The sequence below is a fragment of the Salvelinus namaycush genome, chromosome 21 (genome assembly GCF_016432855.1).
Source record: "Salvelinus namaycush isolate Seneca chromosome 21, SaNama_1.0, whole genome shotgun sequence".
NCBI lineage: Eukaryota > Metazoa > Chordata > Actinopteri > Salmoniformes > Salmonidae > Salvelinus > Salvelinus namaycush.
In genome coordinates, this window is record NC_052327.1 from 4,612,261 (window position 1) to 4,756,439 (window position 144,179).

At 43.2% G+C, this 144,179-nt stretch overlaps 1 protein-coding gene across 1 annotated transcript; it reads right to left on the reverse strand.

Annotated features, from left to right (window-relative positions):
- Positions 1-23,548: 23,548 nt before the first annotated feature.
- si:ch211-236l14.4 (SITS-binding protein) lies at positions 23,549-99,124 on the reverse strand. Its single transcript, XM_039017969.1, has 10 exons — positions 98,654-99,124; positions 89,223-89,394; positions 43,834-44,041; positions 43,223-43,373; positions 35,996-36,202; positions 35,259-35,503; positions 35,038-35,174; positions 33,650-33,771; positions 24,664-24,843; positions 23,549-23,725 (listed from the first exon to the last, which is right to left on the reverse strand). Exons 1-10 carry the CDS (start codon positions 99,122-99,124, stop codon positions 23,549-23,551), a joined length of 2,070 nt encoding a protein of 689 aa, XP_038873897.1.
- Between the last annotated feature and the right edge of the window lie 45,055 nt (positions 99,125-144,179).

A 144,179-nucleotide genomic window follows, 5' to 3' on the forward strand; every position in this document is an offset into this window, starting at 1 on the left:
GGGGATACCTAGTCAGTTGTACAACGGAATGCCTTCAACTGAAATGTGTCTTCCACATTTAACCCAACCCCTCTGAATCAGAGAGGTGCGGGGGGCTGCCTTAATCGACATTCACGTCTTCGGGGGCCCGGGAAACAGTGGGTTAACTGCCTTGCTCAGAGACAGAATGACAGATTTTTACCTTGTCAGCTCGGAGATTCGATCCATCAACTTTTCAGTTACTGGCCCAACGCTCTAACCATAGGCTATCTGTCTACTAGGGCTAGACCTGTACTGTTTTGTGTAGTGTCATTGTATTTGGATACTATACTTTCAATGTAGTCTTTTCAGACAATATACTACTTACCCAGCTAACAAGAAATGTTCCCACAACTTTAGAGAACGTTCCCTTAAGAGTCTCATTAGGACATGAACTAATGTTTTCATAGGAATGTTCCCCAGAACATGGGTTACCATGTTCTCAGAACTTAAGATATTAATGTTCTAGACATGTTTCATGGGAACATTGCAAGAACAATCATGTGTCCAGTATTCTGTGGGTTAGGAGAATATTTAATCAACGTCCCACCAAACATACACAGAACTGTGGCGGTTGGTGACGTTTAAGATGAGGAAGGAAAATGTTTATGAGCACGGACTTATTTCTGTTACAGCCAGTGCTTAATTTGAGCCAGATCCTGCCGGAACAGGATCTGGCACCCCTCAGTTTTGGACTGTTTCGATCCGGAACCCATTTGCCAGGATCCGGTACCTCTTGTGGCATGAAATTTCTTTTTCACTGTTTGCAAAGTCAAAACTACAATAAAAGGCTAATTAAGCTAATTCAAGTTGACTCCCATGTAATTCTCCTGGTTGCCCCCTAAAAAACGTGAGGTGAAAACGTGGCTGGTAATGATTTCTTAAGACAGAGATTTAGCTTTGACTTCAGTCATTGTGTTTTTTGTAACTCTGATATTGAAACGGCAGAACTTATTTTTCTTCACGTCAACTCATTAAAACCTTTTTGGATGTATTTCAATACTGGATTACATATAATGATCTTATTATACTCAATTGAACTTATTATGATGGCATAATTGTTTTCCTAATGGACGACCGAAATGTTGAATTTATGTTCAATAATTGGATTATTATAGTCCCCAAATCCAGAACAAATTCAATAAAGCATACAGTATTATATTATAGTTATTGCATGGAACTTCTTCCATCTCATATTGCTCAAATAAACAGCAAACCTGGTTTCAAAAAACGGATAAAGCAACACCTCATGGCACAACGCCGCTCCCCTATTTGACCTAGATAGTTTGTGTGTATGCAATGATATGTAACCTATGTGTGCCTTTTTTTTTCTTTTTTTTAAATGTTTGTAGTTCTGTCCTTGAGCTGTTCTTGTCTAATGATGTTCTGTATTATGTCATTCTGTTTTATGTTTCATGTTTTGTGTGGACCCCAGGAAGAGTAGCTGCTGCTTTTACAACAGCCAATGGAGATCCTAATAAAATACCAAAACAAAGGAGATGATAGTGGACTTCAGGAAACAGCGTAGGTAGCACCCCCCTATCCACATCAACGGGACAGCAGTGGAGAAGGTGGAACGTTTCAAGTCCTCGGCATACACATCACGGACAAACTGAAATGGTCCACCCACACAGACAGTGTTGTGAAGAAGGCGCAACAGCGCCTCTTCAACCTCAGGAGGCTGAAGAAATTTGGCTTGTCACCTAAAACCCTCACAAACTTTTACAGATGCACAATTGAGAGCATCCTGTCGGGTTGTATCACCGCCTGGTACAGCAACTGCACCGCCCACAACCGCGAGTTCTCCAGAGGGTAGTGAGGTCTGCACAACGCATCACCGGGGGCAAACTACCTGCCCTCCAGGACACCTACACCACCTGATGTCACAGGAAGGCCAAAAAGATCATCAAGGACAACAACCACCCGGCCACTGCCTGTTCACAACGCTATCATCCAGAAGGCGAGGTCAGTACAGGTGCATCAAAGCGGGGACCGAGAGACTGAAAAACAGCTTCTATCTCAAGGCCATCAGACTGTTAAACAGCCATCACTAACACAGAGAGTCTGCTGCCAACATACAGACTTGAAATCATTGGCCACTTTAATAAATGGATCAGTAGTAATTCTAATTAATGCCACTTTAATAATGTTTACATATCTTGCAGTTCTCGTCTCATATGTATATACTGTACGCTATACCATCTATTGCATCTTGCCTATGCCGCTCGGTCATTGCGCATCCATTTATTTATATGTATATATTCTTATTCCATTCCTTACTTAGATGTGTGTGTATTAGGTAGTTGTTGTGGAATTGCGAGATCACATGTTAGATACTGCTCCACTGTCGGAACTAGACGCACAAGCATTTAGCTAGAATCGCAATAACATCTGCTAACCACGTGTATGTGACCAATAACATTTGATTTGATATGTTTGTTACAACAAGTGTTTTTTACGTCAAATGTACCTATTTGATTGAGAAAAAAATATATAAATTATGCTCATCAAATGAACATCCAGCCTATATCATGAGTGATCCCTTCATTTGATTTACAAATTCAAAAGCGTAAAGTGTGAGCCTGAGAGACCTTTGAATACACTCAGCTTTGCTGTTTATCCAATACAGGGTCAAAAATTAATGATGAAATTCACACACTCTATAATAAATTTTTTTGGGGGGGAGCACCCAGTAGCAAATTTTGCTACTTTCTGCTTTATTTTTGACAAAGGTTACTATTCCGTTAGTCAGCACCTCCTCCAAAATGTTTGGGTGTCAGCTCATTGTAGTGATGATTGTATCCCCTAGAGGGAGCTAAAAGATAGAGTATGATGTATGGTATGATGACTCCCGTTTGAAGAATGTGCGAATTCCAGCAGGAATTAAACCCACGACAATGATTACATCAAGGAATTGAGGAAGGCCTGATGCACTTTTAATGAGCTTAAACTGGGCCATGACATTCTATACTATTTAATAAATGCCATTTAGAAGACACATTTGTCCAAAGCAACTTACAGTAGTGCATGCATTCATTTTCGTATGGGTGGCCCCAGCAGGAATTGAACCCATAACACTGACATTGCAAGTGTATGGGTGACCCCAGCCAAAAACACCTACAGTAATTCCGCCTATAGTAATTGGATAGATAGGACCTTCATTTGAATCTATTTTTATCTGGAAACATAATAACAAGTTATCCATCCCACCAGAGGGTGGAGGGGACCTGTATTAGTGATTTTGACCAGATAGACAACTGGTTATAACTGGGTAATCACCTTCGATATTATGCTTGAAGATGTCGGATCTTAACTTGATCATTCTTTTGTCGTGGACAATTTTCACTCTCACTCTCTCAAACGCTAGTCCTAGGTCCTATTACTGCAACATTTAAATGTACAAAAATGTATCTAAAATGCAGCCATACACATCAACAACTGTCATTTTATGTAGATTAATAACACAAGGTAGTTTTTGCTCTCCAGGAGGCTATGACATACAAGGGTCAAATGTATCCTAAGGTCAAAATTCAGTTCAATTGTGGCCTGGGTTGGTCTAGCGGTTAGGGCTGCTGCCTTCAGGTCGTACATATACAGTAGACCTGTGTCGGTGTGGGTTTGATTCCGGCCCATGCCCTTCTGGCATAAAGAACTCAATCCCCTGATTGACTTGATAAATTTACACATTTCAGACACGGACAGTCTGGGGATATTTTACCCTCGATCTTGACACTTTTGGAGAAAATAAATAGGAAACAATAGGCCAAACCAGGATTAGTTTCCATTCATAGTGTCGGTATTTTGCCATAGTAGATTTGCTGTGGTAAACAATTACAGTTGAAGTCGGAAGTTTACATACACCTTAGCCAAATACATTTAAACTCAGTTTTTCACAATTCCTGACATTTAATCCTAGTAAAAAGTCCCTGTTTTATGTAATTTAGGATCACCACTTTATTTTAAGAATGTGAAATGTCAGAATAATAGTAGAGAGAACGATTTATTTCAGCTTTGATTTCTTTCATCACATTCCCAGTGGGTCAGAAGTTTACATACACTCAATTAGTATTTGGTAGCATTGCCTTTAATTGTTTAACTTGGGTCAAGCGTTTTGGGTAGCCATCCACATTCTTCCCAAAATAAGCACGGAATAGCCTTCATTTCTCAGAACAAGAATAGACTGATGAGTTTCAGAAGAAAGTTATTTGTTTCTGGCCATTTTGAGCCTGTAATTGAACCCACAAATGCTGATGCTCCAGATAAAATCAAATTAAATTTATTTGTCACATACACATGGTTAGCAGGTGTTAATGCAAGTGTAGCAAAATGCTTGTGCTTCTAGTTCCGGCCATGCAGTAATATCTAACAAGTAATATAACAATTACACAACAACTACCTTATACACACAAGTGTAAAAGAATGAATACGAATATGTACATAAAAATATATACATGAGTGATGGCCGAATGGCATAGGCAAGATGCAGTAGATGGTATAGAGTACAGTATATACATATGAGATGAGTAATGTAGGGTATGAAAACATTATATGAAGTGGCATTGTTTAAAGTGGCTAGTGATACATTACATCAAGATGGCAAGATGCAGTAGATGGTATAGCGTACAGTATATACATATGAGATGAGTAATGTAGGGTATGAGAACATTATATAAAGTGGCATTGTTTAAAGTGGCTAGTGATACATTACATCAAGATGGCAAGATGCAGTAGATGGTATAGCGTACAGTATATACATATGAGATGAGTAATGTAGGGTATGAGAACATTATATAAAGTGGCATTGTTTAAAGTGGCTAGTGATACATTTAATTACATCAAGATGGCAAGATGCAGTAGATGGTATAGCGTACAGTATATACATATGAGATGAGTAATGTAGGGTATGTAAACATTATATAAAGTGGCATTGTTTAAAGTGGGTAGTGATACATTTAATTACATCAAGATGGCAAGATGCAGTAGATGGTATAGCGTACAGTATATACATATGAGATGAGTAATGTAGGGTATGTAAACATTATATAATATAAAGTGGCTAGTGATAAATTGATTACATCAATTTTTCCATTATAAAAGTGGCTGGAGTTGAATCAGTATGTTGGCAGCAGCCACTCAATGTTAGTGATGGCTGTTTAACAGTCTGATGGCCTTGAGATAGAAGCTGTTTTTCAGTCTCTCGGTCCCCGCTTTGATGCAGCTGTACTGACCTTGCCTTCTGGATGATAGCGGGGTGAACAGGCAGTGGCTCGGCTGGTTGTTGTCCTTGATGATCTTTTAAGCCTTCCTGTGACATCGGGTGGTGTAGGTGTCGTGGAGGGCAGGTAGTTTGCACCCGGTGATGCGTTGTGCAGACCTCACTACCCTCTGGAGAGCCTTCCGGTTATGGGCGGAGAAGCTGCCGTACCAGGCGGTGATACAGCCCGACAGGATGCTCTCGATTGTGCATATGTTAAAGTTTGTGAGTGTTTTTGGTGACATAAAGATACTCAACTAGTCTAAAGAAGGCCAGTTTTATTGCTTCTTTAAACAACCATCACAAACATAGAGTGGCTGCTGCCAACATACAGACTCAAATCTCTTGCCACTTTAATAATCTCTACATATCCTACATTACTCATCTCAAATGTATTTACTGTATTCGATACCATCTACTGCATCTTTCCTATGCCGCACGGCTATGGCTCATCCATATATTTATATGTACATATTGCTATTCATCCCTTTACATTTGTGTGTATGAGGTAGTCGTTGTGAATTTGTTCGATTACTTGTTAGATATCACTGCACTGTCGGAACTAGAAGCACAAGAATTTCGCTACACTCGCATTAACATCTGCTAACATCTGCTAACCAACATTTGATTTGATTTGATATGGGTGTTACTTCGAGAAAACAAACTCTCGCATCTTTCACAGCAAATACCAAGGGAGTCCTGGGGATGACTGGAGGAGCAATGGTGGACGCGGAAGTATTGTGCAATTCTCTTAGTGCACGTACAGTTGGTGAGAATGAGTGTGCCAATGGTGAAGAAGAGTGGAGTGAAAAGGGCTAAAGTTGGAAATGGACAGCAGTTTATGGTTGGAGTGTGAGTCACGAGCTTGTTTGTTTTTTGGGGTGACCCATTTGCAGTCTCAAAGATGGCGAAGGACGAATTTGGCAAAGTGGAATTGGTATGATGCTGATCCAGCAGGTCTCCTATGTGGAGGCAGTGAAAATAGCTGAAGGAGGGAGTAGAGAGGAGATGGTTGTGGATGTACCACAGTCTGCAGTGAATGCCATGCAGGAGAAGGATCCCGACATACTAATAGTGAAGACGGTGGACTTTGTTGCGCAAGTGACACATTGTACTAGTTAAACTAATAAGAAATCTTAGAAGTTAGACATCATTGTGAAGGCTGTGAATAGATTTCTGGATATCCAAGACAGTACAGCTGAAATGTTACAGGGAGTACTGAATGAAGAGGTTCTCTCCCAGGTTCCCGAGCCTGCGTAGGGATCTGAAATGGTACAGTTTTGGTTTGGAATTCAGGGTAGTGGCGAATCGCATCTCTGCATGTCTGGCAGACATATCAGTGTGGATGACGGATCACCACCTCAAGCTGAACCTCGGCAAGACGGAGCTGCTCTTCCTCCCGGGGAAGGACTGCCCGTTCCATGATCTCGCCATCACGGTTGACAACTCCATTGTGTCCTCCTCCCAGAGCGCTAAGAACCTTGGTGTGATCCTGGACAACACCCTGTCGTTCTCAACTAACATCAAGGCGGTGGCCCGTTCCTGTAGGTTCATGCTCTACAACATCCGCAGAGTACGACCCTGCCTCACACAGGAAGCGGCGCAGGTCCTAATCCAGGCACTTGTCATCTCCCGTCTGGATTACTGCAACTCGCTGTTGGCTGGGCTCCCTGCCTGTGCCATTAAACCCCTACAACTCATCCAGAACGCCGCAGCCCGTCTGGTGTTCAACCTTCCCAAGTTCTCTCATGTCACCCCGCTCCTCCGCTCTCTCCACTGGCTTCCAGTTGAAGCTCGCATCCGCTACAAGACCATGGTGCTTGCTTACGGAGCTGTGAGGGGAACGGCACCTCCGTACCTTCAGGCTCTGATCAGGCCCTACACCCAAACAAGGGCACTGCGTTCATCCACCTCTGGCCTGCTCGCCTCCCTACCTCTGAGGAAGTACAGTTCCCGCTCAGCCCAGTCAAAACTGTTCGCTGCTCTGGCACCCCAATGGTGGAACAAACTCCCTCACGACGCCAGGACAGCGGAGTCAATCACCACCTTCCGGAGACACCTGAAACCCCACCTCTTTAAGGAATACCTAGGATAGGATAAAGTAATCCTTCTAACCCCCCCCCCCCCCCCCCCCCCCCCCTTAAAAGATTTAGATGCACTATTGTAAAGTGGCTGTTCCACTGGATATCATAAGGTGAATGCACCAATTTGTAAGTCTTTCTGGATAAGAGCGTCTGCTAAATGACTTAAATGTAAATGTGAATTTGGTTTGTGTTTATTTTTGTAATTAATATATATATTTTTACTTAACTAGGCAAGTCAGTTAAGAACAAATTCTGATTTACAATGACGGCCTACACCGGCCAAACCCAGACAACACTGGGCCAATTGTACGCCGCCCTATAGGACTCCCAATCACAGCTGGATGTGACACAGCCTGGATTTGAACCAGGGACTGTAGTGATGCCTCTTACACTGAGATGCAGTTCCTTAGACCGCTGCCCCACTCTGGAGCCCAGTATGATTTGTTCATCCAAAATGTTTTTTTGTCTTTCAAGTATTTTTTTCTACCATGTACAGTAGGTGGCGGCAATACACCTCATGAGTGTAGTCTGCCAATAAACCTCAGAGAAGAAGAAGAAGAAGGCTCCAGTAGTTTTGAGAGATGTGGCGTTTTAGTTGGCTCTCCCTCTTTGATTTCTAAAAAACCAATCTGATCTTCCCTGTTTTCGTTTTGCCCCACTTTTTGGTTTGCTTCCTTTAAGTTTGGTCTGGGTTTTTAGTATTGTTTGCCTCTTCTTGGGCAGATTTTGTGGGCGCTCATGGTGGGTGTATTTTAGGTCCGAGTTGATGTTGCTAGTCAACTTTCAGTGGACACCCCCATGAGTGTCTTTCAGAACCCCTCCTAAAACCTTACCTGTTTCCTTTTGGTTGTTGTCAGTGACTCTTTGTTAGTTCCCCCTTCTGTTTGTGACACTTTTTGGCTTTTCTTGCTGGGGAACATAGCACTACAGAAAATGTTATGTAAATACCAGAATTCATATAATATCCTCCAATTCTATACGTGCAAATTTGGGTTGCTATAACATTTAGTTTGAAGTGACTTTAAAGATTTGGGCATGCTTTTTGAAGCCTCCTGTCATAGGCGCTACCACTCACATTGTTTCACTAGCAGTGATGCTAATGCTGGCTGTGGGGTAGAAGAAAATAAAGAAAAGTAAGCCACATGTTTGGTCATTGTCTCACAGGATTAATGGATTAATTAAAAAAAAAAAAGTCAAAAAAATTAAGTATATTTCAAACTATAATGGCCATTTCACACAGATACAGTTGAAGTCGAAGTTTACATACACCTTAGCCAAATACATTTAAACTCAGTTTTTCACAATTCCTGACATTTAATCCTAGTAAAAATTCCCTGTTTTAGGTCAGTTAGGATCACAACTTTATTTTAAGAATGTGAAATGTCAGAATAATAGTAGAGAGAATGATTTATTTCAGCTTTGACTTTCATCACATTCCCAGTGGGTCAGAAGTTTACATACACTCAATTAGTATTTGGTAGCATTGCCTTTAAATTGTTTAACTTGCGTCAAACGTTTCGGGTAACCTTCCATAAGCTTCCCACAACACTGGAGCTCCCCAGGGGTGCGTGCTCAGTCCCCTCCTGTACTCCCTGTTCACCCACGACTGCATGGCCAGGCACGACTCCAACACCATCATTAAGCTTGCTGACGACACAACAGTGGTAGGCCTGATCACCGACAACGACGAGACAGCCTATAGGGAGGAGGTCAGAGACCTGGCCGGGTGGTGCCAGAATAACAACCTATGCCTCAACGTAACCAAGACTAAGGAGATGATTGTTGACTACAGGAAAAGGAGCACCGAGCACGTCCCCATTCTCATCGACGGGGCTGTAGTGGAGCAGGTTGAGAGCTTCAAATTCCTTGGTGTCCACATCAACAACAAACTAGATTGGTCCAAACACACCAAGACAGTCGTGATGAGGGCACGACAAAGCCTATTCCCCCTCAGGAAACTACAAAGATTTGGCATGGGTCCTGAGATCCTCAAAAGGTTCTACAGCTGCAACATCGAGAGCATCCTGACCGGTTGCATCACTGCCTGGTACGGTAATTGCTCGGCCTCCGGGCGCAAGGCACTTCAGAGGGTAGTGCGTATGGCCCAGTACATCACTGGGGCAAAGCTGCCTGCCATCCAGGACCTCTACACCAGGCGGTGTCAGAGGAAGGCCCTAAAAATTGTCAAAGACCCCAGCCACCCCAGTCATAGACTGTTCTCTCTACTACCGCATGGCAAGCGGTACCGGAGTGCCAAGTCTCGGACAAAAAGGCTTCTAAACAGTTTTTAGCCCCAAGCCATAAGACTCCTGAACAGGTAACCAAATGGTTACCCGGACTATTTGCATTGTGTGCCCCCCCAACCCCTCTTTTACGCTGCTGCTACTCTCTGTTCATCATATATGCATAGTCACTTTAACGATACCTACATGTACATACTACCTCAATAAGCCTGACTAACAGGTGTCTGTATATAGCCTTGCTACTCTTTTTTCAAATGTCTTTTTACTGTTGTTTTATTTCTTTACTTACCTACACACACACACACACACACACACATACCTTATTTTTCCCCCGCACCATTTGTTAGAGCCTGTAAGTAAGCATTTCACTGTAAGGTCTACACCTGTTGTATTCGGCGCATGTGACAATAAAGGAGAGCCGCACACTCTAGGAGCTCAGATGCAAAAATGTAATATCCAATGTTTCGACAGCAAAGCTGTCTTCATCAGGGTATTCGGCGCACGTGACAAATAAACTTTGATTTGATTTGATAAGTTGGGTGAATTTTGGCCCATTCCTCCTAACAGAGCTGGTGTAACTGAGTCAGATTTGTAGGCCTCCTTGCTCACCCACGCTTTTCAGTTCTGCCCACAAATTTTCTATAGGTTTGAGGTCAGGGCCTTGTGATGGCCACTCCAATACCTTGACTTTGTTGTCCTTAAGCCATTTTGCCACAACTTTGGAAGTATGCTTGTGGTCATTGTCCATTTGGAAGACCCATTTGCGACCAAGCTTTAACTTCCTGACTGATGTCATGAAATATTGCTTTAATATATCCACATACATTTTTTTCCTCATGATGCCATGTATTTTCTGAAATGCACAAGTCCCTCCTGCAGCAAAGCACCCCCACAACATGATGCTGCCACCTCCGTGCTTCACGGTTGGGATGGTGTTCTTCGGCTTGCAAGCCTCCTCTTTTTTCCTCCAAACATAACGATGGTCATTATGGCCAAACAGTTCTATTTTTGTTTCATCAGACCAGAGGACATTTCTCCCAAAAGTACGATCTTTGTCCCCATGTGCAGTTGCAAACCGTAGTCTGGCTTTTTATGGCAGTTTTGGAGCAGTGGTTTCTTCCTTGTTGAGCGGCCTTTCAGGTCATGTTGATATAAGACTCGTTTTACTGTGGATATAGATACTTTGTACCCGTTTCCTCCAGCATCTTCACAAAGTCCTTTGCTGTTGTTCTGGGATTGATTTGCACGTTTCACACCAAAGTACATTAATCTCTAGGAGACAGAACGCGTCTCCTTCCTGAGCGGTGTGACGGCTGCGTGGTCTCATGGTGTTTATACGTGCGTACTATTGTTTGTACAGATGAACGTGGTACCTTCAGGCATTTGGAAATTGCTCCCAAGGATGAACCAGACCTGTGGAGGTGTTCCATTTTTTTTCTGAGGTCTTGGCTTTCTTTTGATTTTCCCATGATGTCAAGCAAAGAGGCACTGAGTTTGAAGGTAGGCCTTGAAATACATCCACAGGTACACCCCCAACTGACTCAAATTATGTCAATTAGCCTATCAGAAGCTTCTAAAGCCGTGACATAATTTTCTTGAATTTTTCAAGCTGTTTAAAGGCACAGTCAACTTAGTGTATGTAAACTTCTGACCCACTGGAATTGTGATACAGTGAATTATAAGTGAAATAATATGTCTGTAAACAATTGTTGGTACATTTACTTGTGTCATGCACACAGTAGATATCCTAACCGTTCATCCAGACCCAAGCAAAACATAGTTGACACAACAACACCTAGACACCATTTGGTTAAGTCAGTATTAATATATATAATTTTATACAGACATAACCACCAAAGAATGGAGCTACCAGCTAGCATGCGTAACTAGGCCCTACATCCTTCATTTCTTCTTTGAGAAAATTGAAAACCACTTGAAATGAAGACTGTAGGAAAATGGAATCCTTCCTGCTACAAGGCAATGTAGATTTACCTTGAGGGAGCCGTCCCCTTGCAGCAGCCCACCACACAGCCAGGTGGTCGGGCTCAAATGGACCGCACAGAGGAGGCAGATCCACCTGCCCTTGGTATTAATAAAACTGTCAAAGACCAGCGTTTGAGTGTTATTCCTCGGGAGCCCAAATTAAAAGGACAGCTTTTAAAGGCGTCACGAGGTAGACCGAGGCATTACCGCGGGATGCCCGAGGGACATGCAGCCCTGACAGAGGTCATTGCGGTGCGGTCTGCATTTATCATGCTGCGGTTGGGAGCAGGCGGTCACACAGACAACTTTGGGATGAAAATATTTGTTGTTGTCCCGCAGATAGTTTGGATAGGTAATCTTTCTGCTTTGTATGCGTCAGCCTACCTACTGTATTAAAAACACATCTTTGTCGCATTATTCACACACTCAGAATTCGCTGCTTCACGTTAGTAAGTAGCCTACCTCTTCTGTCCTAGTTGAGCGTGCCTACGACCTGTATGTGTGGTCTACAATGAAAAAGGGTAGGCTGCCTATGCATTGGCGGAGAATCACGTGTCAGCTACCTCTCCAAGGAAATCACATTAAATATGATTAGACTACAGTTTACTACAGTGTCTGTCAATAAATATTGACCATGTAAAGAAGTGGAGGTGCAATCCAAAATTGTGACCATCATTGAAAAGGAAAAAGCGCAACACGTGCACAGGTTAGGCTACCATGGTGAGCGAGCATTGCACCTTTTCATTTTCAATAAATATCGATTACCCCATTTATTTGTCTTTGCCTGCAAATCGTCCTCCTGAAAGTTAGCCTATATTCTATATGCAAAACATAGCTCAAGAGAAAGTGCAAGTGTCTGCTCTCATCATTCGCTGCTTCAAGTTTAGCAGCCATATGTGCTAGATCAGGAGCACTGTGGTCTCACTTAAATAGGCTTGGCTATAGCCTATGCATGGGTGGAGAACAATGGGGCAGATATCTTTCCAAGGAAATGTACTTCCTAAATATGAATTAGGCTATAGTTTACTACAAGGACCGCCTGGGACCAAAATTCAGCCCTGGCATTTCCTTGAGGCCCCCACACTGGACAATTTTTTACCCTTGAGGCCCCTACACTGGCCCATATTTTTCCTCAAGGCCCCCACACCAGCCCATTTCTTTCCTTGTGGCCCCCATTATTAGCCAGATAATAATAATTTTGCAAGTTAGACAGGCCCACTGGGCTAAAAATTAACCAGCCCATTTGGCGTTTTGGGCAAAGTCCGCCCCTGGTTTACTACATTGCCTAGAATGGATGAATAAATCAGTCCTATACAGACATCTATCACGAGGTGACAGATTTCCCACCAGGGCAGGAACAGGAAGTGATTAGATGGGACACCCCCCCACCCTTTAAATCCCACACCTCCGGAATGGTACGCCCGCCCCTATGTCACCCAGCCCTGGGCTTCCGCTGGTGGGCTAATGTTTCAAGGCAGCATTCCTGAGGTCTACTTGCCCCTCGTCAACTCTGGGAACCTGCAGCTTGGCTGCTTGGGGGAAAAGGATCACTTTCAAAGGCAGGGCCTTTGTAAATCAAAATTTCAAAACACTTTCTTTGAATACATATCTCTAAGAGATTGAGTCTGTTGCATGCATTACATCTGCTGTGTTACACAATATACCTTATTCTATCTGCTGAGAATGAATAACAGCCTACAAGACAGACGAGACACAGACTCATACTCCACACCGAACCACAACACACATGCAGATACACAAATATACACACACATGCGCACAAAAATGCAAACACACATACACACAGACTGACACTGGCCTTGCACTGCACAAGAGGCTCCCAACCAACTGGCCCGTGGACAAGAGGCTTTTGAATTGCATGTCTAATTGGCAAGCTGGAAAACCCATTCACTCTGGGGCAGACACTGAAACCTAAAACTTGACTTGCACTTTCTAAAAGTAGACTGAGCGAGAGGTCTCAGGCCTCTGCTTGTCACCAGTTTAATTCATCTGCCTGTCTCCCCAGTACACAACACCGTAAAAAAATAGACCATATTGTCTGCTGTGTGTGCTGGCTAGCCAATCATCATGTGCTTTGATCCAATAATACAGGCCAGGGGGGTCCACATTCTCAACCAAAGTGACCATTCATTCATAGTCTTTGCCGTTATGAAATGGGCAAAGAAAGAGCGAACGACATTGTCGGTTCATGTCAGTTATGTAGATTGGATATCAAAGTTGTTCATTCGTGGCATTCTTGATTCGAGTTTGGCTGTACAATTTGTTTTTCATGCCTGGCTGGCAACGTTGTGTTAAGCTCAAAGCTAATTGAGTAGACAGCAAATTCTCCAGTGTTAAATCAACACAGTGTTAAATGTAACACTGGTCCAGTGTCTATACAGGTCCACACTTTTCAGTGTTAAATTAACACACTGCTTAGTGAAAAGTTTTATTTACATATTTCCCAGAATACCTTGCCATTCAAGTAAAATTTTGAGTTTTACCACCCATGACTGTATCTGTTAGTGACAGAGACATGGTTGTTGCGTACATCAATTTTCAGTCCTGTGGCCTTCAAGTGAGATTCTAGGCAAACATATTATAGTTCAAATAAAATTATTTAACAAAATACAATGCATATTTCATAAGGTGTCATTTTCAGGGCCTAGTTTTACCCTAACACTCATCAGGCCTGTAAGTCACATTATGCAGACTTGCAAAGTGACGTGTAATTCCTATCGGAGTCCAAACAGAGTGGGGACAGCCAACATTCTGACATTTTATTCACCTGCAACTTGCATTCAGAATGACTAAGATATGAGACGCCCTCTGGTGTTCATCCGGTGTCTTCTTGACCTGCAGTTACTCCCCCTGTACACTCTCTCTCTCCCTCTCTGTGTGGTTGGAGACAGGTGTGCTGGAGTCAGAGCAGACCCCTACCAGCTGCAACTCGTTCCATAATCAAGACCTCTACAAATACTCAGTCCTGCCACTTCCATTTTGCCAGATTGTAATCTCTGCAGTCAGTTCATGATTCTAGCCGAAATGAAAATGAGCGTCTTTCCTTGTTTCACTCTGTTTTCGACCATTTGGTGCCTAATGAACATGACCCAGGTCACTCTCCAAAAATACCTCCGGAGACCCGGCTGGTATTTCACATGGCAGAATTAACCTTAACCTTACCAGTTGAAATCTGGCAAGCTAACTCATTGATCCTGCTTTAAGAAATACCTAGTATAAAAGGGATTACATAAATCCTAAATAGGGCTGAGTAGGGCGATTTGGTGAAGGTAAGATGTCGGTGGCCTGCTGCACCCGTCTGTCTGAAGTAAAGGAGTAGAGAGGGAAAAAGAGAGAAGCGAGAAAGGGGCCCCTGGGTGGATCCCGGCCAGGCAGGGAGCTGAAAGGTAGCTCGGGGGGGCTGCATGGGGGAATGTGATTCCCCAGAGAATCTCAGCCACCACCGCATGCTCAACGCCACTATAAATAACTTTTATTAGCTTTAAGAGGAATTAGTGGAGATGTTAGTAGTCAGCATGGACGCAGATATACAGTGACAGACTGGCTGACACGGAGGGGGGGGGGGGGGGGGGGGGGGGTAGAGTGAGTGACGTCCATATGTAGACTGCACACACACCAATGCACAAGTAAGTGAATACACACTCACAAAGCCAAGCACATGACCATGAGCATACTCTCAAGCAAGTGAGCACACGTACAACCAAGCAAAAACACATTCACAAAACGAGCCAAGCGCACACTCACAAAACCAAGATAGCACACACTTGAAAAAGGAAGCACACAATCATGAATATGAGCACACAGAAATACACAAGCAAGCAGGACAAACACACACACACGTTTGTTTTGCTATCCTTGTGGGCACCAAACGATTGATTCCCATTGAAAGTTATATTTTAACCTTAACTCCTAACCCTAACTCCTAACCCTAACCTTAATTCTAACCCTCATTTTAACCCTAACCCCTAAGCCTAAAACAGCCTTTGTCCTTGTGGTAATCGACAAAATGTCCCCACTTGTCTGAATTTTCACTTGTCTGAACTTCTGGTCCCCACAAGGATAGTAAAACCACACACACACACACACACGCACACGCACACACACACACAAATATAAGGATGACTGCATCGGCACACACATACACTGACCAATAAGAAAACAAGCATGCACATGAGCACAAAACACAACACACAATCACACACAGCAAAGCATACAGAAACAAGTACATCACACATTATTTTCTGTCCAAAGGCACAGATGAAAATACTATAATCATGCAATAACTACAGACAAGCGCTCTGACAAAGAGACACACATTGACCATGTACATAGTAACACAATCTTGAGATATCATGATCTGTCTTGTCATCGTTTAACAAAGTCAAAAACAGCTTCTGTAAGAAAATGTAAACTTTATTGCAGTTTTGTCGATTCTATTTCTCCAATTTACAGAAGAGAAAAATAAAACATGTGATTGTACAGTCATTGAAATATGTACATTGCTGATGTGGTTATAGTAATACCCGGTCTGTCCTCCTACTGTATAAGAGAGGGCTGACAACAAGGTACATATGATCACGCTTGCTCAGCGTGTGGTGGGAAAAGTGTCTCCAAGCTTTTCTTAGCAACTTACATCTACAGTACCATTTAACAGCATACACTGAAAAACATAAGCGGGAAAAAAAGATAAGCTCTTTACATAAACAGTTAGTTTTACTGCATTGGGGCCATAACGGTTAAGTACATTCATCTCTAATAGGGTTTAAGACGTTTAAGACTCATGCTCACAATGTGCTGTGGCACTAAGACATTGTGTGATTTGATTAGCTACTGACAGTAGACATTGTGTGATTTGATTAGCTACTAACAGTAGACCTGAGTGTTCTTTCTGTATACAGTAAACAAGTCAAATTAAAGTAAATCAATTAAGTTGTCAAAATTAAAGGTGTAGTTAAATGACGGAGTTCAGGTCCCAGAATGGCAAACAAACCAGAGAGAATCCGTACCGAGGTTTGATTTGTTAAGCAACAACTGTTTTTTGATTTCTTACGAAGGAAACTTTTTTTTTTTTAGAAAATTACATCACCGGAAGTAATTGCTGAAAACCTTTTCTATCTTTCTGACTACAAAACTTAGAAATGTACCGTTTTCACATACACTGGTATGGTGCTGGATATAAAGAATGAGGTTAAAAATCGGTTTGTGAACTGAGGGTATAGTTACAGTAAATCAAATAATGAATTCACTAACCAACTCATTTAGCAGGTCCGTAGTGTGTGGAGACATTGCTCTATGTTTGGACAGTCTCTATACAAATCACATGCTTTCTAAACCAGATTGTCTGTCTATCTAACTGTATAGCAGGTCACTCTGACAATTCAGTCAAATGTTAATACAAAATCTTTACAGTAGATCCTTCTTTCAATTGCTGTGTAGCCTTCAAAATATATTTGAGAATATTAATATCAATATTATCTTGATTAGGGCACTGATGCCAATTCATGGATCCAATGAATGCTTCCCACCAGCCCTTTATGTTAGACAAATATGCTATCATATTACGAAATAATAATACAGAAACACTGAATTTCTACTATGAGCAACCAAGATGTAGCTGTGTGAACTATCTCTTTAAAGGGATAGTTCAGTGAAATTACATATTTAGAAATTCTTACCTTAAATGACCGCAATCCACAATTTGGTTTTGTTAAACTAGCTACGGGTAATATTAGCATTTTGGGACCAAATAGTATCCCCATTTGAAATGTTCTGCCAAAATCATCTGAACCATTGAGCAACACAATCCATTTAAGAGATGATTTGGATTGCAGTGTGGATTGCAGTCACTGTACCTAGACTGCTTTCAAGGAAACATATCTAAATATGTATCATTTCCCTGAACTATCCCATGAGAGTTAGGGTCACTGGAAAGAGAGAGCGCGCACACATTTGTTTGAGACTGAATTGTTTGTAGAAGAAAGTTAGTTTAACAGGCTGGAGTCTATTTTGTTTAATATATTTTTTTGTATTTGGTGTATTCATATATTGGGTCTATTTACCGACGGCCTGTATAGGTCCGGAAAATCAGTTATTGTCTATTTTATTACTCTGCCTGAAATCGCTATCTCTTTAGTTCCTATGTCTCTTTCCATGGATGCTTTCCCGTTCAGGGAAAAAAGCGAGCATTATTTACTATGCTCTCTTCCCGGAACAATGTGGACTGACCGGAGTTTCGATGCAACAATTGTTTACTTGCAGAAGACTATAGGAAAGAAGTGACTACTCTTAGCAAACAGATTAAAAACTTGCACAATCTACTGGGGAAAGTACCCATGCCTACCTTCTCCACACCACAGGCTGGACGTTGTTTCAATGTGTTGAGAGTATCACCACCATCTCAACACTCCTTGACTGAATGGCCAATGCCTTTCAGGCACCCCTCCCCAAAGAAGCCTCCCACTCCCCTGGGAAATGGAGCAGGAACGTAGCTTCACCAATTCTGCTGCCCAACCATGGAAGCACGTCACCCACCATAGGCCAAATGGAGGGAAGTGGCCTGTGGCAAGTGTGGTTTCTTTGGTGCTGGGACCAGGTTGGGGGCGATGGCGCTGGAGTCTCGGGAAGCCAAGATGGTAAAAGCTGTTTGAAAACTGGATTCGGGTCGGGCTTCCCAGCACCAAAGAAACTCCTTCCCGAGGGGGATCCTGCCTCGGATCCTCTAAGTTCCCGAGGGGACTCTGTCCCAGATTCCGATCTGCTGCGCTCCTCCTCTCACCGGACCTCAAGGGTGTCTTGATGCACCGGCTCCTCCGTCAGCCATAATGGGTTTTGTGGCCGGCGGGAGGCACAAAAACACTCCGGACCTCCTCTGCCATCTCACAAGCCTTTATCATCGCCAGCTTATGGTGTGAAACATCTCGGTTCCCGGGGCAAAGACCTTGTGCTGTCCTGGGGCTCGGCTTCAGGACTTTACTAGGGTGCATCCTACTGTTTTATGCCAGAAAACGGGGGTTGTCGCTGTAGTGGTCCATGTGGGTTCTAATGACATTAGGAAGGCAAGCTCAGAACTGCTGAAACGGAATTTCAAAGAACTGACTATTTCAGGCCCAGTGCCATCATGGAGTCATGGCAGCGAAAGATTCAGTAGGTTGCTAGCACTGTACGACTGGCTATGAGTCTATTGTAGCTCTGATAGGCGGAAAGATATCTGCATTGAGCTAAATCTAACTCAGTTGATAACTGAACAAACTCACCCCAACTTTGAACACCCTGAAAAATCTACGCTTTTAGATATTATTGAGAGAAATGCCCCTCATAAGTATAAAGCCAATTTTATTTTTGCTAATGAGTTCAGTGATCATTGTCCCGTTGTCTGCATAAGAGATGCAAAGCTACCTACATCCCGCCCTCGCATTATTTCAAGACAAATTATAGGCATTTCGCATCAGGCCCTAAACTGTTTAACTTCTTTGCTCTATTGCAGATAAGCATGCTCCATTCAAGAAACGAAGGGTAAGGGATAAAGCTAATCCCTGGTTCACGCATGAACTATCAGAAATACTTCTGGAGAGAAATGTAGCTTGGGCTAAGGCTAGGATGACTGAATTTAAGTCTGACTGGCAGTCCTTCAGACGCTTGAGAAATATGTCTATGCCTGGTTAAAAAGGCAAAATCGACATACTTCTTGAACTGGTGAGAATCCAGCTGCCTTCTGGAAGGTAGTCAAATATCCTAAACAAAACTCCATCCCCTCATTACTCCAGCGTGTTACCACAGCCTCTGTTCCCATAACAGATAAGATGGACATTTGTGATGGACATTTTTAATAACCACTTTGCCTCAGTGGGTCACCTATTTGATAAAATAGCTTCTGAAAACTCTGATTCCAACAGAGGGAGCCTTTTACTCACCTCGAGCCAGGTTGCAGAGAACAATACATTCCCAGATACACATTCCTCATGTCTACAGTATGTACTAGGTGCCTTATTGAAGATCGATGTTTAAAAAAAAAGCTGACTCACTTGATCTCTTTTCGCTGCAGATTTCTGCCCCACTCATTGCAGAATCCTTTTCCCATATTTTTTAAACTTGGCAATTGTTTCTGGAGTTATCTGGAAAATGGCATAAGTCCTCCTCCTACACAAAGGTGGAGATCCTTCTGACTTGGATAACTACCATCCAATTTCCAAGCTATCTTGCCTTGCCGAAGTTTTAGAGTCCCTGGCCAACTCTCAGCTTAAAACTGTTTTGACTTCTCATTCTTTTCTTAATGAACATCAATCTGGTTTTAGACGTGAACATAGCACTGTTTTAGTGGCTACACTTGTCTTAGATGTGCTATATTGTTTAGGCCATAAAAATATGTGTACTGACTTATTTATTGACCTGTCGAAGGGATTTAATAGGGATTTAAACCATTTTTTACTTGTTCAAAGTTTGTCTGAAATAGACCGTGATCGGGCGTCTTGCAATTAGTTCACGAACTATCTAACGGACAGGACACAATGTGTGCTTACTGACGCTATCAAATCTAGTTTCCTTAATATTACGAAAGATGTGCCGCAGGGGTCGATTTTGGGCCCTGTTGTCGACTATTTATGTAAATAATATTGGTCTATCTGTTAAGACCTGTAACATTCATCTCTACGCGGATTATAGTTATTTACTTCTGTGCCCCTTCATTACAGCAGGCCATTCATGACCTTCATCATGGTTTTGACTCAATTAAAAAATCACTTAGTGATCTTAAATGAGTGCTAAATGCTAATAAAACCAAATGTATGTTGTTCTCTAGGTCTCGTAATATTGACCCTGAGGACTTTCATATTTGCTAATTGAATGGAGCGCAAAGTTACCCATTTAAAAATACTTGGTTATTTGGATTGACGATAAACTCTCTTTTAAAACACACATTGAAAAACTGACCAAAAAGTTGACAATTTAGATTGGTTTCTTCTATAGAAATAAATCCTTCCTCACTTTGGAAAGTAGAAGGAAAATTGTTCAAGCAACTCTTCTCCCAGTACTTGACAATGGTGATATAATCTACAGTACTTGACAATGGTGATATAATCTACAGTACTTGACAATGGTGATATAATCTACAGTACTTGACAATGGTGATATAATCTACAGTACTTGACAATGGTGATATAATCGACAGTACTTGACAATGGTGATATAATCGACAGTACTTGCATGCGGCAGCCTCTGCTTTAAACCCTTTCGATTCAGTCTATCATTCAGCACTGAGCTTTATCACTGGGGACAATTTTTTTTACACATCACTGCATTTTCTATAGCTCTGTTGACTGGGAGTCTCTGACTACCAGAAGGGCCCAGCACTGGCTACTTTTTGTATATAAAGCGGTTCTTCTAACTCAGCTCACGTATTAACTGGAGATCCAGCCATTTTCAGACCCACTCTCTGGACTGGCTGGTTCAAAGAGGTGCCGCGGGTCTCCACTGACCTGGGTAAAAATGCCTTTAGTTTTTATGTCTTTATGCCCCCAGGTCATTGAATAACCTTCAGGCCACCTTGAAATTTGACTCACTTGTCTGAATTGGACAGTTTAGATGCAGTTTAAGGGAGGTGATATGTGAGTTGTTTGTTTTGATGACTCTTACTGTATTTATTGTATTGATACTATTCATTGTATGTTCCTGTTCACCGGGCTCCCTTGCAAATGAGACCCTGGTCTCAATGGTGATCCACCCTGTATACAATTGGGGGAGGGGCTTGCATTCTTTGACAACAGTCATTCTAATCTGCATCCAAACTGCGCTGCAACAGTTGCTATGACAGCGCAAACAGTACATAGGTGTTTCCAACCATTTGAGGGGGGGGGGGGGGGGGTTTATAGACCCAGAACATCCCTGTCTTATTTTAATCTCCATTACAACTGGCGTCCACCTTAAGAGCTTCCTCTGGCTACCATGAAAGAGCACACCATCACAGCAGCAATGCCAGTAAAAAATGAACATCCTATTAAAATATTTTAAGACAGACAGCATATTAGAGTAGGAGGTTTGAGTGGGCTAAGCTGCTATAAGCAATATCTGTTGCGTACGGTGCATGCTATTACTGGGACAGTGGTGTAGGTTCAAGTTCATGTATAAAAAAGGCACTCAAATGGGTTGCTTATACCAGAGTAGAGCTTGAAAAGCTACACTATATATACGAAAGTATGTGGACACCCATTCAAATTAGTAGATTTAGCAATTTCAGCCACACCCGTTGCTGACAGGTGTAAAAAATAGAGCAGACAGCCACAGAACGGAACCACTGAGTGCTGAAGAGCGTACAAAAACGTCTGTCCTCAGTTGCAACACTCACTAACAAGTTCCAAACTGCCTCTGGAAGCAACGTCAGCACAAGAAGTGTTTGTCGGGAGCTTCACGAAATGGCTTTCCATGGCCGAGCAGCAGCACACAAGCCTAAGATCCCCATGTGCAATGCCAAGCATCAGTTGGAGTGGTGTAAGGCTCGCCGCCAATGGACTCTGGAGCAGTGGAAACGGGTTCTCTGGAGTGATGAATTACGCATCACCATCTGGCAGTCCGACAGACGAATCTGGGTTTGGCGGATGCCAGGAGAACGCTACCTGCCTCAATACATAGTGCCAACTGTAAAGTTTGGTGGAGGAGGAATAATGGTCTGGGGCTGTTTTTGAAGGGAAATGATAATGATACAGCATACAATGCCATTCTTGACAACTCTGAGCTTCCAACAATCGGTTGGGGAAGGCCCTTTCCTGTTTCAGCATGACAATGCCCCCGTGCACAAAGCGAGGTCCATACAGAAATGGTTCGTTGAGATTGGTGTGGAAGAACTTGACTGGCCTGTACAGTTCCCTAACCTCAACCCCATCGAACACCTTTGGGATGAATTGGAACGCTGACTGCAAGCCAGGCCTAATCGCCCAACATCAGTGCCCGACCTCACTAATGCTCTTGTTGCTGAATGGGGGCAAGTCCCCACAGCAATGTTCCAACATCTAGTGGAAAGCCTTCCCAGAAGAGTGGAGGCTGTTATAGCAGCAAAGGGGGGACCAACTCCATATTAATGCCCATGATTTTGGAATGAGATGTTTGACGAGCAGGTGTCCACATACTTTTGGTCAAGTAGTGTATGTTAAGGTTGTAAAGTACAATAAAGAATATTAGCATTATATTCTGCATATTGTTTGAGCATGAGTTAAAAAATAAGTGCTTTAAAGGAGAGTGGTGTCTCGAAGTCTTGAAGTGTGTGTTGATTGACAGACTTGTTAGCGTAGTAAAGCAATGAAAAACTAAAGTTGAGGTACATTCATCATACATCAGCTCTGAGCCTAGGTAAGTTCAAGTAAAAGCTTTTCCAAAGAATGAGAGAGACATACCAAGCTGCTTCAGCCTCTTTCATATTAAGCTAACATCTCATTCATCTCATTCATTTCTTCCAGGCTCTCCGTTAGCAGAAACCATATCCTCCTGTTTCTTTTCCTTCGTTTGGTCTTCTTTAGAAATTCATATGTTTTGTTTTGAAGCGAAAGAGGGGCTTGCATTGGTACTCCATGTCTCCATGAGAACCGGCAGCAGTTAGAAACGTTAGAAATGAATCATATGTAAACACACAGGTTTCTTTCTTAGATACAAAAAAAGCAAGAACAGCAATGATTAAAAGAAACAAAAAAGAAGTCCTGAAACAATCAGCCGAGAGGTACAACAGATTAAAGTTTAAAAAAGGAAGGAGAGAGAAGAAAACGACGTCGATAAAATACAAATCGTTCTGAATTGTAAAGTGCAAGTATAAAAATATTCACATCTAATCTCAAGAAGAAGTCTCGAGCCTCTGTCAATTGTCTTTGTGGAAAAGTGCAACTTGAGAACAGCACGAGTCAAACAGAAAATAAAGGATTCAAAACTAGTATCCGGATAGGTCACGTATAAATCACGTGACTTGAGCCTCAAGATCTCCTCCGTAAGAAAATGGCGACCTCCTCGAGGGCGACAGGGTAGTCCTCCAAGAGAGTTCCCCCGTCGAACACCTGGGCGTTGCGGCTGTCCTGCCACTGAAAGCCCCCGTCGGGCAGGTAAATATTTCTCCGTACTGTCCCCCTCTCTATTACCGGGGCAACAAGGACCTGGAAATACATAATAATAACAACACATTATAGGAAAAGTTCAGGATTTTAAAACTTAATGTTAGATGGTTCCCCACCCTGAAAGTAGTTTATCGGCCTGGAGAAACTGTACTCCATGGTTTGGTTTCCATTAAACAGCCACTAGAAACATTTGCTAACTTTAGCCACCGCTAGCTACAAATCTATGGGAGTGATAGGAGCATGCAACACATGTCTATCCCACTTCTGACATCAACTGTAATAAAGAGACCTAGGGCCTCAGTCTTCTAGGATGGCATTGGCCACTAGTTGATGTTGGTGTTAGAAGTGGAATCCACGGAGGAGACTGTCTGGGATGAATACTGAGGCCCTAGGTCTCTTTCTTACACTTGGAAACCGGGGGGTCTCATTCAGTAGGCCCCAAACGGGATATTTAAAAATAGGTATTTTTATTGAACCTTTTGTTTAAACAGGAAAATCTCATTGAAACCCATTCTTCTTTTACAGGAGAACCCTGCAATCAATCATACACATTTACAAACAATTTAAGAAAAGTAGTTTCATGAAACGACCATAATTTTTTTTTAAACTATTCTCAGTTTAAAGGTGCCCTAGCGGTACCAAAACATCCAATTTGAGAGAGTTCTGGAGATCACTGAAAAACTAAGGTTTAAAAAAACTAAATGCAGATCGACCTAACTCCCAAAAGGATCTCCAGAGTTGGCCATCTCTGAGACCGGGTCTGGTAGCTCGTACGTCTGTAGGTTAACAATGAAGTAAGGTACGGCTGAAGTTCGTGCAAGAGGGCTTTATAAACGGAGGAGGTTGTACCAGAATTTATGCAATAATAATGTTTATTATCGGTGTGCGTCCTTCAATTTGAACCATCCACTTCAATCTTAACCAGCAGAATCAGAACAAGTATAAAACAATGCCACGTCTGAGTGTCATTCGGTCACCTCGTCTCCGATGAGGAACTGGTCATCAATGGTGAAGGTCACGGGGTCATCAGGGCTGAGCCACCACAGGGGCCGGTAAATTGGGCTCCCCGAGGTCATCCAGTCCTCTGCATACCTCGTCACCAGTGGAACCACAAAGTCCTGGTGCCACGCGATGAGAGCCCGCGTCAAGTTCAGCACCTAGGGTGGAGGGACAATCACATAGAAATACACAGAAACAACATACTTTTGAACAATCATTGGAACTGCCAAAGCTGTAAGCAGTGTACTTACTGTACACTGAGGGCCAGTCTTAAACCAGATTAAGCCTTTCCCACTGGGCAAAAACTAATTTGAATCAATGTTGTTTCCAAGTAATTTCAACAAAAGAAATATAATGTAATGACATTGAATCAACGTGGAAAACTGATTGAATTTGAAAAAAGTAATTAACGTAAGGGACTTAAATATTTTTTTCACCCAACTTTTAACCTAAATCCAATGACATGGTGACATGTTTTGTTGATCTGACATGAATTCAGGTTAGTTGACAACTAAATCAAATGTAAATCAAAAATAGAAGTTGAACACGTCTGTGCCCAGCACTTTCAGTGGAGATTTTCCATTGAGCATGTATTTTAGTCCAGGGGTGAGCTTAATCTGGGTGCAGAAACTGGTCCTCATTGTCCATTAAAAGACCTGTAAATGCATTTGAGTTGAGAGAGAGGTGGGCCAAGTTCAGCTGTCCTTCTCAGACATGCAGGAATAAAGAACAGAGCATTGTTAACATTGTGGTCCAACAGTGTCCGTCTCCTCTCTCCGGCTCGGGCCAAACCTCTCGGACATTCCAGGAAGGGTCACACACCCGTGACGGAAACAAAACCCAACCACAACCATAAAACTATGTATTTTGACAAGGGGGGGAAAACATTTGTCGAAATGAATGTGGAAGAATCATAGCCTGGCTATGACTGGGGCTCTAATTGAGAAAACAGGCATGTGGTTTAAACCATGGTTGTATTCCTATTTGGACTCAAAACGGTGATTGATGTAACAGTCTCTGAAGGGTGTTGCGCATGCACGAGCACACACACACACACACACACACACACACACACACACACACACACACACACACACACACACACACACACACACACACACACACACACACACACACACACACACACACACACACACACACACACACACACACACACTATGATGGCCAATGCCAATACACCCAAACACACACGCACACTATGGAAAATGAAGGTAGTCCAAGGTATTTCTCACGACAACACAATAATAGCAGTCTACTGTAATTTGTCATGTGTTATATATCCAGCAGAACAGCACTTAATTCAAGCTCTCTGAGACACAAATGACACCCTACTTCCCATACAATGCACTACTTTTGACCAGAACCACATATGGAGGAATAGGGTGTCATTTGAGATACAGCCAAGGACCGACATGGAAAAACTGCAGTCCCTCAATCACTAACTGACCAATATTTTCACATTTCCCATTTCTCCATAATTGTCATGCAAATTATGTTTCTCTCTGGATATTTTCTCTCTCTCTTCGCTTCCCAAAAGTGGAAAAATGAGTTGATCTCCCTCAGCCCTGTCACACTAGTCAATTACACATGGGAACCTTAATGACTGTAATAAAGTATTTTTCCAAGACTTGTCCTCAAATTCATTATCATTCCTGCCGAAGTGGCTCGCATCATGGCCCGAGAGTGAGAGAGTCATAAATCTAGAGGAAGGCCCTAATGTAGACCAGATGGACTGCTAACCACAGGTGATACTGGGCCAGAGGGAGGGAGGGGGCCAACCGATTGCTCCCATTGACAGAAGGGGGAAAAACACTCTTTCACCACCATCATCACCTCACCCTCTATCCTCTCTAAAAAGACACTGTGCTTTGCTTAAGGCAAAACCTACCCACCCAATCCAGACAATTCCACCCCCTCGCTTCCACTACCACAACCCCCAAACCCCAACACTATCACCCCACCCACCATCATCTCCGAAAAGCCACTGGGCCTAGCTGAAACCCCTTACTTGCATTCTAAATAGTAGGCTCATTGGGTATGAGAAAACAGAACGTTTTATGAGATGTCTTTTTTTTTTTATGGAGTATGTTTTAAATGCCAGGATGTCATACTCATTTTGGCTTTCATCTAGTATGAATTCGCTGCACACTATTGAGGAAGATAATCTTCTTTTCAGATCAATGTGTGTTTGACAACAGCTGATAATCAAATAAGGGGACGTTCCAGAATGAATGAATTGCAGGGAACAACCCAGTTGTGCATTATATGACAACTTCTTAGTATGGATAAGCAATAGTGTGTTGACCAATTTAAGTATTTTGTCTTGCCCATTCCCCCTCAATGGCACACATACACAATCCATCTATCAATTGTCTCAAGGCTTAAAATTCCTTCTTTAACCAGTCTCCTCCCCTTCATCTACACTGATTGAAGTGGATTTAACAAGTGACATCAATAAGGGATCATAGCTTTCACCTGAATTCACCTGGTCAGTCTATATCCTGGAAAGAGCAGGTGAGTTCTTATTGTTTTGTATACTTTGTGTATTTGTTCCGTTTTTACTAAACAGTATTCTGAAATATAATGAACAAAAATAAACGCAACATGCAACAATTTTACTGAGTTAGAGTTCATATAAGGAAATCGGTCAATTGAAATGAATTCATTAGACCCTATGGATTTCACATGACTGGGCAGAGACACAGCTATAGGTGGACCTGGGAGGGCATAGGCCCACCAACTTGGGAGCCAGGCCTAGCCAATCAGAATTAGTTTTTCCCCACAAAAGGGCTTTATTACAGACCGAAATTCTCTTCAGTTTCATCAGCTGTCTGGGTGGCTGGTCTCAGACGATCCAACAGGTGAAGAAGCCGAATGTGGAGGTCCTGGGCTGGCATGTGGTTTGCGGTTGTGTGGCCGGTTGGACGTACTGCCAAATTCTCTAAAACAACGTTGTAGGCGGCTTATGGTAGAGCAATTAACCTTACATTCTCTGGCAACAGCTCTGGTGGACATTCCTGGGGCAAGCATGCCAATTGTACGCTCCCTCAAAACTTGAGACATCGATGGCATTGTGTGACAAAACTGCACATTCTAGAGTGGCCTTTTATTGTTCCCAGCACAAGGTGCACTTGTGTAATGATGTGCACTTGTGTAATGAAAATTATTCAACCAGAAATGTAACTTGTCAATTACGATGATTTAGTGAATACATTTTCAATTGCACACCAATTTTTTGTTGTTGCAATTAAGACAAATTATGCCTACATCAAAGCTACTCTTCTGCAAAAATAAAGTTATTGAAGACTAACTTGTATTTCATTTCCACATTGTAACTGAAAGTGATATGGAATGCCGCAACGTGTGATAGACAATTTAAATATCATTATAAAACAAAGCACTTTGCAAAGCTTGATCTTGTTCATTATTTGAATCAGCTGTGTAGTGCTAGGGCAAAAAAACTAAAACATGCACCCATGGGGTCCCCAGAACCAAGTTTGGGAAATGCTAAGTTAAGATAACGACTTCCAAATAATACGAAATTACTCTCCCATACCACATTTCTTTCCAATTCATTGTTTCTTCAATAAAGTACAATTTGTGCAACTTCATGTGCAACTTTAAATCCTTAAGTGTCTATTGACGCACCTGTGCATCAATCTAAGTAACATAATGACATCAGTTTAAGCTAGAGCTTGGGCTGCGTCTCAATCCACTGCATCCGCCTATATTGGTCTTCCGCATCTGTTGTGGAAGGTGGCTGAGCTACAAACTTGTTTGTCAGACCATGAGACATGAAAACGAAAGGTTTGGCCTATTTTGCTCTACGACCCCCACAAGTGCCTTAATAACAAACTTGTATGTCATCTGTTAATACAAATAAACATTTTAAATTACGAGCCTAGTTGGTTTAGCCACAGAAAAAGGAAGGAATCTTCCCGCTAGCCATGATTGGACGAGATAATGGCTTATGTCTATATTGCTGCTCCACTTTCTGGAGGACCGAGTTTTAAAATCAGGGGAACGCCCGTTGGAAGCAGAGATAGCTAAGGAGATGGAGAAAATATTCCTCAACACAGGGGGCCCCTCAGGGGTGCGTGCTCAGTCCCCTCCTGTACTCCCTGTTCACTCATGACTGCATGGCCAGGCACGACTCCAACAACATCATCAAGTTTGCCGATGACACAACAGTGGTAGGTCTGATTACCGACAACAATGAGACAGCCTATAGGGAGGAGATCAGAGACCTGACCGTGTGGTGCCAGGACAACAACCTCTCCCTCAATGTGATCAAGACAAAGGAGATGGCTATGGACTACAGGAAAAGGAGGACCGAGCACGCCCCCATTCTCATCAACGGGGCTATAGTGGAGCAGGTTGAGAGCTTCAAGTTCCTTGGCGTCCACATCACCAACAAACTATCATGGTTCAAATACACTAAGACAGTTGTGAAGAGAGCACGACAAAGCCTATTCCTTCTCAGGAGACTGAAAAGATATGGCATGGGTCCCCAGATCCTCAAAAGGCTCCACAGCTGCACCATCGAGAGCATCCTGACTGGTTGCATCACTGCCTGGTATGGCAACTGCTCAGCCTCCGACCGCAAGAAACAACAGAGGGTAGTGCGTACGGCCCAGTACATCACTGGGGCCAAGCTTCCTGCCATCCGGGACCTCTATACCAGGCGGTGTCAGAGGAAGGCCCTAAAATTGTCTAAGACTCCAGCCACCCTAGTCATAGGCTGTTCTCTCTGCTACTGCACGGCAAGCAGTACCGGAGCGCCAAGTTTAGGTATAAAAAGCTTCTTAACAGCTTCTACCCCCAAGCCATAAAACTCCCGAACAGCTAATCAAAGGGCTACCCAGACCCCTATTTTACGCTGCTGCTGCTACACTCTGTTTAATATCACTTTAACTCTACCTACATGTACATATTACCTCAATTGCCTCCACTAACCTGTGCCCCCGCACATTGACGCTATACCATTTGATAATCTAGTGGCCAATCTTCGTTGCAATAGGCCCATTGATATCAGTGACCAGCAATGGCGGACTGGCCGTCGGGGGTCGTTTTGACCTGCGGTGAATTGTCAACTTGACCAGCAATAATATAGCAAGGAGGAATGAGTTGACGGAGAATCCACGCATCAGGTGCGACTCTCACTCACTCGCTGCAGTGTCCCCGCGCCAAAAATGACACCAGGTCTCTCCGCGACGCACATAGCAACCGTCTACCTGCCTCTCTACGGATATCATTTTAGACAAGTCGCACGGCGAAATGGACAGTCAGAAGAGGAAAGGTGGAGCAGAGAGGAAGAGAATAAAAAAGAGAAAGGCCCTCACCACAGACGCTGCAAAATAAGCGACATGTTCGCCAGTAAGGGACCAGGTCAGTCAAAAGCACTAGCTAAACCACACACACGACACCCAGCATGGCTAGCTAAGTAGCCTAGCTAATAATAGTGACACAACGGTTGGTAGGCTAAACAGTTTGCACGTCTTACGTCTTCGTGGAGGAATGATATTATAGCAATGAGTGCAACATAGCGATCATAATATAACATTGAAGGCAATATGTTTCAACGAGTGAAAAATAGTAAACCTAGACTATGGACTTGCCAGCATTCAGTCATGACTCATGCCATATAAGCTGGGGAAAGTGCACGTACACTGTACAGCGAAACAGGCTACAGTAACGTAACCATAATACATCCATGAACGTAACACAGTAGCCTGTGTGACATAGCACAGGCAATGACAAAGATAATTAGCACCATTAGTACCAGCATGACAAGTTACTACAATAATATACAGCTCTGGGAAAAAATAACAGGCCACTCCAAATTAAGAGACCACTCCAAATTAAGAGACCACTCCAAATTAACAGACCACTCCAAATTAACAGACCACTCCAAATTAACAGACCACTCCAAATTAACAGACCATGTCACATTCCTGACCTTATTTTCCTTTGTTTAACTTTGTTTAGTTGGTCAGGACGTGAGCTGGGTGGGTAGTCTATGTTATGTGTTTCTATGTTGGGTTAAATGTGTTGCCTGATATGGTTCTCAATTAGGGGCAGGTGTTTGACGTTTCCTCTGATTGAGAACCATATTAAGGTAGGCTGTTCTCACTGTTTGTTTGTGGGTGATTGTCTTCCGTGTCAGTGTTGTTACCACACGGGACTGTTTCGTTTGTTTAGTCGGTTCCTGTTCGTGCGTTCTTTGTGTTCTATAAGTTCTCATGTTCAGGTCTGTCTACGTCGTTTTGTTGTTTTGTAGTTATTCAAGTGTGCTTCGTGTTCGTCTTGTTTAATAAATCAACATGTATTCATCACCAGCTGCGTTTTGGTCCAATCCATGCTCCTCCTCAGACGAGGAGGAGAACAATCGTTACAGACCACTCCAAATTAACAGACCACTCCAAATTAAGAGACCACTCCAAATTAAGAGACCACTCCAAATTAAGAGACCACTCCAAATTAAGAGACCACTCTTAATTTTTCCAGGGCTGTATTAATGTAGCTTACTGATACACTAATGATAGTGAGTATGATAAGAGTATTTTCTTTGTAAAGGTGGAGAAGGAAGCAGCAGCAGCACTAGAGCTTCAGGTGCTCCTGCAGAACTGGAGATGGTGGTCAGTTCAGAGTCAGACTCAGAGCAGGAACCTTCAGGTACAACTTCAGAGCACAAACCTAAACATGTAGGCTATGATTTTAGATTAATATGTACTTTATTTATGAGATTATCAGTAGGACTGTAGTCGGGGGGGGGGGGGGGGGCATACAATCGATGACTGTACAAGTAATACAAGTTTAAATGTAGGTTATTTACAATGTTAATCTCATTCTGCAGAGCAACCAGATGTGCAGAGAGGGAGGTTCAGAGCCCAGTACAGAGAAAATAGAAAGGGACAGCGAAAGCACTGAAAATCCATTTGATTATTTTGCCCGTCCTCAGTCCAAGGATTTTGACTTCTTTTTTCAGTACCACCCAAAACAACCCCTCAGAGTCATTCCCAATGTATTCCACTCCAAAGATGGCACAAACAGAAAATGGCTGACCTACAATGAAGTAACTCACTCCTTGTTCTGCTCAGTATGTCTTGCATTCGCAAAACCTTCAGCCAGTGATAGTGCATGTCAAAGGAGGCATGCAGGCCTGGAAACATGCCCATCAGAAAGTACAGGAACATGAGACAAGCAAGAATCATAGAGAATGTGCAGAAGCCTTTTCCCCTCAGAGCCAGCAAAGCAGACATCCGTACCCTTCTGAGTGATAAGGAAATGTCAGTTCAACGAGACCAGGTCAGAAAGAGGAGGCAGGTCACGGAACGTGTGATTGATGTAGTTTTAAAGTTAGTGGTAAATGTGGGCTTAGCAACAGAGGACACAGACACGAAGCCGCATATAACTTGGAAAACATGGCCGACAGTCATGGCTAGTTTTTTGAGCTGATATTGTTACTAGTGGTAATTACTTCCTGGTTACTCTGAAGCAGCTATGCTATGACTCTTCCTTAACAGGCTGACAAGGGTGAAATAACATTTGCTGTGAGTTAAAGCTTTTGTACAGAGGCTTGTTTTTTGGACTTTCATATTATACTTGCAGTTATGTAGCCAATGTTCAATTTCATTGACTCAGTGTATAGTTGTGTTTATTGTGTGCTGTTGGCTTTATGGGCACCAGTGAGGGAACATTGTAATCTACATTTTTTTTGTAGAGGAGTGCTTTTTTGACTTTTGTATTATACTTACTTATACATTGTTGTAGCTAATGTTCAAGTTCCGTTACTGTGTGCGTGTGGAGTTTTTTGATACTTTTGATATGCTTGATGCTTGAATATAAAGATAATCATTTGAACATTTGAGCCAACTCTGTATATCTCATTCTCTTTCTAAAAAGTGTAGGCTAATTGTTTTGTGTGTCTAGCCTTGTACATTTGTATGTGCTATGATTGGTGTATTCCTAGTGAGTTTTTGAGGGTGCACCCATAGCCATAGCATACCTTGAAAACTCAGTGTTCAGATAGGATACTTTTTGGTCAGTCCCAAATGTTTGTATTTTGTAATGTGGATAACTTTCTTCCCAGATGAACATAGTGGCCAAATTTATAACTAGTTTGGAACCCGTTACATCAACAAATAGGGTTAGCCTACAAAATTAGCGGTCTGGTGGTTTGCGTGAACAGGGTGGCCTTGGATGGAGTCAAATTCCCGGCCTGAATTATTGTTTCAGTCCGCCCCTGGTGACCAGATACTCTGAGACTACCCTTGGAGCCCTAATCCCTTGTTTTCCTTGCCCATTAGGTGAAGTGTATATTTCTGATGTCCATCAGAGAGGTGAGGATGGGGAGTGATCCAGTATCATGCAGGGAACGCGAGAGGGGAGAGAGGGAGGGAGAGAGAAAGGCCTAGGTTTGGATAGACCCAGAGACAATGTGCTCAATGTACTCTAAACACTTCCACAATCAAACAAAAGTGACTGACAAAAAGACAGACAGATGGACTGATGGATGAACGCGGTGGGAAAAGCACTGAGTGACCCAGAGGCAAAGGGAGAGGCTGCTGGATCAATAAACACACTATCAGAAAATCAGGCCTCCACTGACAGAGCACACACACCGTAACCCTAAACACACTAGCTAAACTATCCTATAAGAATGGAAGAACATCTCTCCAGCACATCGAATTGGCCAAATTCACTCCCCACCTCTCCACTGTGATAGGAATGTGTGGTGGTGAGTATGTAAAAAGGTCTTTGGTCTAAAGTCCCAAATATTGTAGTCTTACAGGAGGTCTGACCATTTGGGGTGTTTGTGTGTATGACGGTTCAGGGTTGCATTTTCCAACTAGGAGTTTTGAAAACCCTGGGAATGTTTTTGAAATGTTGAAACCCTATTTGGAGTCTTTGTGGTGTCTTGTGAGGGTGGTGTTCACTCACCCGGTCCTCCCCACAGACCCAGGGAGGCGTCTCAAAGCTGATGACGGGGAGGAAGGCTACAATCTGCAGCCACCTGATGAACAGTTCCTCGTCAGTCACCAGCTCCCCAGATAGAGAACCACCTGGAAGAAAGAAAGAGATGGGGGGGGGGGGGGGGGGGGGGGGGTATGTAGGGGAAGGGTGTGGGGGGAGAGAGAGAGTTAGAATTTAGCAAACCAGCTTGCTATGCCCATATACTGTAGAGGTAGACGGATATTTCACTGGAGGCGTGAAATCCAACAGTTATTAATATAGCCTTTTAGTCTGAGAGGGTGATAGGAGTTAGCGTGATTTCCAGCCCATCTATCCTTCCTCTCTCTGACAGATTTCTGTTTTCTCCACATCAAAGTAAATACTTGTCTGATATGTTCTCTAACCGGAATTCAGAGTATTTTGGGAATATGTTTTTTTTGTTGCCAAAGCCCAAGGATGTTTCACCTTTGGGAATATGCAGTCGTCCAGAATATCAAAGGTGGTCCGATGGATGTTCATTTAAATAGAATCAGATCTGACTGCAGACTTTATGGCAGAAATAGCAGTGAACCCATGACCAAACCATCTCAAAATAACTTCAAATCAAGTCATTGATCAACACAATTCATTCAAGAGATGATTTGGGCGGCCTCCTGAGTGGCGCAGGCATCACTACAGACCCGGGTTCGATCCCAGTGTGTCACAGTGTGTCACAGCCGGCCCAGCGTCGTCCGGGTTAGGGGAGGGTTTGGCCGTCCAGGATGTCCTTGTCCCATCGCGCTCTAGCAACTACTTGTGGCAGGCCGGGCACCTGCAAGCTGACTTCGGTCACCAGCTGTACAGTGTTTCCTCCGACACATTTGTGCGGCTGGCTTCCGGGTTAAGCGAGCAGTGTGTCAAGAAGCAGTGTGGCTTGGCAGGGTCGTGTTACGGAGGACGCATGGCTCTCGACCTTCGCCTCTCCCGAGTCTGTACGAGAGTTGCAGCGATGGTACAATACTGTAACTAAACTAAAGTGTGGATTGCAGTCCCTCCCTGTCCATTGACTGCTTTCAGGGCAAGGAAACAAATATGATAACATGTACTTTTGCTGAACTTTCCCTTTACACAGGACTATCCAAACAATATAAAAGCAGTGAGCTACTGAATCAGACTTACTGTATTCTATAGACTGACTATCTCAGGGTATAACTGACTGATAGTTCTGCTTAAAGGTATGGATTGATAAATCGATTGATGAATAGAGCGAGCGAATGAATGAGTGAGTGAGTCAACATTCACTCGTTTGCTTGCTTGATCACGAGCAAGAGGGTGAGTGTCTTTGGTACAACAATCTGAACCGAAGGTATAGTGATGGTGAGTAGCTGTGGTATTACCTACTGCGTCGGGAATGAGTAAGTTGTACCCCAGCAGAGTGTGGTGCAGCAAGGAGGGAATGAGGCCCTTCAGTCCAGAGGAGCTCCAGTCAGACTGCAAAGGAGGCATCCGCACAAACACAGGCTTGTGACTTGACCTGGGGGAAGAGAGATAGATGATAGTTATGCATATTGTCAGTGTATTGCGAGTGTGTGTGCGAGTGTCCTCCCTCAGCCCTCACCTCGTCCCTGCATTCATGATAGCCGACTCTTCTATCCTGGCTGCCACATCTGCCAGTTGGCCAATATACTGGTCTCCCCCGCCCAGGTCAAGCGGGTTCCCCTCCGCCCCCTCCAGATGGATGTACTCCATTCCCAGACGGGCCTGCAGCAAGCCCACCCGGTCCAGGAACCAGCTGACCGCCTCTGGGTTGCTGATGTTCAGTTTCACGCAGAACTGCCCTCGCCACTGGGTCAGCACAGGCACCTGGAAAGAGAGAGAGTGGATTGGGCAATATGTCATTGTATGGCCTTTACATACTTAAAACATTAGAACATGCCAGACTTGGACATTCCCTGAAGAGGACAAGCAGGAAATAAACACCACAATAAATATCAAATGCAAAGATGCCATTTATTTTCTTTTTTCTTTTTTAAAATTTTTATCATCCAGATAACAACCTCCCGCCACCCCATCACAACGGACACCTCCCTCAGGTCCAATGGATCTCCCATTTACACTCATCGGGAAAAAACGATGCTAAGTAGAACCATATAGCGTTCTTTGGCTTGTCCCGATAAGGGTTTTTTGTAAAGGGTTCCCCTGTCTTCCAAAAAAGGTTATTCGTATGAAAACGGTTCATGATAAAATAAAACTATCCCTTCGCAAAGAACCCTTTTGTAATCCTTTTTTTTTTTGTAATCCTTTTTCCTTTTTTTCCCCAGGGCAGGTGAGGGTTGGCTGGCCTAGGCTGCTTACCAGTCGCCCCTGTGGGGCTACGGGGAGGCTGAGCCAATAGGCCTCAGTGCCGTCCAGCAGGGACTTGTGGAACTGGGTGGTGTCCACGCTCAGGAACGGGGACAGGGTGATGGAAATGTTTAGAAGCTTGATCAGTGAGAGGTCCCTGAAGTCCCTGGTCTGTCTCTTGGATGTCCCCCTTTTCCTGCTGGTGCGGTAATCATGGTCCTGTAAGGAGAGAGAAAGAGAGATATTGGAGCAGAAGACTGGAAAAGAGACAATGCAGGATATGAACTGGGAACTGAAGAAGACCATGTCGGTCAAAACATTGTGATCATATCACCGAAGCTTCATAAAAAAAATTGCGTTTGGGAGCTGACTTTTTTTCTTTTCCTTTTTCTTTTTTCTTTGAAAATTAGAACCTGATTGAAAACAAGAGGTTGCCGCTTTGCTTGCTGACAAAGTTTCCGTTTTTTTAATTGAAGTTACTTGTTTAAGGTAGACCTAATCTTCATCACTTCAATGAATACATTTCAAAGTAAGCCATGTACAAGAACAGCTACAGTATCAAATAATAATAATAATATGGTTGAAACATAACCAAGAAAGGGACACTGAAGGACAGACAAAAGAACAGAAATTCCACTATTCTAAATTCTACTATTGAGTAAAGTAGCTGACTCATGCTGCCTTTGGACTCCGTGGCTGCTATAACTACTAGGTAAAGATGTAACTATGGCAATATGACCTCTGCCACGACTGTTTAACATCTCATTTAATCATCTGGTGATTAGACGTGAGAAAAAAAGGGCGAAGGGGATTTCTGCTTATGTAATGGCATAACTAAGAAAGCCTTTAAAAAAAAATAAAAGTTGACCTTTTGAGCTTGACACCATGAGGTCAACCATTACACAGTAATTATGACACTTTTGCCTATTTAGACACTTCATAAGCAAATATCACGAAGGGTGGAAAAAGGGTTGTACCGCATTTGACAGAGCAACAGATGTAAGGACTGAGTATATCCCCTTTAATGTAGCTTGTAAATTATTTGAGAAACATCTACCGATATGTAGTGCTTATATAGACTTTATGAATACTCTATAAAGTCTTTACAAGTTGTTTTTCATTTAAAGGGAGACCAATAGTCCCTTATAGTATTTATCATACTAGCGTAAGTCGCTCTGGAATAAGAGCCTGTGCTAAATGACTAAAATGTAAATGTACCATTGAATAATGCTTATCTAACAAATGTATGATCCGATTGTATTTTGTTTGGCCAACCTTACATTGCACAGAGTTTTTTCAGCAATAAAAGGCAGAAACCTGGCAGTCCTATTTAATATCCCAATTCGCTCTACGCCAAGTTGTTGTTCCAACTCAAGAGTCCGTTGTATAAAAGCTAATATGGAAACTAGAAAATAAAACGTGTGGCTTGACTGATAACTCATGAATACTTGTAAAAATATAACGAGAGAGAAGCACAGTCCTTGCAGCAATTCATTGTTGCCGTTCACATTCACACTTACTCTACTTTGCCAATCGTGCCAAAGTTTCCATACGCTGACTGTACCCTTGGATTATTTGACGTTATTAGCAAAGTGAACTGGGTGGCCCTCGGCAACTGTAGAACGCCCTTTGATCAAGTTGAAAAAACTTTAAATCCGCTTAAGAGACGCTCTTGTTCTGAATCTAAAAAATATTATCCTTCTCTTTCTCTCGCAATGTTTCTTTCTCCATTATAATTATTTTATTTCACTTCTTGGTCTATCTCTCCGTCCCTTACTTTCTCCACCTCTGTCTCCCTCTCTCCCTCTTTCTCTCTGTTTCTCCCATCTCACACCCTCTCTGTCCCTCTATCCGCTCCCTCTCTCTCTCCCTAATTCTCTCTCTCTCCATCTCCCTTCCATCTGTGGGAAAGTGACTGGAGATGGAATGCGAACCTGGTGTGTTATGATAGACAGTGAATTTAGAATAACAGGAGATGAACTGGCGACTCCTCTCCCATGTAGCTGAGGCAGATCACTGCACTAGCTAGGTGTCAGGTTCACCTAAACTAGTTTCTCTTGGCTCCCTGCCCCGCCTAGCCCAGCCTCAGTCAAACATCTCGGCTGTCCGACTATCAGCCGGGGGCATAGGACTATTTTTCTTCCTACAGATGTATTTGTTTTAATGAGATGTCAAAGTATTGCAGACACCGGGGGGTAGTACCTGACCAGCACAACTCAACAACTAAGCCGTTACACCAAGATATCAAATACATTTTTGTCACATGAAATGCGTACTTACAAGCCCTTAACCAACACTGCAGTTTTAAGAAAATCGAGTTAGAAAATATATATACTATATACTAAATAAACTAAAGTAAAAATAATAATAAATAAAGTAACACAATAAAATAACAATAATGAAGCTATATACAGGGGGTACTGATACCGAATCAATGTGCGGGGGTACAGGCTTGTAACGTTCGTCTAATTCCTCCTCCTCGGATGAGGAGGAGCATGGATTGGACCAACACGCAGCGAGGTATGAAGACATGGATGAATTTATTAAACAAGACGAACACTGACACGAACTACACTTGAATAACTACAAAACAACAAAACGACGTAGACAGACCTGAACATGAGAACATACAATAACACGAAGAACGCACGAACAGGAACAGACTAACCTTACGAATGAACAAACGAAACAGTCCCGTGTAGTGCAACGGACACAGACACAGGAACAATCACCCACAAACAAACAGTGAGAACAGCCTACCTTAATATGGTTCTCAATCAGAGGAAACGTCAAACACCTGCCTCTAATTGAGAACCATGTTAGGCAACACATTTAACCCAACATAGAAACACATAACATAGAATGCCCACCCCAACTCACGCCCTGACCAACTAAACACATACAAAAACAACAGAAAACAGGTCAGGAACGTGACAAGGCTAGTAGAGGTAGGGGTAAAGTGACTATGCATAGATAATATGAGTAGGACTGTTGGACATCTCTTATGACCCGAAAAGAGCTTCTGGACATCAGAACTGCGATTGCTCACCTAAAACTGGACAAAGAGTTCTTCTTCAATGAGTCGGACGGGAGGGATATAATACAGACACCTGACCAGGCCCAGATCTCGGTTATTCGCTGGAGAAGGAAACGCAGATTTCGTGGAAGGAGATCAGGGTGCCTTGTGAGGATCAGGCAACGAGTGGCTAATCTGCCCATGCCTCCAGTCCTGCTAGCTAACGTTCAGTTGCTGGAAAATAAATGGGACGAACTGAAAACACGTTTATCCTACCAACGGGACATTAAAAACTGTAATATCTTATGTTTCACCGAGTCGTGGCTGAACGACGACATTAAGAACATACAGCTGGCGGGTTAAACACTCTTTCGGCAGGACAGACGAGCAGCCTCTGATAAGACACGGGGCGGGGGCCTATGCTTTTATGTAAACAGCTGGTGCACGATATCTAAGGACGTCTCGAGGTTTTGCTCGCCGGAGGTAGAGTGTCTCATAAGCTGTAGACCACACTATCTACCTAGAGAGTTTTCATCTGTATTTCTCGTAGCTGTCTACATACCCCCACAGACTGATGCTGGCACTAACACCACACTCAATGAGCTGTATACCGCCATAAGCAAACAGGAAAACGCTCATCCAGAGGAGACACTCCTACTGGCCGGGGACTTTAATGCACGGAAACTTAAATCAGTTTTACCTAATTTAAATGTGCAACCAGAGGTAAAAAAAATTACTCCACACACAGAGACACGTACAAAGCTCTCCCTCGCCCTCCATTTGGCAGATTTGACCACAATTCTATCCTCCTGATTCCTGCTTACAAGCAAAAATTAAAGCAGGAAGCACCAGTGACTAGATCAATAAAAAAGTGGTCAGATGAAGCAGATATAAAGCTATAGGTCTGTTTTGCTAGCACAGACTGAAATATGTTCCGGGATTCCTCCGATGACATTGAGGAGTACACCACATCAGTCATTGGCTTCATCAATAAGTGCATCGATGAAGGTGTCCCCACAGTGACCGTACTTACAACCAGAAGCCATGGATTACAGGCAACATCGGCACTGAGCTAAAGGCTAGGGCTGCCGCTTTCAAGAAGCGGGACTCTAATCTGGAAGCTTATAAGACATCCCGCTATGGCCTCCAACAATCCATCAAACGTCAATACAGGAATAAGATCGAATCGTACTACACCGGCTCCGACGCTCGTCGGATGTGTCTGCAAACTATTACAGACTACAAAGGCAAGCACAGCCGAGAGCTGCCCAGTAACACGAGCCTACCAGATGAGCTAAATAACTTCTATGCTTGCTTCGAGGCAAGTAACACTGAAACATGCATGAGAGCATTAGCTGTTCCGGACGACTGTGTGATCACGCTCTCCGCAGGTGATGTGAGAAAGACCTTTAACCTCTCTTGGGTAGGGGGCAGTATTTTCACGTCCGGATGAAAAGCGTGCCCAAAGTAAACTGCCTGTTACTCAGGCCCAGAAGCTAGGATATGCATATAATTGGTCGATTTGTATTAATCTGTGAGTATAACAGAACTGCTATGGCAGGCGAAACCCCGAGGCGAAACCCCCCCCCCCCCAAACAAATTCAGCCTACCACTGTTTTCAATGGCTGTCACTTTTATTATAAGGTGAAAACGTCCCAGATTGCAGTTCCTAGGGCTTCCACTAGATGTCAACAGTCTTTAGAAAGAGTTTCATGCTGGTTTTTGGAAAAATTTGCCAGAAATTGTAGTTCTTCTAGGTGGCTCCCATTTTGGCTGAAGTGTTTCCAAGCGCGTGGAAGAGATCGCGTTCTTTGGTATTTTTCTCCGGTAAAGACAATAACGATTCTCTGTCTTAAATGTTATCATTTATTTACGTATTAGGGTACCTTAGGGTTTGATTATAAACGTTGTTTGACTTGTTTGGAAAAGTTTATTAGTAACGTTTTGGATTCATTTTGTATGCATTTTGATGGAGGGAAACTGGGTGGATTATTGACTGAAGCGTGCCAGCTAAACTGAGGTTTTATAGATATAAAGAAGGACATTATCAAACAAAAGGACCATTTGTGATGTATCTGGGACCTTTTGGAGTGCCAACAGAAGAAGATCATCAAAGGTAAGGCATTTATTATAGCGCTATTTCTGACTTTCGTGGCGCACCTGCCTGGTTGAAATATGTTTTTCATGTGTTTGTACACGGGGCGCTGTCCTCAGATAATCGCATGATGTGCTTTCGCCGTAAAGCCTTTTTGAAATCTGACACAGCGGCTGGATTAACAAGAAATTAAGCTTAATTTTGATGTATTACACTTGTGATTTTATGAAAGTTAAATATTTATAATTCTGTAGTTTGAACGCTACCGTCGCTACCGTCCCACCTGCCCATAAGAAGTTAAACAGGTAATAATTCACAAGGCCGCAGGGCCAGATGGATTACCAGGACGTGTACTCCGAGCATGCGCTGACCAACTGGCAAGTGTCTTTACTGACATTTTCAACTTCTCCCTGTCTGAGTCTGTAATACCAACATGTTTCAAGCAGACCAGCATAATCCCTGTGCCCAAGAACACTAAGGTAACCTGCCTAAATGACTACCGACCTGTAGCACTCACGTCTGTAGCCATGAAATGCTCTGAAAGGCTGGTCATGGCTCACATCAACACCACTGTCCCAGAAACCCTAGACCCACTCCAATTAGCATACCGCACCAACAGATCCACAAATGATGCATTCTCTATTGGACTCCACACTGCCCTTTCACACCTGGACAAAAGGAACACCTATGTGAGAATGCTATTCACTGACTACAGCTCAGCGTTCAACACCATAGTACCCTCAAAGGTCATCACTAAACTAAGGAACCTGGGACTAAACACCACCCTCTGCAACTGGATCCTGGACTTCCTGACGGGCCGCCCCCAGGTGGTAAGGGTAGGTAACAACACATCCGCTACGCTGATCCTCAACACGGGGGCCTCTCAGGGGTGCGTGCTCAGTCCCCTCTTGTACTCCCTGTTCACTCATGACTGCAATGACAACAACCTCTTCCTCAACGTGATCAAGACAAAGGAGATGATTGTGGACAACAGGAAAAGGAGGACCGAGCACGCCCCCATTCTCATCGACGGGGATGTAGTGGAGCAGGTTGAGAGCTCCAAGTTCCTTGGCATCTACATCACCAACAAACTAACATGGTCTAAGCACACCAAGACAGTCGTGAAGCAGACACAACTAAACCTATTCCCCCTCAGGAGACTGAAAAGATTTGGCATGGGTTCTCAGATCCTCAAAAGGTTTTACAGCTGCACCATCGAGAGCATCCTTCACGATTAAATGTTCAGTAGTCTTATGGCTTGTGGGTAGAAGCTGTTAAGGAGCCTTTTGGACTTAGACTTAGCGCTCCTCTACCACTTACCGTGTGGTAGCAGAGAGAACAGTCTATGATTTGGGTGAATGGAGTCTTCGACAATTCTTTAGGCCTTCCTCTGGCACCGCCTAGTATATAGGTCCTGGATGGCAGGAAGTGTGACCCAGTGATGTACTGGGCTGTACACACTACCCTCTGTTGTGCCTCACGGTCGGATGGCGAGCAGTTGCTATACCAGGCGGTGATGCAACCGGTCAGGATGCTCTCGATGTTGCAGCTGTAGAACTTTTTGAGGATCTTGGGACCCATGCCAAATATTTTCAGTCTCCTGAGGGGGAAAGGCATTGTCGTGCGCTCTTCACAACGTTTTTGGTGTGTTTGGACCATGATAGTTTGTTGGTGATGTGGACACCAAGGAACTTGAATCTCTCGACCCGCTCCACTACAGCCCCATCGATGTGAATGGGGGCGTGTTCGGCCCTCCTTTTTCTGTAGTCCATGATCATCTCCTTTGTCTTGCTCACGTTGAGGGAGGGCTTGTTGTCCTGGCACCACAAACACACATCCGAACCTCTCGACTTGTTTGTGAGGTGCTGTTGGGCTAATACAGTTTGCTATACTACCCCTTATTTTGAAAAACCTTTTTGGGAGTAGCCTCGAGCAGGACTCAAACCTGGGTCCAGCAACTGTCAATCAAACACCTTGGAGGGTCAAAATGAAGACGAGAGAGGAGGCGAGGGTAACACTTTATTTTTCAGGCCGCTGCTTACCAGGTAGTTAATTAGAAACTGCTTGTTATAATGGTAACCGTTTGGGTTGAATTCTTTGACGTAAGGAGAGGAGAGAAGGGACATACCATGTCGGCGAGGAGGGCAGTGGAATGTTCGTTGAGGCTGATGGCCCCCTCTCCCAGCTGGTGTCTCCTCAGACGGTTGGAGAAGGTCCTCAACTCCCTCTCTACCTTTGGCCCTGAGTCCACACTGGCCAGAAGCTTCCAGAAAGGCAACCTGGATGGGGGACGGATGGACAGACAGATAGATATTTGGTCAATGAGACCAAAATTCTAACTTGAGGTCCACATGCATACGTTTTTGACATCAATGCGTTACGCATCAATTATGCGACTGCTGAGTTAAACGCGCAGGCATCTCAAGTTAGGATTCCAACTGAAATGGACATTTGTGTGATCTCGTTGGGTTTCAATCAATCCGCGCTAGCTGACACCCACATAGCTGGTGTCTTGGCAGTGTTGGAAGTGGAACTGCGTTAGAGCTGTCATATCCATAAGCGGCAACCGGCGTCATACCAATCGTAGACATTGCCTGTGGATGCATCTAGTCGCGTTATGAATAGGTAATGATCTCCATCCATAAATTATCACAGATAGCTAGATTTTATGTTAAATGGCCACTGTCATCTAAATTAAATGTAATACAATTCAGGAAGACGAAGATGAGGGAGTTGTACCATAAGACGTCCATGTTGGGCAGCTCCCTGCTGGGCGATGAGAGCTGCTGCAGCACCTCCTGGTGTACAGCCCTGATGTTGTGGCCCACGCACACAGTGTACTGAAGCGGAGTGCGCTCCAGGCTGGAGGGAGACTGCAGGCAAAAATGCTGTCGGCTCTCCATTCCCACCTGAAGAGGAACATCTGGGGACACCAGCACTGCTACACCTGGAGGAGAGAGAGAGACTCAGGTTAAGATCTATAGTAAATATAGTAAATTAACCTGTCTCTTCTTTCTGGGGAGGCTCACATTGCTTGGAAGGCAGCCACGGTTTGTCCTTTATTTAAAGGGGGAGATAAAGCTGATCCTAACTGTCATAGGCCTATTTCTATTTTGCCCTGTTTATCAAAAGTGTTGAAAAAACTTGTCAATAATCAACTGACTGGCTTTCTTGATGTCTATAGTCTTCTCTCTGGTATGCAATCTGGTTTCCGCTCAGGTTATGGATGTGTCACTGCAACCTTAAAGGTCCTCAATGAGATGTCACCATTGCCCTTGACTCTAAGTAACGTTGTCCTGATATTTTTATTGACTTGGCCAAAGCTTTTGATACGGTAGACCATTCCATTCTTGTGGGCCGGCTAAGGAGTATTGGTGTCTCTGAGGGGTCTTTGGGCTGGTTTGCTAACTACCTCTCTCAAAGAGTGCATTGTATAATGTTAGAAATTCTGCTTTCTCAGCCACTGCCTGTCACCAAGGGAGTACCCCAAGGCTCTATCCTAGGCCCTGTGCTCTTCACAATTTACACCAACAACATAGCTCAGGCAGTAGGAAGCTCTCTCATCCATTTATATGCAGATGATAGAGTCTTATACAGAGTCTTATACTCAGCTGGCCCCTCCCCGGATTTTGTGTTAAATGCTCTACAACAAAGCTCTCTTAGTGTCCAACAAGCTTTCTCTACCCTTAACCTTGTCCTAAATACCTCCAAATCAAACGTAATGTGGTTTGGTAAGAAGAATACCCATCTTCCCACAAGTGTTATTCCTACCTCTGACGGGGTAGAGCTTGAGGTAGTCACCTTATACAAGTACAGTCGTGGCCAAAAGTTTTGAGAATGACACAAATATTAATTTTAACAAAGTCTGCTGCCTCAGTTTGTATGATGGCAATTTGCATATACTCCAGAATGTTATGAAGAGTGATCAGATGAATTGCAATTAATTGCAAAGTCCCTCTTTGCCATGCAAATGAACTGAATCCCCAAAAAACATTTCCACTGCAATTCAGCCCTGCCACAAAAGGACCAGCTGACATCATGCCTGTCACGTTCCTGACCTGTTTTCTCTTGTTTTGTATGTGTTTATTGGTCAGGGCGTGAGTTTTGGGTGGGCAGTCTATGTTTTCTGTTTCTATGTTGGTTTTGGGTTGCCTGGTATGGCTCTCAATCAGAGGCAGGTGTTTGACGTTTCCTCTGATTGAGAGTCATATTAAGGTAGGTTGTTCTCACTGTTTGTTTGTGGGTGGTTGTCTCCTGTGTCTGTATGTATGTTCGTGCCACACGGGACTGTAGCGTTGGTTTGTAGTCTGTACCTGTTTCGTGCGTTCTTCGTGTATTTGTAGTTCTCATGTTTTAGGTCAGTCTACGTCGTTTTGTTGTTTTGTATTTACCAAGTGTTTTTTCGTGTTCGTCTTCGTCTTTAAATAAATCTATTATGTCATCATACCTCGCTGCACATTGGTCTTCCGATCCCTCTCTCCTCTCCTCGTCCGAGGAGGAGGAGGAATTAGAGTTCCGTTACAATGCCAGTGATTCTCTCGTTAACACAGGTGTGAGTGTTGATGAGGACAAGGCTGGAGATCACTCTGTCATGCTGATTGAGTTCGAATAACAGACTGGAAGCTTCAAAAGGAGGGTTGTTCTTGGAATCATTGTTCTTCCTCTGTCAATCATGGTTAACTGCAAGGAAACACGTGCTGTCATCATTGCTTTGCACAAAAAGGGCTTCACAGGCAAGGATATTGCTGCCAGTAAGAATGCACCTAAATCAACCATTTATTGGATCATCAAGAACTTCAAGGAGAGTGGTTCAATTGTTGTGAAGAACGCTTCAGGGCACCACCAGTACAGAGCTTGCTGAGGAATGGCAACAGGCAGGTGCATCTGCACGCACAGTGAAGCGAAGACTTTTGGAGGATGGCCTGGTGTCAAGAAGGGCAGCAAAGAAGCCACTTCTCTCTAGGAAAAACATCAGGGACAGACTGATATTCTGCAAAAGGTACAGGGATTGGACTGCTGAGGACTGGGGTAAAGTCATTTTCTCTGATGAATCAACTTTCTGATTGTTTGGGGCATCCGGAAAAAAGCTTGTCAGGAGAAGACAAGGTGAGCGCTACCATCAGTCCTGTGTCATGCCAACAGTAAAGCATCCTGAGACCATTCATGTGTGGGGTTGCTTCTCAGCCAAGGGAGTGGGCTCACTCACAATTTTGCCTAAGAACACAGCCATGAATAAAGAATGGTACCAACACATCCTCCGAGAGCAACTTCACACATCCCATGAGAGCAACTTCTCCCAACCGTCCAGGAACAGTTTGGTGATGAACAATGCCTTTTCCAGCATGATGGAGCACCTTACCATAAGGCAAAAGTGATAACTAAGTGTCTCGGGGAACAAAACATCGATATTTTGGGTCCTTGGCCAGGAAACTCGCCAGACCTTAATTCCATTGAGAACTTGTGGTCAATCCTCAAGAGGCGGGTGGACAAACAAAAACGCACAAATTCTGACAAACTCCAAGCATTGATTATGCAAGAATGGGCTGCCATCAGTCAGGATGTGGCCCAGAAGTTAATTGACAGCATGCCAGGGCGGATTGCAGAGGTCTTGAAAAAGAAGGGTCAACACTGCAAATATTGACTCTTTGCATCAACTTCATGTAATTGTCAAAAAAAGCCTTTGACACTTATGAAATGCTTGTAAATATACATCAGTATTCCATAGTAACATCTGACAAAAATATCTAAAGACACTGAAGCAGCAAACTTTGTGGAAATGAATATTTGTGTCATTCTCAACACTCAACACGCTAGACGGTGCACTGTCCTTCTCTCAGCACATATCAAAGCTGCAGGCTAAAGTTAAATCTAGACTTGGTTTCCTCTATCATAATCGCTCCTCTTTCATCCCAGCTGCCAAAATAACCCTCATTCAGATGACCATCCTACCCATGCTAGATTACGGAGACATAATTTATGGATAGGCAGAAAAAGGTGCTCTCGAGCGGCTAGATGTTCTTTACCATTCGACCATCAGATTTGCCACCAATGCTCGTTATAGGACACATCACTGCACTCTCTACTCCTCTTTAAACTGGTCATCTCTGTATACCTGTCGCAATACCCACTGGTTGATGCTTATTTATAAAACCCTCTTAGGCCTCACTCCCCCCTATCTGAGATATCTACTGCAGCCCTCATCCTCCACCTACAACACCCGTTCTGCCAGTCACATTCTGTTAAAGGTCCCCAAAGCACACACATCCCTGGGTTGCTCCTCTTTTCAGTTCGCTGCAGCTAGCGACTGGAACGAGCTGCAACAAACACTCAAACTGGACAGTTTTATCTCAATCTCTTCATTCAAAGACCCAATCATGGACAGTCTTACTGACAGCTGTGGCTGCTCTATGTGATGTATTGTTGTCTCTACCGTCTTGCCCTTTGTGCTGTTGTCTGTGCCCAATAATGTTTGTACCCTGTGCTGCTGCCATGTTGTGTTGCTACCATGTTGTTATGTTGTGTTGCTGCCTTGCTATGTTGTTGTCTTAGGTCTCTCTTTATGTAGTGTTGTGTTGTCTGTCCTATATTTATATTGTATTTATTTATTTATTTATTTTAATCCCAGGACCTGTCCCCACAGGAGGCCTTTTGACTTTTGGTAGGCCGTCATTGTAAATAAAAATTTGTTCTTAACTGATTTGCCTAGTTAAATAAAGGTTAAATAATAAATAAATAAAAACAGAGAGAGAGAAAGAGAGAGAGAGAAGGAAATACATTCCTGGTTCTATGCACATGTACAACAAGCCTGAGACCGGGGTTTAATCCCTGTGTCTACCCTTCACTCTGCATCTCCTGCTCACCTGAATCTCCATTAGAATCTCATCGGATGATAGAGAAAGAGAGAAGGAGGATGAGAGCGATCGTCAAAGGGAGTGAGGAATGAGTGAGGGAACGAGTAATGGGGTTAAGAGACCCACAACATATAGAGCACTTATACACGCAGTCTAAATCAGCCACAGCTAAAGTATTTGAAAGTATTTCACATAAATGTGTTAGATGCAGGTCTGCCGCTGACAATGCTTCTCAAATGGTGTATTGTGCATAGTTCCTATTGGGTTGTACCTTTTTTGCGACTGCCTATTCACATTTGTTTTGTTTACCTGACGGGTCACCAGAGAACTGTGAGTCACAAATCACGATGCAGGAACATTTGAGAGTCACAGGCTCAGATGCCAGTGAAATGACATAGTGTGAGAGAGCGAGAGGGGTGACATAATGTGTGAGAGAGAAGGGAGAAAGGTGTTGTGGCAAGGGTGGGGGAGCGGGTGGTAGAGTCAGCTGATCTCAGTTCGCGGTAGTGGGAAAAGCATCTTTAGGATGATATCTAGGAGCTCAATATCAATCAAATCCCCATTGAGGTATTCACGCTTGGTCAACTATACTCAAATACTGGTCTTGGGTACTGTGTAAAAACATACAACTACTACCAGTTACACTCCCCTACAGTAGGTGCCCCATCATACATCCTTCCATAGTGCTCAATTCTGCTCAACTAACCAAGCAACCACAATCTTAAACCCCCTAAATTCGATGCCACGCCATCACGGAGATCTAATTAGCGTAAGCGCAATCTGTCAGTTTAAGCTAGAGATCTGTTTTTTTGTTGTTGCATTGGATGAGTCTCAATCGGTCTTGGATGAGTCTCAATCGGTCTTCTCACAAAACCTTTTCCTCTATGGAGAGAAGAGACTCTCACAAACACCATGGTGTTCTGTGTTTTGCTCTGTGACCCCCGCAAGCGCCTTGGGACTCGTCTGAAGTCGGTATAGCCGATCTGCCAACTTCTATCTGTAGCATAAAACAACCGTCTCACTGTACATGTCAGTTGTTTTGCTCTAAGATGCCCACAGGCCTCACAAGACTCATCTGAGTCTTGAATGGAATGGAAGTATATATGGAGACTGTTTAGTTCCACAAATAAGGGGTTAAATACATGTGTAAAAAAAGAAATATCCATATATATACTTGACTGGTTTCAGGCATATGTCACGTGTAAAAATTTGTTTTTTGGCAGAAATACCTTCTGGAACATGTGAACTTTCATGTACCGTATTAAAAAACTTGTATGCATCTGTAAATACGAATACAATTGTTAAATTACGCGCCTACTTGGTTTAGCCACAGAAAAAGGAAGGAATCTTCCCGCTAGCCATGATTGGACGAGATAATGGCTTCTGTCTATAATGAGCTGCTCAGTTGTTGTAGGTAATCCTTTCAAACTGGGATTTTTTTTAAAGATATCTATCCATTTCTGGAGGACCGAGTTTTAAAATCAGTGGAATGCCCGTTGGAAGCAGAGTATGATAGTAAAGGAGATGGAGAAAATTCAGGCGTTTGATTGTAAATGTGAAGGGAGTCGAAAAGAGAACTCAGAAGGCTGTTGTATAAAACACCTGTCTCCGGATTACATCTTCAAACTAAAGGCAACCATGGCATCCACGACAGAGAAGGAGAAGCCTTCATCCATGTTTAGAGGAAAAATAGCAAAATGTTCAGATATTATAAGTTTCTAATTTTGTCAGAAAGTCATTTTTAATTAATGCGTACTGTTAGCTAACTTTAACTGGCTGGCTCGCTAGCTAATGTTACATGTTTGATCTGTGTAGTAATATTATTTGTGTCTCAGAGCCATTTGCATTGCTAGTTATAGCCTAATGTTAGCTAGCTAGCTAACATTGAACCTAGTTTGTTAGCATTTAGCTACCTGTAGATTCTTGCAGGGTAGGAGTTTGGATTATGGTTCATTGTTTAGCTAGCTAGCTACATGTCTATACAAAAGACTCCACTATGCAAGTGACCATTTCTCTAACGTTTACATCTTCTGTATCCTGTCCATGTGAGAAGTAAACTTTGATTTTATTTGATATAGTGTGTGTTTACCAGAGACAGTAATGTGAAGAACAACATGACCTGCACCAAATTCAAATTAGGATATAACGTTAGGCCAACGACACAGTGTCCATGTTCTAAAATTCTCTGTTAGAATCCCCTGCTATGATTTCTTCACACTTACAACTGTAAGATATTTTCTTTAATATTCTGTAACTTGTAAATAATGATCTTGTTGTGGGTTTATTTTCCTGTAATAATGAACTGTATACAGACATGTCGATAGACGTAGTATAAACCAGCCTTTAGTCTTGAAATCTTTGGTTGTTTAGTATGGCCTCACAAAGAAGAGCTCGCCAGTAGGTGTACCAAAATATTCAAGGGCCATTTTCTCAAAAGTGGGGTTACACGTTTATCAACTGTCAAAGCAGAATTACTTTCCCATTGTTACACAACTGTAGTGTATGATACACAATTTTCTTGCTCTTGGTCTCTACTTTTATTCAATTTAAAAAACACAATTTCAAATTTTGCTACAAAGACAGAATGGAGCTGGTCGGTCACATATATGTTTCCTGATATTTCTTATATTTTTCAGATATAGGACAGACACGCCAGAACAAACTTCCTTGTGATTTTTGGGCTGTCTATCTGTTGTTCCATGCAAAATTATCCTTGGTATAGCTTAGTAGAACCCCCCCCCCCAAGACTGTTTTGTCACTAAACGCTTCCATGTAGTGAATCTGTTATTCAATGTGTTTGTATGGGCTAATAGCAGGAAGGCCCCATTAAAGAATATATATATATATATTTGTATTATTTGTTTTTATAATTCTAAATTAAAAATCAAATAGCTAAATTATCCTTGGTATGGCACTCCATATAGCTTAGTAGAACTTCCCAACTTAGACAGGGCTCAAACTCTTATGGGTTTTAAGGGATAGTTAACTTTAGTTGAAGTTAAATCTTATTTCTGTGTTATTTCTAAACCATTTTGGCGTTGGAAAGCAGGTTATTTTAACTCGTTTCACGAAGGCAATTCACAAAAATGTTTGCAGAGTGGCCGATTACCTTCGTAATTTCCATGAACAAGCACGAGTGGCACAAGTTCGTGGCACAGGTTTAGCCATTTCTTCTTGCCCATAGCAATTTTTGTGAAACGAGCCCCATAATCTCCTGGCTAGAATTTTTGCAAGTGGAAATGGACTGTATCCTTGCTTGCTTTCCACATGCTTTTGAATGCACCGATAACTGATACAATCCTTTTCCACTAGCATTGCAATATTCTTCATAAATGCTAACCAGGAGATTCTGGACGTTACTAAATAACCAGCTAACGAACTTGGTTAGCAAAAATTGGTTTGCTGCCACCTAGGCAAATAAAAAATAGAAACGTTCAGTTTTTAAGAAATCCACAACAAAGTACACGTTAACAGACCATTTTTCTACACAGCAAAATCAAATCTACTTAACTTCGCAATTGTTTTCTTGAGACAGTTAACCTACAGCATATCTTTCTCTACTCTCATATCCTCTCTCTCTCCCTCACTCCTGTTTGTATTTATGCTGTTCACAGCCTCCATGTGAAATGAGATTATGTGAACCAGATAATTGTGTCCACAGATGTAGCTGCCCTACCAGGAATGCCTCCTGCCTCTCAGGTTACCTCCCTCCTCACCTCACCCCCACCAACCTCCTTTCCACCATCCATGTCTCTACCAGGTCTCTCTTATGAAACTGCCCCATGCCCTGCCCCATACACCAGGACAGAATCCTATATAGTTACCCCTATAAACACTGATCTATTTCCCCACCATTATGGTTTAGGTTACAATCATGGGAGGGAAGGCTAATCCTAAATCTGTGCCTAACTAAGGTCAATTTGGGCCGTGTCCGAGAGTCCGAGAACCCTGAGAACCGAGCTCCTTGTGGGTCTCTCTTGTTTCAATGGCGTTACTGTGATCACACCGGCAATTGATCACAACAAGATCAGATGAATAGTCTGCTGAACAGGCTGTACTATATAAAGTCTATTATATGCCAGGTGATCAGAAAAAAATAGCAGTGCCTCTGATTGTTCCTGTGTAACAACAAGGACTATTCTCTCTAACTCATAACATGACTATGCTGATGGATTTTTCTCTGTCTTTATGCGTACTCCAATAACACAGTACCTTGACATATTTTTTACTTCATTCACAAATTCTAATATCAAATTGCCAATAAATACATGAATTATTCTGTCCAGCACCTCATGAGAAGTGAAACGCCTCGGACCACAAACATTTTCAAAATGTGGTCCGAAAGCACGGTACAAAATTAGTCAACACATTTTCAATAAAATAACAGTGATGGTGCGAGCATGTGTGTGCAATGGAGAATGTCAAAGGGATAGTGGTAACACTTCAGCCGCCTTTCCCAAGGTATTAAGTCACCACCCCACTCTTAATGACCAAATACATTGCATTTTTTAAGTTTTAATTGTGGATCAGCATCTAAATATAACGTGTACAGGCACCCAAATTGATTATGGGTAACTATTTCAGTCCACTTTAAGCACTAATGGTACTCACGTTAACTATAATGTTGTCACGTCCTGACCGTAGAGATCTTTTTATTCTCTATGTTTGGTTGGTCAGGGTGTGACTCGGATGGGAAACTCTATGTTCTTTATTTCTATGTTTTGGCCGGGTATGGTTCTCAATCAGGGACAGCTGTATCTGATTGGGAATCATACTTAGGCAGCCTGTTTTGCCACCTTAGTTTTGTGGGATGTTGTTTTTTGTTAGCTCTGTGAAGCCTGCAGAATGTGACGTTCGTTATTCTTTTGTTGTTTTTGTTTGGTGTTCTGATTAAATAAAGAATCATGAACACGTACCACGCTGCACCTCGGTCCACTTCTTCCGACGAGCGTTACAACTGTAATTGGGTTCATATTTTAAACTGATACTTAACGATATGACGTTGCAGGATGAAATGCTGATGAGCGATGTTACACTTGCAAAACATATCTGCACATGTGCATGGGTGCACTTCACACTGCTGCAAAGTGATAGCTGTGGGACCAAAACAGCAGAGAAAGTTTAGCGTTGTGATTCATATTCTTCATTGTTGCAGAAATCAGATGATATTACTATTTACTTCATGCATCGCTGACTCTACCTTTAAAACAGGTATTATTTATATTCGTCGTTGTTGCAGAAATCGGATGATATTACTGTTTACTTCATGCATTGCTACCTTTAAAACAGGTATTATTTAAGTATCAGTACTCAGTAGAAAAGAGGTGGCAATACTCTGTACCGTTTAGCTATGACCCACTTCAACCACCTGAAAAGAGTTCACCGTTGAAAAGTATGAACTTTAGTCACCGACAACAAACACTGGCAATCCGTAAACTTTGCCACTTCCAAAGCCTTGCATAAAAATTCAAGATAAAAATTAAACCGAGAGCATTAAGATAGAAAGGAAGAGGAAAGGAGAAGATGAAGTGTAAAAATATGTCACACAACTATGTGTGTGTGTGTGTGTGTGTGCGTGTGTGTGTGTGTGTGATGTCATCTAGAGTGGCATCCACATACAGTGCCTTCAGAAAGTATTTATACCCTTTGACTTATTCCACATTTTGTGTCACAGCCTGAATTCAAAATGGATTAAAAAAATATATATCACCTTTCTACACACAATACCTGTAACGCTCGTCGTTAGGTGGAAGAGAGGAGGACCAAGGCGCAGCGTGATAAATGATGTTGAATTTTAATAAATATCCAACAAAACAGAACACTGACAAAATACAAAAACAACAAAACGACGTGAACAGACCTGAACTTGAGAACATATAAAACATGAACGCACGAACAGGAACAAACAAACGAAAACAGTACCGTGTGGCGAACAAACACAGACACGGCAACAATCACCCACAAACAAACAGTGAAAACAGTCAACCTTAATATGGTTCCCAATCAGAGACAATGACAAACACCTGCCCCTGATTGAGAACCTTATTAGGCCAAACAATGAATCCAACATAGAAACACATAACATAGAATGCCCACCCAGCTCACGTCCTGACCAACTAAACAATACTGAACAAAGGAAATAAGGTCAGGAACGTGACAATACCCCACAATGACAAAGTGAAAACAATGAAATACAGAAATATCTCATTTACATAAGTATTCACACCATTGAGTAAATAAATGTTAGAATCACATTTGTAAGCGATTACAACTGAGTCTTTCTGAGTCTCTAAGAGCTTTGCACACTGGATTTTACAATAACGATAAAATAAATAAATACATTTAAAATTTAAACATGACAAGGCGACTGGTAATATGGCAGAATATAAACAGTGTAGTTATTCACTCCGCAAAGGCAATCAAACAAGCTAAACGTCAGTATAGAGATAAAGTGGAGTCGCAATTCAACGGCTCAGACACGAGACGTATGTGGCAGGGACTACAGACAATCACCTAAAACCCTCACAAACTTTTACAGATGCACAATTGAAAGAATCCTGATGGGCTGTATCAACGCCTGGTACGGCAACTGCACCACCCACAACCGCAAGGCTCTCCAGAGGGTGGTGCTGGTCTGCCCAATGCATTACCAGGGGCAAACTACCCACCCTTCAGGACACCTACAGCACCCGATGTCACAGGAAGGCCAAAAAGATCATCAAGGACATCAACCACTGCCTGTTCACCCCGCTATCATCCAGAAGGCGAGGTCAGTACAGGTACATCAAAGCTGGGACCGAGAGACTGAAAAACAGCTTCTACCTCAAGGCCATCAGACTGTTAAACAGCCATCACCAGCACATTAGAGGCTGCTGCCTATAGGCATAGACTAGAAATCACTGGCCACTTTAAGGAATGGAACACTAGTCACTTTAATAATGTTTACATACAGTGGCTTGCGAAAGTATTCACCCCCCTTGGCATTTTTCCTATTTTGTTGCCTTACAACCTGGAATTAAAATTGATTTTTTTTGGAGGTTGATTTATACAACATGCCTACCACTTTGAAGATGCAAAATATTTTTTCTTGTGAAACAAACAAGAAATAAGACAAATATGTCTCTATAAGCTTGGCACATCTAGCCACTGGGATTTTTGCCCATTCTTCAAGGCAAAACTGCTCCATCTCCTTCAAGTTGGATGGGTTTTGCTGGTGTACAGTAAACTTTAAGTCATACCACAGATTCTCAATTGGATTGAGGTCTGGGCTTTGACTAGGCCATTCCAAGAAATGTAAATGTTTCCCCTTAAAACATTTGAGTGTTGCTTTAGCAGTATGCTTAGGGTCATTGTCCTGCTGGAAGGTGAACCTCCGTCCCAGTCTCAAATCTCTGGAAGACTGAAACAGGTTTCCCTCAAGAATTTCCCTGTATTTAGCGCCATCCATCATTCCTTCAATTCTGACCAGTTTCCCAGTACCTGCCGATGAAAAACATCCCCACAGCATGATGCTGCCACCACCATGCTTCACTGTGGGGATGGTGTTCTCTGGGTGATGAGAGGTGTGGGGTTTGTGCCAGACATAGCGTTTTCCTTGATGGCCAAAAAGCTCCATTTTAGTCTCATCTGACCAGAGTACCTTCTTCCATATGTTTGGGGAGTCTCCCACATGCCTTTTGGCAAACACCAAACGTGTTTGCTTACTTTTTTCTTTAAGCAATAGCTTTTTTCTGGCCACTCTTCCATAAAGCCCAGCTCTGTGGAGTGTAGGGTTTAAAGTGGTCCTATGGACAGATACTCCAATCTCTGCTGTGGAGCTTTGCAGCTCCTTCAGGGTTATACACTGCTCAAAAAAATAAAGGGAACACTAAAATAACACATCCTAGATCTGAATGAATGAAATATTCTTATTAAATACTTTTTTCTTTACATAGTTGAATGTGCTGACAACAAAATCACACAAAAATGATCAATGGAAATCAAATTTATCAACCCATGGAGGTCTGGATTTGGAGTCACACTCAAAATTAAAGTGGAAAACCACACTACAGGCTGATCCAACTTTGATGTAATGTCCTTAAAACAAGTCAAAATGAGGCTCAGTAGTGTGTGTGGCCTCCACGTGCCTGTATGACCTCCCTACAACGCCTGGGCATGCTCCTGATGAGGTGGCGGATGGTCTCCTGAGGGATCTCCTCCCAGACCTGGACTAAAGCATCCGCCAACTCCTGGACAGTCTGTGGTGCAACGTGGCGTTGGTGGATGGAGCGAGACATGATGTACCAGATGTGCTCAATTGGATTCAGGTCTGGGGAACGGGCGGGCCAGTCCATAGCATCAATGCCATCCTCTTGCAGGAACTGCTGACACACTCCAGCCACATGAGGTCTAGCATTGTCTTGCATTAGGAGGAACCCAGGGCCAACCGCACCAGCATATGGTCTCACAAGGGGTCTGAGGATCTCATCTCGGTACCTAATGGCAGTCAGGCTACCTCTGGCGAGCACATGGAGGGCTGTGCGGCCCCCCAAAGAAATGCCACCCCACACCATGACTGACCCACCGCCAAACCGGTCATGCTGGAGGATGTTGCAGGCAGCAGAACGTTCTCCACGGCGTCTCCAGACTCTGTCACGTCTGTCACATGTGCTCAGTGTGAACCTGCTTTCATCTGTGAAGAGCACAGGGCGCCAGTGGCGAATTTGCCAATCTTGGTGTTCTCTGGCAAATGCCAAACGTCCTGCATGGTGTTGGGCTGTAAGCTCAACCCCCACCTGTGGACGTCGGGCCCTCATACCACCCTCATGGAGTCTGTTTCTGACCGTTTGAGCAGACACATGCACATTTGTGGCCTGCTGGAGGTCATTTTGCAGGGCTCTGGCAGTGCTCCTCCTGCTCCTCCTTGCACAAAGGCGGAGGTAGCGGTCCTGCTGCTGGGTTGTTGCCCTCCTACGGCCTCCTCCACGTCTCCTGATGTACTGGCCTGTCTCCTGGTAGCGCCTCCATGCTCTGGACGCTACGCTGACAGACACAGCAAACCTTCTTGCCACAGCTCGCATTGATGTGCCATCCTGGATGAGCTGCACTACCTGAGCCACTGTGTGGGTTGTAGACTCCGTCTCATGCTACCACTAGAGTGAAAGCACCGCCAGCATTCAAAAGTGACCAAAACATCAGCCAGGAAGCATCGGAACTGAGAAGTGGTCTGTGGTCACCACCTGCAGAACCACTCCTTTATTGGGGGTGTCTTGCTAATTGCCTATAATTTCCACCTGTTGTCTATTCCATTTGCACAACAGCATGTGAAATGTATTGTCAATCAGTGTTGCTTCCTAAGTGGACAGTTTGATTTCACAGACGTGTGATTGACTTGGAGTTACATTGTGTTGTTTAAGTGTTCCCTTTATTTTTTTGAGCAGTGTATTTTGTCTCTTTGTTGCCTCTCTGATTAATGCCCTCCTTGCCTGGTCTGTGAGTTTTGGTGGGCGGCTCTCTCTTGGCAGGTTTGTTGTGGTGCCATATTTTTTCATTTTTTAATGATGGATTTAATGGTGCTCCGTGGGATGTTAAAAGTTTCTGATATTTTTTTATAACCCAACCCTGATCTGTACTTCTCCACAACTTTGTCCTTGACCTGTTTGGAGAGCTCCTTGGTCTTCATGGTGCTGCTTGCTTGGTGGTGCGCCTTAGTGGTGTTGTAGCCTTTCAGAACAGGGCCTTTCAGAACAGGTGTATATATACTGAGATCATGTGGCAGATCGTGTGACACTTAGATTGCACACAGAAGGACTTTATTTAAGTAATTATGTGACTTCTGAAGGTAATTGGTTGCACCAGATCTTATTTAGGGGCTTCATAGCAAAGGGGGTGAATACATATGCATGCATCACTTTTCTGTTTTAATTTTTGTTTTTTGAAACAAGTAATTTTTTTCACTTCATTTCACCAATTTGAATTGTTTTGTGTATGTCCATTACATGAAATCCAAATAAAAATCGATTTAAATTACAGGTTGTAATGCAACAAAATAGGAAAAACACCAAGGGGGATGAATACTTTTTCAAGGTACTGTATCTGGCATTACTCATTACTCATCTGCCCTGATACTTGGCACACCTTGATCTGTTTCACCTGTCCTTGTGATTGTCTCCACCCCCTCCAGGTGTCACTTATTTTCCCCGGTGTATTTATCCCTGAACCCGCCTGCCTGACCATACTGCCTGCCCTGACCTCGAGCCTGCCTGCCACTCTGTACCTCCTAGACTCTGACCTTGTTATGATCTTGTGCCTGTCCACGACCATTCTCTTGCCTGCCCCTTGGATACTAATAAATATCAGAGACTCAAACCATCTGCCTCCCGTGTCTGCATCTGGGTCTCACCCTGTGCCCTTATAATACTGTATTCTATACTATTCTACGGTATCTTAGTCATTTAATGTTTACATATCTGGCATTACTCATCTCATATGTATATACTGTTTCTTATACTATTCTACTGTATCTTAGTCCGTTCAGCTCTGACATCGCTTGTCCATATGTATATAGTCTTAATTCATTCCTACTTAGATTTGTGTGTCTTGGGTATATGTTGTGCAATTTGTTAGATATTACTGCACTATCGGAGCTAGAAGCACAAGCATTTCGCTACACCCGCAATAACATCTGCTAATCACATGTATTTGATCCCGTCTATGTGGGGGGTGTCCTGTCAGCATGGGACGTAATGGGGTGGAGTGTGATACAAAATGTATAAAAAGTAAAGACAACCCTGTTGTTGTGTGTTCTGTAGAGTCTAGGACAACATATTTTCAAGAAGTCAGTCAGCAAAACAATGGGGGAGGGGGAAAATAAAATTTAAAATAACTTTGTTGTTCTGTAGAGTATAGGACAGGTGGTGAAGAGCAATGGCACTGGCTAGGTTAGGTTTAGGAGGGTTGAAGTCAACTGAAATCAACTCCATATTGGTTTTGATGTTCCTTAAAGGTTATATGGCCACAACAAAAAACATGCACACATGCCCCTAAAGTTAGCTGAAGTTTGTAGTGGCGTTAAAAGAAAATCAAAACATGGATCACAGAATTTCAAGGCCAAATCATGACCAATTCAACCCCATATTTGGTTTGATACGACTTAAAGGTGATTTTAACATTAAAATAACATGCACACATGCCCCTAGCAATCACTTCAATTGATTGTTAGCTAGGTTTGGGTAAATTTAGCAAAAGTTTGTGTTGGCTAATTATAATTTGTCCTTTTCCCAGAGACTACTTGCAGCGTGTGGATCCATCTAACATGAAGTTGTAAAATCCTGAACTTCCCCTTGAAGTCAACCAAAAGCTTTTTACTCATAGTTTTTACATTGCCAAACAGAATCAACTGAAATGCTCGACTGTATTAAAATATGGAAACGAACCCTGTTCTCCTTATGTGAATGGTGTAGTTTCTTTATACTGTCATCATGCTCTCATTTGGTCCATACGTCAAGTAGATGTTTAGGTGCAATACTTGACGGCAAACTATTTCAACATTATTGATTATACAGATTTTTTTAATGGCTTTATCCCGCTAATTATTCCAGCTGTAGCTATACCCGTCCTTGTTAATGCCAATTTAACACAGTCTTAGATACACTATACAGTTTAAGTCGGAAGTTTACATACACTTTAGCCAAATACATTTAAACTGAGTTTTCACAAATCCTGACTTTAATCAAAGTAAACATTTCCTGTCTTAGGTCAGTTAGGATCACCACTTTATTTTAGGAATGTGAAATGTCAGAATAATAGTAGAGAGAACAATTTATTTCAGCTTTTATTTCTTTCATCACATTCTCAGTGGGTCAGAAGTTTACATACACTCAATTAGTATTTGGTAGCATTGCCTTTAATTGTTTAACTTGGGTCAAACACTTCAGGTAGCCTTCCACAAGCATCCCACAATAAGTTGGGTGAATTTTGGCCCATTCCTCCTGACAGAGCTGGTGTAAGTGAGTCAAGTTTGTAGGCCTCCTTGCTCGCACACACTTTTTCAGTTCTGCCCAGAAATTCTCTACAGGATTGAGGTCAGGGCCTTGTGATGGCCACTCCAATACCTTGACTTTGTTGTCCTTAAGCCATTTTCCGCAACTTTGGAAGTATGCTTGGGGTCATTGTCCATTTGGAAGACCCATTTGCGACCAAGCTTTAACTTCCTGACTGATGGCTTGAGATGATGCTTCAATATATCCACATAATTGTCCTACCTCATGATGCCATCTATTTTGTGAAGTACACCAGTCCCTCCTGCAGCAAAGCACCCCCACAACATGATGCTGCCACCCCCGTGCTTCACTGTTGGGATGGTGTTCTTCGGCTTGCAAGCCTCCCCCTTTTTCCTCCAAACATAACGATGGTCATTATGGCCAAACAGTTATATTTTTGTTTCATCAGACCAGAGGACATTTCTCCAAAAAGTATGATCTTTGTCCCCATGTGCAGTTGTAAACTGTAGTCTGGCTTTTTTATGGTGGTTTTGGAGCAGTGGCTTCTTCCTTGCTGAGCGGCCTTTCAGGTTATGTCGATATAGGACTCGTTTTAATGTGGATATAGATACTTTTGTACCTGTTTCCTCCAGCATCTTTACAAGGTCCTTTGCTGTTGTTCTGGAATTGAGTTGCACGTTTCGCACCAAAGTCATTCATCTTTACGAGACAGAACGCGTCTCCTTCCTGAGCGGTGTGACGGCTGCGTGGTCCCATGGTGTTTATACTTGCGTACCATTGTTTGTACAGATGAACGTGGTACCTACAGGCGTTTGGAAATTGCTCCCAAGGTTGAACCAGACTTGTGGAGGTCTACAATTTTTTATGAGTTCTTGGCTGATTTCTTTTCATTTTCCCATGATGCCAAGCAAAGAGGCACTGAGTTTGAAGTTAGGCCTTGAAATACATCCACTGGTACACCTCCAATTGACTCAAATTGTGTCAATTAGCCTATCAGAAACTTCTAAAGCCATGACATAATTTTCTGGAATTTTCCAAGCTGTTTAAATGCACAGTCAACTTAGTGTATGTAAACTTCTGACCCACTGGAATTGTGATACAGTGAATTATAAGTGAAATTACCTGTCTGTAAACAATTGTTGGAAAAATAACTTGTGTCATGCAAAGTTGATGTCCTAACTGACTTGCCAAAACTATAGTTTGTTGACAAGAAGTTTGTGGAGTGGTTGAAAAATGAGTATTAATGATTCCAACCTAAGTGTATGTAATCTTCCGATGTCAACTGTATATACACAAGTATGTGGACACCCCTTCAAATTTCTGGATACGGCTATTTCAGACACACCTATTCCTGGCAGGTGTATAACATTGTGCACACAGCCATGCAATCTCCATAGACAAACATTGGCAGTAGAATGGCCTTACTGAAGAGCTCAGTGACCTTCAATGTGGCACCGTCATAGGATGCCACCTGTCCAACAAGTAATTTCGTCAAATGTGTGCCCTGCTAGAGCTGCCCCGGTCAACTATAAGTGCTGTTATTGTGACGTGTAAACATCTAGGAGCAACAACAGCTCACTTGCGAAGTGGTAGGCCACACAGTTCACAGAATGGGACCGCCGAGTGCTGATTCGCTTAGCGCGTAAAAAACTTCTGTCCTCGGTTGCAACACTCACTACCGAGTTCCAAACTGAATCTGGAAGCAACGTCAGCACAATAACTGTTCGTCGGGAGCTTCAAAAAATGGGTTTCCATGGCCGAGCACATACAAACCTAATACAAACCTAAGATCACCATGCACAATGCCAAGCGCCGGCATGAGTGGTGTGAAGCTCACCAAAATTTGACTCTGGAGCAGTGGAAACATGTTCACACTTCACTATCTGGTAGTCCGACGGACAAATCTGGGTTTGACGGATGCCAGGAGAATGCTACCTGCCCCAATGCATAGGACCAACTGTAAAGTTTGGTGGAGGAGGAATAATGTTCTGGGGATGTATTCATGGTTCGGGCTAGGCCCCTTAGTTCCAGTGAAGGGAAATCTGAACTCTAAAGCACATTCTAAACAATTCTGTGCTTCCAACTTTGTGGCAATAATTTGGGGAAGGCCCTTTCCTGTGCAGGCCAGTCAAGTTCTTCCACACCGATCTCGACAAACCATTTCTGTATGGACCTTGCTTTGTGCACAGGGGCATTGTCATGCTGATGACAATGCCCCTGTGCACAAAGCAAGGTCCATACAGAAATGGTTTGTCAAGATCGGTGTGGAAGAACTTGACTGGCCTGCACAGAGTCCTGACCTCAACCCTATCGAACACCTTTGGGATGAATTGGAACGGCGACTGCAAAACAGGCCTAATCACCCAACATCAGTGCCCGACCTCACTAATGATCTTGTGGCTGAATGGAAGCAAGTCCCCGCAGCAATGTTCCAACATCTAGTGGAAAGCATTCCAAGAAGAGTGGAGGCTGTTATAGCAGCAAAGGGGGGACCAACTCCAAATTAATGCCCATGATTTTGGAATAAGATGTTCGACAAGCAGGTGTCCACATACAGTACTTTTGGTCATGTAATGTAATTTATAGTTTTTTGGGGGGGCATGACATATAAAGCATACTAAAAGGGGGAAATTGACTTTGTTTGTAATTAGCAAATGCTAATATTAGCTAGTGGATTGCTGTCTCCACTGGTTCATAGAATGCAGAGTCTAACGTTTTGCGTACATTCAAATAGCATGGACAAATTTGCTATCAATGCATATCACTTTTATCCTGGTCCTTTATACGTCTGGGCTGAGCTGCCATCTCTTATGTTAAAATGTCACCGATTATGTTGATGTAAGTAAATAGTTTCAAGTTTTATTAGTCATATGTACAGGATACACATGGTATACACCATCCAAAAAAATGCTTACTTGCAAACTCCTCGTCAATGCAACAACAATAATAATTAAGAAAATATAAGAATACGAACAAAGTAAATGGCTCAGTAGAATATCATTTTTTTAGCATAAGTATAATACAGAAAGGCACAATTTATAGAAAAAATATTTACATGTGTTTTTTAGAAGGGGGGATATAAGTACACTCTTATGTGGTGGAGTTCCTCAAGGAACCATTTGCTAGTCAATGGTTCATATTTGCACCTTCAGTTAGTTGAGGGGTTCTTGGAGGATCCTTTTAATGGTTCAATGTAGCAACGGGTTCCTGGAGGAACCCTGGAGTGAAGGCGTGGCTTAGTAGGGGCGTGACTTTAAGATATCTTTTTGAATAAATGTCATTCCTGTTCATCTGTTCTGTTCTGTTGTATTGCCATCACGTTAGGGTTGAACACTAAAGTTGGAAAAGTTACCACTTAATAACTATATGTGATTAGCAATGTTAATATTCTTCGTATTATATTAGAATATGTAATATGAATACATATTTTTTTGCAATGTCCAAACTTAACATGATGAACAGGAATTACATTTACACTAAAGGGTGGCCCAAAATAACTATCTCAGAGCCACACCTCCAATAAGCAACGCCTCCGAGGCTGCCATCTCTACAATATATTACCTTTTTGAACTGGAAAGGTTCTGCCGATGTAGCAAAACAAAAGGTTCTTCCAGGCATCTTTCATTCTAAGAGTGTACTGAATATGTACTCTATAGGGTAGTACTACATCTAAACAGGTGACCAGGTTTTCAGGTCAGGTCTAAATACAGACTTGCACTAAATACAGACTAAAGACATGCACAACAGAGCTGTTTGAAGGAATATGAAGTTAATCTGGTTTTTCTGTCCACACAGCAAATAACATTTTCATGGTGAAATAAAAACAGATATTTTTTTTTACCTCACCCCAAAGTGTTTTCATACCGCTTGCTGGAAAATCTTGTCTGCGTTTTGGATTGAACAGTAGCCTATGATGCGTGTAACAGACAGGAATCCAACCAATAAGAGAATCAATAACTGTCATTTGTTGAAATGTAAGAGTTTTAGGGTTTGAGCCACGTCCAAGGTGGCTTCCTCAGGAGTTTAATGGTATATTGGAGGGCGCTCAGGGGTGTCTTATTTTTAGAACAATTCCCTAAATACTACCAGATTCCATGAAATATTTTCCACTAGCTCTTAAAAGAAAAATTTAATGTCAGACTGACCGTATCCTTTTACCTTCAAAGCCGGCAGACGCATAGAAGTAAAAATAAAAAATAAAGTGAATGAATTTTATTGAGCAGACGTGAATGATATGGCACTCACACATGTATCGGTTTTACAGCTGTGGAGCTAGAACATAAATCAAACACCATCTCTCTGTCTCTCACAACGATTCACTCATTGCACACATGTACACACACATGCGCACAAACACACACACTTTAATGCTCTCCCAGTGTTTGAATACAGCTTTTTATAACCCTTGTTCACAGGTGAAAGACTGCAGCCCATCTGGTCCACAGCAGCAGCAGGGAGTCAGGCTGGAGCATTTGCCCCCAATTCCCCCATTCATCGGTGGCTAGCCACCACTGTAAAACCCACCTAACCCTTCCCAAGGTGCACAGGGTCACTTCAAATGTCACCTTTTAACTTTGACCTTTCACTACAGAGGGACAGGAAGTGAGGAGTGAAGAACGTTTACTTTTTAATGAGCCTTTCTTGTTTTTCTTGGATGGCTTTGGCATCCCGTTAAAATGTGTGTTTGTGTGTGTGTCTGCATGCCCTCTCAGATTTACAGTGCATCCGGAAAGTATTCAGACCCCTTGACTTTTTCCACATTTTGATACTCTACAGCTTTATTCTAAAAGTGATTAAATCGTTTTTTTTCTCCTCATCAATCTACCCTCAATACCTCACAATGACAAAGCAAAAACAGTTTTTTGCCAAAAAAGAAATAAAAATACTGAAATATCACAATTACAGTGGCGATTTTAGCATGTAAATCTTGGTGGAGCAAAAAAAATAAACTATTGATTTCATGCATGCCAGCAAAGCCACTACACAAAACTATAACAGTGACAAACGGTGCCCGCAAACTGTTAGGCCAACAGCAGTCCCAACACCTTACCACTGCTACACCTGGCTATCAGCGGAGCCTTGTCTGGCAGCGAAACAGTTCATTCAGCCTCATTTACTGCCTTTTTAAAAAATAAGGCTGATATGGCTGATTTGTTTAAATAAATGTGGTTTCTACTGACAATGGAGATGTACAAACTATGGCATAAGGGAACGATGAGCGGATATAAGGCGACCCGTAATTTTGATTAAGACATTAATGAGCGAGCTAGGACGGACGTTGTCAATATAACTTTGTTCAGCACTTATGAAATGTACAGAGACAGAATTCAGAACGTGGGTCATTCTTACAGTAGTCTCCCTGTACACCAAGTCAGAACCGTAGGATAAATAACAGGGGCATATAAGCAGACAATGAAAGCTCTTACAATATTCGATGATTACATTTCTCTAAAACAGGCTATAGGCTACATGTGCACGTGCACCACAAAGTCAGAAGAGAAGGCAAAATTAAGAGGGGAAAAGGGACCAAATTATTAGCATGAGGCACATGGGCTACTAACAGCTTACTACACAACATACACCTAGTATTACTTTCTTAGCTACAGTACACATATCTCCCTGGCATATTACATCATTTATGCAGCAGTATACAATACATTTTTAGACTCATCTTGTTGTGCTGTGCTCACTTTCTTCCAAACCACTCATTGTTGAATTTGCGAATTCCAACTTGCTGTGTAATGTTTATGTCCAATGGCTGATGAGCACCGATACGTTTTATCTATAATTTCTCTTCATTATTTATCTTCATATGACAAGGATTGAAATGGATTTGCCAGTAGATTGTCTACTTGATTCATGATGATGACTGCTAGCTAAGATTTTGAAAGTATGATGCTGACATGATCAGTCCAATTAAAGCTACTGTACATATAACGTGATTTGACGTCATTTTATCTGTGGCCAATGACCTTGAGCCTTCTTGGATGGGCACTTCTAATGTAACTCTATGTCAGCACCCAAAGGGCTAGAATTTTTGAAGTCTCCCCTTAGACTTCGCGGTGAGGTAATGTTCCCTTGAGTGACAGAATCACTGAGCCAATCATGGCGCAACGCTCCATATTTTCAGCTGGCTTGTCCCACCACCACAGAAAGCACTGAGCTTGGCTGAAACACCTACATTTTGGAGCTGCCTTACTCAATAAAACAAAAAAGAGATCATGATTGTATGCGGCTTTATTAACCAAATGATACATATATAGTTTTTACATTGTTTGCATGATATGTGACACGTATTAATGCCAAAATAACATGCCAAACTTTAAAATGTAACATTTTCTTTACATTTAAATGTGGGGCTCAAAACAAGTGGTGCTCTGCCCCAACTGCCCTGAATGACGGGTCGCCACTGCACATTTACATAAGTATTCAAACCCTTTACTCAGTACTTTGCTGAAGCACTTTTGGCAGTGATTACAGCCTCGAGTCTTCTTTGATATGACGCTACAAGCTTGGCACACCTTCTCTGCAGATCCTCTCAAGTTCTGTCAGGTTGGATGGGGAGCGTTGTGGCACAGCTATTTTCAAGTCTTTCCAGAGATGTTCAATCAGGTTAAAGTCCGGGCTCTGGCTGGGCCACCAAGGGTATTCAGAGACTTGTCCCGAAGCCACTGCTGCATTGTCTTGGCTGTGTGCTTAGGGTCGTTGTACTGTTGGAAGGTGAACCTTTGCCCCAGTCTGAGGTGCTGAGCGCTCTGGAGCAGGTTTCCATCAAGGATGTCTTTTTACTTTGCTCCGTTCATCTTTTCCTCGATCCTGACGAGTTTCCCAGTTCCTGCCGCTGAAAAACATCCCCACAGCATGATGATGCCACCATCATGCTTCACCGGAGGGATGGTGCCAGGTTTCCTCCAGACATGACGCTTGACATTCAAGTAAAAGAGTTAAATCTATGTTTCATCAGACCAGAGAGTCTTGTTTGTCATGGTCTGAGAGTTTTAGGTGCCTTTTGGTAAACTCCAAGCGGGCTGTGATGTGCCTTTCACTGAGGAGTGGCTTCCATCTGGCCACTCTACCATAAATGCCTGATTGGTGGAGTGCTGCAGAGATGGTTGTCCTTCTGGAAGGTTCTCCCATCTCCACAGAGGAACTCTGGAGCTCTTTCAGAGTGACCATCAGGTTCTTGGTCACCTCCCTGACCAAGGCCCTTCTGCCCCGATCGCTCAGTTTGGCTGGGCAGCCAGCTCTAGTAAGAGTCTTGGTGGTTCCAAACTTCTTCCATTTTCAGAATGATGGAGGCCGCTGTGTTCTCGGGGACCTTCAATGCTGCAGAAAAGTTTTAGTACCCTTCCCCAGATCTGTGCCTCGACACAATCCTGTCTCTGAGCTCTACGGACAATTCCTTCAACCTCATGGCTTGGTTTTTGCTCTGACATGCACTATCAACTATGGGACCTTATATAGACAGGTGTGTGCCTTTCCAAATCATGTCCAATCAATTGAATTTACCACAGGTGGACTCCAATCAAGTTGTAGAAACATCTCAAGGATGATCTATGGAAACAGGATGCACCTGAGCTCAATTTCGAGTCTCAAAGCAAAGGTTCTGAATGCTTATGTAAATAAGGTATTTCTGTTTTAAATTTTTAATAAATTAGCAAACATTTCTAAAAACCTGTTTACACTAAATGGTGAGCCTATCATTGTCTGATGTATTCGTGACTAAACAAAATTTTGTCATGGTATTTTCACGGAAAACTTTCATTGTGCATGAACGACTCATTTGTGAAAGTTTCAGTTTGGTGGCTATTGAACACAACCCTGGTTTCCAGTGGTTTAGATTGGGGTACCCTAGAGCAGTGTTTCCCAACTCCAGTCCTCGAGTACCCGCAACAGTTTGTCCGGGGCTATAACACACGTGTGCTGTTGGGGGTACTCGAGGACTGGAGTTGGGAAACACTGCCCTAGAGGTAAACCTGCTTCTGAAAGGCATTGAAGACAGCAGACCTGAGAAAGAGATTTGAGACCACTTCTATGTATGACCACTCTGTCCTTACTCTCTCTGAGCTGTGCTTGGCAAGGTCTTCTAGAAAAACAACTAAAGAAGGAGGAGAGTATCTCTTTCTCTAGGATCAACAGATGGAAAGATATAGTTTGAGAGACAGAGAGAGTGAGAGAAAAAGAGATGGAGAGAAAGAAAAAGAGATGAGAGGGAGAGAGAGAGAGCGAGAGAGAGAGAGAGAGAGATGGAGAGAGAGGTACAGAGAAAGAGAGGGACAGAGAGCGGGGAATAGAAAGAGCGAAAGAGGAGAGCAGGGAGAAGTGGAAAAGTCTCACAGAGTTGATCTGAGGTCTTGTACATTGTCTAGAATTAATTTCAAACGCTAATCCCTGATAGCAACTTCTTTAAAGAGGGAGAAGGAGGGAATGGCGGGAAAAAAATAACAGATATCAGAAGAGAGCCGAATGAATTACTTTTATTGGTTCCAGACTGATTCTAAGACAGGTGATCTCTTTTGGAGGAGCTATCAGGCCATCATTTAGAAGAGCCTGCTAGGAAAACAACAAAGGACAGGATCTTTTCTGGGCCTAATTTGTAATGATGGGTTGTGGAAACTTTGAGGAGAGCCAAGCGATCTGTCTTCTTTAGGTATGTCAGCATAAGGGGATTTGAAGAGAAACCCTTTGTCTGTGAATTATGGACCTCCAGAAAAAAAAGAGAATGGAAAATAGACTAATTATATTTGAGTGGAAAATAGTATGCTATGATATTATGTCTCCTAAATGTACGATGTTCAAGTCAAAGCTAATAAAACAAATGCAAACGCACGCACACAAACACACACATGTGCATGCACATGCACGCACGCACGCACGCACGCACACACCTACACACATTACTTTACTTATCATCTGACAATCATTAACAATCATTAACAGCGTGATCTGCACAATCGGTGTCACACTTCAGAGTTTCAAACACATCAAATATGAAATATTGCAAGATTAACCAAATATCTGATTGCTCTCACAGACAAAAAAAACTTCACTTGGCAAAACATTCATTCTTCCATTCAATAATAGTCTTTTCAATAATATTTTGTTTTCCTAGCTCTAGCCCATCTGTGAAAGTTGACCTTACCAATCAGAGATGGAGTTGAACTTAACTAACAACCTGAGGAATGTTGTAGAGCAGTGCGCTATACAGCCGACAATGCACCGTTTAAAGGCAATGTTCCCTGATGTTCACAGAGATCACATTCACAGGCAATGCTGCAAATGCCGGCTAAATCGCAAACACACACCTTTAAATGTCACGCGCTCTACACTACAATGCGCCTTGGATTTAATCCCAGCCTTAGTGAGACCAATTTCGTGAATCACATACGAGTAGTGAATCACTAACGAATCACATACGAGTAGTGAATCACTAATGAATCACTAATATGAGTAGGTGACAATGTTTACGTATCATCAACTGTTATAAACCGGTAGTATATCACCTATCCTATAGTATACTTTACACCAATAATGCTTACGTCTTGGTTGCGGTAACCCCCTGTAACGTGTATCTACATTACTTAATGACGTGTAAATATAGGAATAAGCCTTTGGGCTTCAGAAGGCTCGCGTGATAGCTCCCAAAAAAAAAAAAAAAGGTATCTTGCATCTCAGCGATATCTAATCTGCACTCCAGTACTTCCAGTTGTTCTGTACAGTTTAAGACAGGTGGGCATAGGACAAGCTCCCCCAGTTGGCAACTAGCTCAAATGTCACTTTCCTGCTCTCTCTCTTTCCTGCACTCTCTTCCTCCTGTACTCTCTATTACCCTCTCTTTTTTTTTCTATCTCTCCTGCACTCTATTTATGTATTTATTCTCCTCTGTGCGCTGTCTCTGTCTCTTCCCCGTATGCTCTTTCTCTCCTGCACTCTCTTTAGGACTATCTCTATCTCTCTCCCATTTTCTCTCTTCTCTCTCTGTTGCTCTCTCTCTCTCTCAGAACACAGAAGGAAGCATTACCCACCAAAGTGTCTCAAGGCCAAAGCCAAGCCTGGTTCGGACCAAAGAGGATACTAGGCCCCAGTTGACAGGTCCAAGGTTAGACAACTCAGAAACAACAATAGCCCACTGCAACAACAAAACAAAAAAAACACACCCCTCGACTGTCCCAATGTCTTAATATGCATGGGGTACCGCTGCAAGAGTTACAAAGGTTACCACTGGGTCGAGGGAAGCTCATTTTACCAGCCAAGACAAAGACATGGTATTAAGCTGCTGCTGGACAGACGGACGAACAGACAGACAGAAGTACAGACATAGAATTAGAAATGAAAATACTAGAATGGACATGAACCTTCTTATGATGGTCCAAAGGTCAGCCATCTTGGTCAACCATGGTTTGCCAGTGCTGTGATAAGTTAAGATATTGTGTGAAACAATGAATGTTTAGAATGTATCTGCACTGTATGTGTAGTATCCAGATGGCCAGACAGTTTTAGAGGAATGATTGCATACATTTGTTAAAATGAACTGCCAAAATGACAACATTCCATTCAAACAATAGAGTGCTTGAAGTTGCATCACAAATCACCTAGCAACCGCACCAGGTGCCATGTCGGAAGACCAACCGTCCACATGGGTGGCTGCGTTTTGCTATCACCGGAAACCTCAGGAAGATTGCCCATTATTTAGTTTTTCTAAGGACCCAGAAAGTGGAGGCATTTAGAGAACCTATTCAAGTAAGTAAATATATTTTGAAAATGATAGCGACAGGAACTGTGTGCAAGCTAATTCAAACGGGCTGCTAACGTGATGTTCGCTAACTAGCTAACTTTACATACTGTATAGCTAGCCAAGTGAATTAAATATCACCAGCTAACGTAAACTCGTACATCGCCTTGGTCCGTACAATTGCCCTTATTTTAGCGTCCCAAAAACGTAATACTTCCAGATCAACTGTAATGTCAATACCATTGTAAAGTACAATTTCTCCCCTTTCCAACAGAATCAATTACATGACCTAAACGCTGCCCGTTTCTGCATAATTCAAGCAGGCAATGAGCCCCGTCTGGTCTTTTTAAAAATGGCGGGTGGGGAAGCGAAACTAATGCGTGATAGTGAGAAAGAAGGAGAGATGTTGTGTGGGAAAATAGCTTTTTTTCACTCGATCTGTCCAACTTATCACCTTATCGCCTCTAAAATGTAAATAAAACACTATAAAGAGTTTATATAATGTGTGATTACATACCTATTTGAAGGTTTGTGTCGAATTTGGATCGGGATTTTAGGGCGGTGCTAAAGTGATCTTAGAAGTAAACAGCGGCTTTGAGAAGGATGATCGCATGCAATGATGACGCAAAAAATGAATAGGTATCCCCCCTTACCCCTGTCACTGTCCAGTACTACACCTGGTGGAGAGAGAGACAGAAATAGTTGCTTTATGCGTGCTGTACAATACGACATGACACGTCACGATGTAACGGAGGGTCCGTTTTTTCAACTTTTCTCCAATACTATAGAGCCATTACCATGTCGATCAACGCTTGAATAGAAACCTAGTTCACACCCCCGATTTTGAAGTCAACACAGTCGCTACATTTGTACGGAATGGGGTGAGTTTACGTAAGCTAACTTCATATAAGCTAGTTAGCTACCTATCTTGATGTATTTATTGTTGTAACTCGAAATGCATTCGTAGCTAGCTAATAGCCACGTGAAAGGATTAGCTAGCAGTTCCAGCTGTCATAGAAGGGAGAGTAGGCTATTCTAGATAGAGCAGTTACCTTTGTGGGAGGACATTATGAAAAGATGATCCAGTTCCAGTCCCTAGCGAGAAAAACTATGAGGACAGAGCGATATAGCAACATAATATTCAGAGCTGTCTAATTTGAGTATAATGCAGCCTGTTTCTTTGTGACGTTTTCTGTCCTCAGATAAAGAGAGCCATGAAACCCTATCTGCAGATTAAGAGGTCCCAATAAATGTCCCAAGAGAATAAGGGTAAATCCTTGTATACCATGGATTATATGTGTACCTTGGGCTGTTACGGTGACCGTATTACTGCCACACCGGCGGTCACGATTCATGATGGCAGTCAAATTCCATGTGACCATTTAGTCACGTAATTAGGCTTCTCCAAGTTCTGTTACTGCTGATGGTCATTAGTATCCTACCAAACTTGCTAACTGCCTGGTATTCCAAACTCTATTGTCCCTCTAATAACTCTGACATCAATGCAAATGTAATGGAAAATCTAATCTAACACTTCATGAGAGCCCATGAGCTAATGTTGTGCAACATTTCAATAGGCTATGCAATTGCGTGAGAAAACAGAGTGATGGCCTCTATTAAAAAAAGGAGGATCCCATCAGCTTTGTATAGGCTAGGCCTACTATATTTATTTCTCAACCTTCCTCCTTCCTAAACAGGAGTATAGCTTACCTGGCTGGCATGAAAATGAACCACAGGCAAAACGTCCTCCATTCTGTATTTAAGTGCATAGAATACATGTATTTTTTACGCTGCCCGTGTTTCGAGACAGGTGCATGATAATGGTCCATTCTAAATCAAAACTAATTTCACACATATACTATTTAGTATATGTAAAGACATGATTAAATCAAGAATAGTATGATGGGTGACAATATTAGCCTATCACTTATGAATGACATTATCACCAGCTTAAGGCAAATGGAGCAGGCTTTTTTGTTGTTGACTTTTTCAAATCATAGTCGCACACCTCATGTAGGCATATATGTTTTGATAAGGTTTGTATCACAACTAAAGTGGCCAAATAACTTCTTAAAATTAAGCACATTAATCCGCTTTACAATGGGTGTAGAGCCTAACTGGCATAAATACAGTGCCTTCAGAAAGTATTCAGACCCTTTGACTTTTTCCACATTTTATTACGTTACAGCCTTATTCTAAAATGGATTAAAAAAAAAATAATCCTCAGCAATCTACACACAATACCCCATAATGACAAAGTGAAAACAGCTTTTTATTTTTTTTCCTGAAATGTATTAAATATAAAAAAACTGAAAAACCTTATTTACATAAGTATTCAGACCCTATGCGACTCGAAATTGAGCTCAGGTGCATCCTGTTTCCATTGATCATCCCTGAGATGTTTCTACAACTTGATTGGAGTCCACCTGTAGCAAATTCGAATTGACTGGACATGATTTGGAAAGGCACACGCCTGTCTATATAAGGTCCCACAGTTGGGAGTGCATATCAGTGCAAAAACCAAGCCATGAGGTCGAAGGAATTATACGTAGAGCTCGGAGACAGGATTGCGTCGAAGCAGAGATCTGAGGAAGGGTACCAAAGCATTGAAGGTTCCCAAGAACACAGTGGCTTCCATCATTCTTAAATGGAAGAAGTTTGGAACCACCAAGACTTTTCCTTGAGTCCACTTGGAGTTTGCCAAAAGGCACCTAAAGACTCTCAGACCATGAGAAAATTGATTCTCTGGTCTGATGTAACCAAGATTGAACTCTTTGGCCTGAAAGCCAAGCATCACTTCTGGAGGAAACCTGGCACCATCCATATGGTGAAGCATGGTGGTGGCAGCATCATGCTGTAGAGATGTTTTTCAGCGGCAGGGACTGGGAGACTAGTCAGGATCGAGGCAAAGATGAACGGAGCAAAGTACAGAGATGAAAACCTGCTCCAGAGCGCTCAGGACCTAAGACTGGGGTTCACATTCCAACAGGACAACGACCGTAAGCACACAGCCAAGACAATGCAGGAGTGGCTTCAGGACAAGTCTCTGAATATCCTTGAGCGACCCAGCCAGAGCCCGGACTCTGGAGAGACCTGAAAATAGCTGTGCAGCAACGCTCCCCATCCAACCTGACAGAGCTTGAGAGGATCTGCAGAGAGGAAGAGAAACTCCCCAAATAAAGGTGTGCCAAGCTTGTAGTGTCATACCCAAGAAGACCAGAGGCTGTAATCGCTGCCAAAGGTGCTTCAACAAAGTACTGAGTAAAGGGCCTGAATACTTATGTAGATGTGTTTTTGCTTTGTCATTGTGGGGTATTGTATGCAGATTGATGAGGGAATTTTTTTGAATAAGGCTGTAACTTAACAAAATGTGGAAAAAGTCAAGGGGTCTGAATACTTTTCGAAGGCACTGTATGCAGCACGTGAGTTTCAATTTTGGGGAAGATCATTTTCACCATAGAAATGCCCCTTTATATTAAAAGCATTATTGCATTTGTGGTCACTTTTGAGAATGGTGTTTTCCTGCTAATGGAACATTCGTGCTTGTAGCCTACTGCCGTGTGCACATTGCTGTGCTTATGATGTGAAAAAATAGCATAATAGTTTATCAATTTTAAGCTAAAAGTTCTCATCTGCTGCGTCAGGCTCATTGCTTAAAACAGGTTTTTTGATGCTAGCAGTTGTATGAATGTGGGATGTATCGCATCCCACAACTGTCCCGGACTATGTTTGGAATATTTATTTCTCGCACAGAATAGAATAAGTCAAATTTTGTACTATGAGGGATAGTAGATTGACATAGTCTAGTGCTTTTGCTGTTCGTTAGGCCTACTCATCTTGTTGGCTGACGAAAAGTAAATGTGGACAGTTCTTCCAATATCTTCAATGTGCGCCTCGGAATTGGATAAGGACGTGCGCAGTTGCATCTCCGATGTGTCTTTCTTCACTTGTAGCCTGTGAGAAAGAACTGATCATGTGACTGAGAGCCATGTGAGTGAGACGTGCTTCGGCACCCAGCGGGGAGAAGGGAATTATAATTATTATGTTCAGCCAAAGGGAACAACGGCCACTGGCCGCAAAAGGCATGGATTATTTTAGGGGGATTATAGCCACACAAAGAGGATGCAGCCAGGAGGCCTTATCAAGTGCTTGTCAAATTGTAAATGAGAGACTGATGAAGTGTGTACAGCCTGCGCAAAAAAACAAAGCAGAACTCATGCCTTTTCATGTGACTTTTTTCAAATCATCATTAGAGTTGCATCATGTAGCCTTACAACGTATTAAAAATCAAAACATATAGCTCAACATTTTTATCACAACTAAAGTTACATAAATAACTCTAAATAAAGCATAGAAGAGTACCTGTTCCTTTGTTAACCGGCTCAGCACAGAACAGCCGCATGTGCACACCCTCAAATCGTTTGGAGAAAATGTCCTTTCTATTTTATTCAGTTATGTTCAATTGTATTCTTCATACTATAAAATAATGCCACATAATTCTAAGCAAATCTTGTCTGCTAAATGAACTAGTGTAACCCACAGCCATATGGCATTGCCAGATCAGGGCCTAACATACAATCTAAAAATTAGGGTTTCAACAAGGGTTCTTCTAAGATCCTCAAAGTTCTTCGAAAAACCTTAGGGTTCTTGGTACTGAAAATTGCCCCCAAAAGGTTCTTTCAAGAACCCCATAGTAGGTGGGGTTCATCGAGGAACCTCCTTAGTTGGTGGGGGTTCTAGTAAGAACCTAACTGCCCAACTGAAACATTTGGATTTGGATTTGAAAGGACAGCAGGTGCAGGTACTTAACTGAAAAATGTAAAGTTCTCCTCAATTTAAGGTAAGGTCTATCCCTTGTATGATCTAAAGTGATTTTGTTTTATGACGATACCATCTATTTTTTCATATTTGTGCAAATCTTTCTAAAACAGAAAATGGACACAATTCAATGGATATCAATCAACAAAGAGGTAAGAATATGTACTGTATGCTATGAGAATATGTTGAAGGCTAGCTGTATTGGGTGCAGATGACTGAACTGTTCACTTTTGTGTCTGTGTCTGCAGGTAGCGTTCTCCTGACATCTGCCAAACCCAGATTTGTCTGTCAGACTGCCAGATGGTGAAGCGTGATTCATCACTCCAGAGAATGCGTTTCCACTGCTCCAGAGTCCAATCGCGGCGAGCTTTACACCACTCCAACCAAAGCTTGGCATTAAGCATGGTGATCTTAGGCTTGTGTGTGCCTGCTTGGCCATGGAAAACCATTGAAGCTCATGAAGCTCTTGACGAACAGTTCTTGTGCTGACGTTGCTTCCAGAGGCAGTTTGGAACTCAATAGTGAGTGTTGCAACCAACGACAGATGATTTTTACGCACTAAGCGGTTCAGCACTAGGCGGTCCCATTCTGTGAGCTTGTGTGGCCTACCACTTCGGGGCTGAGCCGCTGTTGCGCCTAGACGTTTCCACTTCACAATAACAGTACTTACAGTTGACCGGGGAAGCTTTAGTAGGGCAGAAATTTGACGAACTGACTTGTTGGAAAGGTGGCATCCTATTATAGGATGCCACATTGAAAGTCACTGAGTCCTTCAGTAAGGCCATTCTCCTGCCAATGTTTGTGTATGGAGATTGCATGGCAGTGTGCTCGATTTTATACACCTGTCAGCAAAGGGTGTTGCTGAAATAGCCGAATCCACTAATTTGAAGGGGTGTCCACATTCTTTTGTATATATAGTGTAATAATCATTATACTAGAACTAGATGTTGCCTTGTGCTGACAGGAAATTGTTTAGTGTAAATCCAACCCTTGTAATCTAGCTGGTGAAATGTCTGGAAGCAGGAAGTGATGGGATCCGTAGCTTAAAAATCTCTAAGGATTAGCCCCTTTTTGACAATTTTCACCTAAAATGACATACCCAAATCCAACTGCATGTAGCCCAGGCCCTGTAGCAAGGATATGCATATTCTTGATACCATTTGAAAGGAAACACTTTGAAGTTTGTGGAAATTTGAAACTAATGTAGGAGAATATAACACATTAGATCTGGTAAAAGATAATACAAAGGAAAAAACATGTATTTTTTTGTACCATCATCTTTGAACTGCAAGAGAAAGGCCATACTGTATTATTCCATCCCAGGCACAATTTAGATTTTGGCCACTAGATGGAAGCCGTGTATGTGCAACTTTTTAGACTGATCCAATTAACCATTGCATGTCTGTTCAAAATGTTGTATTAAGACTGGCCAAATGTGCAAAATTGGTTTATTAATACATTTTCAGGTTGGACAGGTTGGACAGTGCAGTTAGATTAAAAAGAATTTAAGCTTTCTGCCAATATCAGATATGTTTATGTCCTGGGAAAGTTTCTTGTTACTTACAACCTCATGCTAATCGCATTAGCCTACGTTAGCTAAACCGTCCCGTGGGGGACCCACCCATCCTGTAGAGGTTTAAAACATACACACTACTACTACCAAGTTCAATTCCAGATACTTTTTCTCACAGAAGGTCTGAGTGGCACTTGGAGGTGCCACTGTGATAATATCATTTGCAAGTCTTTTACATGTTGTTCCAAATGACATTTTATATATTTATACGGTTTATTTTGTCATGAAGACAAGGTGAAGGTGCTCTACTCATATGGCACAACGGAATCATTCAGATTAACCAAAGCACAGCATATAACAACCATCTCGTATAATTGAGGGATGTCTCCTTTCATATCTGGAAAAGGACGAAGTATTGTACAATTTGTGTCTCCCCTTTTCATGGTCATGGCTAGAAGGGATCCATCTTTTGTCAAATTAACGTCATTTACGCTGCAGGCTAGGATAATTAACGTAGCAGGTTAGGATAATTAGGTTAAGATAAGGAAAAGGGATAGGGTTAGCTAAAATGAAAAAAATGTACTTTTGACATTAATTTGACAAAAGCTAGATCCATTCTAGCCATGACGCTTTTTCAATGGCCTATATTACATGGTTACATTCAAGACAAAGTCGTTTTTATTGATCTGTTGTCAGTGTCAGCATGGTAGGCCTAGGCTACCATCAAATACAAAATTATTCTGCTAATGTCTTCAGTCATATAAAGTGTAGTAAAAGTGTATGACATTTTTATCAAAGGCCATATTTTTCCTGTACAAAGGAAAGAAAAGTCTCTGATATAGCCTTTAGGTCTTTGCCACTAAGCGCTCGTTAATAGCCTAAATGATGACTATCCAATCTACTCATCACATTAGGAATAGTAGGCTTACATTCGTCTGCAAATGTGATGATAGACGCATGTGATCCTTTGTTATAAAGGTGCATTTTTATGGTGAAAAAATTGCTTCCCCAAAACTTGAGACTCATGGGACACATACTAATAGCTAGACTACCAGCTATCTAGCTAGCTAATTTTAGCTAACTTACTGTTGTTGTTAACACCTGCTTAGCATAACAGCTAAACTACACTCAAAATCGATCAGACTTGACATACCAGTGATGAAATTATCGTAGCAGACCTTGTACTGACAGCTGTCTGGGTTCAGGTCTTGACGGGCAAAATGTTTTTTTTCTCACATTTCTGACAGTTCTTGAGACTTATCTTCTTGATGTCACCAATGGTGTTTCATGATTGCGGGGAATCTGTAAACATGTGTTTTTCATATTTTCTTTCCTGCCTTGTTAGAGCAGCCACATACTGCACAGAAAATGACCGTGGTAATAAATCAAATAGTTTAAGGCACTGTTATCATGCTGTTTGGGGTAGCCACTTAACTGTTGTTGCCGGAATAATTAATGCGGTGGTCTTCCAAGATGGCCGCCAGGAGGCATCATACGTCAACTGCAAGCCTTCTATGCAGTCAATCCACAGCAATACACTGGCTCAAATACACTGGCTCAAATCAGTTGATGATAGGACGTAGACAAGTTGCAAATGCAACAAGTACTGAGGTTGTATCATATAATAGCACTCACAGCTTTCCTGAGACATTTAAGGTCTGTTTACATATATTTTAAAGGCTTTTTATACAGAAAATGTGTATAAAACCTGTATAAACTGCATTAATAATTATATTACAATATTTTAAGTTGACTATAATTCCATTACACCATTTCTGATACATCACGTGCCTTACTTGTATTGTCTTGCATAAGTAAAAGCAGGAAATGCATCACCTATGCCTCTATTGCCATTCATTCCAATTAGACTGGTTTTGGATTTCCATTCTGGAACTTTGAGGATTTATGACATAGCCCCTCTAGTAATTTAAAGTATAGACACACACACACACAGACAGACAGCCACACACACACACACACACACACACACACACACACACACACACACACACACACACACACACACACACACACACACACACACACACACACACACACACACACACACACACACACACACACACACACACACACACACACACAGAGTCTCTCACAGCCAATGCCTGAGTCTCAGGGCCTGTTTGAATACCTTTAACATGCATTCTGACTTCCCAGCTGGCAAACCCCATGGCACACGCACTGTAAAACCTAACAGTATATCTTGCTAAAAGAATTAAATACAATTTACTCAAAGGTTACTAAAAGTAAAATTTACTCACTTTCACTCAGTAGTTATTTCTCAATTATTAGTTATTATAGATTGCCCTCAATAAGATTGAGTGTATTTGATAGAACAAATGAGTTAGATGCAAGCTCTTTCAAATGTGACCTTGATTACGTCTGACGTCATGCACGTTGACGTTCCAAAGGCACATTTGTCAAGTTCCGAATTTTCTTTCCCAACATCGCAGCAAAATCGCCACGATTCCTTAAATTGGTATTATCTCCATAGCAAGCTGTTATCAACTATTGCCGGCAACAGTGGATACTTTCTCAATGGTATAAAGTTATTAATTGTTAATTTGTATCATGTGTGTTAATTTGTAAAATTTTAAAGCATAATCTGTCAAGCTAGTATTCAGGCTGCTAACTGGCATGCTAGGGCTAACGTTACGTCGTAATAGCTAACATGACGTCATCAGATCCTCTCTCCTCGCCTCCTTCTCAAATCCCATTGGACGAGAAGGTAAGAGTTCCCTCCCTTCTGACCTTCTCGCCCAATGGGTTTTGAGATGGAAACAAAGAGAGAGGAAATGCAATTGAGAGTCTCCCCATGACACTCAGAACTTCAAGAAGACATTGACAAACAGAATCCAGTACACGATGGACTATCCTTATCATCTCAAGTATAGCCTTGATGCAGATCACATTTGCTCTGTGGCGTCACCTACAGCCCACCTGTAAAGGAGTTCCTTGATCTTTGGCCTGTTCTGCGCATGGAGTCGAAGGTAAAATTGCACAGTTGTTTTTTTACACAAATATAACAATTGTTTTGCTGTGCCAAACTTGGGATAATATTGCTAAAAACTGTCCTTTGCCGTCTGTCATTTCCAAATGTAGGCGTATGCAGTTTCTGCAAATAACGAACCAGGACATGCCGAACACCTTCGATGCTGCGCTCGACCGTCACACCCCTTGTTTGATGACCTTGTACTGACAGAGGGCATCAAAGAATGGAAGGATCGCTGACGCTTTGGTTGACATTCTGAGGTGTCATGATCTAGGCTACAGGTAAGACGGAGGACTCAGATCTTTAGGGCACTGCATAGAATGCTGGAATCAGATCTGGTTCAAAGGTCAACTACTTGTTACACCTTGAAAGTATAATAATAGTATTTGAAAGGTAGCAAAGAGTTTGCCTTTTTCTAAATATTCAATTTTTCCATTACACCAGGCAAATTAAACCAAGCCCAGCACTTATCACAAGTGATTTTAGGTGAAATATACAAATGTTTCTCTGGTGGATATTTTGTCAATTTTTACCAATGATATACTGTTGATGTACCAGGTTATATTAGTAAGCCTATGTCAGTGTTTCCCAACTCCAGATCTTAACTCAATTGTGTTTACGTCAACTTCACTCACAAGGGTTACATGACAATAACATAGTATATTTAAGTAACGTCAACAACATAATTTAAGCACTTCACTCAATTATTCAAGTAAAGTCAACAACATCATTTAAGTTAGCTTCAATCAATAGTGTTATATTACATTTACGTTGTTTATTCAAGTACAGTTAACAGGAACACTTGTAGTACATTGCTTACTCAAACATTGACAGTACAGTATAATCAAATGATTAATTTGCCAACTCAAATGGCTCAAGGCAATCGGTTTCCTCAAAACCATTTGATCAATTTACCTCATCAGGTTTTAGTGTGACATCTTAATGAGGTCATTGTCTGGTTGTAAACGTCTTACACCATATTACAACCCTCTGGTCTTAACAATGTAACCAATGGTATTTCTAATGACAAGTCCAAGACATTATAGGAATGACGTCATATGCTGGTTGTTATTTGTAGCAAAACATCTTTATACAACCAGTATGTAATCTGACCATGATGTCATCTTTATACAACCAGTATGTAATTTGACCATGATGTCATCTTTATACAACCAGTATGTAATCTGACCATGATGTCATCTTTATACAACCAGTATGTAATCTGACCATGATGTCATCTTTATACAACCAGTATGTAAGCTGACCATGATGTCATCTTTATACAACCAGTATGTAATCTGACCATGATGTCATCTTTATACAACCAGTATGTAATCTGACCATGATGTCATCTTTATACAACCAGTATGTAATCTGACCACGATGTCATCTTTATACAACCAGTATGTAATCTGACCATGATGACATCTTTATACAACCAGTATGTAATCTGACCATGATGACATCTTTATACAACCAGTATGTAATCTGACCATGATGACATCTTTATACAACCAGTATGTAATCTGACCATGATGTCATCTTTATACAACCAGTATGTAATCTGACCATGATGTCATCTTTATACAACCAGTATGTAATCTGACCATGATGTCATTGCTACCAGTTTTGCCAGCTGGGTACTTCTATTCCCATAGAGATGATAGATCACTGATCTATAAGTGAGTGGATAGGTAAAACCATGGTTTCCACCCTTTTGCTTTCACCAATATCACAGTGACAGATCACTGATTTCCCCAAGACAGACTGCGTTTCAGCTAGATCAGCTGCTGCTATTATCACGTTCAGTAGATACAGTAGAACAATGAAACCTGCTCATTGTTACCGTGGATTCACTCTACAAAATCACTCATTTTCAATGGAGGGCAGAGACAAAGGAGCCAAAGAAATGGATACAATGCATTTAATGTCAAACAAATAGAATAGAGAACCACGTGGGCTCTATACATTATGGTACGCTTTCCTAGCCCTGGACTAAAAAGAAAGATGGCGCCGACAGACATGGCAGCTCTGCTTCTAGCTCCTAAGCAACTTTGCAGTATTTCGTTTTTTGGTGTGTTATTTCTTACACTATTAGCCCAGAACGTTTTTTTGTCTTATTAGATACTGCCGGAAATAACTTTTGAATATCAGAGCGGCGGTAACTCACCAGCACTACGACCAGGAATACGACTTTCCCGAATTGGATAATTTGTTCGCACCCCCCAGGGCAATTGAACTTATCCCAGAGGCTGCTCCAAAACGCAGCCGGCGAAGAAGAGGTATTCGGAGTGGACTTCTAGTCCGACTGAGGAGGCGTGCACACCATCCACCACTTCCAAGTATATTACTCGCTAATGTTCAGTCTCTGGATAATAAAGTAGACGAGCTCAAGGCAAGGATTTCCTTCCAGAGAGATATCAGGGACTGTAACGTACTCTGTTTCACGGAATCATGGCTCTCTCCGGATATACTGTCCCTGTCTATACAGCCAGCTGGGTTCTCAGTACATCGCGCAGACAGGAATAAATAACTCTCCGGGAAGAAGAAGGGCGGTGGTGTATGTTTTATGATTAACCACTCATGGTGTAATTGTGATAACGTACAGAAACTCAAGTCCTTTTGTTCACCCGACCTAGAATACCTCACAATCAAATGCCGACCGTATTACCTCCCTAGAGAATTCTCTTCAGTTATAGTCACAGCCGTGTATATTCCCCCTCAAGCCAATACCACAACGGCCCTCAAGGACCTACACTGAACTTTATGCAAACTGGAAACCACACATCCTGAAGCCACATTTATTGTTGCTTGGGATTTTAACAAAGCAAATTTGAGGAAAATGCTACCGAAGTTCTATAAACACTCTGACTGTAGAACTCGCACTCAATTACTGCTATTCTCTCTTCTGGGATGCCTACAAGGTCCTCCCCCGCCCTCCCTTCAGCAAATCATTTTGCTCCTCCCTTCCTATAGGCAGAAACTAAAACAGGAAGTACCCATGCAAATGTCTATTCAATGCTAGTCTGACCAATCGGAATCCATGCTTCAAGATTGTTTTGATCAAGTGGACTGGGATATGTTCCGTGTAGCCTCAGATAATATCATTGATGTACACAATGACACAGTGACTGAGTTCATCAGGAAGTGTATAGGGGATATTGTTCCCACTGTGACTATTAAAACCGACCAAAACCAGAAACCGTAGATAGATGGCAGTATTCGCGCTAAACTGAAAGCGCGAAGCACTGCATTTAACAATGGCAAGGTGACTGGGAATATGGTTGAATACAAACAGTGTAGTTATTCCCTCCATAAGGCAATCAAACAGGCAAAACATCAGTACAGAGACAAAGTGGAGTAGCAATTCAACAGCTCAGACATAAGACATGTAGCAGGGTCTACAGACAATCACGGATTACAAAGAGAAAACTAACCACGTTGCGGACACCAACGTCTTGCTCCCAGACAAGCTAAACACCTTCTTCGCCCGCTTTGAGGTGCCATCAACGTGCCATCAACGCGTGCCATCAACGCGGACTGCTCCCAAGGACTGTGGGCTCTCCTTCTCCTTGGTCGACGTGAGGAAGATATTTAAGCATGTTAACCCTCGAAAAGCTGCCGGCCCAGAAGACATCCTTAGCCGCGTCCTCAGACCAGCTGGCTGGAGTGTTTACGGACATATTCAATCTCTCCCTATCCCAGTCTGCTGTCCCCACTTGCTTCAAGATGTCCACCATTTTTCCTGTAGCCAAGAAAGCAAAGGTAACTGAACTAAATGACTTTCACCCCGTAGCACTCACATCTGTCATCATGGAGAACTTTGAGAGGCTAGTTAAGGATCATATCACTTCTACCTTAACTGACACCCTAGACCCACTTCAATTTGCTTACCGCCCCAGTTTGCTTACGATGCAATCACCATTGCACTGCACACTGCCAAATCCCATCTGGACAAGAGGAAAACCTATGTAAGGATGTTGTTCATTGACTATAGCTCAGCCTTCAACACCATAGTACCCTCCAAGCTTATCATCAAGCTCGGGTCCCTGGGTCTGAACTCCGCCCTCTGCAACTGGGGCCTGGACTTTTTGACGGGCCACCCCCAGGTGGTGAAGGTAGGAAACAACACCTCCACTTCATTGATCCTCAACACAAGGGCCCCACAAGGGTGCATACTCAGCCCACTCCTGTACTCCCTGTTCACCCATGACTGCGTGACCACACACGCCTCCAACTCAATCATCAAGTTTGCAGACGACACAACAGAGGTGGGCTTGATTACCAACAATGACGAGACAGCCTACAGGGAGGAGGTGAGAGCCCTGGCGGAGTGGTACCAGGAAAATAACCTCTCCCTCAACGTCAACAAAACGAAGGACCTGATCGTGGACTTCAGGAAAAAGCCGAAGGAGCACGCCCCATCCAAATTGACGCTACTGCAGTGGAGAAGGTGGAAAGCTTCAAGTTCCTCAGCATACACATCACTGACAATCTGAAATGGTCCACTCACACAGACAGTGTGGTGAAGGCACAATAGCGTCTCTTCAACCTCAGGAGGCTGAAGAAATTTGGCTTGGCCCCTAAGACCCTCACAAACTTTTACAGATGCACAATTGAGAGCATCCTGTCGGGCTGTATCCTCGCCTGGTACAGCAGCTGCACTGCCTGCAACCGCAGGGCTCTCCAGAGGGTGGTGCGGTCTACCTAACGCATCACCGGGGGCACACTGCCTGCCCTCCAGGACACCTACAGCACCCGATGACAGAAGCAGCCCAAAAATATCATCAAGGACATCAACCACCCGAGCCACGGCCTGTACACCCCGCTATCATCCAGAAGGCGAGGTCAGTACAGGTGCATCAAAGCTGGGACCGAGAGACTGAAAAACAGCTTCTATCTCAAGGCCATCAGACTGTTAAACAGCCATCACTAGCCAGCTACCACCCGGTGACTCAACCCTGCACCGCAGAGGCTGCTGCCCTATATACATAGTCATGGAATCACTGGTGACTTGAATAATGGAACACTAGTCACTTTAATAATGTTTACATACTGCTTTACTCATTTCATATGTATATACTGTATTCTGTAAGAACCAACGCTGGAGATGAGAAGCAGGTACGGAGATTGAACATTTCATTTACACAGACATGGAACAGGACAGGAACAGCATCAGAACCGGGTAAAACAGAGACATACGACAATCGATGTGGAAGCGGGGAGCAGAGCTGGGGGACAGACAAATATAGGGAAGGAAATAATACAGGTGATTGAGTCCAGGTGAGTCCAAATGGTCGCTGATGCGCGTGACGAGGGAAGCCGGTGTGCGTAATGATGGTGTCAGGAGTGCGTAATGCAGGGCAGCCTGGCACCCTCGAGCGCCAGGGAGGGAGAGGGGGAGCAGGCGTGACTGTATTCTAATCGACTGTATTTTGGTCAATGCCACTCCGACATTGCTCGTCCTAATATTTATATATTTCTTAATTCCATTATTTACTTCTAGATTTGTGTGTATTGTTGTGAATTGTTATATACTACTGCACTGTTGGAGCTAGGTGTCACGTTCCTGACCTGTTTTCCCTTGTTTTTGTATTTGTTTAGTATGGTCAGGGCGTGAGTTGGGGTGGGCATTCTATGTTATGTGTTTCTATGTTTAGGTTCATTGTTAATTAGCCTGATATGGTTCTCAATCAGCGGCAGGTGTTTTAAGTTTCCTCTGATTGAGAACCATATTAAGGTAGGCTGTTCACACTGTTTGTTTGTGGGTGATTGTTGCTGTGTCTGTGTTTGTTGCACCACACGGTACTGTTTCGTTTCGTTTCGTTCGTTCTTTCCTGTTCGTGTGTTCATTGTTATGTTCTCAAGTTCAGGTCTGTTAACGTCGTTTTGTCATTTATCAAGTGTGCTTCGTGTTCGTCTTTCTTCAAATAAATCATTATGTCTTCATACCTCGCTGCATATTGGTCCGATCCTTGCTCCTCCTCAGACGAGGAGGAGAACGAACGTTACAGAATCACCCACCAACCAAGGACCAAGCAGCGTGGGAAAAAGCAGCAGCAGCGATCGCAGGATTTCTGGACATGGGAGGAAATTCTGGACGGTAAGGGACCCTGGGCACAACCTGGAGAATATCGCCGCCCTCGTGAAGAGCTGGAGGCAGCTAAAGCCGAGAGGCGGTGGTATGAGGAGGCAGCACGGAAGCGAGGCTGGAAGCCTGTGAGTCAAGCCCAAAAATTTCTTGGGGGGGGGGCTACAACGGAGTGTGGCGAAGTCAGGTAGGAGACCTGCGCCAACTCCCCGTGCTTACCGTGGAGAGCGAGAGTACGGGCAGACACCGTGTTATGCGGTAGAGCGCACGGTGTCTCCTGTACGTGTGCATAGCCCGGTGCGGTATATTCCAGCTCCTCGTATCGGCCGGGCTAGATTGGGCATTGAGCCAGGTGCCATGAAGCCGGCTCAGCCGTCCGCCAGACAGGAGCCGCTAGAGCCGTCCGCCAGACAGGAGCAGCGAGAGCCGCCCGCCAGCCATGACCAGCCAGAGCCGCCCGCCAGCCATGACCAGCCAGAGCCGTCAGCCAGCCATGACCAGCCAGAGCCGTCAGCCAGCCATGACCAGCCAGAGCCGTCAGCCAGCCATGACCAGCCAGAGCCGTCAGCCAGCCATGACCAGCCAGAGCCGTCAGCCAGCCATGACCTGCCAGAGCCGTCAGCCAGCCATGACCAGCCAGAGCCGTCAGCCAGCCATGACCTGCCAGAGCCGTCAGCCAGCCATGACCAGCCAGAGCCGTCAGCCAGCCATGACCAGCCAGAGCCGTCAGCCAGCCATGACCAGCCAGAGCCGTCAGCCAGCCATGACCAGCCAGAGCCGTCAGCCAGCCATGACCAGCCAGAGCCGTCAGCCAGTCATGACCTGCCAGAGCCGTCAGCCAGCCATGACCAGCCAGAGCCGTCAGCCAGTCATGACCTGCCAGAGCCGTCAGCCAGTCCGGAGCTGCCCCTCAGTCCGGAGCTGCCCCTCAGTCCGGAGCTGCCCCTCAGTCCGGAGCTGCCCCTCAGTCCGGAGCTGCCCCTCAGTCCGGTGCTGCCCCTTAGTCCGGTGCTGCCCCTTAATCCAGTGGGGTTAATATGGAGGGTGGCCGTTAGGAGGAGGCCACGGAAGCGGGGATTGACTATGGTGGGGTGGGGACAACGTCCAGAGCCAGAGCCGCCACCGTGGACAGATGCCCACCCAGACCCTCCCCTAGATTTTTAGGTGGTGCGCCCGGAGTTCGCACCTTGAGGGGGGGGTTCTGTCACGTTCCTGACCTGTTTTCCCTTGTTTTTGTATTTGTTTAGTATGGTCAGGGCGTGAGTTGGGGTGGGCATTCTATGTTATGTGTTTCTATGTTTAGGTTCATTGTTAATTAGCCTGATATGGTTCTCAATCAGCGGCAGGTGTTTTACGTTTCCTCTGATTGAGAACCATATTAAGGTAGGCTGTTCACACTGTTTGTTTGTGGGTGATTGTTGCTGTGTCTGTGTTTGTTGCACCACACGGTACTGTTTCGTTTCGTTTCGTTCGTTCTTTCCTGTTCGTGTGTTCATTGTTATGTTCTCAAGTTCAGGTCTGTTAATGTCGTTTTGTTGTTTTGTCATTTATCAAGTGTGCTTCGTGTTCGTCTTTCTTCAAATAAATCATTATGTCTTCATACCTCGCTGCATATTGGTCCGATCCTTGCTCCTCCTCAGACGAGGAGAAGAACGAACGTTACACTAGGAACACAAACATTTCGCTACACCCACAATCACATCTGCTAAATATGTGTATGTGACCAATACAATTTGATTTGTTTGAAAAGTGCTTTCAGTGGAGAAGCTTTTTAATCCAGGACTAGGCTTAATCTGTGTCTGGGAAACCGGCACTACATTTTATTCTGAGTGTTAATTTTGAATGAGGAAATATTACCTGCAAAATGTTAGCATTAGTATCACATTAGCATGTCTGGCATGGTTGTGGATCAGCTTTGCTATGCCCAGAGATAGTGGCAGTAGCTTCAGCCCAGAGAACTTTTGTTATTTGTCTTCAAAGCACAGTGATAGATAGTGGGTTAAAAGGTCCTGGACATTACTGCTGCCCTCTCAGAAGGTGGAAAAGAGATTTAAGTCATGTGACAGTTAAGCCCCTGCTACTGTGTTATATAAGACTCTGTGAGTGTGTGTGTGTGTGTGTGTGTGAGTGAGTGGGGAAACAATGGTCTGATGAATCACAAAGGGCCTTTGTTTGTATCACATGATGATAATTATGGCTTTTAGTTGATGTATTGCCCCATGCTCTGATCTGGACTGGCAAAGCTGTCTGGGACAAAGATTAGCATGTTTTAGCTCCAACAAACACACACAGTCATGGTACACTCTCTCACTCACACATGTGTACACACACAGTCACACGCGTGCGCACGTACACACACATACAAACCTTGACTCACACACATTGCATTGAGATGTCTTTGTATTTTGTACCCTTTTCTCATTGTGTGTGTTTGTGTGTGTGTGTGTGTGTGTGTTTGGCGTGTACATATGGCTCACTTTAAGCAGAGACTGGGTTTGAGCTCAGAAGCCCTGTCACACATGCCACACATAGCAGGCGTGGTGGTCTATAGTCCCCAGGGGTCATTGCAATACCCCTCATCACACACACACACATTTACATCCGGCTGGGACCACTAGCATGGCATTCCCCACACTCCTATCCCGATCAAACCGACACCCCCCAAAATAACCTTTCCAATAAAGTAATCTGTTGCTTCTAATAATAGAAACAAAAGGCAATTAGTGCTGCATCCCTAGGAGTTCACGTACAATTGGTGGTTTGCTGCCCTTTGTAGTATAATCTCTCAATGAATAAACCCAGGGACAACCTGTATTGTGTTACACTCTATTTACAGAGCATGTGTCCCGTAGGCCTGTAAGTGATACAGTAAGTCGACAGAAGAACAACGACAGGGCTTTCCCCTGTCCCTGTGACTCATCAAGTCACCAATAACTACAGATGTAGGAATCAGATACCCCTGCCCCTGTCCCAACCATAACCATTAGAGGATGGAATATGTATCGAACCCTGTAACAGTGAATAGGGGCACCTTTTAGCGAAATCAATCTGGCTCAACATTCTCATTCTGCACCCTTTATTAAGCTGACGGACCAGATATTGCGCTCGTGTGTCAAGGCGACGACCCCTTACCTGACGAGCCCAGGAAGTAGCGTTCGAGAACTGAGCCAAAGCCAGAGGGGTTGTCCCTGAGGTTGCTGACAGTGAACGGCTGCATGGTGACATTCTGCTCGTTGATTGGCCAACTCTGGTTCTGGACGCTGGCGCCACCGTACCACGACATGTTAGCCATGGAGAAGCAGTCCTGGGGAGGGGGGAGATACACACACACAGTTAGAGAAGACGTGGTTAAAGAGTGAGTGAAATAGGAGGAGGAGACAGAGAAGTAGATGGTTGGAGAAGACAGAGGAGAGAGGAGATGAATACACTGACAGGAAGAGGGAGTGAGAGATGGACAAAGAGAAAAAAGAGACTGGGCTTGTGACGGTGGAAAGGGGAGGAAGAGAGAATATTCCTCTAAAGAAACAGAACGGGGAGAGAAAGGTACATTGAAACAAGGTAAAGAGGAGGGAGGACAATGATGAGAGATAGATGAAAGGTAGTTGAACGATGAAGAATACACAGTGGGAGAAAACAGAGATTGAGACAGAGTAGGAAAATCTAAAGGGGTTGATCTGAGGTCTTTAGTGTCATCTAGAATCAATCTCAATCACTAATACATATCTTCATAAAAAATAAAGGAGGGGGGGGGAGAAGGAGAAGGGGGAAGAGGAGGATAAGGAAGAAGAAAAAGGAGGAGCAATGGAAGAGCGGACGAGCGTTGAAGATCTAACTTAAAAAGTGCTGTCTACAGAAATAATGAGCTAGTTGTGACTGAGGGCAACAGACTTTTCTACCAAGAGCTGTGATTTAAATCAATATATTAATAAATCAGAAGTAGCTCTTTTTGATTTCATACGGCCAAGAGAGGTGTAATACGTAGATGCTGCATAAATTCTCAACAAATTATCCAGACAAATCTGCCATATCTGGAAAACACTTAGGTGTAGCCTGTCAGAACAATTTTACAACAAATGTATCCAATGAAATCTTAATTATAGTGATCGCTATATCCACTTGACTTAACTGTACGCTGTGACGTAAAACTGTCATTTATAGAGTAATTTGGGGTATCATCAACAGTAAAATACTGTGAAACATTTTACTGCAGCATACTGTAAACTATGTTGCATTGTGGGTGGGGAAAGATTTGCTGTATTTCAAGGGTACTGCAATCATACCCCACAGAATACAGCATCGTACCGTATTTTTGGAGCACAAAAATACTTTTGACCACAAGTGGGTGCATTGTATTGTTGTTTCTGGCTCATTAGCCTATTTTGAGGCATACTTTGTAAAAAGCTATATTTGTTGCACCCGTTAGTGAGACTGGTCTACCAATTTAACCCCTATGTGGTTATATTGCCCCATCAATTTAAAATGTATAGGGGATAGGTTGGAGTGGTAACACGTCTTAAAGGCCTAGTGCAGTCAACAATTCCGTTTTTCCTGTGTTTTGTATCATCTTGTACAACAGCTGATGAAACTAACACTGTAAAAGTGTGAACAAATGTGATCAGTGTTATGTCCTTTGGATGATAGACCATTCTCGATACGGGAAACTGCTGAGCGTGAAAACCACAGTAGCATTGTAGTTCTTGACACACTGAAACTGGTGTGCCTGGCACCTACTACCATACCCCGTTCAAAGGCATTTAAATATGTTCTCTTGTCAATTCACCCTCTGAATGGCACACATACACAATCCATGTCTCAATTGTCTCAAGGCTTAAAGGTTCTTCTTTAACGTGTTTCCTCCCCTTCATCTACACTGATTGAAGTGGATTTAACAGGTTACATCAATAAGGGATCATAGCTTTCGCCTGCAATCACCTGGTCAGTCTATGTCATGGAAAGAGCAGGTGTTCCTAATGTTTAGTACACTCAGTGTATATAATCAGCATGTTTTGAATGGGTGGGGTTTCGGCTTGCCAGGTGACATCACCAGGCGGTAAATTAGTTAATAAACCAATAACAAAGAGAGAAAAAGTTGTTGCTAAAAAGCGATTTATGATTATTTTTTTACCTTTTGAATGGAAAACTATTACAGTAATCTACTTAATTGTTACCCAGAAATGACTTAAAATGTATATAAAAATGGCTGCATTGGGCCTTTAAGCCTTAAATGGTTGAACATTTTGCCATTTCTTTTTGGTCTGTTTTGCCCTGTAGTCGCTGCCAGTTTGGAAGCCTGAAGGCCTCTAGTAGTGCAAGTGATATAAAACACCAAATATTCATAAACACATTACCTAGCAGCCAACCTGCTTACACCAATCCTATGTAATTACAGTAAAATACTGTGAAATACAAACCCCTCCCCTCAATGAATGTCATTCATTAATTTATCCATTTATCCATTCATTCATTATGATTACAGTAGCATTTACTTTTTTACAGTATAATACATGCAATTGTATGGTATTGTACTGTGTGTAATTACACAGTACTTGCTTTGATAATGTATTTAGATTACAGTAGATTTACTGCAATATAAAATACAGTAACTTACTTGCCACTTTTCTTCCTGTAAGTAAGTTACTGTCAAATTCATGGCATCCTCTTTACAGCGTAACTGGCAAAATATTGCACTCCACATACTCCTTATATACTCTAATCAAATTGTGATAAGTACTGTAGTACTGTAAGCGACTGTGTTTTGTAATTTTTGGGCATCAAAATTAGGTTACATTAAAAAAATATATATTTCCCTGATCAATATTCCACTTATAGTAAAGCTGGTGAATTATGTGGAATAATAATGGCATGTGACATTGAATCAAATGAAAAATGACAGGCCTACAATATTACATTACATTTTCTTCAAATGTGCAGAGAACATGGTCTGGTGGCCGGTAATATGATTCCACATGGATTCAAGTGCCACATTTGAATTCATCTCCACTTCACTGCTTTACTGTAGCCTAAAGAAGAAAATATGTCCACGTAAACCCCATCACGCCACATTTGTAGTCTTTAACCCTAGCCTCTATGATGTTCATTCTACTTTTCCTCCAAGTATTTTCCGCTCCGTGCCAGGAATTTATACAAGTGCCAGGCGGTCACCTGAGACACGTGTGATAGTTAATTTCTTTACTATCAAATGAGGAGAGACAAACTTATCACACAAGGCAGAGTTATACTTAAACTAAATCTTTATTCACTTATTAATACGGGAGCAGATCAAGACAACACACACATATAAAGTGAATCGATTGAGTGCTCTCGATGAGTGCTCTAACAACCCCTTATTCTGTTGCATAAAACAACCATTTGATGCAATTACAGCATTATAACATCATCTTGTAATTTCTCTCACACACGTGATAGGATTTGGGACTTATGAAATGACAATCTTTTAGGATATAAAGCCACTGGAATCCCCTAATGACACGGGACAACAGACTTATGCCAGGGAATGTACCAATACAAGGATTCAACTTTCAAAACATCCGAATTGTTAAGCGTTAGGCAACAGGAGGGACTGAAGGACAGTAATTCTGTGGTCTCAGAACCCAGTGCCATGACGAAGCAGACTGGACGTTCAAGATCCTGCTTCCCTTCCACAGCCATGTCTGTGCATCGTGCGCGCACTGGACATCTGATTAAAATGTATTCAAGTTCAACCAAATAATATAAATGTCTAGGATAAGTGTGACCAACTGGCTCAAATTGGTCTTATGTAGCAACATTTTTAATTGTGTTTTTTACATTGGATAAAAAAAAGAGACTCAGAGCTACAAAATGGTATATCATACAGTGCATTTTTGAGGAACAATGGGAAAGTAACTCTGCTTTGAAAGTTGATAAACTTGTAAACTCACTTTTGAGAGAATGGCCATTGAAAGTTTTGGTACCTAGTGAAGAGCTCTTCTTTGTCTACACCCATTCAGCATCGTTCACACCCGCTTAAGCTTTAGCCCCACCCATCTCGTTTTGCTCTCAGAGCACACACTTGACACTCTGGCCGATGATTTGTTTACCTCTGGATAACATGAAAACAGCCTAACCAGCTCTGCTGGCAACAATTTCATTACGCTTTTTTTGCCGACGTTTACTGACACTGGCCATATTCAACGGGTGTTATGCATTCATCAATTCATCAGTTATTCTGCGCTCTGGCATACTCAGACTGAATTTACAAACTTACCTGAAATGGTTACTTGCATAGTGGAGTCTTTTGTTAAGACATGTAGCTAGCTAGCTAGGTAAACAATGAACCTAGCTAGGTAAACAACGTGTAAGATCATACACATCACGTAACGTTAGCTAGCGAGCCAGCCAGCTAACGTTAGCTAGTTAAACAACAATGAACATAGAGCCAAATAATGTCGTTACTACCCTGCATGAATCGGATGGGAGCTAACCAACCAGATTCAATGTTAGCGAGCTAACATTAGGCTCTAACAAGTAAAGCAAATGGCTCTGAGATACAAATAATAACATCATATACGTAATGTTAGCTAGCGAGCCAGCCAGGCAGCTAGCTAACATTAGGCTCTAAATAGCCAAGCAAACGGCTCTGGGATACGAATAATAATATCATACACGTAACGTTAGCTAGGGAGCCAGCCAGCTAACGTTAGCTAGCTAGCTAACAGTACAGTTTAGCTTAAGACATGTAGCTAGTTTGGTAAACACAATTAACCTAGCTAGGTAAACAACATGTGAGCTCATACACGTCACATAACGTTAGCTAGCGAGCCAGCCAGCTAACGTTAGTTAGTTAAATAACAATGAACATAGTGTCAACTCATGACGTTACTACGCCTTGCATGAATCTGCTGGTAGTGGTAGCTAATCAACCAGGTTCAATGTTAGCTAGCTAACATTAGTCTCTAACTAGCAAAGCAAACAGCTCTGAGACACGAATAATAACATCATACACGTAATGTTAGCTAGCGAGCCAGCCAGCTAACGTCAGCTAGCTAGCTAACAGTACACTTTAGCTTGAAATGAAACCACTTTCTGTCAAAATTAGAAATGTGTAATATCTGAAAATGTAGCTAGCGAGACTATCTTACCTGTATACATCATCATGCATGATGGACTGTCACGGATGCCATGCCAGGGTTGCCCTTAGTTTGAAGATGTCATCCGGAGACAGGTATTTTCTCCATTTCTTTAGCTATCATACTCTAATTCCACTGATTTCAAAACTCGATCCTCCAGAAAGTGGAGATCAACCCTTATGCAGCTCCACTACACGATACATAAAAAAATCTGCGTTCGACAGAATTACCAACACAGACTGACCAGCTCAAACAGACAGAAGCCTTCTACATGGCAGACCAATCTGAACTCCTCTCTCGGCATGTCCAGCCCACTCATTATCTCAGCCAATCATGGCTAGTGGGAAGGTTACTACTTTTTCTGTGGCTAAACCAACTAGGCTCGTAATTTAACAATTTATTCGTATTTACAAATTGCATACAAGTTTGTTATTAAGGTACATAAAAGTTCACATGTTCCAGAAGGCATTTCTGGCAACAGCAAAAAAATAGTTTACGTTCAAATGGCTCTCCTGTGAAGTAGTGACCCGCGACATACGCCTAGTTTGCTGAAACGAGTCACAAATGAAACTGTTTCCAGGGTATATTTTAACAATCAATTAACTAATTTGTCAGTCCCCCAATAATTCTACAAACAATAGGCTACAAACAGTAGGCCTAGTGCACACAATCCAAAAAGCTTCCCTGTTATTTCTGAAAAATAGGCACAATATTAAAGTATAGAGGAGACTGGGGTTGTTTGTCTCAGGAGTTGGTTGTCACAGTGCTAATTACTCCCAATCAAAATGGCACTGTGTGTTATTTTTTCATGTTCGAATATGTGAACTCTTTGAAAGAACTCATCCACCTGGTCAATTTATGTCAGCATGATATAAGTGTTTTTCATACACTACCGTTCAAAAGTTTGGGGTCACTTAGAAATGTCCTTGTTTTCCATGAAAACAGTCATGAAATGAGTTGCGAAATGAATAGGAAATATAGTCAAGACGTTGACACGGTTATAAATAATGATTTTTAATTGAAATAATAATTGTGTCCTTTGCTTTCGTCAAAGATTCCTCCATTTGCAGCAATTACAGCCTTGCAGATCTTTGGCATTCTAGTTGTCAATTTGTTAAGGGAATCTGAAGAGATTTCACCCCATGCTTCCTGAAGCACCTCCCACAAGTTGGATTGGCTTGATGGGCACTTCTTACGTACCATACGGTCAAGCTGCTCCTACAACACCTCAATAGGGTTGAGATCCAGTGACTGTGCTGGCCACTCCATTATAGACAGAATACCAGCTGACTGCTTCTTCCCTAAATAGTTCTTGCATAGTTTGGAGCTGTGCTTTGGGTAATTGTTCTGTTGTAGGAGGAAATTGGCTCTAATTAAGCACCGTCCACAGGGTATGGCATGGCGTTGCAAAATGGAGTGATCGCCTTCCTTCTTCAAGATCCCTTTTACCCTGTACAAATCTCCCACTTTACCACCACCAAAGCACCCCCAGACAATCACATTGCCTCCACCATGCTTGACAGATTGCGTCAACACCCCTCCAGCATCTTTTCATTTTTTCTGCGTCTCACGAATGTTGTTCTTTCTTCTTGTCACGCCCTGACCTTAGAGATCCTTTTATTTCTCTATTTGGTTAGGTCAGGGTGTGATTAGGGTGGGCATTCTAGTTTTTCGTTTTCTATGTTGGCCTGGTATGGTTCCCAATCAGAGGCAGCTGTCTATCGTTGTCTCTGATTGGGGATCATATTTAGGCAGTCTTTTCCCACCTGTTGTTTGTGGGATAGTTTTTGTATAGTTGCCTTGAGCACTGCAATACTGCACGTTTGTAATTTCTTTGTTGTTTTGGTTGTAAGTTTCACTATTAAATATAATGTGGAACTCTACGCACGTTGCGCCTTGGTCCACTCATTTCAACGACCGTGACACTTCTTGTGATCCGAACACCTCAAACTTAGATTTGTCTGTCCATAACACTTTTTTCCAATCTTCCTTGGTCCAGTGACTGTGTTATTTTTCCCGTCTTAATCATTTATATTTATTGGCTAGACTGAGATATGGCTTTCTCTGTGCAACTCTGCCTAGAAGTCCAGCATCCCGGAGTCACCTCTTCACTGTTGACGTTGAGACTGGTGTTTTGCTGGTACTATTTAATGAAGCTGCCAGTTGAGGACTTGTGAGGCGACTGTTTCTCAAACTAGACACTCTAATGTACTTGTCCTCTTGCTCAGTTGTGCACCGGGCGTCACACTCATCTTTCTATTCTGGTTAGAGACCGTTTGCGCTGTTCTGTGAAGGGAGTAGTACAGAGTGTTGTACGAGATCTTCAGTTGCTTGGCAATTTCTCGCATGGAATAGCCTTAATTTCTCAGAACAAGAATAGGCTGACGAGTTTCGGAAGAAAGTCCTTTGTTTCGGGCCATTTTGAGCCTGTAATCGAACCCACAAATGCTGATGCTCCAGATACTCAACTAGTCTAAAGAAGGCCAGTTGTATTGCTTCTTTAACTAGCACAACAGTTTTCAGCTCTGCTAACATAATTGCAAAAGTGTTTTCTAATCATCAATTAGCCTTTTAAAATGATAAACTTGGATTAGCTAACACAACGTGCTACTGGAACACAGGAGTGATGGTTGCTGATAATGGGCCTCTGTACGCCTATGTAGATATTCCATTAAAAATCAGCCGTTTCCAGCTACAATGGTCATTTACAACATTATCAATGTCTACACTGTATTTCTGATCAATTTGATTATATTTTAAAGGATAAAAACAACAACATTTGACCCAAACTTTTGAACGGTAGCGTAGGTGAAAGTAAAAGAAAATGGGGGTATCAAATCAAATCCAATTGTATTTGTCACATGCGCCAAATACAACAGGTGTAGACCTTACAGTGAAATGCTTACTTACAAGCCCTTAACCAACCATGCTTTAAGTTAAGAAAAACATTTAAATAAGTGTTAAGTAAAATATAGAAAATAGAAAATCAAAGTAGCAAATTATTAAACAGCAGCAATAAAATAGGACCGGACCAAATCTGTACCAATCATAGACATCTATGTTTCACAGGTTTGGACATCACAGAACAGCACAGTAGAGAACAGTACAGCACAGCACAGTTTAGTACAGTACAAAAGAGTACAGTACAGTAGAGTACAGTACAGTATAGTACAATACAGTAAATTATACTGTACTCTACGCTAGTGTGCTCAAATGTGCTGTACTGTACTAAACTCTACTGTATTGTACTGAACTATACTCTACTGTTTTCTAAGACCCCTCTTTCATATGTTGTTTGACCAGAAATCATTAGGATGATATTAGGATGACATTCAAATAATGTTTTTGGATAAAAAAATTAAGTAATATTAAAATGAAATATCCTTGGAATGTTGTCCTAACATTCACTAAAATGTTGTGCACAACATCTGTAACAACCACAAAAGAACATTCCCCGAACCCAAACGTTCTCATTAGGTTTCTAGGTAATGTAATAGCACAATCTACCAGTGACGTTTTTTGGACCGGATTATTATTATCGACATACTGCTGCAACAAAATGCGAGAGCAACATTCTGGGAACATTCTTGCAACATCGGGAAAATGTTTTACACAAACATTGTGTAATCATCAGTCCAACTGGACAGTTTTTGTGTTATGAGAATATTTGCCACAACCGAACGAATGTTCTGCGAACTTTCACAGAACCAATTTTGGTTTGCTGGGCATATTGCCCAGGGACACTACAATAAATCCTAAACTCTTTTTTGCTTGTACTATAGAGAGCTCACTTCCTTGCCTCCCTCTCACGCACACATTGTTTAGAACAAAAATAGGACAGCACTCTTAAATTTACATTCACACACACAAATTTACTCAATATGTCATGTTATTATCAAGGGATAAAATGCTGCACTTTGTTAGGAATATTGTTCAATCATATGCTGTAAGCTACATGCTATATTGCTTAATTTCCTGTTACAAAAGGAATAAGCTACTAGCAAACATTGTGACAACCAACCCCCATACTGTGTGACAACCAACCCCACAATGGCGCTGGTTGTCACAAGTGGACAGAGGGTTTGGTGGCTTATAACTAACTCCATGTTAGAATAAGAATTGCAGGATAAAACGGGACCCCGTTTCAACCAAAGACCTTGGTCTTTCTCATAATATTGAAAAGACTCTTGTAAGATATACTGGTGCTGACAAATACACACAAGAATAAAAAAGTGCGACAACCATCACTGGTCTCCCAATACGAAAAGCCACTTATGCATGTAAATTGATTTGATTTGGAAACGACAATTTTGGAAAATATATCCTGATGGGTTTATGTGAATAAAACGTCTATGAATAGTCTGATATCTGTCTGACAGGCTGAATCGGCTATGTGTATGCCACACACACACACACAGAGAGAGAGAGAGATAGAGAGAGAACCCGTTCCCGTACCTTCAGCTCCACATGACAGTGCACCGGCGCCCATGTCATGCTATAACACTCCGTCTCCGTCGCCTCATTCACCTCCAAAGAGATTTTAACATCCGCCACCGAATCCCATGTATAGCAGAACTCCGTCTTATTGAGCCAGCACAGGTTCCTGACAAACGGCACTTCAATATCGGGGTTCCCCACGTTGCCCACGTCAATCTCCACGTAGGTCTTGTCTTCTGTCAGTGTCTGTATGACCAGAGAGTGAGTCCGTCTCTCCCAGATTAGCCCGCTATAACTCCCCTTTAGGATCCAGTTCTTGTTGGGCTGATCCACCACTTGCCAGTATATGATCCCAATGGTCATGACGAAAAAGACTGCCACCCCGAGACAGGCAATAGCTCCCTTCCAAGTTTCGTTCATCTCCTTCAATCCCGTATCCCATGTTACCTCAGGGATGGGGCTAGGGTTCCTATTTCGAGCATGAGGCATGTTTGTATTTGAAATGATCAAGACTCAAATTGAAAAAATGAAGAAAAAATCTCTGCAAGTGGTTGTTGAAAAGCTTGGGTGCCTCATCATCATGTCATGTTGGTTTCAAAGTGGCTGAACGTTTGTTAGTCTACGTCTGAACAATCTCCAACACACGGTGTTACCGCAGTTTTTGCGCAATTATGCCAGCCAGAGACAACCGGTCAAAGTGTCATGTGAGTGAAAACGGTCAAAATCCCAACGGCTGGAAAAATTTATCAGAGAAAAATTGACTTACCACATGCTGCCGCGGTTTAAAAGTGTTCCTTTTTAATGACATTGAACGCTGAGCTGTGAGTGAGCAGCCTTAACCCGGGTTTGGCAGCAATGCCTAGCTCCTTAGACGCCGACTTGCTTGCCCTGCGGTTTTTGCCCGGGTCTGACGTAACGCCAGGCTGTTTCTGCAGAAAGGTAGAGTAGAGAAGATATAGTGAGTGATAAGGGAGCCGGTAGACGCGAGGAGCTTGGCTTGACAGGCAGTCCCAGAGCAGCCGGTTGGGGCGAGCAGAACATTGGCGGTGGGGAGTGACCGGTGCTCGCTTCCCTTGCATGCGCTCCAACTGGCAGGCTCGCCGTTGCACGTTTTGACAACACTGCGCTTAAATTAATATCACCCGAATAAATATTAATTTGGAGAGGGGTAAAATTGTGTAGCTTAGCGTTTGATTGCACATTTTGGAACTGAATGTCTTTAGGTTGCAATTGACTTGACTTTCTATGGAGTAGGCCTAGGCCTATAGTGGGCGAAACATCAACAAGTAGGCTACATTGAGTTGCAATTAAAATTTACCATAAAAGCGGATATTCACAGGAAGTTATCTGGATGCAATTGATGTTGCTTGCAACAAAGTGCATCTGGGTTGGTCAGTGTCTCAACCCCCCAAAAAGTGCCTGCAATTGAATTGAATTGCATCACAAGAAATATAAATCAATCATAGAGCAATTAGCCTAATGGTCACTTTTTGTAGGCACTAACCCTGCCATGGCTCGTTGGTCAAAGCCTATTGGGAAATGAATGTTTTTCTGTAGGGTTTTTGGATAAATGCTGAAAATAAGGTATGTGATTAAAACAGGTGTAGGGGAGATCTTATACATTTTGTTCTATGACAATCTTCTTCAGCTAACATAACTTTTTGTGAATTTTGAAGCATTTATGTAAATCTAAACAAGCACATAAGGGCTTCATAATTCATATAGGTCATGTTAACTGACTGATATTATATCATAGAACAAAATGTGTAAGATTTACTAAGTCTGTGTTCACCTCAGACCTTATTTTTGGCGTTTATCATAAAACCCCATTCTTTTCCCATTCATTTCCCCCCATACAGTATGAATGGCTGAACGAACCAGAGGTAACTCATTTCCGTTTTTTAGGACCACAAGCTGGTCGGCGCTATACCATTCTGTTCGGAACCCATTTGTCATGTCAACACAGCTGTAACTGCTGCTTCAAACCACAACAAAAGAGATATGCCAAATGGGAAATGTATAAAAAAATTCTAGACCCCATGGTTAGTCAAGGTTTATGTACGTGGTCTAGCTGTCAATAAATGTCATTTTAAAAGTGAACCCAGACCTTTCTCGTTCCAGTTTCAACTGAAATTGTCCAACGTGAACTGCGCTAGCTAGATATCTAGCTTAGCTCATCACGAGCCTGGTTAGCTAGCTAGCTTGGTAAAACATGGTTGCAAACAGGCAACAAATAATACATGAAAGTGTAATAACACATGGAACTCCTTTTGCCTTGGAAGAAGTGGCTCTTTATAAACTGTGTGCTTTATTACTGAACCGGAGCATGGCGTAACAGACAGGAAGTTGCTGCTTCACTAACAACGTGTGTCTTGGGTGTGTCACAATTAGGTGGTGAGCCATAGCAAGCTATATGCTTTAGTTTGGGAGATGATTGATCTCTGTTGAGGGAGAAGCTGGTTTTTACATATGTGACTGGTTTTCAAAATGCGATTTTTTTTTTTTACAGAAATACCTTCTGGAACATGTGAACTTTCAAGTGCCTTAGTAGCAAACTTGTATGCCATCTGTAAATACGAATACAATTGCTAAATTACGAGCCTAGTTGATTTAGCCACCGGAAAAAGCCAGGAACCTTCCCGCTAGCCATGATTGGATGAGATAATGGATGGGTCGGACATGCCGAGAGATGAGTTCGGATTGGTTTGTCATCTAGCACGCTTCTGTCTATAATGAGCTGCTCAGTAGGTGTAGGTAATCCTTTCTAACTGGATTTTTTTTTTAAAGATAGCTCTCCACTTTTTGGAGGACCAAATTTTGAAACCAGTGGAATGCCCGGTGGAAGCAGAGTATGATAGCTAAGGAGATGGAGAAAATTCAGGCGTTTGATTGCAAATGTGGAGGGAGTCGAAAAGAGAACTCAGAAGGCTGTTGTATAAAACACCTGTCTCCGGATTACATCTTCAAACTAAAGGCAACCATGGCATCCACGACAGAGAAGGAGAAGCCTTCATCCATGTTTACAGGTGAAAGAGTCTAGCTAGCTACATTTTCAGATATTCTAATTTTCTAATTTTGTCAGAGTTGTTTTTCATTGAAAGTTAAAGCGTACTGTTAGCTAGCTAGCTAACGTTAACTGGCTTGCTCGCTAGCTAACATTACATGTATGATCTATGCAGTACTATTATTAGTGTCTCAGAGCCATTTGCATTTCTAGTTATAGCCTAATGTTAGCTAGCTAGCTAACATTGAACCTAGTTTGTTAGCGTTCAGCTACCGGTAGATTCATGCAGGATAGTATTGTTATGAGTTGAGATTATAGTTCATTGATTGTAGCTAGCTACATGTCTAAACAAAAGACACCACTATGCAAGTAACCATTTCACTGTACCGTTTACACCTTCTGTATCCTGTGCATTTGGCAAATAAACTTTGATTTTATTTGATATAGTGCGTGTTTACCAGAAATAGTAATGTGAAGAACAACATGACCCGCACCGAAGTCAAATTAGCACATAACGTTAGGCCAACGAGACAGAGTCCATGTTCTAAAATTCTTCCAGTAGAATGCCCTGCTTTTATTTCTTCACACTCATAACCGTAAGCTATTTTCTTTAATATTCTGTAACTTGTAAATAATGATCTTGTTGTGAGTTTATTTTCCTGTAATATTGAACTGTATACAGACATGTCAATAGACGTAGTATAAACCAGCCTTTAGTCTTGAAATCTTTGGTTGTTTAGTACACAAATGTAACCCCTGTTTAGCACATGGCCTCACATGTGAATCCTTAAAGAGATGAGTGGGGGTATGTATATAGGTTCAGAACTTTTGTGAAATAGCACAGTTACAAATAGAAATCAAACTGGATGGACATCAGAAATAGAGGAAGGACTAAAAACAAACAAAATATAACTATTGTAAAATAGATTGTGTCTGTAAAATGTGTATAAGATATATAAACTGAAGGTAGAAGCCTAAGTGTTTATTGGTTTACTCTAATTGGGGGAAGGGTGGTAGGGTTTGCGGGGAATAATAAAGGTATATTCTAAAAAAAGTATGTATGTCTATATGGGTATGTACTGTATATATGTGTATATGTATGCATGCATGTAGGTATATGGATATATATATTTACAAAAAAAATATATGGGGGATTGGAAATGATGCAGACAATTACATTGATGGAAGCAACATTCTTTCCGCAATATTAAGCTGATCCACCCTTTAAAATAAAAAATAAATTTAAAAAAGAGATGGGTGGGGGTAAGGCTTAAGAGGGTGTGATTGATGCTGAATGTGTGTAGACAAAGAAGAGCTCTCCAGTAGGTGTACGAAAATATTCGAGGGACATTTTCTCAAAAGTGGGGTTACAAGTTTACTTTCAAAGCATAATTACTTTCAAAGCATAATTACTTTCCCATTGTTCCTCAACTGTTGTGTATGATATACAATTTTATAGCACTTAGTCTCTACTTTTATTCAATGTAAAAAACACAATTTCAAATTTTGCTACATAAGACCGAATCGAGCCAGTTGGTCACATATTGTGTTTACAGTGCCTTCGGGAAAGTATTCAGACCCCTTAACTTTTTCCACATTTTGTTAAGTTACAGCCTCCTTCTAAAATGTATTTGTTTTTAAATTCTCAGCAATCTACACACAATACCCCATATTGACAATGCGAAAACAGGTTTTTAGAAATGTTTGCAAATCTATTAAAATCTATTAGTATTCAGACCCTTTGCTATGAGGCTCGAAATTTAGCTCAGATGCATCCTGTTTCCATTGATCATCCTTGAGATGTTTCTACAACTTGATTAGAGTCCATCTGTGGTAAATTCAATTGATTGGACATGATTTGGAAAGGCACACACCTTTCTATACAAGGTCCCACAGTTGACAGTGCATGTCAGAGCAAAAACCAAGCCATGAGGTCGAATGAATTGTCCGTAGAGCTCCAAGACAGGATTATGTCGAAGCACAGATCTTGGGAAGGGTACAAAAAAATGTATTTAGCATTGAAGGTCCCCAAAAACACAGTGGCCGCCGTAATTCTTAAATTAAAAAGGTTTAGAACCACCAAGACTCATTCTAGAGCTGGCCAGCCAGCCAAACTGAGCAATTGGGGGAGAAGGGCCTTGGTCAGGGAGGTGACCAATAATACGGTGGTCACTCTGACAGAGCTCTAGAGTTCTTCTGTGGAGATGGGAGAAACTTCCAGAAGGACAACCATCTCTGCAGCACTCCACCAATCAGGCATTTATGGTAGAATGGCCAGGCGGAAGCCACTCCTCAGTAAAAGACACATGACAACCCGCTTGGAGTTTACCAAAAGGCACTTAAAGACTCTCAGACGATGAGAAACAAGATTCTCTGGTCTGATGAAACCAAGATTGAACTCTTTGGCCTGAATGCCAAGCATCACATCTGGAGGAAACCTGGCACCATCCCTAAGGTGAAGCATGGTGGTGGCCGCATCATGCTGTGGGAATGTTTTTCAGCGGCAGGGACTGGGAGACTAGTCAGGATCAAGGCAGGGATGAATTGAGCAAAGTACAGAGAGATTGTTGATGAAAACCTGCTCCAGAGTGCTCCAGACCTCAGACTGGGGCGAAGGTTCCCCTTCCAACAGGACAACAACCCTAAGCACACAGCCAAGACAATGCAGGAGTGGCTTCGGAACAAGTCTTAGAATGTCCTTGAGTGGCCTAGCCAGAGCTTGGACTTGAACCCGGTCGAACATCTCTGGAGAGACCTGAAAATAGCTGTGCAGCAACACTCCCCATCTAACCTGACAGAGCTTGAGAGGATATGCAGAGAAGAATGTGAGAAACTCCCCAAATAGAGGTGTGCCAAGCTTGTAGTGTCATACCCAATGATGCTGTTATCGCTGCCTAAGGTGTTTCAACAAAGTACTGAGTAAAGGGTCTGAATACTTTCAGTTGAAGTCAGAAGTTTACATACACCTTAGTCAAATACATTTAAACTCAGTTTTTCACAATTCCTGACTTTTAATCCTAGTAAAAATTCCCTGTCTTAGGTCAGTTAGAATCCAGACTTTATTTTATGAATGTGAAATGTCAGAATAATGGTAGAGAGAATGATTTATTTCAGCTTTTATTTCTTTCATTTCATTCCCAGTGGGTCAGAAGTTTACATACACTAAATTAGTATTTGGTAGCATTGCCTTTAAATTGTTTAACTTTGGTCAAACGTTTCGGGTAGACTTCCACAAGCTTCCCACAATAAGTTGGGTGAATTTTGGCCCATTCCTCCTGACAGAGCTGGTGTAACTGAGTCAGGTTTGCAGGCCTCCTTGCTCGCCCATGCTTTTTCAGTTCTGCCCACATATTTTCTATAGGATTGAGGTCAAGGCTTTGTGATGGCCACTCCAATACCTTGACTTTGTTGTCCTTAAGCCATTTTGCCACAACTTATGCTTGTGGTCATTGTCCATTTGGAAGACCCATTTGCGACCAAGCTTTAACTTCCTGACTGATGTCTTGAGATGTTGCCTCAGTGTATCCACATAATTTTCTTTCCTCATGATGCCATCTATTTCGTGAAGTGCACCGGTCCCTCCTGCAGCAAAGCATCCCCACAACATGATGCTGTCACCCCCGTGCTTCACGGTTGGTATGGTGTTCTTCGGCTTGCAAGCCTCCCCTTTTTTCCTCCAAACATAAGGATGGTCATTATGGCCAAACAGTTCTAAGTTTGTTTCATGAGACCAGAGGATATTTCTCAAAAAAGTACAATCTTTGTCACCAAAATTGTGGAGTGATTGAAAAACGAGTTGTAATGACTCCAGCCTAAGTGCATGTAAACTTCCTACTTCAACTGTATGTAAATGTAATATTTTTTATTTTTTGTAAATTTGCAAAGATTCTAAAAATCTGTTTTTGCTTTGTCATTATGGGATATTGTGTGTAGACTGATGAGGGAAAAAACGATTTAATCAATTTTAGAATAAGGCTGTAACGTAACACAAACGGTGGAGAAAGTCAAGGGGTCTGAATACTTTCCGAAGGCACTGTATTTGTTTCATCTGAACACATTTCCATGTGTTTGGCAATGTCAGTTCTTGCACATTTTTGTAAAATTCTTACTTTTATGTTTGCTAGCTGGACAGGCAAACGCTGTCGAGTACTAAACTGTAAACCAATCAAAACGTGTGTTCTATCCATGGTGCGATCTCTGCTGATCACGTCTGCTAATCACTTTATCCATTCCTAAGGTAGTAGACAGCTGGTGACAGCCAGAGTTCTGTATATAATTATGGGATGCTCATGTTTCCACACTAACAGTGGGAGTCGTTGTCCCAAAGGCCGGAAGGAGGTGACAAGCTTAGGTCCAAAATAAGCACATAGAAATGCATTGGGCTTATTTTGGACAGATTTTGGCGATAGTGAAACCTCTCACTTCACCTCTTCCTGTCCGTGACAGACTGCTATCAGGTAGTCTTTTTTATTTACTGTATTGTTAACTTGACTATTTAGTTATTTGTACCTGATACCATCAATGCAAACTGTAAAATGACCCTTTTTTTCAATTTTTGCCTAAAATGACATACCCAAATCTAACTGCCTGTAGCTCAGGACCTGAAGCATGGATATGCATATTCTTGATGCCATTTGAAAGGAAACACTTTGAAGTTTGTGTAAATGTGAAATGAATGTAGGAGAATATAACACATTAGATCTGGTGAAAGATAATACAAACAAAATTACATGCGTTTAAATAAATAAAAATCCCCTATCATCTTTGAAATGCAAGAGAAAGGCCATACATTCAGATAGAACTTTAGGCGTAATTTAGATGTTGTCCAAATGATGGCAGAAGTGTGTGTGCAAAGTTTCAGACTGATCCAGTGAAGAATTACATCACTACACAACATTTTGTATCAAGTCTGCCAGGAATTTGCCCAAATGTGCCGAATTGTTGAATATACATTTTCAAGTACATAACTATAGAGAACATACAAAAATGCTATGGTAATCATTTTTTTTTTAGTTTACACACTCCCATGAATGCCCCCCCCCCCCCCAAATTACATTTGGGCGGGGGGGGTGCCAGAGACAGCAGTGGGGTCAAACTGTAAAACCCAGTTCCTACATTTGAATATAAACATTTCTTTTTTTTCCAAACAAAACTACACTAAATATTTTCTCTGGGGCCCTCAGGATGAAAAATCAGAGCAAGATTACTGAAAGTACATTATTTACCTTCAGAAGTGAATGTATCAAACCAGTTGCTGTGATAAAAGTGTACATTCATTTCACATCATAGTGCACATTGTTGTGCACTATCCTCAAACAATAGCATGGTATTGTAATAAAGCTTGCTAGTTATCTAGCTAGGTCCAACAAGTAGATCAGTTTCTAGCTAGAAGAAGCATGTTTCTTCCATTTAATAAATTAAGACTACAAAATATATAAAACAAGTAGTGTAAAGCAAACACAATCATCAAGGCAGGACCCACTATACTGATAAATAAGAAATCCTACATTATCTCTGTCAGTAGTTGGAGTAGGATGATTGCAGAGCACCCTGCCTGGGACAGTCAGTATGTTCATTTTCTAGCTCACAAACTAAATACATTCCTTTGCTGTGATGATTTATTTGATTAATTCTTGTCTCTCACTTTTGCCTCACGACTTTGAGTACTCTGACCTGTTCATTATGGTTTCACTGCAGCTTGTATCAACTTCAAACTCCACATCTGACTTTCAATTTCAATGTGATATGAGCCACTTTTGGAAAATAAGTTCTGTGTACACTGTAAATGTATCCTCCTATTCATCCTCTTTGTTTGTTCATCTTCCCTGCTGATGTGATGTATCCCATGCTTTTTCACTCATTTTCCTTGCTTTTGCTTTGCTTTCCTCCCCCTTTTGGGTTGGAACTCTCTGAAGGTGATTTTGCCCTACATGCTCGTTGATATGTCCTTGTTTACCACAACTATGTAACTTTTCACCCTGAAAACGTCACTCACTTGCCATGTGATCACCTTTACATCTGTAACATGTTTGCATGAGCTCACCTTGTGCCGGTTCCTCTCTTTGACGTATGCTTAGCTTGTGCACACTTCCCTGGCCTGTCCCTTGCTTCCAAGTCACAGCACTGTCCACACATTTCCCCTGGATTTCTTTTACATCCTTGTTGGCAATCTCCATTGCTTGAACAAGGTCCAATGCTCTATCAAACATAAGACAAGTCTTGGACAATAACTTCAGTTGAATTTGGTCATTGGTTATGCCACAGACCAGCCTATCTCTCAGCAATTCCTTCAGATTGTTCCTATAATTACAATTTTGTGCAAGTTTAAGCAACACAGCTACATACTCCACAACACTCTTATCTGCATTTCTGTTCCTTTAATTAAACTTAAACCTTTCCACAATCTCACTTGGCTTCGGGTTGAAATGTGCTTTTAGCAAGTCCACTTGCTCATCAAATCTCCAGGCTTACCAGGACTAAGCAGATTTTTCGTAGATTGTAGGTTTGGCTTCCCACTAAACTCAACAGAATAGCTATTTTCTTTCCATTATCTTCTATTTTGTTCAACTCTAAAAAATGACCAAGCACTTCACACTATTCCTCCCACGCTTGCGTCTGATGATCAAAGGTAAATAACGATCCTACCGCGGCAACCCTTTCTCTGTTAGTAGCTAGCTTTAGCCTTCCAGCTCGTGAAGTCCCTGGAACGTGAAACTTGAATTTTTCATGCACCAGACGTTCTTTTCATTGACTTTTTACCTTGTTCCCACTTGTAATAACCAATGGAAAAACATTGTTTGATCAAATAAAAATTTCCAAGAAGTTATCCCTTCTTTTTATAATGACAATTAGAGATATATGCATCTGATTACGGAAAGCAAGAGACATTTTAAACACATTCAGGCCTAATCACATTCAGAGTTCATATCCAAGGTAATAACAATATTTTAATAATCACGCAATTTGGCTTGGAACCCAATGTGTCCGTGTTCGAGCGAATGGTTGGCATTGTATTTCATGCATTGTAATAGTAGGACCCAATAAACGTTGTTTCGGTGACAAACACGTGTTAGATTATCCTCCGTGTCAAATGAACCCTTGATGCACAAAGTGGGCAAGTGGGCCAAAAAGCGTATATATAAAAGACTAAAGTAATGAACACTTTTTCTTGGTAACTATGAGAAGTGTAGCTCTTCCTTAACCAGCCCTGTGTCAACAGAGGGGACCAGTCAATTAAAGGTGTTGGGGTATGATTTAGAAGCATTGTGTTGGGGTATGACTTAGAAGCGTTTGAGGTCCGGAATGTTCTTTATGACCGTTTTGAAGGGTCATGTGGGGGTATTTGTGGCTTGCAGACGGTGACATTTGCAGCTATTGTGTCTGGAATCACAGTGCCGTATAGCTGAAGTCCTGTCACTCCGCTTGTCACAGTAATACTGTGGTCTGGGGACATGCACATTACCACACGCATGTCCTGTTGAAGCACACACATAGAGCTATTAGCACACATACCGGTATTCACATTACCATGGTAGTCTACTTACACACCATCATCGGCGATCACTTAAGTCAAGTATGATTGTCCTCCATTGTGTCTTCTAGTTGTGGGTCTTCAGATGGCTGTAGAGGCCAATCCGAGAGCCACATATTTTGGTGCAGTGTGGGCAGGGGTGGTGGTTGGGCCTTCCTGGTTGGGCCTCTACTTGTGTAGCTGCCACTTGTCCTCCACGGCATGGTGGATATCTTTTTTTGTGTGGTGCAATTCCCTCTTGAGTGTTTTTTCTTCAGTTGTGTCTGTTTAGTGCAGTGTCCTGTAGACCAGGAGTTTCGTTTGGACCTGTAGATCCAGCCAGGTCACCTGTGATACAAGTCAGTATTCAACGTCCATCCATGTCTGAGGACGTTGGGAGATGTCGTAGAAACCAGCCACTAGGGGCAACAGTGAGCACTGTTACCTTCAAGTAGGTTTCGGTTTTGCTAGATCTTTGTGGACAGGGATGCCAGATGGGTGTAAGAATCTGCCTCTGATGCCAAAGGTTGTGTGTTCAAATCCCGCAATAGAAAGTTGATTTAAAAATGTTTGTTTTAAGCCTATCCCAAACCTTAACCCTTACCTTAACAGTTTGGATGTAATGCCTTAACTTAACCCTAACCTTAAAAATTCTCATTTAATGACTAAAACTAACCTTAAACACTTTGACATTTGATGTTCGGAAGAACTTCGAAATTTGACGTTTGAGAAACATGGATGAACATCATTCTGACGTGAGAGCAAGTTGTATAGGTCATGGTCTTCAAACACAAATGTTCTTTGTTCTTGCATAAGCTACATAGGCACAACTCGGGGTGGTTTATCGCCGAGTCAATGTCGGCTTTGGAGAAGATAAGGCTGTCGAGGTATGGGAAGTGATCCACATTTTCAAGGGTGCTATCGTCAACCTGTATTGTGGGTGGAGTAGAGGGCTTGTTGGGTGGTGGTTGGTGAAGATTTTAGTATTCTTTAAATTCAAGGCTAGACCCAGGAGCCTGTATGACTTGGCAATGGCATCCAGGAAACACTGAAGGTCTTCTTCGGAGTCTGCTGCGATGACATTGTTGTCGGCATAATGAAGCTCCATGAGGTTGAATAGCCTGCCATCTTTCCGGTACAAGATTTGAATTACCAGTGGCAGGTATTGGCCAACAAGGTGGAGGAAATGGCAGCAATGAAGATTGCAAACAGCATAATGATGCAGCCCTGTTTGACCTCTGTCTCTACCGTGAAGGGCTCTGACTGAGCCACTGTGGCTGAACACTGTGGCAGACATGTCATCAGTATTCTGAAAGGCTTGTCACGGAAGCCGTATTTTGAGAGTATCCGCCAGAGAGCGTGGCGGTCAACTGTGTTGAAGGCTTTTGTAAGGTCTATGAAGGCCATGTATAATGGTTGCTTTTGTTCCTGGCATTTCTCTAGTAGTTGGCATGCTGTGAAAATCATATCTGCAGTACCTCTGGATGGGCGGAAGCTACACTGCGATTCTGAGAGTACTTCCTCAGGCAGGGATAGCATTCAGTTGGCAAGAACATGTGCAAGTACTTTGCCTGTGGTTGATAGGAGGGAGATGCCTCTGTAGTTCCCACACTCTGCCTTGTCTCCCATTTTGAAGATGGACACTATCAGAGCATGCCTGAGCTCTGAAGGTAGTTCTTTCTTGTCCCAGATCTTCAGGAGCAGGGCATGTATGTGGTGCAGGAGCTCTGGTCTGCCTTCCTTTAGGATTTCTGCTGGAACCCTGTCTGGTCTGGCGGCCTTGTTGTTTCTCAGGGTCCTGATGGCATCTTGCACCTCGGTCACACCGGGAGGATCCCCCATGTCACCATCTCTGGGGGATTTGGTTGATAACCTTCAGTTCAGCGGTGCTGTTGTGGTTGAGGAGTTCTCGAAAGTGCTCTCTCTATCAGGTGTTGATTACCTCATTGTCCTTCAGCAATGTTTGTCCATCCTTAGAGCGCAGGGGGTTTATGTCGCGGTAGCTTGGACCATACACTGACTTGGTGGCACTGAAGAAGCGTCTGGCATCTCCGGTGTCTGCCAGCCATTGGATTTCCAGGGCTTTTTCATTCCACCACATGTTTTTGAGATCCCTCAGCCTGCGCTGGACATCAGCCTTAGCTCTGGAGTGTGCCTCTCTTTTGGCCTTGCAATTGATGTCGTTCTGCCAGGCACAAAAGGCTTTCCTTTTTTTGTCATGAGCTGCTCTATTTCTGTGTCATTCTCATCAAACCAGTCCTGTTGTTTGTTTGATTTGAGCAGACCCCAGTGTTATCCGATATCCTCTGGATACTCCTGTAGGAGTTTTTCAGCAAGCGAGGCCTGGAGGTGTTGCCGAGTCTGCGTCTTGTAAACCGCACTAGTCTGATGGACATTATGGAGCAGATAAGACAATGATCTGTCCAGTAGTCGTCTGCGCTGATCATGGCCCTTATGGTGTCTATGTCACGGCAGTCCCTAGCTCGAACAACGATATCATCTTCTCAGAGTATCGCCACCTTGCCTTGGTGGAGAAGCTTACACAGTTCCAATGATCCCGAGAGCGATGCCGTCTGGAGCTAAGCTAGTTCCTGGTAGGTTCACCCATGGTGGTAAGGTCAAGGGGGAGGTTCCACACAAAGCGCTATCCAAACAAGACCTCAACGGTGAAGCAGGTAGAAGATTATGGCAAGTGACAACGGCTGTAAAGGCGGAGGAATGCTGCAGCAGAGAAGGGACCCCAGTCGTTTTGGAGTCCATGGCACTGAACTCGACCCCCATCTATCAAGGACCGTGTGGTGGCTGCCCGTTCATCATTTTCTCCACGTTAAACAATGTCACGCACAGGCGTCCTCTGAAAGGGAATCTCCCCTAAACATCCAGGACCAAAGTCCTATGTCGTTCAGCAAGTGGAGAAGGGGGCAGGATTGTGAGATCTCAACAGTGTTCATTTTGGTACTCTTTTTTTAGATTTAGTCTAGTCTTAGTCATTTTGATAATATCATTAAGTCTTAGTCACATTTTTGTCATTTGAATAATGATTTAGTCTAGTGGGCCATTTTAGTCAACTAAATGCCCTTTAATTTTTGTTACATTTTAGTCATATCACATTTGTATTGCCTCATTAACCTACAGTAAACATAAATCACTAACTTCCATGTGCACAAACATACATAGCCTTGTCCTACCAACATATTTTTGGGGGATAACATCCTATTCTCTTACCAATAGCAGAAATATGACAAACATATATAAGAATATATAACAATTATCTGGCCATGTAAATTCCTAATTCAGTCTACATAGATATTGCACATTACATACAAAACAAACAGACACACACAAGCGCAGAGAGAGAGGGACAGAGAGAGACAGATGGAGAGCGAGAGAGAGAGTAGCACAATCACCAGATGGTTCTGCAAAGTATTGGCAAAGTAGGATTGCCATTGTTATCAACGTTCAACAGACGCCGCATCAACATTGATGTCCAAAAGTAGAATGGGGGTTAATGACTGTTTCGCCCAGTCACTAAAACTTAAGTCCCAAGTCCCCGTGTGCTCGAGTCCAAGTCCAAGTCACCAATGATCGAGTCACAAGTCCCTATGGCTGAAGTCCGAGTCCCAGTGATTGAGTCCTGGTCCAAGTGCTCAAGTCTGAGTCGCTGAGTCGACATTAACTCAAAATAAATGTATTTACCCAGTCAGATATAGTGTAGTAGAAAGAGGAATTTAGTCAATAAATTGTTTGCTATCCCTTTTCCTTTCATTCTGTGCCACCAAATATTTGCATATAGGCCACTGCTAATGTTACCAGGGCCATGTTCAGTTGCAAAACGTTCGAATGTTGCAGATAGAAATACCACGAATAAAGCCAACGTTATTCCTCATTCAACACTTCAGAGAGGCATGTTTGTTCTACATAGCATATTTCTATCTGAACATTCCAAAATATTGTGTCCTATAGCTAACTAATGAGTTAACATGACTGAACAAATGGTTAATGGTCCGGTCCGCAAGTAGCCCGGTTTTGGAACGGTCCGCGACATGCTTTATGAATGTAAAATGCAGCCCGCCAATGTATGATAGAAAGAAAAAAAACGTAGTGCCGGTAACATGGGTCCCATTTTTTTTACGGTAATCTCTCAATGTCACGATCGTCTTGACGTGGAAGAGAGGACCAAAACGCAGCGTGTGAAAAATACATTCTTTTTAATTATAACGACGAAACAAAAAACAACAAACTGACGATCGTGAAGCTATTTAAACAAATCGTGCTGACACTAAACACTACACAATGACATAGACAATTACCCACAACAGCCCAATGCCTATGGCTGCCTTAAATATGGCTCCCAATCAGAGACAAATGAATGACAGCTGTCTCTGATTGAGAACCATTCAGGCAACCATAGACATACTTAGAAACCTACACTCAACACTAACCCATACACTCTAACAAAACCCCCTAGACACTACAACCACCCAAGACAAGACAAAAACACAAACATCCCCCCTGTCACACCCTGACCTAACCAAAATATTACAGAAAATAAAGATAACTAAGGCCAGGGCGTGACAGTACCCCCCCCCCCCAATGGTGCGGACTCCGGCCGCAAAACCTGACACAGAAGGGGAGGGTCCGGGTGGGCCTTCCTACGGCGGCGGCTCGGGTGCGGGACGTGGCCCCCACTCCACCATAGTTAATACCCGCTTTGGTGGCTCTGGCGGATCCAGGCTGACTGGTGGCTCTGGCGGATCCTGGCTGGCTGGCGGTAGGCTCTGGCTGCTCATGGCTGGCGGGCGACTCTGGCTGCTCATGGCTGGCGGGCGACTCTGGCTGCTCATGGCTGGCGGGCGACTCTGGCTGCTCATGGCTGGCGGGCGACTCTGGCTGCTCATGGCTGGCGGGCGACTCTGGCTCCTCATGGCTGGCGGGCGACTCTGGCTCCTCATGGCTGGCGGGCGACTCTGGCTCCTCATGGCTGGCGGGCGACTCTGGCTCCTCATGGCTGGCGGGCGACTCTGGCTCCTCATGGCTGGCTGGCGACTCTGGCTGCTCATGGCTGGCTGGCGACTCTGGCTGCTCATGGCTGGCTGGCGACTCTGGCTGCTCATGGCTGGCTGGCGACTCTGGCTGCTCATGGCTGGCTGGCGACTCTGGCTGCTCATGGCTGGCTGGCGACTCTGGCTGCTCATGGCTGGCTGGCGACTCTGGCTGCTCATGGCTGGCTGGCGACTCTGGCTGCTCATGGCTGGCTGGCGACTCAGACGGCGCTGGGCAGACGAGCAGTGCAGGCGGCGTTGGGCAGACGGCCGACTCTGACCTGCTGAGGCGCACAGTAGGCCTGGTGCGTGGTGCCGGAACTGGTGGTACCGGACTGGAGACACGCACCTCAAGGCTAGTGCGGGGAGCAGGAACAGGGCACACTGAATTCATGAGGCGCACTATAGGCCTGGTGCGTGGTACCGGAACTGGTGGTACCGGGCTGAGGGCACGCACCTCAGGGCGAGTGCGGGGAGAAGGAACAGTGCGTACAGGGCTCCGGAGACGCACAGGAGGCTTGGTGCGTGCTACCAGAACTGGAGGTACCGGGCTGGGGACACGCACCTGAAGGCTAGTGCGGGGAGAAGGAACAGGGCATACTGGACCCTGGAGACGCACATTAGGCCTAGTGCGTGGTGCCGGAACTGGTGGTACCGGGCTGGGGACACGCCTCTCAGGGCTAGTGCGGGGAGAAGGAACAGGGCATACTGGACCCTGGAGACGCACATTAGGCCTAGTGCGTGGTGCCGGAACTGGTGGTCCCGGGCTGGGGACACGCATCTCAGGGCTAGTGCGGGGAGCAGCAACAGGATGCACAGGACTCTGGAGACGCACAGGAGGCTTGGTGCGTGGTGTAGGCACTGGTGGTAATAGGCTGGAGACACGCACCACAGGGCTAGTGCGTGGAGGAGAAACAGGGCTCTGGAGACGCACAGGAAGCCTGGTGCGTGGTGTAGGCACTGGTGGTACTGGGCTGGGGCGGGGAGGTGGTGCCGGAAATACCGGACCGTGCAAGCGTACTGGCTCCCTTGAGCACTGAGCCTGCCCAACCTTACCTGGTTGTATGCTCCCCGTAGCCCGACCTGTGCGGGGAGGTGGAATAACCCGCACTGGGCTGTGTAGGCGAACCGGGGACACCATGCGTAAGGCTGGTGCCATGTATGCCGGCCCGAGGAGACGCTCTGGAGACCAGACGCGTTGAGCCGGCTTCATGGCACCTGGCTCAATGCCCAATCTAGCCCTGCCAGTGCGGGGAGGTGGAATAACCCGCACCGGGCTATGCACACGTACAGGAGACAGCGTGCGCTCTACCGCATAACACGGTGTCTGCCCGTACTTTCGCGCTCCACGGTAAGCTCGGGGAGTTGGCGCAGGTCTCCTACCTGACTTCGCCACACTCCCTTGTAGCCCCCCCCCAAGAAATGTTTTGGGCTGACTCACAGGCTTCCTACCGCGTCGTCGTGCTGCCTCCATTCGCGGTATCCCTCCTCGCACTGTTCCAGAGAATCCCAGGCGGGCTCCGGCATTCGCCCTGGGTCGATCGCCCACCTGTCGATCTCCTCCCACGTAGTATAGTCCAGATCCTGCTCCCATTGCCATAAATCCTGTGTATGTTCCTGCTGCCGCTTGACACGCTGCTTGGTCCCGTTCTGGTGGGTAATTCTGTCACGATCGTCTTGACGTGGAAGAGAGGACCAAAACGCAGCGTGTGAAAAATACATTCTTTTTAATTATAACGACGAAACAAAAAACAACAAACTGACGATCGTGAAGCTATTTAAACAAATCGTGCTGACACTAAACACTACACAATGACATAGACAATTACCCACAACAGCCCAATGCCTATGGCTGCCTTAAATATGGCTCCCAATCAGAGACAAATGAATGACAGCTGTCTCTGATTGAGAACCATTCAGGCAACCATAGACATACCTAGAAACCTACACTCAGCACTAACCCATACACTCTAACAAAACCCCCTAGACACTACAACCACCCAAGACAAGACAAAAACACAAACATCCCCCCTGTCACACCCTGACCTAACCAAAATAGTACAGAAAATAAAGATAACTAAGGCCAGGGCGTGACACTCAAGCTGTGTTCTCTGAGGGATAGAGGGAGACTTGACTACAGAACCTGGATATGAAATGCAGTGGGAGGGTTGAGCGTGACTACAAATTCAAAGACTACTTTTATGTCCTCAAGGGAGTAAAAAACATTGCTATACTGTTGTTTTACTAGTAAACTCAACACATTTTTTGGGTTGTAAAGCAGCTTGTGTTTCTTAACCAGGCAAAGGGTAGCTAACTAGAAATCTGGTGGTGACTGGTTAGCTACAGGGAACCAAGAGAGTTGCCTGCACAATGTGTTTAATCGGAGGTGGAGCCGGAGCGGAGCCGGTCTGCATGTCTGGCTACAGTCCTCACTTGCTCCCCCGCTGCTCACCAGCTGATGTAGGCTGAGTGTGCCGGGTGTGGTGCGTCCTTCCCACTGCTGAACAGGACTGCGTTGCATATCTGAGCTGCTAATATTAATTGTGCTTATCACCGAAAAGCTCTCAATATCTCCATAAACTCTTGTCCAGTCCACTTAGTAGTCAGATTTTAGTCAGAGATAATTTTGTCTCATTTTAGTCAACAGAAAGTTTAGTTATAGTTTTTTTCTATTTAGTCAGTTATAGTCTCGTCAATTGCCACTGAAAAATCTGTTTTTTTAATGAATATTTTAATCACTATTTTTGTTGATGAAATTAACACTGATCTGGAAGCTCCTAGTCACGAGCTGGCACATCAAGCGGTGGGTGTTAGATTCAATTGCTGGGCTCTTGGACTGTAGCAGAACCCTTCGGCAGCTGCGCCCATGACTGAGCAGCCCTCTTTAGGATCCACTGCTCACCCCAGTAGGGGAAGGGGCTAGAAAAGGTGCCCTAAAAATAGCCTGCCTCAAAAAATCCTGACTGGGTCACCACGTCCAGAGGGATCACCTACATGCGGTCAGAAACAAAGGAAAATATTTTTTGGAACCTGGAATGTGTGCACCCTAATGGATAGTGCAACCAGTGATCTATCCGAGAGGAGAACTGCGATCATAGCCAGAAAACTTAGTAGTTGCCAGATTGACCTAGCTGCCCTCTCTGAAACCCGTCTGGCAGGTGGAGGGCAACTAAAGGAGGAGAAGGGTGTGTACACCTTCTTCTGGAAAGGGAAAGCCGCTGATGAGTCCAGGATCCATGGCGTTGGATTCGCTATCAAGAACCAGCTCATCAGCCACCTCTCTGAATTTCCCATTGGGATCAGTGTCCAAGTCCATGAACATCCATCTTGTTCTTGCTAACAATGAGATGGCAACAGTTTTGAGTGCCTATGCTCCAACTCTGGACTCACAGCAGGAAGTAAATGAGACTTTATATGACAGCTTAGACGCAACACTGTCAAGCATCCCAAATTAGGATAAGATCATTTTTCTTGGGGACTTCAAAGCCAGGGTCGGCCGGGATCACAACCTTTGGACCGGAACAATAGGAAAGGAAGGCATTCCTTGAACTCAACTAGTAAACATGATGTTTGGCCGACCTTGCGGTTCTCCATTACAAACCAAAGTGTAGATAAACAATTTCCCATAATACTAGTCCAATAACGTAGTATCTCTGGACTCTCAGAGCCATATGGCACATCCTTGGGTGGCATATGCCGCACGTTTTGGTCAATACTGGGCAAGATTGAAATCCACCGGAAATCTAGATCCACCAATCCGTGACTATGTTGGAGAGACACTCTTATTCCAGTCAATTGGATTAGTGCAGCTGATGTTTACTCATTCATTGCACTGCCTATAAACATCAGCTGCACTGCCTAACTGGAGAGATGTCATACTTGTTTTCAAGGAAGAACCTCCAGTATGCCTCTTCTTAGAAGTCCAGTCAGCCCAAGAGACAGCTGCAAAGTGGAAGGACTGGACAATGGAGTCTTCCATTGAGCTGGACGTTAAGATGGCCTTGTAAAGTTCTGGACGGAAAGAGTTCCTGATCACAACGATTAAGTGTTTTACATTTTACAACCTGCAGTGAAACCTGTGGATACGTTTGGGATATGGTAGATATGGTATGGAGGTGGCTCTTGCGCAAAACCACCAGTGGGCAGTCAATAACAATCCCTAACTAAATCTCCCTGGGCCTGTACAACGGGAAGTCCCTACCCTGGACAGATCCCTCGGTGTTACATCTGCCAGGGGCCGCCGCCAGGTCAAGGATTGCCCACATATGAAGTGTGAGATGCGGAGATGCGGAGACCTTGGGCACAAATCCAGGTACTGTGATACTCCAAGCAAGTGGACCCCCGTGTGCAAAAGAGGACCACGACTTCGTCAAGTGTCCCCAGTCGTATGCTTACCTTCTTCTCAATAGGGGGTGCTATTTGCACTTTGTAATAATTTCGTTTCCAAATTAAACTGCCTCGTACTCAATTCTTGCTCGTACAATATGCATATTATTATTACTATTGGATAGAAAACACTCTCTAGTTTCTAAAACCGTTTGAATTATATCTGTGAGTGAAACAGAACTCGAGTTAGAGCATTTTTCCTATGAGGATGTGAGAATGCATAAATCTTCTTGCTGTTCTGAGATCTGTTTATAAATCTGCCTGTCTTCTATTGGTTGAGATGCACTGCATACGTCTTCCCCTGGGTGTCAGCGAATAGTGAGAGTTGAAATGGGGTTGCTAGGCAGAACTGAAAGCTTATAAAAGACCTCGGAACAAAGTGTCCGGCCATTTTTCACTTCGCTCTGGCGCAGGGAGGACATCTGGCTGTGGCTCTAGAACGCTCCGGTTATAGGCCTTTAGATATATCCGGTCATGTTTTTATTCGTTATAGGTGTTAAAGACATCATAAGGTAGTTAATTTAAACCGACTTATAGCAGTTTATATCAGTTTATTGCGATTTTCTGGAATTTCTTAGTCACGCGCTTTCACGAGTTGGACACCTCTCCTGCACATAGCTAGCGTTAGCTGCTATTTCTACAGGAGAAGAGGACATCTTTCAACCAAAAGACGATTGCTCTGGAGAAAGGACACCTTGCCCAAGATTCTGATGGAAGCTCATCAAATAGTAAGAAGTCTTTATGCTGTTAATTCGTATTTATGTTGACAAATGTTAAACAATAATTCCGCCATGAATTTCGGTGCGGTCTCGCTTTAGCGCACGCTGTATGCGCAGTAACGTTAATTTTAAAAATCTAACACAGCGGTTGCATTAAGAACTAATGTATCTTTCATTTGCTGTTCAACCTGTATTTTTTAGTCAAGTTTATGAATAGTTTTCGATTAGATTAGGTGCCTCTCCAAGATCGAATTTGTGATAGCTACTGATGCAGTAAAAAAATGGTGGAGTAAAAAAAGTGGTGTCTTTTGCTAACGTGGTTAGCTAATAGATTTACATATTGTGTCTTCCCTGTAAAACATTTTAAAAATCAGAAATGATGGCTGGATTCACAAGATGTGTATCTTTCATCTGGTGTCTTGGACTTGTGATTTAATGATATTTAGATGCTAGTATTTACTTGTGACGCTATGCTAGGCTATGCTAGTCAGCTTTTTTACTGATGGGGGTGCTCCCGGATCCGGGTTTGGGAGGAATTAGAGGTTACAAAGCGAGGGCTGGTCCCCCATCTAGCCCAGAGGAAGAGCTGAAAGATGCGAGAGAGCAAGAGAGTGGCAGAGCCACTGACCCCGAGAGTGGGTTCCATCCCCCATGCCACAGCCGAGCTGGTGGTCACCACGACAGGTCCGAGTGCAGCTGAAAGTCAGGTGCCAAGTGAATGAGAGAAGGAGCTGAATCCAATTGTGAGGGTGACCAGCTCTCAGACGAAGGTGTCGACGAGGGTATCCAATCCTCCAGTTCCAGCCGCAGTGAGAGTGAGCAAGAAGTGTCCTTTGAGGACATGAGCAAATCAGACTTCAGCACTAATTCCCCAACCCCGTGAAAGAGAGAGAGAGATGACAATGATACCCTTCCCCCGATGCCCCCCTCCCCTCTGCTCCCTTCCCTGCCAGAGTTAGTTCCCACCACCACTCCAAAGCCAAGTTAAAAAGAACGGTGAGAAACAAAGTCTCCGGTAGAAGGTACGCATCTAAACGAGCTTAGAATAACAGACTTTGCAGACATCGATCATTCAATATTGTACTGCTTCTTCAGAGGAACAAAATGAATAGGGATAAATGTATATGGGCCAACAGCCAGATGCAAATAAGAAAACTAAGGGGTTATTTACAGTGCATTTTGTTACGTTACAGCCTTATTCCAAAATGGATTAAATACATTTTTTGCAAATGTATTAAAATAAAAAACAGAAATGTTTACGTGCTGCCTATGTTTGTCTATGGAGATTGCATGACTGTGTGCTCGATTTTATACACCTGTCAGCAACGGGTGTGCCTGAAATAGCTGAATCCAGTAATTTGAAGCGGTGTCCACAAACTTTTGTATATGTAGTGTATGTATCAATCCCAAGTCTGTCTTTCACGGTGTCTTCGATACTCACATGGTTGACATGACTAAAGAATTATTGTGGACAATAAAATTGGTAAGACAAGATGCATTAAGACTACAAAAAAAGAAAGGAAGGCATTGGCAACATCAACTCCGATGGAGTTCTTCTTCTCACCAAATGTGCCGAGTACGACCTTACCATCACGAACACTTTCTTCCGCCAGAAAAAAATGTACTCAAAGCATCTCGGAGGCACCCCCACTACAAACGGTGGCATCTCATTGATTGTTCTGTTCACACTTTCATTGTACTTGACTCCCCTCCTCCCCCGCTCTGACTCGTTCTCTCTGACTCTTCTTGTTCTGCCTCCCCTCTCTACTGTCTCTTTCTCCCATGCATTCAGAGTACGTTTCAGCGGAGGTTTGTTGTTTCGTGCACACTGTGCCTGGGCTAGTATAAAATGTACTGACTCTAACTCATAGATAGCCTACATATACGTTTATGAGCAACTAAGAACGAACAAACAAATCTTTTATCTTGTAAGTCATCATCCGTTCACTGTACATATCGCTGATGTTTTGTGCATGGACGAGAGAACGGGCTGGGGTGCGTCATTAAACGTCCTAAATTGACACCTGGGTGTAGTAATTTAATGTCTGTTAGGTTTGGAGCTGTCGTGGTACGGTGCTGATGCAGTGCGGCGTGTAGCCAGTGAGTGTTGGCTCAAATGCCTTAAAAATCAGTGTCCCCCTGGCCCTGTTGGTGCATGTCAGGCTTCCTGATCCACCACATACTGTACCTCTGACACGTTCACAGTCAATGGATGAGGCTGTGGGAACCTCACCCCTCTGTGAGCACCCTACTTTATCATCCCAACCATCAGTGTGTGTGTGTGTGTGTCTCAGCACCTAGTCTTTTGAACTGTACTACATTCCACAGCATTTACAGAGAGAGAGAGAGAGAGAGAGAGAGAGAGAGAGAGAGTGACTGTGTGTGTGTGTGTGAATATGTCTGCGCGTCTGTGTATAAAAGCGTACACGAGTACATAAGTAAAATGTGCTGCATCTATACCGTGTGTTTGTGTTGTACACATGCATGTATCCATCTCTGTATGAGTGTGTATCTCTCTCTTTCCCCTGAAATTCAAGTTCCACATCAGCCGTGTGGCTGCCCAGCTCCCGGGTTAAAGGTCAATGTGATGACATCAACGGAACCCCCCCCCAAATCGCCCCAGACTAAATATAGGCGGGAAGCTGCCGTGTGGCATGCATACACTCGCTCCCTCTGAGTGTTGTGGCATGCCACACGGCTCTAGCACCTTTACACTTTATATAGGGGCTAAAAGAAGAATATGCCAGACGTAACAATTTATCGTGACAATGAATTTAGAAAACGACATTTGATACATCATGCCTGTACTAGTTACAAACTCTCACTGTCAGACAGCTCTCACTGTCAGACAGCTCACACAGCTCACACTGTCAGACAGCTCACACAGCTCTCACTGTCAGACAGGTCACACAGCTTTCACTGTCAGACAGGTCACACAGCTCTCACTGTCAGACAGGTCACACTGCTCACACTGTCAGACAGCTCACACAGCTCTCACTGTCAGACAGCTCACACAGCTCTCACTGTCAGACAGCTCACACAGCTCTCACTGTCAGACAGCTCACACAGCTCTCACTGTCAGACAGCTCACACAGCTCACACTGTCAGACAGCTCACACAGCTCACACTGTCAGACAGTTCACACAGCTCTCACTGTCAGACAGCTCACACAGCTCACACTGTCAGACAGCTCACATAGCTCTCACTGTCAGACAGCTCACACAGCTCACACTGTCAAACAGCTCACATAGCGCTCACTGTCAGACAGCTCACACAGCTCACACAGCTCACACTGTCAGACAGCTCACACAGCTCACATTGTCAGGCACAACATCACAAGACAATCATTATTATAGGATACTTGACAACACCACATATTTATGTATTAATAAGCTTACAATGAAGCTAAAGCTCATTGTCACAAACTCACAAACCATTGGCCCCAGTAAAACCCTTAGTGCAGTGCCTAGCTGGTGGCTGTGGCTGGTTCAGGTCAGATTCCGCTGTTTTTTAGCCCATATATAAAGTATAAAGGTGCTAGAGCACTTCCAGATCAAAAATGTAGTTGCAATTAGATAATATAATCAGATTTATTTAATATATCTAATTTAATGTAGTCTGATGAGATTGGTTTAATATAATATCTTATTCTCAAGCCACTGTTTTCAAACTGCCCCACACCCACCATCAACACACCGTCTAAAATAGCATCCAAGCAACCTCCACCAAATCATTAGAAAGGCGATGCACGCATTGTCTGCGTCCCCCCACGTCAGCCTCATCCCTGGCTGTGACTCATAGCTCAAATAGCCCTTCCTCTGTGATTGGAGAACACACCGTATTGTTGTCGCTCCAAGACCACACCCTACTGTCTCTGACTCTGTCCCACTTCCTATCGTCTCTGACTCTGTCCCAACCTCACACCCTAATGTCTCTGTCCTAACCCCACCCACTACTATGTATGACTCTCCCAACCCCACATCCTACTGTCTTTGACTTTGTCCTAACCCCACAGCCTACTGTCTCTGGCTGTCCCTACCCCAAATCCTACACTGTAAAAATAGAAAGACTCAAAACACTATGATTGTGTAATGAAACCATGATAAGTAGTACATCTAACCTGAAATCTGGTGTCGGGAGGGTGTTTGAATGTAAATGTAAGTGTTATGATACACAAAAAAGTGTTTCCCAACAGAATAGACACTCTGAAACACTCAAAAGAGGTTATTCAAAGTGGTTCTTCAAACTGAATATTGGTGTTTTTAAGACAGTGTTGTGAAACACTTTGGGGAGTTTTCAGTGGATGAAAAAGGCAGCATCTAAAGATGCAAAATATTAATTTTTGTCATAGAATCAACTGATTAACAAATGCAAATGGTGTGAAGCCTAAATATTGATTCACGATAAGGGCCTATGGAGTGAAAGTGGGACAGGCGGAAGTGGGAATTGGACCCTGGAATTCTGGGGCAGTTCATTGGAATTTTACCTAATGAATTTATTTAATGAAGCTGCCAGTTGAGGACTTGTGAGGCGTCTGTTTATCAAACTAGACACTCTAATGTACTTGTCCTCTTGCTCAGTTGTGCACCGGGGCCTCCCACTCCTCTTTCTATTCTGGTTAGAGCCAGTTTGCGCTGTTCTGTGAAGGGAGTAGTACACAGCATTGTACCAGATCTTCAGTTTCTTGGCAATTTCTCGCATGGAATAGCCTTCGTTTCTCAGAACAAGAATAGACTGACGAGTTTCAGAAGAAAGTACTTTGTTTCTGACCATTTTGAGCCTGTAATCGAACCCACAAATGCTGATGCTCCAGATACTCAACTAGTCCAAAGGTGGACAGTTTTATTCCTTCTTTAATCAGGACAACAGTTTTCAGCTGTGCTAACATAATTGCAAAAGGGTTTTCTAATGATCAATTAGCCTTTTAAAATTATCAACTTGGATTAGCTAACACAGCGTGCCATTGGAACACAGGAGTGATGGTTGCTGATAATGGGCATCTGTACGCCTATGTAGATATTCCATTAAAAATCAGCCATTTCCAGCTACAATAGTAATTTACAACATTAACAATGTCTATACTGTATTTCTGATCAATTTGATGTTATTTTAATGGACAAAAATTTGCCTTTCTTTCAAAAACAAGGACATTTCCAAGTGACCCCAAGCTTTTGAACGGTAGTGTATATATATATATATATATGAATATATATATTTCCCCTCCACTTCTAATACCAAAGTTGCCCCCCTGTGTCAATGTGTAGTTCATACATGCATAATCTATGATCAGAATGACTGTCATCTCAGTTATGCCCGAAATCCCTAGTTTGAAAATGACTATTTTCTTGAAGCTGCAATGCCATTTCTTCTACATTTACCCCCACGTGGGCTAGCCTTCTAGCAATTTGAGTTCCAGCCAATGAGCTGATAGCTAGCAAGAGGCTTGCCCAGCGTTATCCAATGAGGTTGCAGGGCAGGCCCAACGGCTCAGTGGACACAGCAGAGAGAGAGAAAGAGACAGAGAGAGAGCAATGACTTGGTGCACGTACACTGCTTTCAGAAAGTATTCATACCCCTTGACTTATTCCAACATTTTGTTGGTTTACCGCCTGAATTCAAAATTGATTAAATATAGCATTTTAAAAAAAAAATCTTTCACCCATCTACACACAATACCCCATAATGATAAGTGAAAACATGTTATTATAAATGTTTGCTAATTTATTGAAACTGAAATAAAGAAATATCACATTTACATAAGTATTCACACACCTGAGTCGATACAGTTGAAGTCGGAAGTTTACATACACTTTGGTTGGAGTCATTAAAACTAGTTTTTCAATCACTCCACAAATTTCTTGTTAACAAACTATAGTTTTGGCAAGTCGGTTAGGGCATCTACTTTGTGCATGACACAAGTCCTTTTTCTAACAATTGTTTACAGACAGATTATTTCACTTATACCTCACTGTATCACAATTTCAGTGGGTCAGAAGTTTACATATACTAAGTTGACTGTGCCTTTAAACAGCTTGAAAAATTCCAGAAAATGATGTCATGGCTTTAGAAGCTTCTGATAGGCTAATTGACATCATTTGAGTCAATTGGAGGTGTACCTGTGGATGTATTTCAAGTCCTACCTTCAAACTCAGTGCCTCTTTGCTTGACATCATGGGAAAATCAATCGAAATCAGCCAAGACCTCAGAAAAAAATTGTAGACCTCCACAAGTCTGGTTCATCCTTGGGAGCAATTTCCAAATGCCTGAAGGTACCACATTCATCTGTACAAACAATGGTACGCAAGTATAAACACCATGGGACCACACGACCGTCATACCGCTCAGGACGGAGACGCGTTCTGTCTCTTGGAGATGAATATACTTTGGTGCGAAAAGTGCAAATCAATCCAAGAACAACAGCAAAGGACCTTGTGAAGATGCTGGAGGAAACAGGTACTAAAGTATCTATATCCACAGTAAAACGAGTCCTATATCAACATAACCTGAAAGGCCTCTCAGCAAGGAAGAAGCCACTGCTCCAAAACTGCCATAAAAAAAGCCAGACTACAATTTTCAACTGCATTCGGGGATAAAGATCGTACTTTTTGGAGAAATATTCTCTGGTCTGATGAAACAAAAATAGAACTGTTTGGCCATAATGACCATCGTTATGTTTGAAGGAAAAGGGGGGATGCTTGAAAGCCGAAGAACACCATCCCAACCGTGAAGCACGGGGGTGGCAGCATCATGTTTTGGGGGTGCTTTGCTGCATGAGGGACCGGTGCACTTCACAAAATAGATGGCATCATTAGAAGTAAAATTATATGGAGATATTGAAGCAACATCTCAAGACATCAGTCAGGAAGCTTGGTCGCAAATGGGTCTTCCAAATGGACAATGACCACAAGCATACTTCCAAAGTTGTGGCAAAATGGCTTAAGGACAACAAAGTTAAGATATTGGAGTGACCATCACAAAGCCCTGACCTCAATCCTATAGAAAATTTGTGGGCAGAACCTAAAAAGCGTGTGCGAGCAAGGGGGCTTACAAATCTGACTCAGTTACACCAGCTCTGTCAGGAGGAATGGGACAAAATTCCCCCAACTTATTGTGGGAAGCTTGTGGAAGGCTACCCGAAACATTTGACCCAAGTTAAACAATTTGAAGGCAATGCTACCAAATACTAATTGAGTGTTTGTAAACTTCTGACCCACTGGGAATGTGATGAAATAAATAAAAGCTGAAATAAATCATTCTCTCTACTATTATTCTGACATTTCACATTCATAAAATAAAGTGATGATCCTAACCGACCTAAGACAGAGAATCTTACCTAAGATTAAATGTCAGGAATTGTGAAAAACTGAGTTTAAATGTATTTAGCTAAGGTGTATGTAAACATCCGACTTCAACTGTACATGTTAGAATCCCCTTTGGCAGCAATTACAGCTGTGAGTCTTTCTGCGTAAGTCTCTAAAGAGCTTTGCACACCTGGATTGTAAAATATTTGAATATTATTATTTTTCAAATTCTTCAAGTTCTGTCAAGTTGTTTGTTGATTATTGCCAGACATCCATTTTCAAGACGATTTAAGTCAAAACTGTAACTAGGCCACTCAGGAACATTTAATGTAATCTTGGTAAACAACACCAGTGTAGATTTGGTCTTGTTTTTTAGGTTATTGTCCTGCTGAAAGGTGAATTTGTCTCCCAGTGTCTGTTGGAAAGCTGACCGAACCAGGTTTTCCTCTAGGATTTTGCCTATGCTCTATTACATTTATTTTTATCCTGAAAAACTCCCAATTCCTTGCCTATGCCAAGCATACCAATAACATGATGCAGCCACCACCATGCTTGAAAGAGTGGTGAAGAAGAGTGGTGCTCAGTGATGTGTTGTTGTCTTGGATTTTCCCCAAATGTAACGCTTTGTATTCAGGACATAAAGTAAGTTTCTTTGCCACAGTTTTTTGCAGTATTACTTGAGTATTTAATTGCAAACAGGATGCATGCTTTGGAATATTTTTATTCTTTACAGGCATCTTTCTTTTCACTCTGTCAATTAGGTTAGTATTATGGAGTAACTACAATGTTGTTGATCCATCCTCAGTTTTCTCTTATCACAGCCATTAAACTCTGTAACTGTTTTAAAGTCACCATTGTCCTCCTGGTGAAATCCCTGAGAGGTTGTAGTGACTGGGTCTATTGAGACACCATCCAAAGTGTAATTAATAACTTCACCATGCTCAAATGGATATTGAATGTATGCTTTTTTATTTTTACCCATCTCCCAATAGGTGCTCCCTTTGCGAAGCATTGGAAATCATCGCTGGTCTTTGTGATTGAATCTGTGTTTGAAATTCACCGCTCGACTGAGATAATTGTATATGAGCGTTACAGAGATGAGGTAGTCATTCAAAAGTAATGTTTAACACGATTATTGCACACAGAGTGAATCCATGCAACTTATTATGCGACTTGTTAATTAAAAAGCACATTTTTACTCCTGAACGCATTTAGGCTTACCATGGCAAATGGGTTGAATACTTATTGACTCAATACATTTCAGATTTTCATTTTTTATTAATGAGTAAAAATTCTAAAAACATAATTCCACTTTGAAATTATGGGGTATTGTGTGTCGGCCAGTGACACAACAAAATGTGGATAAAGTCAAGGGATGTGAAAACCTTCTGAAGGCACTGTATCTGCACGTATGTGACATAGTACGCAATTTTCGCGGGGCACTTTTGGCTCATGAGTGCTACTTTCAGAATAACAGGCTAAAAAGTATACAAAAGTACCAGAGAATCTCTTTAAATCAAATGAAATCAATTTTTTTGGTCGTATACACATATTTAGCAGATGCTATCGCGGGTGTAGTGAAATGCTTGTGTTCCTAGCTCCAGCAGTGCAGTAATATCTAGCAGTTCACAACAATACACACAAATAAAGGTAAAAGTACAAGATTGGAATTAAGAATATATCAATCAAATATCTTTATAAAGCCCTTTTTACATCAGCAGATGTCACAAAGTGCTATACAGAAACCCAGCCTAAAACCCCAAACAGCAAGCAATGCAGATGTAGAAGCACAGTGGCTAGGAAAAACTCCACAGAAAGACAGGAACCTAGGAAGAAACCTAGAGAGGAACCAGGCTCTGAGGGGTGGCCAGTCCTCTTCTGGCTGTGCCGGGTGGAGATTATAAGAGTACATGTTTGTTCTTCAAGATGTTCAAACGTTCATAGATGACCTGCAGGGTCAAATAATAATCACAGTGGTTGTAGAGGGTGCAACAGGTCAGTACCTCAGGAGTAAATGTCAGTTGCCTTTTCATAGCCGAGCATTCGGAGGTCAAGACAGCAGGTGCGGTAGAGAGAGAGCGTTGAAAACAGTAGGTCCGGGACAAGGTAGCACGTCCGGTGAACAGGTCAGGGTTCCCTAGCCGCAGGCAGAACAGTTGAAACTGGAGCAGCAGCACGGCCAGGTGGCCTGGGGACAGCCAGGAGTCATCAGGCCAGGTAGTCCTGTGGCATGATCATAGGGCTCAGGTCCTCCGGGAGGGGAAGGAGTGCAGCATAGATACTGGAGACTGAAACCAGGGTGGGTGGCGGGATACTGTGGCCCCGTCCGACGACAGGGCCAACTAGGCAGGATGTAACCCCACCCACTTTGCCAAAGCACAGCCCCCACACCACTAGAGGGATATCAACAGATCACTAACTTACTACCCTGAGACAAGGCTGAGTATAGCCCACGAAGATCTCATCCACCGCACGAGCCCAAGGGGGCACAAAACCAGACAGGAAAATCACGTCTGTGACTCAACCCACTCAAGTGACGCACCCCTCCTAGGGACGGCATGGAAGAGCACTAGTAAGCCAGTGACTCAGCCCCCGTAATAGGGTCAGAGGCAGAGAATCCCTGTTTAGAGAGGGGAGCCAGCAAGGGCAGTCACCTTTGCATTCCTGGGCCAGACTACATTCGATCATGGGACTGTCACACCCTGATCTGTTTCACCTGTCTTGTGCTTGTCTCCACCCCCCACCAGGTGTCTGCCATGTGTCCGCATTATCTCCTGTGTATTTATAACTTCGTTTTCTGTTTGTCTGTTGCCAGTTCGCCTTGTCCCATCAAGTTAACTTCTTGACGCTAGGAGGCAGAATTTTTATATTTGGAAAAATAACGTTCCCAATATAAACGGCCTATTTCTCAGGCCCAGGTGCTAGAATATGCATATAATTGACAGATTAGGATAGAAAACACTCTAAAGTTTCCAAAACTGTCAGAATATTGTCTGTAACGGCGTTCCTCTTCCTCTTCATCCGAAGAGGAGGAGCAGGGATTGAACCAAAATGCAGCTTCGTGATATGACATTATATTTATTAACAAAACGAAAAAACACGAAAACACTTTAACAAACTACAAAACAACAAACGACGTAGACGAACCTGAACATAAGAACTTACATGACACGAAGAACGCATGAAACAGGAACAGACTACATAAACCGAACGAACGAACAAACAAACCGAAACAGTCCCGTGTGGCGCAACGTACATAGACACAGACACAGGAGACAACCACCCACAACAATCAATGTGAAAACACCTACCTTAATATGGCTCTCAATTAGAGGAAATGAAAACCACCTGCCTCTAATTGAGAGCCATATCAGGTCACCCTATAACCAACATAGAAACACATAACATAGACTACCCACCCAAACTCACGCCCTGACCGTCAAACACATACAAAAACACAGAAAACCGGTCAGGAACGTGACATAACCCCCCCCTCAAGGTGCGTACTCCGAACGCACCACCAAAAAGTCTAGGGGAGGGTCTGGGTGGGCGTCTGACCACGGTGGTGGCTCAGGCTCTGGGCGAGGTCCCCACCCCACCATAGTCAATCCCAGCTTACGTCTCCCCCTTAGAATGACCACCCTCATCTTACACCCACTTAATTTAAATGTTAACCTTAAGATAAGGGGCAGCACCAGGACAAGGGGCAGCACCGGGATAAGGTAGCTCAGGACCGAGAGGTAGGTCAGGATAGAGAGGTAGCTCAGGATAGAGGGGCAACTCCGGACTGAAGGGCAGCTCCGGACAGAGAGACAGCTCTGGACTGAGGGACAGTTCTGGATCAATGGCAGCTCTGGGCTGAGGGGCAGCTCATGACTGGCTGACGGCTCTGGACGCTCATGGCTAGCTGACGGCTCTGGACGCTCATGGCTGGCTGACGGCTCTGGACGCTCATGGCTGGCTGACGGCTCTGGACGCTCATGGCTGGCTGACGGCTCTGGACGCTCATGGCTGGCTGACGGCTCTGGACGCTCATGGCTGGCTGACGGCTCTGGACGCTCATGGCTGGCTGACGGCTCTGGACGCTCATGGCTGGCTGACGGCTCTGGACGCTCATGGCTCACTGGCGGCTCTGGCAGATCCTGTCTGGTTGGCGGCTCTGGCAGATCCTGTCTGGTTGGCGGCTCTGGCAGATCCTGTCTGGTTGGCGGCTCTGGCAGATCCTGTCTGGTTGGCGGCTCTGGCAGATCCTGTCTGGTTGGCGGCTCTGGCAGATCCTGTCTGACGAATGGCTCTAGCGGCTCCTGACTGACGAACGGCTCTGACGGCTCGGGACAGACGGGCCCTTTCCCCATCTCTTAGGTCCTTAGCCCCTCTGCAGTTCACCTTATGTTGCCCCGCCCTCTCTGTATACATCCCACTTTTCATTGTCACGAACCGGCTCGTAGCCCATAACAAAGAGGGAGACAACGCAGAGATCAAGGAATAACAAAAATGTATTTATTAACTAAAGTAAACTATATACAATTAACAATGGTGTTTAGTCAGTAATCAATAGTGTTAGTGAGTGATTGCGTTCGTAGATGGTGCATAGGTCCGCCTGTCACCTATAGGGAGGAGGTCAGAGACCTGGCCGTGTGATGCAAGGACAACAACCTCCTCCTCAACGTGATCAAGACAAAAGAGATGACTGTGGACTACAGGAAAAGGAGGACCGAGCACGCCCCCTTTCTCATCGACGAGGCTGTAGTGGAACAGGTTGAGTGCTTCAAGTTCCTTGGTGTCCACATCACCAACAAACTAATATGGTCCAAGCACACCAAGACAGTCGTGAAGATGGCCTATTCCCCCTCAGGAGACTGAAAAGATTTGGCATGGGTCCTCAGATCCGCAAAAGGTTCTACAGCTGCACCATCGAGAGCATCCTGACAGGTTGCATCACTACCTGGTATGGCAACTGCTCGACCTCTGACCGCAAGGTACTACAGAGGGTAGTGTGTACGGCCCAGTAAATCACTGGGGCCAAACTTCCTGCCATCCAGGACCTCTATAGCAGGCGATGTCAGAGGAAGGCCCTAAAAATTGTTCAAGACTCCAGCCACCCTAGACATAGACTGTTCTTTCTGTAACTGCACGGAAAGCGGTACCGGAGCGGCAAGTCGAGGTCCAAGAGGCTTCTAAATAACTTCTACCCCCAAGACTCCTAAACATCTAATCAAAGGGCTACCCAGACTATTTGCATCCCCTCCTCTTTTATGCTGCTGCTACTCTGTTATTATCTATGCATAGTCACTTTAATAACTCTACCTACATGTACGTATTACCTCAATTACCCTGACTAACTGGTGCCCCCGCACATTGACTCTGTAGCGGTACTCTCTGTATATAGCCTCGCTATTGTTATTTTACTGCTGCTCTTTAATTATTTGTTACTAATATTTGTAACTTAAAAAAAATATATTATTAAAACTGCATTGTTAGTTAAGGGCTTGTAAGTAAGCATTTCACTAAAAGGTCTACAACATCTGTTGTATTTGTGACAAATGTGACAAATTAAAATTGTTTTGGGATTTGATAATGAGGGGTGTTGAGAGGTGCCAAAACAAACAAGCCACAAAATGCCACAACCAAAAATACAGTGTGCCTGTGTGGCGAGGGTCTCCTCAATGAATTGGGGAAAGGTGTATTTATCCCTGGGACACACCCGAGCACACACCCGAGCACGGGACAAAACTAGATCCAGGGTATGACTGTGGCAATGAGTAGGTCTGGAGACATGTTGGACAAAACCCAGTCGATGATGGCTCCGAAAGCCTTTTAAAGTGGGCCTGTGGACTTTTCCATGTGAATATTAAAGTCACCAAAAATGTGAATATTATCTGCCATGACTACAAGGTCTGATAGGATTTTAGGGAACTCATTGAGGAATGCTGTATACTGCCCAGGAGGCCTGTAAACAGTAGCTATAAAAAAATATTAAGTAGGCCGAAAATATTTCATGACTATAAGATCAAAAGACATATGCTGAAATATGCTGTCAAATATGTTAGCGACACCTCCACCTTTGCGGGATGCGTGGGGGATATGTTCACTTGTGTAACCAGGAGGAGAGGTCTCATTTAACACCGTAAATTCATCAGGCTTGAGTCATGTTTCAGTCAGGCCAATCACATCAAGATTATGATCAGTGATTAGTTCATTGAGTATGACTGCCTTGGAAGTGAGGCATCTAACCTTAAGCAACCCTATTTTGAGATGTGAGATATCACAATCTCTTTCAATAATGACAGGAATGGAGGAGGTCTTTAATCTAGTGAGATTGCTGAGGCTAACACCGCCATGTTTTGCTCAGATCGAGGCACAGACAGTCTCACTGGGGATAGCTGAGCTGACTACACTGACTGCTAGTGGTAGACTCCACTAAGCTGACAGGCTGGCTAACAGCCTGCTGCCTAGCCTACACCCTACCTAGGAGTTAGAGCCCTGTCTATGTTCATAGATAAGATGAGAGCACCCCTTCCAGCTAGGATGGAGTCAGTCACTTCTCAGGAGGCCAGGCTTGGTCGTGTTTATGGGTGAATCCCAGAAAGAGGGCCAATTATCTATCGTTTGGGAGTGGCAGAAAACAGTTTTCAACCAGCGTTTGAGTTGCCAGACTCTGCTGTAGAGCTCATCACTCCACCTAACTGGGAGGGGGCCAGAGACAATTACTCAATGCCAACACATCTTTCTAGCTGATTTACATGCTGAAGCTATGCTGCGCTTGGCGACCTCTGATTGTTTCTTCCTAACATCTTTGGTACTGAAGTGGACAACAATATTCATATACTCTCTACACTCGCCAGTTTTAGCCTTAGCCAGCACCATCATCAGATTAGTCTTTACGTCGGTAGCCCTGCCCCCTGGTAAACAGTGTATGATCGCTGGATGATTCTTTTTAAGTCTAATATTGCAGGTAATGGAGTCACCAATGACTAGGGTTTTCCATTTGCCAGAGCTAATGGTGGGAGGCTTCGGTGGCTCAGACCCCGTAACGGGAGGCGTAGAGACCAGAGAAGGCCCGGCCTCTGACTCCGACTCGCTGCTTAATGGGGAGAATCCGTTGAACGGTTCTGTCGGCTGAATGAGCAACACCGGTTGAGTATGCCAACAGCATTTCTTTCCAGAAGCCTTGAGAAAATTGTCCGGCTGCGGGGACTCTGTGGGGGGTATTTATACTACTATCTGTACTTACTGTTGGTACAGATGTTGTTTCATCCCTTCCTACACTTAAATTGCCCTTGCCTAACAATTGCATCTGAATCTGTGCTTGCAACACGGCTATCCTCACCTTAAGGCGATAGTTCTCCTGTATTTTATGAGTACAGCGACTGCAATTAGATGGCATAGTGTTGATGTTACTACTTAGCTTCGGCTGGTGGAGGTCCTGCAGAACCACGTCCAGATAAAGCATTGAGCGAGGAAAAAACTAAGACGTTGGTAAATGTATTAAAAGTAAAAACCGAGGGAGCACATCAAGTTTGGCAGATAGCCAAGTAACGAAAAACAGCACAACAGCACTGTGACAAGTCTGGAAGTTGCACTGGGATAAGCTGAGATAAATATTTAAGCAATGTCGGAGTCCGGAGTATACAGTAAATATACATTGGGGAGAACAAGTATTTGATACACTGCCGATTTTGCAGGTTTTCCTACTTACAAAGCATGTAGAGGTCTGTAATTTTTATCATAGGTACACTTCAACTGTCCAGAAAATCACATTGTATGATTTTTAAGTAATTCATTTGCATTTTATTGCATGACATAAGTATTTGATACATCAGAAAAGCAGAACTTAATATTTGGTACAGAAACCTTTGTTTGCAATTACAGAGATCATACGTTTCCTGTAGTTCTTGACCAGGTTTGCACACACTGCAGCAGGGATTTTGGCCCACTCCTCCATACAGACCTTCTCCAGATCCTTCAGGTTTCGGGGCTGTCGCTGGGCAATAAGGACTTTCAGCTCCCTCCAAAGATTTTCTATTGGGTTCAGGTCTGGAGACTGGCTAGGCCACTCCAGGACCTTGAGATGCTTCTTACGGAGCCACTCCTTAGTTGCCTTGGCTGTGTGTTTCGGGTCGTTGTCATGCTGGAAGACCCAGCCACGACCCATCTTCAATGCTCTTACTGAGGGAAGGAGGTTGTTGGCCAAGATCTCGCGATACATGGCCCCATCCATCCTCTCCTCAATACGGTGCAGTCGTCCTGTCCCCTTTGCAGAAAAGCATCCCCAAAGAATGATGTTTCCACCTCCATGCTTCACTGTTGGGATGGTGTTCTTGGGGTTGTACTCATCCTTCTTCTTCCTCCAAACACGGCGAGTGGAGTTTAGACCAAAAAGCTCTATTTTTGTCTCATCAGACCACATGACCTTCTCCCATTCCTCCTCTGGATCATCCAGATGGTCATTGGCAAACTTCAGACGGGCCTGGACATGCGCTGGCTTGAGCAGGGGGACCTTGCGTGCGCTGCAGGATTTTAATCCATGACGGCGTAGTGTGTTACTAATGGTTTTCTTTGAGACTGTGGTCCCAGCTCTCTTCAGGTCATTGACCAGGTCCTGCCGTGTAGTTCTGGGATGATCCCTCACCTTCCTCATGATCATTGATGCCCCACGAGGGGAGATCTTGCATGGAGCCCCAGACCGAGGGTGATTGACCGTCATCTTGAACTTCTTCCATTTTCTAATAATTGCACCAACAGTTGTATTATCAAATACTTGTTCTCCCCACTGTATATGTAATCTGATGTATAGACATTAAAGACATTATGGACAGTATGTGGATAGAATATTTGGTATATCTGTAGAATACGTAGGAGTACAATTAAATGAGTAAAACAGTATGTAAACATTATTAAAGTGACCAGTGTTATATTATTGAAGTGACCAGTGATTCCATGTCTATGTACATAGGGTAGCAGCTTCTAAGGTGCAGGGTTGATTTAACCAGGTGGTAGCCGGCTAGTGACAGTGACTAAGTTCAGGGCAGGGTACTGGGTGGAGGGCGGCTAGTGATGACTATTTAACAGTCTGATAGCCTTGAGATATAAGTTGTTTTTCAGTCTCTCGGTCCCCGCTTTGATGGACCTGTACTGACCTGGCCTTCTTGGTGATAGCGGTTTAGAAAAATCTGTTGCAATTTTAGAAAAAGCTGTTGCACAGCAACTCACTGCCTTCCTGAAGACAAACAATGTATACGAAACGCTTCCGTCTGGTTTTAGACTGCACTCGTGAAGGTGGTAAATGACCTTTTAATGGCGTCAGACCAAGGCTCTGCATCTGTCCTCGTGCCCCTAGACATTAGTGCTGCTTTTGATAACATTAATCACCACAATCTTTTGGAGAGATTGGAAACACAAATTGGTTTACACAGAGTTCTGGCCTGGTTTAGATCTTATCTGTTGAAAATATATCAGTTTGTCTCTGGATGGTTTGTCCTCTGACAAATCAACTGTAAGTTTCGGTGCTCCTCAAGGTTTCGTTTTAGGACCACTATTGTTTTCACTATATATTTTACCTCTTGGGGATGTTATTCGTAAACATAATGTTAATTTTCACTGCTAATGCAGACGATAAACAGCTGTACATGGTGAGAAAAAAATGTTTGCCCTCCCTGGACACCTGTGTTTCAGACATAAGGAAGTGGATGGCGGCACATTTTTTACTTTTAAACTCAGACAAAACAGAGATGCTAGTTCTAGGTCCCAAGAAACAAACAGATCTTCTGTTGGATCTGACAATGAATCTTGATGGCTGTACAGTTGTCTCAAATAAAACTGTGAAGGACCTCTGCGTTACTCCGGACCCTGATCTCTCTTTTAACGAACATATCTAGACTATTTCAAGGACAGCTTTTTCCATCTTCGTGACATTGCAATATCTGAAACATTCTGTTAAAAAATGATGCAGACAAGTTAATCCATGCTTTTGTTACTTGTAGATTAGACTACTGCAATGCTCTACTTTCCGGCTACCCGTATAAAGCCCTAATAAAATCCAGTTAGTGCTAAACACGGCTGCTAGAATCTTGACTAGAACCCGACAATGTGATCATATTACTCCAGCCTCTAAGGCTTCCTGTTAAGGCAAGGGCTAAAATCAAGGTTTTACTGCTAACCTACAAAGCATTACATGGGCTTGCTCCTACCTGCCGTACATACCTACAGGTATGCTATGGTCACAAGATGCAGGCCTCCTTATTGTTCCTGGAATTTCTAAGCAAACAGCTGGAGGCAGGGCTTTCTCCTATAGAGCTTCATTTTTATGGAATGGTCTGCCTATGCATGTGAGAGACGCAGACTCGGTCTCGACCTTTAAGTCTTTATTGAAGACTCATCTCTTCAGTAGGTCCTATGATTGAGTGTAGTCTGGCCCAGGGGTGTGAAGTTGAACGGAAAGGCACTGTAGCGACGAACCACCCTTGCTGTCTCTGCCTGGCTGGTTCCCCTCGCTCCACCAGGATTCTCTGCCTCTAACCCTCTAACCCGAGTCACTGGCTTACTAGTGCTCTTCCATCCCGTCCCTAGGAGGGGTGCATCACTTGAGTTGGTTGAGTCACTGACGTGATCTTCCTTTCCGGGTTTGGCGCCCCCCTCGGGTTCATGCCGTGGGGGAGATCTTCGTGGGCTATACTCTGCCTTGTCTCAGGGTAGTAAGTTGGTGTGGGTGCTGGGTTGTCTCAGGGTAGAGATATCCCTCTAGTGGTGTGGGTGCTGTGCTTAGGCAAAGTGGGTGGGGAAATATCCTGCCTGGTTGGCCCTGTCCGGGGGTATCTTTGGATGGGGCCACAGTGTCTCCCGACCCCTCCTGTCTCAGCCTCCAGTATTTATGTTGCAATAGTTTGTGTCGGGGGGCTAGGGTTTGTTATATCTGGAGTATTTCTCCTGTCTTACCCGGTGTTCTGTGTGAATTTAAGTATGCTCCCTCTAATTCTCTCTCTCTCCCTCTCCTCCCAGAGGACCTGAGCTCTGGGACCATGCTTTAGGACTACCTGGGCAGGTGACTCCTTGCTGTCCCCAGTCCACCTGGTCATGCTGCTGCTTCAGTTTCAACTGTTCTGCCTGCGGCTATGGAACCCTGACCTGTTCTCCGGACGTGCTACCTTGTCCCGGACCTGCTGTTTCCGATTCTCTCTCTCTACCACACTTGCTGTCTCTAACTGCGAATGCTTGGGTATGAAAAGCCAAATAACATTTACTCATGAGGTGCTTACCTGTTGTACCGTCTAAAACGGCAGGTAGCCTAGTAGTTAGAGCATTTGAACTACTACATCTCAACCCGGCACAGCCAGAAGAGGACTGCCCACCCCTCAGAGCCTGGTTCCTCTCTAGGTTTTTTCCTAGGTTCCTGCCTTTCTAGGGAGTTTTTCCTAGCCACCATGCTTCTACTTCGGCATTGCTTGCTGTTTGGGGATTTAGGCTGGGTTTCTGTACAGCACTTTGTGACATTGGCTGATGTAAAAAGGGCTTTATAAATACATTTGATTGATTGAGGCAGTGGCTCAGGTGGTTGATGTCCTTGATGATCTGTTTGGCCTCCCTGTGACATCAGGTGCTGTAGGTGTCCTGCAGGGCAGGCAGTGTTCCCCCGGTGATGCTTTGGGCAGACAGCATCACCCTCTGGAGAGCCCTGCGGTTGTGGGTGGTGCATTTGCCGTACCAGGCGAGGATACAGCCCGACAGGATGCTCTCAATGGTGCATCTGTAAAAGTTTGTGAGAGTCTTAGGGGCCAAGCCGAATTTCTTCAACCTCCTGAGGTTGAAGAGGCACTGTTGCGCCTTCTTCACAACACTGTCTGTGTGAGTGGACCATTTCAGATTGTCAGTGATGTGTATGCCGAGGAACTTGAAGCTTTTTACCTTCTCCACTGCGGCCTCTTCAATGTGGATGGGGGCATGCTCCCTCTGCTGTCTCCTGAAGTCCACGATCAGCTCCTTCATTTTGATGACATTGAGGGAGAGTTTATTTTCTTGGCACCACCTGGCCCTCACCTCCTCCCTGTAGGTTTTCTAGTCATTGTTGGTAATCAGGCCTACTACTGTTGTGTCGTCTGCAAAGTTGATGATTGAGTTGGAGGCGTGCCTAGCCACGCAGTCATGGGCGAACAGGAATTACAGGAGGGTGCTGAGCACGCACCCTTGTGGGGCCCCTGTGTTGAGCGGCCCAGTCCTGAGGATGGGTTTTTCAACCTTTTACGTTAGTGCTCTCAGTCCCTGGCAGGGTGTTGCACAACACTTGATTAAGTGGTGTGTCAACACACCGTGTCATTTCTCAAAAAACATCTCATGATGTGTTTCAATACTCCAGAAAAGTTAAGGTTTTGTCTCCCTTCCGTTGCCTCTAGTTTTGATGTTACAAAGTACCTAATTTTAACAATGTACTGGCTCTACATATAGCTGTCAAAAGTAATTACATAAATTACAATATGTCATAACTACAGTTCATGTCCATGGTTTGGCGACAGTTGCTACTAATTGAAGCCAATTTAATTTACCATGTTCATTAAACCCCAGTCACTTTCACTCAGTCAAGGTTGTGACTATCAGCAAAGAGCCTTGTCTGACTCTCTGTATGGGAAAAAGAGTACAGAGCAGCACACCATCAATCAAGAATACGCTAATGTCTTCTGACAAAAGCACTAAAACCCTGGGTCCCTTTACAAGAAAAAGTATTCACTTCAACTGACAAAATTTTCCATCTTCCTGTCTGGATCTTCAATTGACCATTTCCTCCTTTTTCTCTGCGATATTCAATACCGGCAGCTCTCTCCCAAGCCACCTGACTGACTGAGTGTGTGTGTGTGTGTGTGTGTGGGGGGGGGGGGGGGGGGGTTCCATGCAGCTCTGCTCTCTTGGCGGGACATTCCGGGTATAGACCCAACCGTTTCCATCCATCCACCTTTCTCCCTCTCCCTCTCTTTCTCCCGCTCTCTTTCGCACTCCTTTTTTTTCTGTCACCAATTGAGGCATTTTTACAATGCCCAAACCCTGACACCACATTCCACACACATGAGCGCAGAAATGAAGAACTTGTTGGTATTATTTAAGGTTACTTTGGCACACCAAGGGCTTAAATGCAGGGAAATATTCTGCACTCACACCTAGGCTACACTTGAGACATCTGTGGCACTGTGTTGTGTGACAAAACTGCACATTTTAGATTGGCCTTATTGTCCCCAGCACAAGGTGCACATGTGTAATGATCATGCTGTTTAATCAGTTTCTTGATATGCCACACCTGTCAGGTGAATGGATTATCTTGGCAAAGGAGAAATGCTCACTAAATGGGATGTAAACAAATTTGTGCACAACATTTGAGAGAAATAAGCTTTTTGTGCATATGGGAAATTTCTGGAATGTTTTATTTCAGCTCATGAAATGGGACCAACACTTTAGATGTGATTATATTTTTATTCAGTGTACATTGGAAGATAGAGGAAGATAAGTGTTTCTGATGACGTCACCTGGAAACACTTTTGACATTATCTGGGTCTTTGCCTGCACATAGTTGGTTAAAATCACAATGCACAGCAGATGATGTCAAAAGTATTTCTGATGACATCATCAGGAAACCTTTTTTTTTTTACATCATCTAGTGCACATCGTTTTGACTACAAAACACGCAAACCTGCCGTTTTCACATATGTTGATGTTGGGCTGGTGCTGGAGATTATGAATATGAAGTTGAGAAGGATAAAGATATTCTCTGGTACTTTTGTATACTTTTTAACCAGTGCCCGCCCACGAGCCAAAAGTGGTCCCCGAAAATTGCGTACTACATCACAAATGCACAGATAAATGCACCACGTCATCGCTCTCTCTCGCTCGACTGTGTCTGCAGTCTTGCTAGCTGTCACTCAAATGGCGAAGGGCTGAAGCTCATTGGTTGAAACTCGATTTGATAAAATGGTGCCGCATAGCTTCCATAAAACATGTGCTTTCAAACTAGGGATTTCGTGGCTAATTGAGGTAAGATAGTAATTCTGCATGTATGAACTACACATTCACACATCCAGCGGGAGGTTGAAAAAAGACTTACTAGTCGCCAGAGTACCAGAGTATGTCTTTAATTGATATTGGGGAGAAGCTGGACAACTAACTAACATTGCTTATATGTGAACTTAAAGTTTGGAGGAGTCTTTTTATCCTATTCCCCCTGAGAATCTTGTTGCCCAATCTGCTGCCATCCCGCTAAATTTGCACACTCCATGGAGAACCATTAATCGCAACAGTTTGAATTGTGTGTCAGCCCGTTTGGGAAAAACCTCTAAGGTGTCAGGAACTGAGGCTTTCTTCCTGAGTTGTTTGTATTCTAATTCAGCTGTAGACCCAATGCCAGTGATCAAACACACCAAAGCTGTCATCAAGGCAAAGGTGGCTACTTTGAAGAATCTCAAATATAAAACATGATTATTTTCCTTATTTGTGGCATGTGGTCATGTGAACAGAAATAAAAAACGATTTACAGCAACCACATCCACATATTTCTGATGTCACAAACAGTCGAATGAGATAATATAATCCACTTTACCATTTTATTTCCCCACAGTCTAACAGAGAGCTACTGCTGGACACAACAGACTGGCCATTCAGGGCCTTCTGCGTCTATAAATGGCAAAGTTGGACAACGGTGTATGAGCAGACCTTTGGCTGAAGGTTGAGAGGGGTCGTGTTGCATCCCCCCCCACCCCCCACCGGGGCTGAAGGTTGAGAGGGGTCGTGTTGCACTCCCCCAACCACCCCACCAACCATCCCACCCCCACCCTGCCACCACAAATCTCCCCCTTCTCTCTCTCGGCTTGGGTCTGTGGCCTGTCCTGGCCAAGCCCCTCACTAAACATTGGCAGCCTTACAGGGCCACCTCTGCTACTGCTGCAGGTCCCATAGTAGGCTCCAGGATCCAGGGATCAGGGCCAAGGGGGCCCCAAGGAACCTGGTTCAGGCCAGGCTCAGAGAACCTTTCTCTGGACTGATCCATTCTGACTCTGGCCCTCTCATGTCCCCATAACAGAACTGCTCTAGGATACCTCCTGTCTGCTTTAGCCCACCTCTGTCCCCCCCAAACAATACGCTGGTTCCAGGTCTGCCAAACCCAACTCTCTTTTTCTCAGACACATCCAGACACACATGCACACACACAGGTACACACACACCGGTTGTCTCTCAGCTCTCCTCACTCCACGAAGCCACCGATATTCTGACCCCTCTGCTGCTGGTATCGCTGCTGGTACCTCACGCCTACCCCCCACCCACTTTTCACCCATTTTGATACCCTGATACCCCTCTCCTCTCCAGTGATACTCCCCTCTCCATCCCCTTCCTCTATGCTGCTTTAGTGCACTCTCCCAGGATGACCCATAAACAAACAAGTCAGCTATGAGATCAACAGGCACAAATGCAAATCTCCGACACCTGACCTAGGGTTCTGGTAGCACAGATCCAACACAAGTCAATGGTAACTGTATTAGCATTTTCACGGTTCATGTCTAAATCATCTATAGGTTACTTCTTTAACCCTCCTGCGGTGTTCTGGTCGAATTGGACCGATTTACAAGTTTTCTCTCTGAAAAAAATGTAGTTAATTTAATCTGATTGTCATAAGGTTCCATGACTTTGTCCACACAGGGCAAACTTTCCCCAATAGAATCTTTCCCCCAAGGGAACCACCACACCTGTTGGCATTCTCACAAATAATTGCAACATTGTTTCAATAATATATAGAACTTTTCTCGCAGCTCTGGTATATAAAGCTTTTTTGAGGCCTTGTTCACAATTCATTCTGTGGCAGCACAATGACCAAACGATATACTGTATGTGAGGCTCTTGATCATATCTTTGATCATGACACCGGTGAGGAGGAGAGAGGCCAGGAGACTGACAGTGAAGATGCATTAGAGGAGGAAGTGTCAGAAGTTGAAGACAACACAGAATATGATCCAGACCAAGAGACAACCGATGTGGAACAATCCAGTGATGAGGAAGAGGGCCCTGCTGAGGTTGTTGTTACATTCGGTCAAAGAATGGGAATTTGTCCTGATCTTCATCCCCACCTGAGAGGAGAGGTCGGCTGTCGGCTGAAAATGTTATCAGGATGACCCCAGGGCCAATGAGATACGCCATATCCCGGGTGATGACATAAAATCCTGCCACTATTTAAAAATTTGAAATGGTTTCAAAACAAACGTCCTTGTTAGACTTTGACACAAAGGAGTCTGTGATTAATAGCACAATATGTTTCATCTGAGTATTTGTTATAGCCAAAATCATCCATACATTATGCTTTTTTTACTCAAAAACAAGTTGTATGAGCTCAGGTCAATGATGCCTACAGGCCATAAATAGCACATAGAAGTTCAAAATGTGTAATGTTCACAAAAACTTAAGTTGATAACAATATCTAACACAACATTAGGTGATAATATATGTATTATTATGGATTTATAATCAGCTATAATGGGGCGGTCATTTTGGACCGGGAACACAGAATGAATTAACATGAAACGAACACAACAGGAGGGTTAAGTTACACAATCCATTTTTAGACACTTTAGGATGATTTGGACTTTAAAGCCTGAAAATGCTAATATCGGTACTATTGTCTTGCATTGGATTTGGGATTAGAAAGTTAAGCGTTTAAAACAGCAACCAGCTAAACAAAACCAAAGCATGGATTGCTGTCATACCTTGTCCATAGACTGAACAGGGTAAGGAAACCTATTCCCTTTCTAGTCAGAAGATTCTGGATGTTGCTAAATAACCACCTAACTAACTTAAAAACAGTTTGAACACCCTATGTAAAAATAAGCTAAAAGTTTTAAAAAGTGAACTATCCCATGATAATAATAATCTGTTTCCAATGTAAAACATGTTTACGACATTTTCATTCCAACAAGCAATAGCCATCACAAACTGGTCTTGCTGGATGACTATTCATATTAAATGTCCCTGTTTATGAATCTAGTAATAAGATCTGCCACAAGTGGGTCACGTGTTGGCTGACATAGCACTGCTGGGGAAGACTGTTGTGTCTGTATTATGTGTCAGAGGGATCACACACTATGGAATAACTGCATGGATAGTGGTTAATAGTTACACCTAATTTGAAGGTCCGCTTCCAAACTGCTTCTAAAACAAATTCGGATTAAATTAAGTACATTATTCATAAGCCCCTTTAAACAACAAAAACAAATATATAAAATGATGTACATTGATTAATACATAACTTGTACGAGTAACATTTTGTATGTTTAACATTATTAAACATTATTACACACGATTAAATATTACTAAATGGTTCAATCAAATAAGTATTTAATGTATTCAATAATATGTATAACTCTTACAAGTTACTTGAGAGTCCATATATTTTGGAAGAGCATCTGTTGATTTGTCAGTAAATAGAATAACGCAAGCTTTAATTCTATCAGTAAATAAAGAGAACGACAAAAAGGGGAATATCACTTTCCCTCTCACTTCTCGGGTGCAATTGTCCCTATGTACAAAACAACATCCTAGAGGAACCCTGTCCAGAAAAAAATGAA

Coding starts and splice junctions, on each gene's coding strand:
- si:ch211-236l14.4 (XM_039017969.1), bottom strand. CDS start 99,124: ATGCCTCATGCTCGAAATAGGAACCCTAGCCCCATCCCTGAGGTAACA. Junction 35,175..35,258: donor ATCATGAATGCAGGGACGAG/GTGAGGGCTGAG, acceptor CTCTTCCCCCAG/GTCAAGTCACAAGCCTGTGT. Junction 23,726..24,663: donor AGTTCCTCATCGGAGACGAG/GTGACCGAATGA, acceptor ATGTATTTCCAG/GTCCTTGTTGCCCCGGTAAT.